General features: G+C 35.5%; 5 protein-coding genes and 1 long non-coding RNA gene across 7 annotated transcripts; 3 read left to right on the forward strand and 3 right to left on the reverse strand.

Moving 5' to 3' along the window:
* Nucleotides 1-2,266: 2,266 nt before the first annotated feature.
* Nucleotides 2,267-46,729, forward strand: LOC128226979 (microtubule-associated protein futsch-like). 2 transcript variants are annotated; one of them, XM_052937119.1, is made up of 20 exons: nt 2,267-3,270; nt 4,065-5,489; nt 6,286-7,698; nt 8,173-9,129; nt 9,604-10,560; nt 11,035-11,991; nt 12,442-13,422; nt 13,994-14,992; nt 15,611-15,799; nt 15,913-16,047; nt 16,372-16,476; nt 16,871-17,005; nt 17,305-17,409; nt 17,996-18,154; nt 42,985-43,110; nt 43,508-43,678; nt 44,778-44,882; nt 45,485-45,589; nt 45,990-46,112; nt 46,328-46,729. In XM_052937119.1, exons 1-20 carry the CDS (start codon nt 2,292-2,294, stop codon nt 46,399-46,401), a joined length of 10,200 nt encoding a protein of 3,399 aa, XP_052793079.1. In that variant the 5' UTR covers nt 2,267-2,291; the 3' UTR covers nt 46,402-46,729. The 2 variants fall into 2 exon arrangements, 1 of the variants encoding a protein (XP_052793079.1); XR_008259750.1 differs by lacking the exons at nt 42,985-43,110; nt 43,508-43,678; nt 44,778-44,882; ... (1 more) ...; nt 45,990-46,112; nt 46,328-46,729 and having other exon boundaries at nt 11,011-11,991; nt 16,871-17,055; nt 17,996-18,010.
* A 2,655-nt stretch (nt 46,730-49,384) lies between these two features.
* Nucleotides 49,385-65,106, reverse strand: LOC128225961 (fibrinogen alpha chain-like). Its single transcript, XM_052935853.1, has 8 exons — nt 65,060-65,106; nt 64,589-64,814; nt 54,318-54,849; nt 53,523-53,603; nt 52,460-52,615; nt 51,047-51,211; nt 50,272-50,413; nt 49,385-49,591 (listed from the first exon to the last, which is right to left on the reverse strand). Exons 1-8 carry the CDS (start codon nt 65,104-65,106, stop codon nt 49,408-49,410), a joined length of 1,533 nt encoding a protein of 510 aa, XP_052791813.1. The 3' UTR covers nt 49,385-49,407.
* LOC128225962 (uncharacterized) lies at nt 64,961-72,023 on the forward strand. The gene is made up of 3 exons (XM_052935854.1): nt 64,961-65,123; nt 65,891-71,859; nt 72,003-72,023. The coding sequence occupies exons 2-3, from the start codon at nt 65,998-66,000 to the stop codon at nt 72,021-72,023; spliced, it is 5,883 nt and encodes a 1,960-aa protein (XP_052791814.1). The 5' UTR covers nt 64,961-65,123; nt 65,891-65,997.
* Nucleotides 72,024-72,075: 52 nt separating this feature from the next.
* Nucleotides 72,076-73,323, forward strand: LOC128228345 (uncharacterized). The gene is made up of 2 exons (XR_008259908.1): nt 72,076-72,522; nt 73,290-73,323. It is a non-coding gene; the product is annotated as an uncharacterized LOC128228345 (long non-coding RNA).
* Nucleotides 73,324-95,855: 22,532 nt separating this feature from the next.
* Nucleotides 95,856-97,415, reverse strand: LOC128226035 (probable G-protein coupled receptor 139). The gene has a single exon (XM_052935934.1). The coding sequence runs from the start codon at nt 97,078-97,080 to the stop codon at nt 96,109-96,111; it is 972 nt and encodes a 323-aa protein (XP_052791894.1). The 5' UTR covers nt 97,081-97,415; the 3' UTR covers nt 95,856-96,108.
* Nucleotides 97,416-122,439: 25,024 nt separating this feature from the next.
* Nucleotides 122,440-123,834, reverse strand: LOC128226406 (FMRFamide receptor-like). The gene has a single exon (XM_052936282.1). It carries the CDS (start codon nt 123,782-123,784, stop codon nt 122,693-122,695), a length of 1,092 nt encoding a protein of 363 aa, XP_052792242.1. The 5' UTR covers nt 123,785-123,834; the 3' UTR covers nt 122,440-122,692.
* Nucleotides 123,835-144,179: the final 20,345 nt, after the last annotated feature.

Consider the following 144,179-nt stretch of genomic DNA (forward strand, 5'->3'; position numbering starts at 1 on the left):
TTGGTACACAGGTGTAACATCAGAAGATACAGGTCAAGTTCGATATTGGGGCTGGTAGGGCCAAGGTCAAGGTCACTGTTACTAAAAATAGAAAAACGGTTTCCGGACGATAACTCATGAAAGGCTTGACAGATTTGAAAAATTTTTGGTACACAGGTGTAACATCAGAAGATACAGGTCAAGTTTGATATTGGGGCAGGTGGGGCCATGGTCAAGGTCACTGTTACTAAAAATAGAAAAATGGTTTCCGGACGATAACTCATGAAAGGCTTGACAGATTAAAAAAAAATTTGGTACACATGTGTAACATCAGAAGATACAGGTCAAGTTCGATATTGGGGCTGGTGGGGCCAAGGTCAAGGTCACTGTTACTAAAAATAGAAAAACGGTTTCCGGACGATAACTCATGAAAGGCTTGACAGATTTGAAAAATTTTTGGTACACAGGTGTAACATCAGAAGATACAGGTCAAGTTTGATATTGGGGCAGGTGGGGCCATGGTCAAGGTCACTGTTACTAAAAATAGAAAAATGGTTTCCGGACGATAACTCATGAAAGGCTTGACAGATTAAAAAAAAATTTGGTACACATGTGTAACATCAGAAGATACAGGTCAAGTTCGATATTGGGGCTGGTGGGCCAAGGTCAAGGTCACTGTTACTAAAAATAGAAAAATGGTTTCTGGACGATAACTCATGAAAGGCTTGACAGATTTGAAAACATTTTGGTACACAGGTGTAACATCAGAATATACAGATCAAGTTCGATATTGGGGCTGGTGGGGCCAAGGTTAAGGTCACTGTTACTAAAAATAGAAAAACGGTTTCCGGACGATAACTCATGAAAGGCTTGACAGATTTGAAAAAAATTTGGTACACAGGTGTAACATCAGAAGATACAGGTCAAGTTCGATATTGGGGCTGGTGGGGCCAAGGTCAAAGTCACTGTTACTTAAAACAGAAAAACGGTTTCCGGACGATAACTCATGAAAGGCTAAACGGATTTGAACAATTTTTGGTACACAGGTGTAACATCAGAAGATACAGGTCAAGTTCGATATTGGGGTTGGTGGGGCCAAGGTCAAGGTCACTGTTCCTAAAAATAGAAAATCGGTTTCCGGACGATAACTCATGAAAGGCTTGACAGATTTGAAAAAAAATTGATACACAGGTGTAACATCAGAAGATACAGGTCAAGTTCGATATTGGGGCTGGTGGGGCCAAGGTCAAGGTCACTGTTACTAAAAATAGGAAAATGGTTTCTGGACGATAACTCATGAAAGGCTTGACAGATTCGAAAAAAAATTGGTACACAGGTGTAACATCAGAAGATACAGGTCAAGTTCGATATTGGGGCTGGTGGGGCCAAGGTCAAGGTCACTGTTACTAAAAATAGAAAAACGGTTTCCGGACGATAACTCATGAAAGGCTTGACAGATTTGAATTTTTTTTGGTACGCAGGTGTAACATCAGAAGATACAGGTCAAGTTTGATATTGGGGCTGGTGGGGCCAAGGTCAAGGTCACTGTTACTAAAAATAGAAAAATGGTTTCCGGACGATAACTCATGAAAGGCTTGACAGATTAAAAAATTTTTTGGTACACATGTGTAACATCAGAAGATACAGGTCAAGTTCGATATAGTTATTCTTGTCTAAAGCATCCTACTGATGGAGTTTCTTAGTCCTACGTCAAACCATTCGAGAGTTATCGGTGTTTCCTATGTCTCTGTCAACCTTTGTTGTGCTAGATGTCAAAAACAAAGGGGTCATCTACTGGTTAAGGCCATTCTACTGGTTGAAATAAGAACAAGAAGTTATTAACTTATTTTGCATACAATGTTTTCATAAGATTGTTGAACAGTGTCCCTGACCTTTTACTTATTGACCCTTGCAACGATATAGAACATTCACTGGTAAAGGGCCATTACTATTTCATGTCCCCGGTCGATCCGTTTACGAGTTATTATACGAAACAACCATAGTCTACCTACCATCAGATCGACAAATAAGCTGACCTACCTACATTTGCAATATATATGTATCATGTATGAAACTATTCGTTTGTTTGCATTCAACTTCTTATTCTCGATAAGATCGAACCATTTCCGATTTCTGAAGTCAGTTTGTCTACACCGAACAGGGTGTATGAGTTTAGATTTGTTTAGTAAGACATCTTATATGGACGTATATATTATTCCTTTAATATTGTAATAACATCAACTCAGAAGAACTTGAACATGTTTTACTTTAAGTTCCATCACACTTGCATTTCAGACGGCGATCATAGTATAATGATGGACGAGAATGATGGTCCCGAATATTCTCAAGGTTCGAGTACAAACTCGGCAATGCAAGCCAGTAGTAAATTTGCCAAAGCATTTACAGAAGAACAATCTGGAGATGGGGACGTTCCTAATCAAGCTTATGTCAACAGAGGATGGCCACCAGAATCAAATCAGGCTGAATCGGAGGGAACAACTGCGACGTGTGAAGGCAAAGAGGATACACAGCATGCAGAAGTCTCGGAAGATTTCCGAAACGCCACCGGGGATAATAAACAAACGTTGGAGGAAACAAGTGGAATCATCAATGACAAAGATAATGACATACTGAGAAAGTCAAAGCATGAAACCCGTATTGGATATAACGCGGATATCAAAACTGTGATGTCCCAAACTCAATTGCATGACTCTGTCGTTGAAAATGACGGATCTTCAGCAGCACACACATATACAGATACCTTTAAAGAAAGAAAAGAAATCTTAGAGTGTCTGCGATTTGGAGAAATGCCAACAGATGAAACCGATAATACAACACAGCCCAGTTCACAAGATACAAGCTGTTTTGGACAAACCACAAATGATGAAACAGATTTAACAAGTGAACAGATGAATGGGCTCTCCTTGCGCTTAAACAAAGAAACTCTGTACAGTGATGAAGACGATGTTTCATTTAAACAAGACAGCGTAGAGGATATAAAAACAGCAATCAATGAAGCATTTGAAACAACGGAGAACAATGAAAGAGCGGTGTCAACCATATCAGAAAATGATCAACATGATACTGACGATGAGACACCCACAGAAAGTACAAATAAAAGTAATAGTTCACGACATTCGGAGTTTGATAAAACCAATGAATGTGAAAGCGATTGCCCATCACAAGATGGTTCAAAATATGACAAACCTGTAGCGCAGACCCCGTCTGAATTTGGTAAAAACGGTCCATATCAAACCGATACTAATGAACAGAATATTGAAATGGTTTTGGGTATGTATAAAAAAACTTCTCAGCAACATTATAATGATTTGTTTGTCATGTTAAGACGAATTAAGAGCCCCTCTGTTTTGAGGGCGATTAAATCTCATAATGATAAACTACCATTGAAAATGGGTTTATATGTAAGTAACGTTCTATCAAGAGTAAACCCGTAAGACTATAAATAAATAACCTTATAGAGATATATAGATGGAAGATGTAACGTACTCATGCACAGCATGCAAATCGGCATGAATTTCTTTTTGAAGTTGCTCAAGGCAAGTTCAAATACCAATTGGCTATTTTGACAAATTGTCCACATCATTCATATGTTTGATATATCAATGCTTGTGTAGATACAATGTTGTGCCCCCTGAACGCCGCTTGGTCAAAAACACATGCAAGACTGCATACATGTTTAAAGAAAACAATATAAATGACTGTGATCTTGACATTTGACCTAGAAAACAACTAGAATACTAGAGAATTACACATGACAAATGGCGGCAGCATCGGATCAATCGATAAACCGACCTACCGACATTTCCAACCTATATGTAGCATGTATGATTTAAAGAGAAAACCAATTCCTATGTTTGTATTCTACTTCTTGTTCTTAAAAATATTCGAACCATATCCGATTAATATAGTCATTTGTCTATACCGAAGATGGTTTATGAGTTTAGAAGGTAATATTAGTTAGACATCTGACATGGACGTATTTATCATTCACTACATATTATTATAGCATTCACAAAAAATAGAACGTATTTTTTATTCAAATTTCCATTACACTTGCATTTCAGACGAGCATCGTAGAATAATGATGGACGAGAGTGATAGACCCGAATATTCTCAAGCTGTAAGTACAAATTCGGATTGGCCAGCCGGTAGTAAAACTTCAAATGCATTTTCAGAAGAACAATGTGGAGATGGGGAAGTTCCTTATCAAGCTACTATCAACAGGGCAAAACCACCAGAAATAATGCAGGCTGAATCGGAAGGAACAACTGCGGCATGTGTAGGCATAGAGGATACACAACAAGCAGACGTCTCAGAAGAGTTTCGAGACGCCACCGCCGAAAACAAACAAACATTGGAGGAAAAAAGTGGGACCTTCAATGCATTTTCAGGAGAACAATCTGAAGATGGGGACGTTCCTAATCAAGCTTATGTAAACAGAGGAAGGCTACCAGGGTCAATGCAGGCTGAATTGGAAGGAACAACTGCGACGTGTGAAGGCATAGATGATACACAACAAGCAGACGTCTCAGAAGAGCTCCGAATAGCCACCGATGAAAACAAACAAACATTGGAGGAAACAAGTGAGATCTTCAATGCAATTTCAGAAGATCAATCTGGAGATGGGGAAGTTCCTAATCAAGCTTATGTCAACAAAAGAAAGCTACCAGAATCAATGCAGGCTGAATCGAAAGGAACAAATGCGACGTGTGAAGGCATAGATGATACACAACATGCAGAAGTCTCGGAAGATTTCCGAAACGCCACCGGGGAAAACAAACACACTTTGGAGGAAACAAGTGGAAACAAAGACAAAGATGCTGACATGTTGAACAATTCAGCGCATGACACTTGTATTGAATATAAAACGGATGACAAACTTGTGATGTCCCCAACAAAGTCGTATGGCTCTGTCGTTGAAAATGACGTATCTTCATCAGGACACAAATATACAGATAACTTTGAAGAAAAAATAGAAAGGTTAGAATGTCAGAGATTTGTAAAAAGAACAAAAGATGAAACCGATTTTACATCAGAGTCCAGTTCACAAGATACGAAATATTTTGGACAAACCGCAAATGATGGAACAGATTTAACCGGTGAACAGGTGAATGCGCATTCCTTGCGCTTGAACCAAGACACTCCGTACAGTGATGACGACGATGTTTCTTTCAAGCAAGACATCGTAGAGGATATACAAACAGCAATCATTGAAGCATTTGAAACAGCGGAGAACAATGAAGGAGTGTTGTCACCCCTATCAGAAAACGATCAACATGATGCTGACGATGAGTCACTCACAGAAAGTACAAATAAAAGTACAAGTTCACGACATTCGGAGTTTGATAAAACCAATGAATGTGAAAGCGATTGCCCATCACAAGATGGTTCAAAATATGACAAACCTGTAGCGCAGACCCCGTCTGAATTTGGTACAAACGGTCCATATCAAACCGATACTAATGAACAGAATATTGAAATGGTTTTGGGTATGTATGAAAAAACTTCTCAGCAACATTATAATGATTTGTTTGTCATGTTAAGACGAATTAAGAGCCCCTCTGTTTTGAGGGCGATTAAATCTCATAATGATAAACTACCATTGAAAATGAGTTTATATGTAAGTAACGTTCTATCAAGAGTAAACCCGTAAGACTATAAATAAATAACCTTATAGAGATATATAGATGGAAGATGTAACGTACTCATGCACAGCATGAAAATCGGCATGAATTTCTTTTTGAAGTTGCTCAAGGCAAGTTCAAATACCAATTGGCTATTTTGACAAATTTTCCACATCATTCATATGTTTGATATATCGATGCTTGTGTAGATACAATGTTGTGCCCCCTGAACGCCGCTTGGTCAAAAACACATGCAAGACTGCATACATGTGTTTAAAGAAAACAATATTAGTGACTGTGATCTTGACATTTGACCTAGAAAACAACTAGAATTCTAGAGAATTACACATGACAAATGGCGGCAGCATCGGATCAATCGATAAACCGACCTACCGACATTTCCAACCTATATGTAGCATGTATGATTTAAAGAGAAAACCAATTCCTATGTTTGTATTCTACTTCTTGTTCTTAAAAATATTCGAACCATATCCGATTAATATAGTCATTTGTCTATACCGAAGATTGTTTATGAGTTTAGAAGGTAATATTAGTTAGACATCTGACATGGACGTATTTATCATTCACTACATATTATTATAGCATTCACAAAAAATAGAACGTATTTTTTATTCAAATTTCCATTACACTTGCATTTCAGACGAGCATCGTAGAATAATGATGGACGAGAGTGATAGACCCGAATATTCTCAAGCTGTAAGTACAAATTCGGATTGGCCAGCCGGTAGTAAAACTTCAAATGCATTTTCAGAAGAACAATGTAGAGATGGGGAAGTTCCTTATCAAGCTACTATCAACAGGGCAAAACCACCAGAAATAATGCAGGCTGAATCGGAAGGAACAACTGCGGCATGTGTAGGCATAGAGGATACACAACAAGCAGACGTCTCAGAAGAGTTCCGAGACGCCACCGATGAAAACAAACAAACATTGGAGGAAACAAGTGAGATCTTCAATGCAATTTCAGAAGATCAATCTGGAGATGGGGACGTTCCTAATCAAGCTTATGTCAATAGAAGAAAGCTACCAGAATCAATGCAGGCTGAATCGAAAGGAACAAATGCGACGTGTGAAGGCATAGATAATACACAACATGCAGAAGTCTCGGAAGATTTCCGAAACGCCACCGGGGAAAACAAACACACTTTGGAGGAAACAAGTGGAAACAAAGACAAAGATGCTGACATGTTGAACAATTCAGCGCATGACACTTGTATTGAATATAAAACGGATGACAAACTTGTGATGTCCCCAACAAAGTCGTATGGCTCTGTCGTTGAAAATGACGGATCTTCATCAGCACACACATATACAGATTACTTTGAAGAAAAAATAGAAAGCTTAGAATGTCAGAGATTTGGAAAAAGAACAAAAGATGAAACCGATTTTACATCAGAGCCCAGTTCACAAGATACGAAATATTTTGGACAAACCGCAAATGATGGAACAGATTTAACCGGTGAACAGGTGAATGCGCATTCCTTGCGCTTGAACCAAGACACTCCGTACAGTGATGACGACGATGTTTCTTTCAAGCAAGACATCGTAGAGGATATACAAACAGCAAAAAGAAAAAAAGAAAGCTTAGAGTGTCAGCGATTTGGAGAAAGTCCAACAGATGAAACCGATTATACAACACAGCCCAGTTCACAAGATACAAAATGTTCTGGACAAACCACACTTTCCTTGAACTTCAACCAAGACACTCCGTACAGTGATGATGACGATGTTTCTTTCAAGGAAGACAGCGTAGAATATATACTAGCAGCAATCAATGAAGAATTTGAAACAGCGGAGAACAATGAAAGAGCGGTGTCAACCATATCAGAAAATGATCAACATGATACTGACGAAAAGTCACCTACAGAAAGTACAAATAAAAGTACAAGTCCACGACATTTGGAGTTTGATAAAACCAATGAATGTGAAAGCGATTGCCCATCACCAGATGGTTCAAAACATGACTTACCTATAACGCAAACCCCGACTGAAGTCGATAAAAACAGTCCAAATGAAACGGATAAAACTGAAATGGATGTTGAAAAGAGTTTCGGTATGTATAACAAACTATTTAGCAACATTATAATGATTTGTTTGTCATAATAAGACAAATTCAGAGCCTCTCTGTGTTTTGACAGGGATTTAATCTCATAATGACAAGCTACCATTCAAAATGGGTTTAATTGTAAGTAAAATTCTATTAAGAGTATATCTGTAAAATTATACAACAATAAACTTAAAAGATACATAGATAGGAGAGCTAACATTTCCAACCTATATGTAGCATGTACGATTTAAAGGGAAAACTAATTCTTATGTTTGTATTCTACTTCTTGTTCTTAAAAGTATTCGAACCATATCCGATTTCTTTAATCATGTGTCTATACCGAAGAGAGTATATGAGTTTAGAAGGTAATATTAGTTAGACATCTGACATGGACGTATTTATTATTCACTTAATATTGCTATAGCATTCACAAAGTAAAATGTATTTTTTATTTAAGTTTCCATCACACTTGCATTTCAGACGAGCATCGTAAAATAATGATGGACGAGAGTGATGGTCCCGAATATTCTCAAGCTTCGAGTACAAATTCGGATTGGCCAGCCGGTAGTAAAACTTCCAATGCATTTTCAAAAGAACAATGTGGAGATGGGGAAGTTCATAATCAAGCTTATGTCAACGGAGGAGAGCTACCAGAATCAATGCAGGCTGAATCGGAGGTAACAACTGCGACGTGTGAAGGCATAGAGGATACACAACATGCAGACGTCTCGGAAGATTTCCGAGACGCCACCGGGGAAAACAACCAAACGATGGAGGAAACAAGTGGAAACATCAATGACAAAGATAATGACATACTGAGAAAGTCAAAGCATGAAACTCGTATTGGATATAAAGCGGATATCACAACTGTGATGTCCCAAACTCAATTGCATGACTCTTTCGTTGAAAATGACGGATCTTCAACAGCACACACATATACAGATACCTTTAAAGAAAGAAAAGAAAGCTTAGAGTGTCAGCGATTTGGAGAAAGTCCAACAGATGAAACCGATTATACAACACAGCCCAGTTCACAAGATACAAAATGTTCTGGACAAACCACACTTTCCTTGAACTTCAACCAAGACACTCCGTACAGTGATGATGACGATGTTTCTTTCAAGGAAGACAGCGTAGAATATATACTAGCAGCAATCAATGAAGCATTTGAAACAGCGGAGAACAATGAAAGAGCGGTGTCAACCATATCAGAAAATGATCAACATGATACTGACGAAAAGTCACCTACAGAAAGTACAAATAAAAGTACAAGTCCACGACATTTGGAGTTTGATAAAACCAATGAATGTGAAAGCGATTGCCCATCACCAGATGGTTCAAAACATGACTTACCTATAACGCAAACCCCGACTGAAGTCGATAAAAACAGTCCAAATGAAACGGATAAAACTGAAATGGATGTTGAAAAGAGTTTCGGTATGTATAACAAACTATTTAGCAACATTATAATGATTTGTTTGTCATAATAAGACAAATTCAGAGCCTCTCTGTGTTTTGACAGGGATTTAATCTCATAATGACAAGCTACCATTCAAAATGGGTTTAATTGTAAGTAAAATTCTATTAAGAGTATATCTGTAAAATTATACAACAATAAACTTAAAAGATACATAGATAGGAGAGCTAACATTTCCAACCTATATGTAGCATGTACGATTTAAAGGGAAAACTAATTCTTATGTTTGTATTCTACTTCTTGTTCTTAAAAGTATTCGAACCATATCCGATTTCTTTAATCATGTGTCTATACCGAAGAGAGTATATGAGTTTAGAAGGTAATATTAGTTAGACATCTGACATGGACGTATTTATTATTCACTTAATATTGCTATAGCATTCACAAAGTAAAATGTATTTTTTATTTAAGTTTCCATCACACTTGCATTTCAGACGAGCATCGTAAAATAATGATGGACGAGAGTGATGGTCCCGAATATTCTCAAGCTTCGAGTACAAATTCGGATTGGCCAGCCGGTAGTAAAACTTCCAATGCATTTTCAAAAGAACAATGTGGAGATGGGGAAGTTCATAATCAAGCTTATGTCAACGGAGGAGAGCTACCAGAATCAATGCAGGCTGAATTGGAGGTAACAACTGCGACGTGTGAAGGCATAGAGGATACACAACATGCAGACGTCTCGGAAGATTTCCGAGACGCCACCGGGGAAAACAACCAAACGATGGAGGAAACAAGTGGAAACATCAATGACAAAGATAATGACATACTGAGAAAGTCAAAGCATGAAACTCGTATTGGATATAAAGCGGATATCACAACTGTGATGTCCCAAACTCAATTGCATGACTCTTTCGTTGAAAATGACGGATCTTCAACAGCACACAAATATACAGATACCTTTAAAGAAAGAAAAGAAAGCTTAGAGTGTCAGCGATTTGGAGAAAGTCCAACAGATGAAACCGATTATACAACACAGCCCAGTTCACAAGATACAAAATGTTCTGGACAAACCACAATTTCCTTGAACTTCAACCAAGACACTCCGTACAGTGATGATGACGATGTTTCTTTCAAGGAAGACAGCGTAGAAGATATACAAACAACAATCAATGAAGCATTTGAAACAGCGGAGAACAGTGAAAGAGCGGTGTCAACCATATCAGCAAATGATCAACATGATACTGACGAAAAGTCACCTACAGAAAGTACAAATAAAAGTACAAGTCCACGACATTTGGAGTTTGATAAAACCAATGAATGTGAAAGCGATTGCCCATCACCAGATGGTTCAAAACATGACTTACCTATAGCGCAAACCCCGACTGAAGTCGATAAAAACAGTCCAAATGAAACGGATAAAACTGAAATGGATGTTGAAAAGAGTTTCGGTATGTATAACAAACTATTTAGCAACATTATAATGATTTGTTTGTCATAATAAGACAAATTCAGAGCCTCTCTGTGTTTTGACAGGGATTTAATCTCATAATGACAAGCTACCATTCAAAATGGGTTTAATTGTAAGTAAAATTCTATTAAGAGTATATCCGTAAAATTATACAACAATAAACTTAAAAGATACATAGATAGGAGAGCTAACATTTCTAAACTATATGTAGCATGTATGATTTAAAGGGAAAACTAATTCTTATGTTTGTATTCTACTTCTTGTTCTTAAAAGTATTCGAACCATATCCGATTTCTTTAATCATGTGTCTATACCGAAGATAGTATATGAGTTTAGAAGGTAATATTAGTTAGACATCTGACATGGACGTATTTATTATTCACTTAATATTGCTATAGCATTTACAAAGTAAAATGTATTTTTTATTTAGGTTTCCATCACACTTGCATTTCAGACGAGCATCGTAAAATAATGATGGACGAGAGTGATGGTCCCGAATATTCTCAAGCTTCGAGTACAAATTCGGATTGGCCAGCCGGTAGTAAAACTTCCAATGCATTTTCAAAAGAACAATGTGGAGATGGGGAAGTTCATAATCAAGCTTATGTCAACGGAGGAGAGCTACCAGAATCAATGCAGGCTGAATCGGAGGTAACAACTGCGACGTGTGAAGGCATAGAGGATACACAACATGCAGACGTCTCGGAAGATTTCCGAGACGCCACCGGGGAAAACAACCAAACGATGGAGGAAACAAGTGGAAACATCAATGACAAAGATGGTGACATACTGAGAAAGTCAAAGCATGAAACTCGTATTGGATATAAAGCGGATATCACAACTGTGATGTCCCAAACTCAATTGCATGACTCTTTCGTTGAAAATGACGGATCTTCAACAGCACACACATATACAGATACCTTTAAAGAAAGAAAAGAAAGCTTAGAGTGTCAGCGATTTGGAGAAAGTCCAACAGATGAAACCGATTATACAACACAGCCCAGTTCACAAGATACAAAATGTTCTGGACAAACCACAATTTCTTTGAACTTCAACCAAGACACTCCGTACAGTGATGATGACGATGTTTCTTTCAAGGAAGACAGCGTAGAAGATATACAAACAGCAATCAATGAAGCATTTGAAACAGCGGAGAACAGTGAAAGAGCGGTGTCAACCATATCAGCAAATGATCAACATGATACTGACGAAAAGTCACCTACAGAAAGTACAAATAAAAGTACAAGTCCACGACATTTGGAGTTTGATAAAACCAATGAATGTGAAAGCGATTGCCCATCACCAGATGGTTCAAAACATGACTTACCTATAGCGCAAACCCCGACTGAAGTCGATAAAAACAGTCCAAATGAAACGGATAAAACTGAAATGGATGTTGAAAAGAGTTTCGGTATGTATAACAAACTATTTAGCAACATTATAATGATTTGTTTGTCATAATAAGACAAATTCAGAGCCTCTCTGTGTTTTGACAGGGATTTAATCTCATAATGACAAGCTACCATTCAAAATGGGTTTAATTGTAAGTAAAATTCTATTAAGAGTATATCCGTAAAATTATACAACAATAAACTTAAAAGATACATAGATAGGAGAGCTAACATTTCTACACTATATGTAGCATGTATGATTTAAAGGGAAAACTAATTCTTATGTTTGTATTCTACTTCTTGTTCTTAAAAGTATTCGAACCATATCCGATTTCTTTAATCATGTGTCTATACCGAAGAGAGTATATGAGTTTAGAAGGTAATATTAGTTAGACATCTGACATGGACGTATTTATTATTCACTTAATATTGCTATAGCATTTACAAAGTAAAATGTATTTTTTATTTAGGTTTCCATCACACTTGCATTTCAGACGAGCATCGTAAAATAATGATGGACGAGAGTGATGGTCCCGAATATTCTCAAGCTTCGAGTACAAATTCGGATTGGCCAGCCGGTAGTAAAACTTCCAATGCATTTTCAAAAGAACAATGTGGAGATGGGGAAGTTCATAATCAAGCTTATGTCAACGGAGGAGAGCTACCAGAATCAATGCAGGCTGAATCGGAGGTAACAACTGCGACGTGTGAAGGCATAGAGGATACACAACATGCAGACGTCTCGGAAGATTTCCGAGACGCCACCGGGGAAAACAACCAAACGATGGAGGAAACAAGTGGAAACATCAATGACAAAGATGGTGACATACTGAGAAAGTCAAAGCATGAAACTCGTATTGGATATAAAGCGGATATCACAACTGTGATGTCCCAAACTCAATTGCATGACTCTTTCGTTGAAAATGACGGATCTTCAACAGCACACACATATACAGATACCTTTAAAGAAAGAAAAGAAAGCTTAGAGTGTCAGCGATTTGGAGAAAGTCCAACAGATGAAACCGATTATACAACACAGCCCAGTTCACAAGATACAAAATGTTCTGGACAAACCACAATTTCTTTGAACTTCAACCAAGACACTCCGTACAGTGATGATGACGATGTTTCTTTCAAGGAAGACAGCGTAGAAGATATACAAACAGCAATCAATGAAGCATTTGAAACAGCGGAGAACAGTGAAAGAGCGGTGTCAACCATATCAGCAAATGATCAACATGATACTGACGAAAAGTCACCTACAGAAAGTACAAATAAAAGTACAAGTCCACGACATTTGGAGTTTGATAAAACCAATGAATGTGAAAGCGATTGCCCATCACCAGATGGTTCAAAACATGACTTACCTATAGCGCAAACCCCGACTGAAGTCGATAAAAACAGTCCAAATGAAACGGATAAAACTGAAATGGATGTTGAAAAGAGTTTCGGTATGTATAACAAACTATTTAGCAACATTATAATGATTTGTTTGTCATAATAAGACGAATTAAGAGCCTCTCTGTGTTTATAGGCGATTTAAGCTCACAATGACAAGCTACCATTCAAAATGGTTTTATATGTAAGTAACATTTTATTAAGAGTATATCCGTAAAATTATACAACAATAACCTTAAAAGATATATAGATAGGAGAGCTAACGTCCTCATGGACAGCATTAAAATCGTCATAAATTCATTTTGAAGTTGCTCAAGACAAGTTTAATTACAAACATTGGCTATTTTTGACAATTTTTTCCACTTCATTCATGTTTAATGAATTTAATCAATGCTTGTGAAGATAAAATGTTACGCCCCCGGAACGCCGCTTTCGCGAAAACTAATTGAAGCTTGAATGCATGTGTTTAAAGAAAACAATATTAGTGACTATGATCTTGACATTTGAAGTAGAAAACAACTAGAATTCTTGAGAAATATACATGACACATGGCGGCCGCGCTAAAAACGAAACTAAACCTTACTTAGTAAAACGTATAAATTTTCCACCACGTTTGCATTTCAGATGACAAGCGTAATATAACAATGTACGAAAATGATGGTTCCCAATATTCTCAAGCTTCGAGTACAATTTCGGAATGGCAAGCCGATAATAAAATTGTCAATGCATTTTCAGAAGAAGTAGCAAGAGATGGGGGCATTCTTAATGACGCTTATGTCAACAGTGGAAAGCTGCCAGAAACAATGCATACTGAATCGGAAAGAACAAATGCGACGTATGTAGGCATAGAGGATACACAACAAGAAGACGTCTCAAAAGATTTCCGCCACGCCACCGGTGAAAACACACAACAGTTGGATGAAACAACTGGAATTATCAATGACACAAATGCTGACATATTGGGCAATTCAGAGGAGCATAAAACTCGTATTGAATATAAAGCGGATAGCAAATCTATGATGTCCCAAACTCAGTCGCATGATTCTGTCGTTGATTTTGAGGGATCTTCATCAGCACACATTTATATAAAAAAAATGGAGGGAAAATTTGAAAGCTCAGAATGTCAGATATTTGGAGAAAGTCCAATAGATGAAACTGATTATACAACACAGCCCGGTGCACAAGATACGAAAACTTTTGGACATACCACAAATGATGGAACAGATGAAACATGTGAACCGGTGAATGCGCTCTCCTTGCACTTTAACCAAAAAAGTCCGAACGGGGATGATAAATATGTTTTACCATCACAAGTCAGCAAAGAGAATATAAGAACAGCAAGCCATGAAGCATTTGAAACAACGGAGAACAACAAAGGAGCAGTGTCACACATATCAGAAATTGATCCACATGATACTGACGATGAGTCGGCCTTAGAAAGCACATTTAAGAGTACAAGTTCTAGGGCTTTAAAGTTTTATACAAAAAACGAAGATGAACGAAATTGCCCATCAAGTGAAGTTTCGATAGATAACGAACCTACAACACAGACCCCGACTGAATATAATACATACAGTTCAAACCAAACGGATACAAATGGGCAGGATATTGAAAATGTTTTCGGTATGTATTACAAACCTTTCAGCAACATGTGTTGATTATCGTGAATTACAGAAAAAGTTTTCAGTAAAAAAACAAAAGGAAGTTTTAAAAGTTTTAAAAGTTCGAAAGAAATTACATTCGACAATTTCTTGTATTTTAAGAAGAAAAAAGCCATTTGTTTGTAGCCAGGAAATGATTTTAGTCACTATTTTGCAAGAAATATTAATTGAAAAGGCCTCAATCTTTGTTGAACGAATTATTTGATGCATCTTTTTCACTCAATCATATTAATTATGTTGTCGATTGAATTTTGTTTCAATCTTAGCAATTTTTCAATATTCACAAATTTGATCAAATGATCCTTCATGAAACTTACTTAACTTCTAAACGCAAAAAAACATGTTACGATGAATATTTATTTTTCCAATGTTAAAAGATTTTGCCTTCCCCATCCATTTCTAAAATGTGGAAGAGAATTTAGTTTCAGATTATATTGGCAGTGGTCATTAAGCAATAATCGCTCATGTATAAACAGTCGAAAGAAGACTTCTCCCAATCATACGATGAAAAAAAGTATTTTCCACTCCCATAAAGGAAATCAGAATTCAAGTTTTACTGTCAAAACGATATATTTTTCAGACGTTATAAAGATAGCACAAGAGAGAGCAGAGGTATCTGTTGATGAATTTAACAGAGAAGTAGCTTCGTTAAAGCGAATAGTTGACGAATATTCCGGGAACCTGAAGGAACTAAACGAGCTAAGAAATGAAGTGCATATTTTACGACAAAAAAATGAGACTCTTGACGAAACTAAAACAAAACTGAAAGGTAAAATGACGTAGTTCAGTTTTCAGTTTGCACTGTAGAAATCTCTTAAGTGTTAGCTAATGATAATTGTTTGATAGATCAAATATATATATATATGTTATTCTTGTTTGCAGAGGAACTCAAAGAAACTACTGCTACAAATGCGATGCTTCAAAATGAAATTCAAAGACTTGAAGGGTTTGAACGCTTTGCCAAGGAAAAAGCAGATGATGCTGAAAAGTTAGCTCAAGAGTTGGAATCAGTTCGAGGTGACAACTGGCTTTGTATGACTGGAAAATACAATTAGATATAACTAAATAGTAAATGATAATACAATAAAAACAGAAATTAATGAATAGTTTCGAATAAGACATCCAGTTCTTCCGAATTTTTTTTTTGAAAATAGATCCCGAATCATAAATTTGTAGTATTCTACATTACAAAAAGTTTTATGGTAGCCAAGATTTTCGGATTTTTTTCCAATGTAGATCGATGAGTTTTAATTGATTCTGTACACTTGCAATTCCATTTGTCTAATAAATTGCATTTAACTTCGAACATATTGCAAGTACACAACTATAATTATATTGCAGGTCAGTTTCAGAAACAACAAGGAAGTCTATGTGAGTGCCTTTTTTTAATTCAAAGCAGAGAAGAAGAACTGCAAAACAACCAGGCTATTACTAACACATTGAGAGGTTGGTACCGTTCGCGATGTGCGGTCAAACTACACTATAACGTAGCGCTACCATATCTAGAAGGTTGTAATACAAATATGCGAAATATTGTTATAGACGAACTTTAAGATTTTGTTCAATGTTCGTATAAATCAGACAACAATAGCAATATACTGCGGCTCATTTTACAACAATGTGGATAGCGTTGTAATGCAAATGTCTAAGGGGCTACTTTGTCTGACCTCATTGCCGTGTCTGTGTCTTTCGATTCTGATCGATAGTTTTTGAACGACTTGTTTTATTTTCGAACATGGTATGCACATGACTCCTATTTGCACTGTACATATCTCTTTAGTCTAAGCTAATGAAAATTGTTTGATAAATCAAAAAAGATATATGTTATTCTTGTTTGCAGAGAAACTCGAAGAAACTACTGCTACAAATGCGATGCTTCAAGATAAAGTTCAAAGACTTAAAGGGTTTGAACTTTTCGCCAAGGAAAAAGCAGATAATACTGAAAAATTAGCTCAAGAGTTGGAATCAGTTCGAGGTGACAACTGGCTTTGACGACTGGAAAATTCAATTAAATTTAACTAAATAGTAAATGATAATTTTATAAAAACAGAAAGTAATGAATGGTCTCAAATTAGACATCCATTTCTTCAGAATTTTATTTTTTTTAAAATAGATCCAGAATCAGAAATTTGTAGTATTTTCCATAAAAAACCTTTTTGGTAGTCAAATTTTTCTGATTATATTTTCAATGTAGATCGATGAGTTTTAATTGATTGTGTACAATTGCAATTCCATTTTTCCAACAAATTGTAACAGACTATCAATATTTTGTAGGTCAGTTGCAGAATCAACAAGGAAGCCTATGTGAGGGCCTTTTTCTTATTCAAAGCAAAGACCAAGAACTGCAAAACAACCAGGCTATTATTAACACATTGAGAGGTTGGTATCGTTCGCGATGTGCGGTCAAACCATACTATAACGTAGCGCTTCTATATCTAGAAGGTTGTAGTTCAAATGTGCGAAATTTTGTAAAAGACGAACTTTAAGGGTTTTGTTCAATGTTCGTATAAATCGGACAAAAATAGCAATCTACTCCGACTCATTTTGCAACAAGTTCAATTGCGTTGTCATGAAATATGTCTAAGGGGCTACTTTGTCTGACCTCATTGCCGTGTCTGCGTCTTTTGTTTCTGATCGATAATTTTTGAAGGACTTGGTATGCTCATAAATCGCCCAATAGGTCGAAGGTCAAGGTCATGGCGATTTTTCTATATAAAAACCTTACGGGCGCTTTTCCTATCAATTACTATGAACGAAATAGTATAAAATCTTTAAGCTTAGTATGCAGATTGGTCATAGTCAGTTAATGGATGACCATCCTAACTTAGGGAATAATAGGTCAAAATCCTAAGTCAAGGTGGCCATAACTAGAACATTTATGGGCTTTCTTGACAGGCGAAGCATCCGGTTCATGGACTTCTAGTATAAACTAATGCTACATTTATTCTGATTATATTCTTTACAGAGGAAGTGTTCTACCATATAAATGATAAACGAGATACTCTTAAACATACATTGGATCTGACAAAACTTCAAGCCGGCACAATAGAGGGTCTCCAAGCCAGCGTACAGGAAAAGAATGAAACCATGAAACAGCTCAAATATTCCTATGAACGTTTGCAAGGTTACGTATCGGCTTGATTAAGTGTGAAATAACATTATCAAACATCATATTTAGTTACAATACTATCTAATAATCTGACACCATGAATAATGTTTTGTATAATTATAAAACTTTAAATTGAAAGTATGTTTTAATGTCCCATGTTAAGGTAGTGCTAATACTTCCTGCAATATTAAGGCTTTAATTATTCGTGTAAAACATTAGAAAGAATTTGTATGTATAAAGAATGAATAATTATAATGATAACTCCTTTATGGCTCTAACGCATTTTACTGATTTAGATGAGCTTACCACTGCAAGAGCTGAAACTAGAGGTCTCAACGAGAAATATGTTAAGTTACAAGCAACTCTCAAAGACAACAAAAATGAGGCTGAACAATTGGAATTACAACTGGGAACAGTAAGAGGTATACTATTGGTAGATTGTCTATGTTTTGTAAAATTTAATTTTCATTTATTAAACAAATGTGCAAGATGGTTGAGCGTTTAAATATAACGCTTTCGTTCAATATGTTCTGTGTTGCTTATCGACGTGCCATTTCATTAGTTCGTTGTGTCTTTAACTTTATTTCGAGACTCGATAGAGTAGTTCATATTATTGAGATATTATTCCACATATTGATGATGTATCCAATGGTTGATAACGTAAACAAAAGCTTATGTAAAACGCATATAGATATATAAATATTCTTTAGCGTACTTCACACAAAATAAGTAATTGTAAACGAACACCATTTTTAAGATTTTCAATTCTCAAATTGACAAAAGATAACAAATCATGATAATGTTACATTTAGCGGAGCTTGAACGGCGAGCAAGCGAACTAACAGAGACGCAAGCACGTTTGAGTTATACCACAGAACAGTGCAATAGTCAGGACCTTCTCATCCGGGACTTGAGGCAGCGTGTTTTACCAGCGAAGGATGAAACAATAACACAGCTGGACTATCTACATAGAGCAGCTAATGGTATAAAAGAAAGCATTGTCCTTACTTCTACATAATCACTCTTAATACTTGAGTGTAACATGCGATTGCATTGGAATAATAGTTGTCTCTCCTGTCTCATGCATTTTATTAAAACGAGATTTTTTCAGTCAGTTGTCCCATGGTATGTATGAAGTGTAACGGAAAAAGTACCATGGTTGCATACGATGCATATTTTAACAATAGCTGTATATTTGAGTTGATGCCTTTTTCAGAAGAGCTGCATGCAATCAAATGTGGAGTCACTCTTATGGAGACAATGAGGACACTGCCTGGTTCAAGTCTGCATAGCGCGCTCACGCAACTCAAACTCTTTTATGGTAACATTTGCAGCAGCGTATCTTTAATCGTTCCCCCTGAGTTTCACGCGCATCCTTTAGAAAAAACAACAAATTAAAGTAAACCAATTGAGGACTATTTTTCAACGAATTATCGAGTTGGGCTACTGAAATGACATTTCAGGAACGACAAAAGCATTGGTTACATTTATAGAGCATGTTATATTTCGGCGTTCCTTAAATAGGTTTAGAATGAATCAATTGAGTCTACCATTATTAGTCGGCGCCCAGAAGAACGCCGGCTATATTTGCTATTGTCCAAGACATTGCTCCAACTTAGGGACCAGTTCATTAATTGCAGAACAATGCTTTCGGTATTTTCCACGTTGTACTTTACTTCACATTTTATCGTGAAACGTGGAAAATACCGAAAATACTTTCGGGCGCCGACTAATAAAATCTACACTTTAATTGATAATAAAGTCTTAAATTATAACGATATCATATATGTTTATCAACCTCCTACGCAGTTATCTCCCTTGGTGAAAAAGAGAATTTTGAAAAACTAACATAACGCTTATTTAAATTACAGATTACTGTTACCGGAATCAGCCGGAGATTTCTGACACTATGCGGTCTGTGTTGGATCTGAAGGTTCAGGCTGTGGTTTCCATCGGGGAACATGCGGGAATTGGAGGTAACACATCACCCACAAAGCTGCATCATATAATTTTTTTGGACATCTTCAAAACTATCTAGGTATATTTTTAAAAGCATACCATGACCACAATGGATGGCCATCAAACGATAAATGCAAACACAAAATGTGATCGTTCTTTACGAGAAGCTGATCATTTACGTGAACCTATCTTCATTTTACCAACATATTTATTTACATTTGCAAAAAACTTCGTCACTAAATCTATTACGTTTACAAGTTTAATTTCAAACCAAAAAGTGTCCGAGAACTACTCTCCAACAAGTATTCATTAAAATTCTATATGTGTTACAAGTTCAAAATATAAAGAGTTTAAAACAAAAACAGTGCATAAATATTGATTTTTAATTTTGTTCCAAAATGAGCGATTTGTCAAATTCCAGATAATATATCCCACGCCATAAATGCCTATTTGGAGGTTTTAAATGAAAACGCCACGCTACACAAGGAACACAAAAAGCAAGCTGCTGAAATCAAGAAACTTAAGACTCAGCTTTGGTACAAACGTAAGTAAAACATGCAGCAATTTTTCCACTTATATCATGCTGAGTCAAATGAAGTTCTGAAAGGTTAAACCAATTATATAACAAATGTTATTGGTTGGTTGGTGCCATTATTTGAAAGCCATGCACGAATACATATTTTGTTTAAACTTATACATATGATTACACAGCAGTTGGGTTACGATTTTTATATAAAAAATAACTATAATTCTTTTTTAACAGGTTCATCCATGCTTAATTTAGGCAATCTAGAACACCAGCCGAGGATGGTACGTACTTTAAAGACGATACACTAAAATAAAAAAGAAAAAGAAACAATGGCGAAAACGCAGGACTTCATCATGTTATCGTTTGGTTTCCTTTCACTTATGATGGAGACTGCAAGCTCCTTAGAGATATGGTAAAAAAGGAACTATTAGCAGATATTTTAGAAGATAGCGGACTTCTTAATAACATAAATATTAGTCAGCATTCAGTCGATCAAATAAAAATCTATCAGTATGATACAACATAACAGTGCATATGTTTTTGCCAGATTTGGTCAGACTTTTTATAACATTCTTGCTTGACTGAGGTTCTAAATTTTGTGCAAGAAGTTATTTTTTTTTGTTTAAAACGACATCTCTGAACATATCAGAATTGAACTGTTTATTCAACTTAATGTTAATAATATGCTCAAACTTGGTAGTATTTTTCATGTTAGGTTTCAGGATACAATAAGCATTGCACTTCGGAATATTTTATATAGAGGTAGTCTAGTATTTGGCTAGAACTTAAGAGTGGACAAAAGCCAGCTAATTAATGTACACACATTTTTTGTTTAGTGTAAAGGATGACAAAAAAGTTACTATTGGTCATGCCTTTGTAAATATGATATTTGCAATGTTTCCATTCATGATGTTATAATGCCGACAATATAGCATATAGGAAATGCATACCAGAAGAAATTTGTTTAAGATAGCCTCTATGCGCAACAGTAGCCCTTCAATAAGTTGAAATGCCTTTATCAGCAGGAAACATTTAAAATTAAATGAAACATGTGACCATAGTCATGTGGTGAATGAATGAAAGATAAAACAAGAATTCTTCTAACAACACGCTTCAAATGATGTACACATGTAAACGGAAACACTCGCACAAAAAATAATCTTAAGTATATCCCATCTGAGGAATAAGTTTCCAGTATATTTATCGTATTCATATGTAGCGTATTTGTATTCTTATATTATAGCTTATATTTCAGAATAAGTGATTATTTTTTTACAGTTTGAGGAGTAAGGTAAATTGAATGTTGTTTTATTTTTAGTTCAAATTAGTATTGATAACATGTATGTTTATTTGTTAGGATATGAGTGAGTATATCTATGCGCATATTTGTGAGCATATTTGTACCTTTTTTAGTACTTGATATGTTTTCTAATTTGTTTATACCAGTAGGTATAAAGGCGCATAATGTAGATTAATACTTAAACAATTTATTTTTTTATTTTTGTAATGCATAAACTCATTTAACATTAGTTATACCCCCCTCCGCCCGCCCTAAAAATGAAAAAAGAACAAAAAGAGATGAAAGATACCCGTCCCCACAAATAATAATGATGAATGGTTAAATAAAAAAAATAAAAAAAATAAAAAAATAATAATAATGAAAAAGGAAAAATAAAAAAAATAAAATAAAAACAAATGAAATAATAAAAAAAACAATATGACTTAGGTACAGTAATCAGGTTTAATTGTTTCAAATATATCGTAGAAAATTGAAGTAAACGTCAAATTTATTAAAGAAACGAGTTGGTTTAGTTGAATACATGTACAATGGATGAATGCAAATATGACTTTTTCTATGAGTTGCTCGGAATATTTTTGAAATAAAAAATAAAAATATTTTAAGTTGTACAGCATGTAAAGCTGTTGGAAGTATCATATTCTTTTATTTGTTCTTTCACTGCAATAAACCTTTTTCATGTTAAAAAACGTCTATTCTGTGATCATGTATATACGTGAAAAAGTAAAAGACTAAATATTTTAGTATATTTTATTAAGTTTTTTAGATTTTATCATTGTGTGTGGTCTGGAACTATGTGATATTTGAAATGTTCATGGTATTTGATCTATGTGTGAATTTGAACTGTATGTGCGTTTTTTAACTGTTTGTGGTTTTTGAGGTGTGTGTGGTTTTGAACTATGTTTGGTATTTGAGCTGGATATGGTATTTGAAATGTATGTGGTATTTGAAATGTTGATGGTATTTGAAATGTATGTGGTATTTGAAATGTGTGTGGTATTTGAAATTTGTGTGGTATTCAAGCTATGTGTGGTTTATGCAATGTTTGGAATTTAAAATGTATGTGGTATTTGAAATGTGTGTGGTATTTAAAAAGTGTGTCGTATTTGAAATGGGATTTTGGTGATTTTAAATACCTTGAAAAAAGTCTGTATTCGAATGTGAAAAATAAATATCTGACACACAATGTAGAGTTGAAGATTTTTTTTCGAGAAGAAAAATGAATGAAGATGTATCTTACGCTTTCTAAGCTAACCCTCTGTGTGTGTAAATCACGTGATAAATTGCGTCATAAATGCTACGTCGGAAGGCAATATTTTGTGTTTAAACAAAGATAACACTATTAATTCACCATTTAAAGTGAAACATAGCGCCGTCTTCGCCGCTTACGGAGCCCCGCCTTCGGTCTTTTACGGAGTTTAATTGAGAGTTTAGTTTCTTAAAACACGTAGACAATCCTTTTCACAATACGACCGGTTGACAGAGCACTGCCAAAACATTATTTTGGAAACAGAAATGTAAACAATTAACAAAATTACAGTAAAAACATCAACTATCTATTCGTAGAAACCGAAAAAACATGATTATTAACACGGTGAAAGAGTTTTTTCATTGTCATTTTCTCTCTACACTTTAACAGACCAATGCAAGCATGCGACTCTTTCTATTTGCAAATTTATCAACATCTTCTTTAACATTTATTTCTTTCTTCTGGTATATGTTAGTTAACATAAGACCGCTTAGACGCTCAGTTCCCACGGTGCTCCTCCGATATGTTTTTACACGACGCATGGTAGAGAATGACCTCTCCGAGGTCGCCGTGGACACTGGCATCACAATTAAAAGCATCATGCACACTCTGATGCTCGGGTATGACTCTTGCCTAGCCAGATGGAGAGACTATCAGACAATTCATTTGGAGCAACTGGGCGGCCATCTGCAGATGTTGGGTCTGTCAACCAAGTTCACCACCTTGCTTATTCCCTTATAAAAGTCGCCTCGTCAACGTCCAAACTTGATCGAACCCCTCCAAATAATTCCCTGCACTGTTCAACGCGTAAATTTGTTCTCTGCATCTGTGATAAAACAATTAAAATTATGGCACAGCTTGTTCTATAGATTTCAAGGCATGTGGACAAATAAATTGGACCATAAATTGAGTTATATATATATATATATATATATATATATATATATATATATATATATATATATATATATATATATATATATATATATATATAGATGTCCCAAACATCCGACATACCAATACATTATGTAAGTGATTTCAATAACGTTTATTCATTTTTATTGAAATCTTCTATACAAACAAATCAACATCACGAAAACCTATCAGACCAAAACAGCATCGAACAAATAAGGTTAGAGTTGTATAAAAGGTTTTTTTTATAGATTCTCACCTGAGATGGTATCAGCCATTGAACCTTATATTAATCTACCATTGCCATGCATAAGCCTGTCGTTGAGCTCCACGAGCAAGTGGCTGAGGAACGATACGTACATGTCGACCTTCCAAAACTCTGAAAATGTATGTGCTGGAGCATTGGCGCGGTTTTGCTGACACCCAACATTCCTTGCCATGGACGGCTCAACACCAACGTCGGCGGCAATGTTCGCGGCCTTGTCGTACAGGGTGTCCCATGTGTCATCATCACTTCTGTCATTCTATAAAAAATGTTTAAAGTTTTACTTCCTAGACATATTATGTACAATCGATTTACAAAGGACAATTATTGAAAGTTACCTAACTGAGTATGTATTTATTTCAATAAGGATTTGGAGTTGTTTATTTCATGCCCATATCTACTAAATATGTAGCTTTTATTTACTAATACTAGAAAATAGTCAGAAGCACTTAACAATTATTTTGATAATGCCATGGTGATTTATCAAAATCCTTTTTAATCAAATACCGTAAAGTGTAACAAATATATCCGAAATCTGAGTAGGCTGATAGAACCGTTACCCCTCCTGAAATACGATGTACCTGTAGCAGCCTTATCACAACCTTATTGTCGTAAGCAGCTTTAACCAGGTCACAGGTTTTGCTCTGCAGTGCGGTCGACAATGGAATAAGAGTAGAAAGGACGTGTTCTGCTGCTACCAGCGACACATTAAAGCTGAATTGCATGTCTGATGTTTTATGACCAGACGCCTTTGTATATCCGTCGTCAACAAGTTGCTCAAGCGATGTCACCACAGTTCTAAAATTTGTATTCGTATTTCATAAAAACTGAATAATGTTCTTAAAATCAATAAATTATGCACAGAACATTAAGAACTCACTTAACTTATGTATAAGCGTAGTTCTACTAAATAAACGGATAAAGATAGATGACAAATTGATTTCATATGAGACTCAAATCTTTTAAATGCATTAGCCAACGTTACACACGATGAATATAATTAAATTACTTTCATTTCCAACTTTACCTGTAGGCACACAGACATGTGTGAAGGGCGTCTGCGCGTGCTGCCCATCGCGTTTCACAGAGGGACTAGTACTGGAGCCGCTTTCTCTCCTCCATATAATATTTCCAATGATTTCTATCATCTCATTTTGTATGCTTGGGGAGGTGTTCATTGTGTGTAGCCTGAAAGTTTATTAGAGCCTTAAAATATTCTCAATATAATCTTCATGTCCCCGGAATGCAATGTTCTGTCTACAGGTCAGGATGAGGCGGTTTGTTTCGACAAGCATGTTGTATTGTGTGGCCATGCAACACTCGATGTCTTTCTTCGCCCCTCTCATTACCGCACAGAAGTTATCGGCAACAATTTTCTGGTCTGCGTGATATACAGAAGCTTCATGTTTTTCGAAGATTTTCTCAATGTTGCTCCAATCTTAAACAGGAGCTTTAGATAGGGCTTTGCATCTTGGGTCCTGGTCACCAAACAAAACACATGGGGCACAGTAAACCCCGTCAGATGAGACGGAGTATTGAAGTCATTTGTGCGCGGTGAACCAGCCCGATTGTGCCTTTAGCACTTTCCCACCATTGAATCTAAAAAACAGCCCCAAAACATTAATATTTTTTATGAATTAATACCCGCTTCGTTATTTTATCCTCAAGTATACAGAAAAAAACTTTACATGCTAGCCTTCACGCTTTTACCTCTTTAAAATTCATGTTTTGACCTATTATAAGTGCGACTATGTACAGTTCAGTCTTAAAGGATGTATTGCATGCATATTACTTCAATAATGAGATTCCTTTCAAACAATCATTTTAAAATAGTTTATATGTTGTATGTATAGTTAATTCAGGTTTAGGCAGCTGTATTACTAATATATAGTGGAAACCAAATACAAACCTAGTAGAAAACTTGTATTCTTGAGCATCCCATCGCTCTGTTAACGGACAAAGCTTTTCTTGGTATGACAGCGGAGCAGAAGATTCACGAAAAACATCAGAATAGATTGGAGACAACATTTTAGTTTAAAATGTACCGTTCTAACAACTTGTTTGCAAACATCATTCGGATATCATAAAGAAACAGCGATAATGTGCCATTGGGGACATCAGCGCATTAACTTTTCATATACTTAAGGTAAAAGAAACCGGAATTGAAAAATCAATATTAAAAGGTGAAAACCTTTTATTACATACACCTTAAAAAATATTAATGTCAGTTGTGTATAACCCCCTCCCCCCCCCCCCCCCCCCCGAAGCTGACAAACACTGATATCAAAATGGCCAAATGAATACGATCAAAACAAGGAAATAAGAGATATAATTGCGATAACCAAACATACCTAGCATGGACCTTCGACAATCAATTTAAACTTAATTTAAACTTAAATTTAAGGTTTTCGCATAAATATTTAAATATAATACATACACTTTAAAGCACTACAACTTATTAATACTAACATCTAAAATTTTACAAACTACTTCCACTGATGTACCAGGGTTCGTCCGATGGTTGTTTTCGATGGTAAATAGCCGAGGTGTTCCGAATGACCTCGGTAGCGCCTAATCTAATCTAACCGACTGATGTACTTGCCATTTTCAGAAATTGATAGGCCATTTTCTACATATCAAATATCGCCTAATACTAATATTAAAGGAACGCGTGCATTGGAGGATAACAAGGACAAATACATCCATTCTTATGGTGAGTGATTACAAAATTAAAGTAAAACAACATTGAATAGTAACATCTTTTTTGTATAGATCTTAAACGAAGTAGGGACTAGCCATGACAAGTGCGAACTAGAATGGAATACATGAATACTAAACAAAAGGTGAGTGAACAGGACGTTTGATCAATGTCAAAACTATATACTGCAATCGAGTTTGACATCATTATAAAATATTTCACGACTGGACCGTCCGCGTAATCATAAGTTAATTGTGTTTTAAGTACTCCTTGTAGTCTAGTAAAAAGTAATGTCGTTAACGGGCGCACTCACCATCAATACCCGCTAATGAACCATATTGGTCCAAAAGCTTACATGATCATTAACACTTGCTTCCTAACTTGTGTGCACACGTTTAATACAAAATATCCAGTTTAAAGCCACCATAAGGTTGCCACTCCCTAATTTTCTAATAAGAATTGAAACGAAACAATTCCAATTGAAATTTTATAAAATATATGTATGTACATTTGCACTCAATAATAACTATCAAATTATGCGAAATATTTTGCAAGCAAGCACTGAGAATGGATACAAGGGGTGGGGGGACTTACGATAGGACAATAACTTATTTTACGACGGCATTAACAATATATTCACACTTCATTGATTCTGGAATTTCCGATGTTGTTTGTTATGTCAACATTGTTATTTTTTGTCTTAAAATCAGCATAATTCTGCGTAAATATCTAAACATCAGTGATATCAGACTGCTGCCGAAAGATCAGCTCGCAGGTGTACGTCCTGTTTCGTATCAAGAAAGAAAAAGTTTTCAATTCGGTCAATCTGAGAGAGTGCAGAAATCACACAATAAACCAACGTATCTAGTTACTGTCTTCTCTTCTTCTTTTTTTTTATCAAGAACTGATAAAGACGATCATTATGAAAGTAGGTCGTTTATCTTCTTTTGGATTTTAGAAAACCGTTTATTTTTATACATTGTAATGATAATAAAATAGGTTAGGCTTGATAAAATGTTTTCTCTTTCCATAATATGCTGTAGGTATTATACCAGTCAAATTATCTCAGAACTTAGCAAAAAAAACTCGGAAATATAAGAAAGGCATGTATAATATAACTAATATTGATAATCCAAACTAAACTTATTTTCACCTAACTTGTTTGTATCTGTCAATACTTGAAAAACAAAATGAATGAGAAGTTTTATATTACCTGATCGCGGGTCTCCCTTTTCTTCTTTTAGATCTGTTAACCCGTAATTTGGTAGCACAGATTTCGAATTTCATTAGCCAAAACTAGGTTGATATGAACTCACTCACTGATCGAAAAACGGTTGGCATGACCATGGGTGGATGTAATTAAACATGGTTCTTGCCTAGGTTTTACTGCCACTTATCAACTTTTAAAGCAGTACATGGTAAAATTTCAGTTTATCTTGATAAATTGTATTTCTGAATCTTAAACTTCTAAATACTCTCTTACTTAGCTTCATTGTGATTAAAGTATGCACTAATTCAGATAACAACGTATGGGAATAGTGTCTCATTTGGTTTTGCAATACTCACTTTCCATTTCAACAAATTCACTTTGATGCGATGATAATATTAAAGGCGCACAACATATGTTGATACTAACATATTTGTGTTTTTTTTAATTTATTGTCATGTATGATTCAATTGACTTTAATTATCAAAAATAAGCAACAACAAAAAATCCATACGATGTGTATACAGATAAGTAATATTAGCGATATTTTGGCGCTTTTTTAAATTTGCGAATCTGTGGCCATTATTAAAATCAAATAAGCTAAAAATTAATATGGATTTTTCATCACCCTATATTGTGCGCCTTTCAAGGGTAGGTGGAGTTGTTTGACACATTCTCGTTCAAGTTATGTTTAGAACCGTATGGGCCTCTATAGAGTAACTTAAATTGACACATCATGGAGGTGAGAGGAGCTACTTATAGGTATATTGTACCCACATTGTACATGAAAATAAGAATTTGCAATTAAAAAACATGAACTCGCCGCATGCATTTTTTACATTAATAATTAAAATACATGTATAAGAAGAGCCCCACAATCGTTTTGGTAGAATAAAAATCCGACAAACATTCCGGAATGTTTCGATACAGGGTGGACCTGACAAGATAGATGGACACATTATTGACATATGAAAGGAATTTCTCTCTTTGAAAGCGAATCAATGCTTGGATATGTTGGGAATAAGGTGGACATGAGAAGCGTTTTTCCAAGATTTTTTCAACATAGAAAGTACATGGGATATATTTGTTGGACATCTGATAGAGACGCGAAGAGCCATTCCAAGATTTTTTTGTTTTATACTTTATTGACATGAGAAAAGCACTCATTCATTTGTTTCACACAATGTTTACGCTTTAAGAGGCAGAGACACATATAAGTTTGGGACTTTGTTTGGTACATGAGATATGATACTTGTATGTACTTTATATGAGAAGAACGAGTTGCAATAAGCCTTAATTGGCACTTAATTGACACTTGCTTTATTGTTCAACTAATTGAGAACCTCTCTCGTAAAAATGTCATGAAAACAAGCTTACATCTAAAATTAATTACTTTGCAAACAGCATCCTTTATACGCATTAAACTATATAACAAATATTTTAATAGCTTTATATATAATACGAAACGATATGATCATTGCATTCAAATTATACTTTGCTCAGAGCATATGAACAAATAAATCAATTAATGGAGAAAAAGTACATAAACACATTTTCTGGACCTAATGGTTGAAATGTTATTACATCCTATTACAGTAAGTATGCGTGTGTTAGTAAATGTTTCATTCAATATAAATAATGTGATTTTAAAATCAATTGGTACCAGCCTCTCTTATCTGAGAAGAAGGTTATTAAGAAGGTATTCGAATTTAATCAATGTTGGCCAATGAAGAAGTATGGCTTAAAGGACTTACATCTTAGCTCCCTGTATTTTGGGCATACGAGAAGAAAATAGAACTCAGATTCTGCCTGATTCATGTTCCATGAGACACAAATTCTTTCATTTATATCTGTATTAGTTTATCTGCCCTTCTAAATCACTAGTCTTTGACCAGAAATGCTAAATCTTGAGAGAGCAATACGATATTTACTTTCAAATTGGTGGATAATATTAAGTACATATCTATATTGAAAGTGTGTTTAATACAGCGTATGTTCTTCATTTTTGTGAATTGTTGAGTCCTGCGCACCAGCTTTGATAATATGTATCTTATATTATTTTTTTTAAAATATCTAACTTGTAATTATCAATTAACCAACTATCAGAAAAACCATGGTCATTTAAAATAGTTTTGAGCGGCCCAACTTTTGTTTCTATATGTTTTATTATTTGAATCGTCTACTCTTAATACTTTATAAGTCATTTTGATATGACTGGATATTTTTTCCAGTACTTAATTAGATTAATTTTCCATTGTGTTGACATTTTTGTGAACTATTAAAAGTCCCATTCTAGAACAAATTAATTCAAAAAAATCTAACAGAGTTTACAACTTATACCACCTTATCGTCAATTTGTAAGTTTATGTGTGTTGACCTACCATTTTCGAAGATCATTTCGTAGTTTTTGTCTTTCCTACATTACTTTTTAGACTCCACATATAACAAAAAGATTCCACGTCTTTTAGCATTTCACTAAATAAATCGGGCGCTTTGCAAAAAGTACCATATCATCAGCTTAAAATAATAGTAAAAATATTTGAATCATCTCTTATGATATCACCCAAGGTAAATTTGAGTTGACATTATTTAATAAGTCAATGATAAAAAACATCGCCAACAAAGGTGAACTGGGGTCCCCTTGTTTCGTCCCGGTGGAAGAAGCGTCGAAAAACGGGGACATGGATGAATTATATCTCACACACGACTTAACACAATTACATTTTCATTTTATACATTGTGCCAATAATACGAGCGATCAATGCGATAACAATTGTTGATAATCTATAAAAAACACAGTACAGTTTTTCTTTCTCATCAAGAAGTTTGAAAGAACTGATTGTAAAATAAAAATACCGTCCGAAATAGAGTTCTCGTTTTGAAAACCGAATTGAGTTTTAGTAAGCTTTTTGTTCTCAGCAGACCATTTGGTCAATCAGTTAAGGAGAATTTGCGAAGATTTGCTCTAATTCTATTGCATCATAATGCTATAAGAGTGATTCTTCTATTTTTTGCATCATCCACATCACCCTTCTTAAATATTGGTGTTATAATGCCTGTTCCCCATTTCTTCAGATACTCGTGGTTAAAACTATTCCATGTTATAGTACTTTTAAAAATGGTACTGTTATTTTCATTGAGACATCTAAAAGTTCCGCTGGTAATTGATCAATGACTGAACCTTTGTTATTAATTTCAGTCGAAGCTGCCGGTTTTATTTCCGTTTCATTTATTTCTCCATGGAGTAAATCAACGTTAATTCATGCGGCATGGTCATAATTTTAAGGTGGATTGGCCAATTGTGTCTTTGACATGATTATGTAAATCATCAATTGTTAGAGAATCAGCATGTACCTTGCTTTTTTACGAGATGTTAGTTTTGTTTGTTTCATTGACCTCCAAAGTTGTCGAGGGTTTGTAGAGACTAAATCATTAATTCTTATTCCGTCTTCGCTATGGTGTTTAATATAAGCCTTTTTCGTTTTATTATATCTAGACCGGGTGCAAATAAAATCATTTCTGTGTTCGACGGTTTTATCCCTATTGTATTTGTTGCGCAGACGTTTGAATTTATTTTTGTCTTCGTAGCAGTCCTTATCAAACTATTCTTTTTATATGTCTCTTAACATTTGTTATTTTTAGAATTTGCAACCGTTTTTCTGAATAAAGGTTCAGCTGTAGTAAACGAAAGGTTTGTTTTATTCTTAAGTTCCTTCAAGTTAATGCATACTCGTACTTTGATATTATTTATGAGAAAAACTACGAGATTTTTGGGATAAAAGTGAGGTTGTGCACACAAACTAGTTTAACCCCCAGTATATTTACATTTTACTGACCGTTCAGAGGCGGTACCTAACAATCCCTGATAAACACCCCTAGTTTTATATATTATATTTGTAGTGTGTTGTTAGTAGGAGTTTTGTGTTGTTGTTCCATGTTTCTGGTTTGTGTTTGTTTGTTTTTGTGTTCTTTGTCATTGACGTTGACGACCCTGTGCCATTAAACGGGGGTTATGTTTAAATGTCGACTTCTGAACTTGTTTCTGTAGTTTTTCACATAAATATTATAAATTACTGTACTACGTTGTTTATCGGCTCTGTGGTCTGTGGTGCAGCTGAATTTCGTCACTTTTACTCCTAAGTTGACCTTGAAATAAAGGGACTTTCATACTATCACACACGATTGTTGAGTATTCTAAGGGGAGCGTTTAATTTTCATTTTCGCACGAATGTTCGAGTGAGAATGATACACATCTGATTACTCATTCAATTCATTAACAGTAAAGTTATTTATGAAATAGAAACATTCGTGTTTATGGAATAGGTAATCTCCGACTCTGACACCCCTGCTAGAAAAGACGGTGAACTCACCTATATTTTCATCATTGCCTTATCTGCCATTAGCTATAAGAAAGCCGAGAGACTGACATAAGTTAAGCAAATTTCGACCTCTAAAGTCAATAACCTTATCTTTGCTACTGCGACATCAAACAGATTCATTATTTTCAACAATATATTGCTGATTTCTATCAAAGATTTATCATAACAAATGAGATCATAGTCAATTCTGACAATTAATCATCAATGATCCCTTTTGGTTATGTCTAGTACAAGTTCAGTTACCTATTTGCTATTTTTGGACATATTGTCAACATAATTTATTTGTTTGATCTTGACATTTGACCTACAAAAACTACTACAATTCCGGCGAATAGGACATGACATTTGTCGGGAGTGTAAATAACGAACCTAATTTAGTACAACTTCTAATGTAAATGGGTCACTTCGACATTGAACTTTGACCTAATGGCTTTAAGTTCAATAAGGCAGATAACTATACTCCCCCCAATACTACTAAGTTTAAGTGCCGAATAATCAAGCGTTCTATATATATATATATATATATATATATATATATATATATATATATATATATATATATATATATATATATATATATATATATATATATATATATATATATATATATGAAGCGATGTTTTTCTAAGTTACGGTGAAAACGATCCTTAAACTAGTTAAGTGAGTATTAAAATAGTTAATTGACTTAATTGAGTTTCATAATCCTACGTCAAACCATTCGAGAGTCATCGGTGTTCACTAAATATAAGGGAACCTTTGTCGTGCTATGCCAAAAAACAAAAAGGTCATCTACTGGTGAAGGCCACTGTACTTGTTGAGTTTTATGATAGTAAGTGAAAAAGTTATCAAATTATTTTGCAAACAATGTTTTCTTGATAAGATCGACCCATGTTTGATTTCTTAAGTCTAAAGTAATGTGAACATTCATTAAAACAAGTCAACCTCGAGGACATACAAACAGCAAACAATAAAGCATTTGTAACAATGGAGAACAATGAAAGTGTCACCCTTATAAGAAAATGATCAACATGATACTGACGAAGAGTCATGAACAGAAAGTACAAATAAAGTACAAGTCCACGAAATTCGGAGATTGATAAAACCTAAGAATGTAAAAGCGATTGCCCATCAAATGATGGTTCAGTATATGAGGAACCTATAGCGCAGACCCCGACTGAATTTGGTACAAACGGATACAAATGAACAGAATATTGAAATGGTTTTGGGTATGTTTAAAAAAAAATCAGCAACATTATAATGATTTGATTGTCATGTAAAGACGAATTAAGAGCCTGTCTGTGTTTTGAGGGCGATTAAAGCTCATAATGACAAGCTACCATTAGTTTGAACATATTTATTTTACATCTATTGTGAAACAAGTTATTACAACATTATATTAATCACTCTCGTTGGCACGATTTTACGCGAGATTGTGGACTTGTGATTTGGGGGAACCCGGAGAACCCGGAGGAAACCCACTTGTCCGGCTTGGTGACAACAAACCAAATTCACATGCGCCCAAGCCGGGAATCGAACCCGGGTCGCCTAGGTGAGAAGCGAGTGCGCTAACCACTGCGCTAACCGGACAACCTTAGCAAGCTACCATTCAAGATGGGTTAATATGTAACAATCTATTAAAAGTAAAAAAACAAGTACCTTAATAGATATATGGGAGATGTAACATCCTCAAACATAGCATGAAAATTGGCATGAATTCTTTTGGAGTTCCTCCAGACAAGTTCAATTACCAATTGGCTCTTTTTGGCAAATTATCTACATCATTCATATGTTTGATATGTCAATGCTTGTGTAGATAAAATGTTATGCACCCTGAACGCCGCTTTGTCAAAACACATGCTAGCCTGCAAACATGTCTTTAAAGAAAACAATATAAGTGACTGTGAACTTGATATTGGACCTAGAAAACAACTAGAATTCAGTGGAATTTCAAATGACACATGGCGGATCGCTAATAACGAACCTAGAATTTACTTAGTACCGATTTTAATGTGAAAGGGCCAAACCGTTATTGAAAATTTTTTGCAAGCAATTTTTATAAAGGTTGCTAACAACAACAAAGAACATTTACTGGTAAACGGCGAAGTACCATTGTTGCTTCATGGCCAACGTCAACCCGTATACGAGTAACTGTTTGAAATAAACATTGTCTACCTACCGTATGATCGACCGATAAACCGACCTAAACGTTTGCAGTCTATATGTATCATGTATGATTTAAGGGGGAACGAGCGGTCTCATCTATATCCGAATATGAGAAATATAATACTGTCAATAAGTTGCCCTCGGAGTTGCAATCAAAAGTACAAGTCCACGGGATTTAAAGTTGGTTAATATAAATGAATATGAAGGCTATTGCCCATCACCTGACGGGTATAGTCGAAAAACCTATAGCGCAAACCCGACTGAATTTGATAAATACGGTCCAAACCTAACTGATGCAAATGAAAAGGATGTTCAAAACGTTTCCGGTATGTATTACAAACTATTTAGCAATATCATAATGATTGGATTTGTGTGTTAAGACGAATCAAAAGCCTATCCGTGTTTTGAGAGCATATAATGGTCAAGATATTAACAGGCTACTTTTCAAAATGTATGACTATGTCAATAATATCCTTTATACAATAAACCCGTAAAAACTATGAAACAATACATTCAGAGTTTAATAGATGGGATAGATAACGTCCTCCTGCAAAGCATGACAATCGTCAACATTCCCATTTGGTGTTGCCTAGGACAAGTTCAATTGTCAATTGGCTATTTTAGGGACAGATTTCAACATCAGTTATTTGTTTGGCATATCAATGCTTGTAAAGATAAAATGTTGTGACCCCCGAACGCCGATCTGTCAAAAACACACGCTAGCTTTCAAACATGTGTTTAAACCAAAATACAATATTAGTGACTGTGATGTTGACATTTAACCTAGAAAACAACTAGATATCTGGGGAAATAGACATGACACCTTGCGGAAGCGCTAAAAACGAGCCTTAACCTGACTTTGTACCACCTCTTACGTAAAGAGATCGAACAGTTATCGAATTATTTACGTTAGTAATACCTAACATTAACTGGTAAATGGCGAAGTACAACTGATGTTTCATGGCCAATATTAAACATTTTATGAGTCACTGCGCGAAACAAACATGGTCTACCGAGCATCAGATTGACCGATAAACCGACCTACCGACATTTGCAACCTATATGTATCATGTATGATGGGAGGGGAGCAGTATTCGTATGGTCGAAGTAAACCAACGTTTTATTCTTAAAACGATCGAACCATGTCCGATTTCTAAAGTCAGTTTGTCGACACCGAACAGAGTATATGAGTTGAGAAGGAAATTATAGTTAGACATCCGACATGGACGTATAGAGCGTTATTTTTTGTTATTTTCATTACACTTGCATTTCAGACGAGCATCGTAAAAAATGATGGAAGTGAATGATGGCTCCGAATATTCTCAAGCTTCGAGTATAAATTCGGAATGGCAAGCCGATAATAAAACTGCCAATGCATTTTCAGAAGAACAATCTGCGGATGGGGACATTCTTAATGAAGCTAAGGTTAACAGAGGAAAGCTGCTAGAAACAATGCAGACTGAATCGGAAGGAACAAATGCGACAAGTGAAGGCAAAGAAGATACACAGCAAGCAAAAGTCTCAGAAGATTTCCGAGACGTCACCGGTGAAACGAAGGAGGAAATAAGTGGAGACATCAATGACAAGGATGCTGACATACATAGCAGTTTAGCGCATGATAATTGTATTGAGTTAAAAGTGGAAAGCAAAACTGTGATATCTCAAACTCAGTCGAATGGCTCTGTCGTTGGTAATGACGGATCTTTATCAGCACAAACATATACAGATAAATGTGAAGAAAAAATAGAAAACTTAGAATATCAGACATTTGGAGAAAGTGCAAAAACTGAAACAAATTATTCAACACAGCCCAGTTCACAATATACCAAATGTTTTGGAAATACCACAAATGATGGAACAGATGAAACATGTGAACCGTCAAAATCGTTCTCTTCACACTACAACCAAGAAAATAAGAATGATAATGACGACCTTTCACCATCACAAGTCAGTCAAGAGGATACATATAAAGCAATCCATGAAACATTGGAAACAACGGTGAACAAAGTACAAGCAATGTCACCCATATCAGAAAAAGAGAAACATCATACTGACAATGAGTCGCCCACAGAAAGTACAAGTACAAGTTCATGGGAGTCGGAGTTTGATAAAACAAATGGTTTTGAAGACGATTTTCCATCCCATGACAGTTCAATAGATGACCATAATACAGAAAATGAATCTTTTCATAGCACGAGCGAAATAGGACAAGTCGCAAAAGAAGAAATGCAAACTAAACATACAAATGAAGATGAAACATTGTCAATAAGTTTTACAGACAGTTTCAGTCACCAGAACCGTGATCATGTCCATGATAATGCATTTCCAAAAGGAGTCTCGCCAACAGATCATACACTCATAAATGCGACACCAAGTATTACTGTGAGTTCACTGCATCAGACAAACGGAGGAGACGATGACGATATAAGTACGTTTGAACACATCATTTTTAAAGATGGAGCAGTTACAGGAAATGAATATAGTGATGTAACAAAGGAGAACAGTGAACGATCAGCGCTGCTTACAATAGAAGGAATTAGTGGTAATCCACCAAATAATACTGCGAAACAGGAATCACTTACTATAGAAGAAATGGTCAGACCTAGTACCGACGAAAACTTACAGCATCAAACGGATGAAGTAGCCATACATTTAAACGGTCTTTCATTATCACCACAAGCCAGCCTTGATGATAAACATAAAGCAAGCCATGGAATATTTGAAACAACGGCGGACAAAGTACGAGTTGTTTCAACTATATCAGAAAATGAGCAACATGATACTGAAGATGACTCAACCACAGAACGTACAAAGAATGATACAAGTGCACGACGTACAAAGTGTATTAAAACGATTGAATATAAAGGCGATTGCCCATCGCGTGACGGATCTACATATGATTATTATGAAGAAAATATAAACGTTGGTAACACGAGTGAAATTGGTGCACCAGGAATGGTCATGTCTTTAGGTGATATTAAAACAAACAAACACGACAACACGTCAGTCGCAAAAGAATTAAAGCAAATTATACAGTTTTTACAGAGATTCAAACGCAAGAACCATGATAATGCCTTTACAAACGAAGATTTGCCTACAGAGCATACACACATAAATGAGAAAACAACAAGCATTACGATGTTACAGCATCAGACGAATGCAGGAGAAAATGACAGTATGAATTCGTATGGAGAAGTCATTTCAAAAGATGTAAAAGTTATTGGAATCGAAACACGTGGTAAAAAGGGGAAGAACAGTAAACAATCGATGCTGCTCAAAACATATGACAATTGTGGTTGTCCACCAAATTATACTGGAAATACGGAACCACTCGAAATAGAGGTGGTCAAATCCGATACCGACGGAAATTCACAACATCAGAATAATGAAAAAGACGAATATTCACCATCACAAGTCAATCTAGAGAGTGCACAAAGTACAGGCCATGGCATGTTTGAAACAACAGCGAACAGAGAACGAGCGGCGTCAACCATATCAGAAAATGATCAACATGATACTGAAAATGAGTGGACCACAGAAAGCACAATTAAGAGTACAAGTTCTATGGCTTCAAATTTTGATATAACAAACGAAGATGAACGCAACTGCCCAGCTCGTGACGGTTCAATAGATGACGAAACTATAGCGCAGACCCTGACTGAATATTATACATACGGTTCAAACCAAACGGAGGCAAATGGGCAGGATATTGAAAACGTTTTCGGTATGTATTACAAACCTTTCAGCAATATAAGTACAAAAACAAAAGGAAGGTTTAAAAGTTTTGGACATTTGAAATAAATTACCTTCAACCGCAGATGGGCTAAAAAATGGCTTTATGCAACAATGTCGACGTTTGCTTGTGATTTAAAAAGAAAAAACAACAACATTTTTTAGTAGCCAGAAAAGGATTTTTAGTCACTATTGTTGCAATAAATATTTTTTATAAAATAATACCACCAAAAGGCCACAATCTTTTAAACGGATAATTTGATGCATTTTTCACACAGCCCTATTAATTATATTGATGATGGAATTTTGCTTCAATCTAAGCGTTTTTTTCAATATTCACAAATCTGATAAAATGATCCTTCATGAAACTTACTTACCATCTAAACAAAAATATATTGCAATGAATATTCATTTTTTCCAATGTTGAAAGATTTTGCCTTCCCCATCCACTTCTAAAGTTTGGAAGAGACTTTAGTTTCAAATTATATTGGCAGCGGTCATTAAGCAATAATCGCCCATGTATAAACACTCCATAGAAGACTTCTCCCAATCATACGATGGGAAAAAGTATTTTCTACTCCTATAAAGGAATTCAGAATTCTAGTTTTACAGTCAAAGCGATATATTTTTCAGGCGATATAAGGATAGCACAACAGGAAGCAGAAGTATCTGTTGATGAATTTAACAGAAATGTAGATTCGTTAAAGCGAATAGATGACGAATATTCCGGGAACTTGAAGGAACTTAACGAGCTAAGAAATGAAGTGCCAATTTTAAGACGAAACCACAACCAAGCTGAAAGGTAAATTAACGTAGTTCAGATTTTAGTTTGCACTGTAGATATCTCTTAAGTCTAAGCTAATGATAATTGTTTGTTAAATCAAAAATATATATGTTATTCTTGTTTGCAGAGAAACTCAAAGAAACTACTGCTACAAATGCGATGCTTCAAGATGAAATTCAAAGACTTGAAGGGTTTAAACACGTTGCCAAGGAAAAAGCAGATGATGCTGAAAAGTTAGCTCAAGAGTTGGAATCAGTTCGAGGTGACAACTGGCTTTGTATGACTGGAAAATACAATTAGATATAACTAAATAGTAAATGATGATACAATAAAACAGAAATTAATGAATAGTTTCGAAAAAAAGGTCCAGTTCTTTGATTTGTTTGTTTTGAAAATAGATCCCGAATCATAAATTTGTAGTATTCTACATTAAAAAAAAGTTACATGGTAGCCAAGATTTTCAGATTTTTTTCCCAATGTAGATGAAGGAGCTTTAATTGACTGTGTACAATTGCAATTCCATTTGTCTAACAAATTGTATTAAACTTCGAACATATTGGAAATGCACAACAATAATTATATTGCAGGTCAGTTTCAGAAACAACACGGAAGTCTATGTGAGTGCCTTCTTCTAATTCAAAGCAAAAACGAAGAACTGCAAAAGAACCAGGCTATTACTAACACATTGAGAGGTTGGTACCGTTCGCGATGTGTGGTCAAGCCAAACTATAACATAGCGCTACCATATCTAGAAGGTTGTAGTTCAAATGTGCGAAATCTTGTTAAAGACGAACTTTAAGGTTTTGTTCAATGTTCGTATAAATCAGACAAAAATAGCAATATACTGCGGTTCATTTTGCAACAATTTCGATTGTGTTGTGATAAAAAATGTCTAAGATGCTACTTTGTCTGACGGCATTGCCGTGTCTGCGTCTTTCGATTTTGATCGATAGTTTTTGAACGACTTGTTACATTTTCGAACTTGGTATGCACATAAATTAGTCATGGTCAGTACATGACCCCTATTTGCACTGTTCATATCTTTTAAGTCTATGCTTATGATGATTGTTTGATAGATCAAATATATATATGTTATTCTTGTTTGCAGAGAAACTCGAAGAAACTACTGCTACAAATGCGATGCTTCAAGATGAAGTTCAAAGACTTGAAGGGTTTGAACGCTTTGCCAAGGAAAAAGCAGATGCTGCTGAAAAGTTAGCTCAAGAGTTGGAATCAGTTCAAGGTGACAACTGGCTTTGTATGACTGGAAAATACAATTAGATATAACTAAATAGTAAATGATGATACAATAAAACAGAAATTAATGAATAGTTTCGAATAAGACATCCAGTTCTTCCGAATTTTTTGTTTTGAAAATAGATCCCGAATCATAAATTTGTAGTATTCGACATTAAAACAGTTATATGGTAGCCAAGATTTTCTGATTTTTTTCCAATGTAGATCAAGGAGATTTAATTGATTGTGTACAATTGCAATTCCATTTGTCCAGCAAATTGTATTAAACTTCGAACATATTGCAAATACGCAACAATAATTATATTGCAGGTCAGTTTCAGAAACAACACGGAAGTCTATGTGAGTGCCTTCTTCTAATTCAAAGCAAAAACGAAGAACTGCAAAAGAACCAGGCTATTACTAACACATTGAGAGGTTGGTACCGTTCGCGATGTGTGGTCAAGCCACACTATAACATAGCGCTACCATATCTAGAAGGTTGTAGTTCAAATGTGCGATATCTTGTTAAAGACGAACTTTAAGGTTTTGTTCAATGTTCGTATAAATCAGACAAAAATAGCAATATACTGCGGTTCATTTTGCAACAATTTCGATTGTGTTGTGATAAAAAATGTCTAAGATGCTACTTTGTCTGACGGCATTGCCGTGTCTGCGTCTTTCGATTTTGATCGATAGTTTTTGAACGACTTGTTACATTTTCGAACTTGGTATGCACATAAATTAGTCATGGTCAGTACATGACCCCTATTTGCACTGTTCATATCTTTTAAGTCTAAGCTTATGATAATTGTTTGATAGATCAAATATATATATGTTATTCTTGTTTGCAGAGAAACTCGAAGAAACTACTGCTACAAATGCGATGCTTCAAGATGAAGTTCAAAGACTCGAAGGGTCTGAACACTTTGCCAAGGAAAAAGCAGATGATGCTGAAAAATTAGCCCAAGAGTTGGAATTAGTTCGAGGTGACAACTGGCTTTGACGACTGGAAAATACAATTAAATTGAAGTTAATAGTAAATGATAATTTTATTTAATCAAAAAACAGAAAATAATGAGTGGTCTTGAATCAGACATCCATTTCTTCAGAAATTTATTTTTTTGAAAAAAGATCCAGAATCATAAATTTGTAGTATTGTCCACAAAAAAATGTTTGGTTGTCAAATTTTTCAGATTTTTTTTCTATGTAGATCGATGAGTTTTAATTGATTGTGTACAATTGAAATTCCATTTTTCCCACAAATTGTAATAACCTTCGAATATATTGAAAATACTCAACTATCAATATTTTGTAGGTCAGTTTCAGAAACAACAAGGAAGGCTATGTGAGTGCCTTTTTCTTATTCAAAGCAAAGACCAAGAACTGCAAAACAACCAGACTATTATTAACACATTGAGAGGTTGGTACCGTTCGCGATGTGCGGTCAAACCACACTATAGCGAAGCGCTTCCATTTCTAGAAGGTTGTAGTTCAAATGTGCGAAATCTTGTTAAAGACGTACTTTAAGGTTTTGTTCAATGTTCGTATAAATCAGACAAAAATAGCAATTTACTCCGGCTTATATTCGGTTGCGTTGTCATGAAATATGTTTAAGTGGCTACGTTGTCTGACCTAATTGTCGTGTCTGCGTCTTTCGTTTCTGATTGATAATTTTTGAAGCACTTGTTATATTTTCGTACTTGCTATGCACATGAATTGTTCAATAGGTCAAAGGTCAAGGTCATGGCGATTTTTCTATATAAAGACCTTACGGGCGCTTTTCCTATCAATTACTATGAACGAAATAGTGTTAAATCTTCAATCTTGGTATGCAGATTGGTCATAGTAATTGATGCCCATCCTAAATTAGGGATAATCGGTCACAATCCTACGTCAAAGTGGCCAAAACTAGAACATTAATGGGCTTTCCCGACAGGCGACGCGTTCGGTTCATGGAATTCTAGTATAAATTAATGCTACATTTCTTCTGATTATAATCTTTACAGAGAAAATGCTCTACCATATAAATGATAAACGAGATACTCTTAAACATACATTGGATCTGACAAAACTTCAAGCCGGCACAATAGAGGATCTCCAAACCAGCGTACAGGGAGAGGATGAGACTAACAAACAGCTGAAACATTCCAATGAACATTTGCAAGGTTAAGTATCGGCTTGCTTATGTGTGAAATAACATTATCAAACATCATAATTAGTTACAATATTATCTAATAATCTGACACGGTGAAACATGTTTTGCATGATTATAAAACTGTTTTAAATTTTTGTTTTTATGGTCAATGTTAAGGTAGAGCTAACACTTTCTACATCACATAGGCTTTAATTATTCGTTTAAAATATCAGAAAGAATTTAATAAAGATTGAACAATTATAAAACTCCTTGACGACACGAACGCATTATACTGATTTAGATGAGCTTGCCATTGCAAGAGCTGAAAATAGACGTCTTAACAAGGAATATGTTAAGTTACAAGCATTTCCTAAAGACAACGAAAATGAGGCTGAACAATTGGAATTACAACTGGGAACAGTAAGAGGTATACTATTGGTAGATTTTCTGTATTTTGTAAAATTTAATTTTTATTTATTAAACAAATGTGCAAGATGGTTTAACGTTTAAATAGAACTCCTTTGTTCATTATGTTCTGTGTTGCTTATTTAGGTGCCATTTCATTAGTTCGTTGTGTCTTTTACTTGATTTCGAGACTTAATAGAGTAGTTCATATTATTTATATAACATTCCACATATTGATGAAATATCCAATGGTTTATGACGTAAACAAAAGCACATGTTCGATTTAAAACGCATAGATATAGATATATTCCTTTGCGTACTTCACACAAAATAAGTAATTGTTAACACGAACACCATTTTTAAGATTTTCAATTCTCAAATTGACAAAAGATAACAAATCATGATAATGTTACATTTAGCGGAGCTTGAACGGCAAGCAAGCGAACTAACAGAGACGCAAGCACGTTTGAGTTATACCACAGAACAGTGCACTAGTCAAGACCTTCTCATCCGGGACTTGAGGCAGCGTGTTTTACCAGCGAAGGATGAAACAATTCGACAGCTGGACTATCTACATAGATCAGCTAATGGTATAAAAGAAAGCATTGAACTTACTTCTACATAATCGCTCGTAATCAACTACACGTACAACAATTGTCTGATTTTAAAATCAAGGTGGTATCTATTAAATATTTGTATCATTGTTTGATTCTATGCAACTGCAGTTCGTTTTTTATCAAAAATGCACTCGTACTCCATATTAAGATGTACCATTGTTTTATTTTTTTCTGAAAATGATGAATGAATGTCGAAAAGAATGGTTATAATGATGGATCTCGTGTTTTATTTGAAAGAAAGATGCAGAAAACATGTTAGTCTACCTTATGAGTTGATAGTTGATTACCGTAAATCTTTAAAAACTCACCAGTCACTTAATATTTGTACGTGTTCAGCTATTTAATACATGGTTACTATCTTATTATGAGTAACATATATTTTCCATAAAGGCATTAATTGGTAAAAAGTTAAAGTTTTATCACTCACAATTTATGTTTTTTATACACGTGTATGTATAGATTTTTTTATACAAATGTCACTTTAAGTTTACTCACATTTATTCGTTTTGTCCTCCCCATACGAGCCTATTTGTTTTAAGTTCTGGAATAAAGAAGGCGTTTTTCACAAGTTGTGCCCCTATCTAACAAAATAGAATGACTCGACGTACATCATTTGGGCAAATATTCTATTATCATTTATGAATTCCATTTAATGAAAAATGACATTTTACCATATTTTAAATAGTCGAATACACCCGATACACATTACGCTATGCTTCGTTGTGTACCGTGTAATCATGAATAAATAATGAGGCAGTTTCATTTGTTTCGCAAAGTACCGGCGATTACCGGAGTTGAACTGGTCCGCCTTGTCAGTCAATATTTGACAGAAGTCAAGACTACACGGCCTCGGAGGTTACTGACACAGTAGTTTTTTTTAACAATATTTGAGTGCAACATGCAAATTTATTGGAATAATAGTTTTCTCTCCTGCCTCATGCATGTTCATTTAAACGATATTTTGTCTTTCAATTGTCCCATGGTATGTATGAAGAGTAACGAAAAAAGTGCCGTGGTTGTCTACGATGCACATTTTAACAAATACTGTATATGTGAGTTATGACTTTTTCAGAAGAGCTGCATGCAATCAAGTGTGGAGTCACTCTTATGGAGACAATGAGGACACTGCCTGGTTCAAGTCTGCATAGCGCGCTCACGCAACTCAAACACTTTTATGGTAACATTTACAACAACGTATCTTTCATCGTTCCCCCTGAGTTTCACGCATAACAATTAAAAAATATTTTTAAAGTAAACCAATTGAGGAATATTTTTCAACGAATTATCGAGTTGGGCTACTGAAATGACTTCTCAGGAGCGACAAAAGCATTGGTTACATTTAGAAAGCATGTTATATTTCGGGTTTCCATAAATAGGTTTAGAATGGCCAAATTGAGTCTACCATTATTAGTCGGCGCCCAGAAGAGCGCCGGCTTTATTTGCTTTTGTCCAAGATATTGCTTCAACTTATTTGGAATATTTCGGTATTTTTCACGTTGTACTTTACTTCAAATTTTATCGTGCAACGTGGAAAATCCGAAAATATCTCCGGGCGCCGATTCGTAAAAAAACTAAACTTTAATTGATAATGAAGTTTTAAATTATATCGACCCTGATTTTTTTCTGACAATTTTGATTGCAAATATCTACTTTTCCCCGAACAGAAGAAGGTTACACGATACTATAACAATTACCTATATGTTTATCAATCTCCTACGCAGTTATCTCCCTTGGTGAAAAAAAGGGAGTTTGAAAAAACTAACATTAAGCTAATTACAGATTACAGTTACCGGAATCAGCCGGATATTTCTGACACTGTGCGGTCTGTGTTGGATCTGAAGGTTCAGGCTGTGGTTTCCATCGGGGAACATGCGTGTATTGGAGGTAACACATCACACACAAATCTGCATCATATAATTTCTTGGACATCTTCAATACTACCAAGGTCTATTTTTAAAAGCATACCATGACCACAATGGATGGCCATCAAACGATAATTGCATACACAAAACATGATCGTTCGTTACGAGAAGCTGATCATTTACGTGAATCTTTGTTCATTTTACCAACATATTTATTTACATTTGCAGAAAACTTCGTCACAAAATCTATAACGTTTATAAGTTAAATTTTATACCAAAAAGAGTCCGAGAACTACTCTCCAACAAGTGTTCATTTTCATTAAAATTCTGTATGTGTTACAAGTTCAAAATATAAAGAGTTTAAAACAAAAACAGTGCATAAATATTGATTTTTAGTTTTATTCCAATTTGTCAAATTACAGATAATATATCCCACGCCATAAACGCCTATTTGGAAGTTTTAAATGAAAACGCCACGCAACACAAGGAACACAAAAAGCAAGCTGCTGAAATCAAGAAGCTAAAGACTCAGCTTTGGTACAGACGTAAGTAAAACATGCAGCCGTTTATGCATTTATATCATGCTGATTCAAATGAAGTTCTGAAAGGTTAAATCAAGTATATAACAAATGATATTGGTTGGTGCCATTAATTGACAGCTATGCACGAATACTTATTTTGTTTAAACTTACTCATATGATTACACAGCAGTTGGGTTACGATTTTTATATAAAAAATAACTATAATTCTTTTTTAACAGGTTCATCCATGCTTAATTTAGGCAATCTAGAACACCAGCCGAGGATGGTACGTACTTTAAAGAGATACACTTAAAGAAAAAAAGAAAAAGAAACAATGGCAAAAACGCAGGACAGCATCATGTTATCGTTTAGTTTCCAAAAACTTATATTGGAGACTCTAGAGATGTGGTAAAAAACGGAACTATAAGTAGAAATTTTAGAAGATAGCGGACTTGTTAATAACATAAATATTAGTCAGCATTCAGTCGATCAAATAAAAATCTATCCGTATGATACAACATTACAGTGCATAAGTTTTGGCCAGATTTGGCCTGACATTTTATAACATTCTTGCTTGATTGAGGTTCTCTAGAAATCTCTGCAAGGAGTTAGTATTTTTGTTTAAAATGACATCTCTGAATATATGAACATTCAGTCGTCCAAATATGCTCAAACTTGGTAGTATATTTCATCTTAGGTTTCAGGATACGATAGGCATTGCACTGCGCAAAATGGTATAAGAGGTAGTCTGGTATTTGGCAAGAACTTGTGAGTGGAAAAGGGATAACATTAAGGATTACTATTGGAAAGGAATATCATTTGTTGGAATTCAAACTTGAACACACAAATCAGAGGATTTCGAAAAAAACAACATATGAATGTCTTCTTTCAGTTTAAAAAAGGCGGACATTTTTCATGCCTTTGTTAATATGATATTTGCAAAGTTTCCATACATGCTGTTATAATGCCGAAAATATAGCATATAGGAAATGCATACCAGTTGAAATTTGTTAATGGTAGCCTCTATGCGCAACAGTAGCCCTTCAATGAGTTGAAATGTCTTTATCAGCAGGAAACATTTAAAATTAAATGAAACATGTGACCATAGTCATGTGGTGAATGAATGAAAGATAAAACAAGAATTCTTCTAACAACACGCTTCAAATGATGTACACATGTAAACGGAAACACTCGCACAAAAAATAATCTTAAGTATATCCCATCTGAGGAATAAGTTTCCAGTATATTTATCGTATTCATATGTAGCGTATTTGTATTCTTATATTATAGCTTATATTTCAGAATAAGTGATTATCTTTTACAGTTTGAGGAGTAAGGTAAATTGAATGTTGTTTTATTTTTAGTTCAAATTAGTATTGATAACATGTATGTTTATTTGTTAGGATATGAGTGAGTATATATATGCGCATATTTGTAAGCATATTTGTACCTTTTGTTAGTACTTGATTTGTTTTCTTATTTGTTTATACCAGTAGGTTTAAAGGCGCATAATTTAGGTTAATATTTAAACATATATATATATATATATTTTATTTAAATGCATTATCATGTTTAACTCATTTAACATTAGTTATACCCCCCCCCCCCCCCTGAAAAAAAACAAAGAAGAAAATAAGAGATGAACGGTACCTTCCCCCCAAAAAAAAGAAGAAGAAAAGAAAACAGATAAAAAGACAAAACTAAAATAAAAAGTAATATAACAAATAAATAAATAAAAATAAAAGTTAATGATAAAACATAAACAAAAAACAATAAAATACACATATGACTTAGGTACAGTAATGAAGTTTGATTGTTATGATATATCGTAGATATTAGAAGTAAACGACTATTTTATTAAAGAAACGAGTTGGTTTAGTTGTATACGTGTACAATGTATAATGAAAATATGACTTATTCTATGAATTGCTCTCAAACTGTACCCATGAATGTGTCTTTGATATATCTTGAAATATATCGAACATTTGTAATAAGAAGCGAAGTATCAGTTAAATAAAAAAAAAACTTGTTGTATAAATGTAACCTCATTTTTCAAATTTGTTTATTTAAGAAATTTTAAAGTAAAGAAGAAACATCTTTAAAAAGATACTCGGCCAGGGTAAACAAGCGGTTGACTAGTGTTCGAAAGTGGTTTGAATATTTGACCACAATATAGTTTGCTCCTGATTTAACTGTTAACCAGTTAATGTATATTTAGGCGTTGATTTCAATGGGAATAGAAGAGCAATGCATACGGTATCGTATTTTTTTTATATAACTTGCACACACTTTTGTATACGTGACAAAACCATACACGTTGACTGAACCATGTCTAATGCGGCGTTGAGTGACCTTGACCTTTGGTTATCGGTCTGCCAGATTAATTTCGCAATTGTATCAAATTTTAGCATACGCTATGTTTAACCTTATAACTTCATATGTCTTAGTTTTCCTGGAAAATCGTTCTTGAAAATAAATATCTTTCACTTTAAAACAACCACAGTGCTAAAAATATTGTATTTGATACCTATTTGATACTCCATTTTTTCTATCCGGTCTGACAATCTTTACAATGGCCAATGGGATTCCTTGTTTCATTTTACAATGAAAAATTTAATTAAATTCAGATCATTTTGATCATTTCAAAGGAAGTCAGGGCGATTGCAGTCTGCCTACGACCGAAAAAAATATATGTTTAGTTGTACAGCATGGAGAGCTGTTGAATGTATCATATTATTTTATGATGTGTGCGGTTTTGAACTATTTTTGGTATTTGAACTGTATGTGGTATTTGGAATGTATGCGGTTTTTTAAACATACGAAATTTGAAACAAACACAGAGAAGGAGAATTTGGTATTTGAAATGTGTGTGGTATTTGAACTATGTTTGGTATTTGATATGTATGTGGTATTTGAAATGTGTGTCGTATTTAAAATGTATGTGCAATTAGAACTGTGCGTTGTATTTATAATGTATGTGGAATTTGAAATGTGTGTGGTATTTAAAATGTGTGTCGTATTTGAAATGGGTCTATGGTGATTGTAACTATCTTGAGAAAGTCTGTATTCGAATGTGAGAAATAAATATGTGACACACAATGTAGAGTTGAATATTTTATTTTGAGATGAAACTTGAATGAATGTGTATCTTACGTTTCCTACGATAACCCAAGTTACTTAACTTCTGTCGGAATCATGTTGACACGAGGTTTTCACGGTGGTTTTAACAAAATATAACTTTAAAGATAAGCTCATTATGTAATGCTTTCCAACAGCGTACTAAATAAAAACCCAGGCTATTTCCGAACTTTATTTACTCTTATCCGAGAATGGAGGAGTGTGAAGATTTGGCTATTTTCATTTCAACTGCCTTCATGGAGTACTGCCTGTGTCGATAGGGGTACCATTCGATACCGGTACCGTCCAACGTCGGTACTCCGAACGACTCGCCCATCATCCGCTGTCCGTAGGCATTGGGCAGGTAAGGACCATTGAGGTTGGAACTGTAATAGTCATATATATTTTACAAAGTCAATATGTGAAAAAAAATAACATCCTCCGAGTAATGGCCGATTTTACTGTTTCGCATAACGCATTCGACCGCGTCAACGCTACCAATGACGCATACATCAGATAGCTGACAGCGCCTCAATTTCTAGTATTTGACAAGACGGAAATCAAGCCGATAATTTTTAGTAATTATCTGTACAAATAACAATGCTTTTCATTATTAAAAAAATATTTAGTCAGCAATCGATTTGCACATTCCTCTACGGATAGAACGAAATTTATAGTTTGTTTTGTGTAGTTAATGTCCTCATAAGAACATATTAAAACAATAGGACTTTTTCTGCGTTTTGATGCAGAAGGTTTTATAAGACTCGAGTGGAGAGATGCAGATTCGGATTCACGAGGCACCAGCCCCTTGAAATGAAAATCTGCTTGACATTAACCATCACGCAATGAAACAACAGCGGAGTGGAATTACTGCCGCACTACACTGCAATAAAATACGGACTTTCTACCGTATTTCGCAATATGTATCGCTCGTACAATTATGATATGTATATAACAAACAGAACATTGGTGCAAAAGTTATTCATTATACGTGTTGTAAATCCGTTTAGATCTACATATTTTTGAGCAGAAAAGAAGACTTAAATCAGAAGAAGAAAAAGTAAACCTGTAACAGCCGTTAAACCACCATCCTCCTTTCAACTTCTGGGCACAGTTGAGAGGGCTGTGGTCGTGGTCCCTGTCTGATGTCGAAAACGCCATCATGTGGTGTTGTAGCTGGTACGAGTCCGGATAATGGAACGAGTCGCCTACAATGCAAATTTTATTATCTTGACATCTCACAGCAGGACATACACGTGACAAAAATCTGAATATTGTTCGTTACAAATCAATTCTAAGTAAAATATGTTACATTTTTATTTCAAAACACGATCTTAATATGTTGAAGTTGGACATTGTACCGACTGATAAAGTTTATCGAAGCATTTATTTGAATGCATTAGGAACTCCTCGGCCATTTTCCATCGAAAACAACCACGGATGTATGCCGGTACATCAGTAGAAGTAAAAACTCAATTTTTTTTTTGTAATAGTATTAATAAATTGTAGTGTTTTAATGTGTATTGTGTATTGCTTAGTCTAAATTGATTGCCATTGAAGTGTGTTATTGCATAAATAATTATGATTCCCATGAATAAAATCATTAAGTTTTAATTTCTTAATTGAAAGTCTAAAAATATTGCCATTGAAGTGTTTTATTGCATAAATAATTATGATTCCAATGAATAAAGTCATTAAGTTTTAATTTCTAAATTGAAACTACTACGCGATCTACTTTCAGCGTAGTTAAATATTAAGATTTCTGACATTGTAAACCGTTATATACATCCGAGGTTGTTTTCGATGGGAAATGAAGTTCAGCATGATTTGAATTTAATCACCTGCATTTCCGCTGTAACTTGCCACACTCAGGGAGTACAGGTTGGCCTCATCCAGAAGACCAAAGTGTTCGTATTCGGCGAACTTGCTGTTCCCTCCCCAGTCCCACATGGAGATACGCAGCATGTAGTCCTCTGTCGACGTTAGCTCGTAGATCTTCTCGTTCCCTGGTAGTGTCGAGGATAGACTCTTAGGGGCGATTATTCAGAACATTGTTAAAGTTAACAACGTTGTTAACGTTATCGTTGTTAACTTTTTTGTGAACGTTACTACTCTGGGAGTTTAATGGATATGCTTGTGATCCGCTGTATATTTAAAGGGGCTGTCTCACAGATGATAAAGTGGCGGGAAAAAAATTGTCGAAAAAAGACATAAACTTGGCATCGATGTGTACAATGCATTGAAACTTACTAACTGAAGTACCACATAGTTTACAATTGATTTAAGTTCAGCAGTTATTTCGTATATTTCCATTAAAACATATTACTGGGTATGTCTACCAGGTAGAATTCATTCCTTATGCGTGATTGGCTAGTCGGTGTTATCACGTGATATTACCGAGGTAGGTGTAATTATGTCACCCGATTAGAGCCGTAATAGCTCAGTTAGTAAGACGTTGGATTTCAAATTTGGCCAAGCGGGTTCGAACCCGGTCACCGACACATTTTGGTACTTTTTTTACAATTATGATATCAAAGCGTAACACATTCTATTAGATAATTGTCCTGAGATTCGTTACAGAAAGAAACTTTTTTTGGTGCCAATCTGTGACACAGTCCCTTTAACAAGAATTGATTCAACTGTTTCAGCTGAACTTGTGTACTCATCAATATCTAAATATGTCAATAGACCTTCAAATATTTCACGATTATAAATTCACGATAAATATAGATTTATCACGTTGTCAACTTTAGCACTTTTTTGAATAATCGGCCCTTAGTATAATAATACAACTAGTCCTTCTTCCATGGGTATTAAAACATAGACTTACCAGTGTTATGAAATGTATATTTAGAGAATTGCAAGGAGGGTGGTGTGCATTTTGCTTAAACTCAATGCACGTGTTTATATACTTACGTACAGTCGAACCCCGTTGGCTCGAACTCCCAGGTACAGGCGGATATACCTCGAGCCGCGAGGATTTTGAGCCAAGCGGAATGTTTACCATAAGTTTAAAGAAATCGATCCTTTACATCTAGTTCGAGCCAACGGGGAAATCGACCTAAGCGGTTTCGAGCCAACGGGGTTCGACTGTTTTGCTTTGAATGGTGATTTAAAGTTCTTAAGCAATTAACTTCCTGTGTAGCATGTACTGTACTATTTCTACGCAGCGAATAGTAACGTTTTAAGAAAGTACAATATTTCATACAATTGTTAACTTTTGAAAAAGTACGATAAGTTAAGGAAATCCTGACCTAGCCAGAAGTTCCCTTGTAGGGCTATATCCCCGAAGCCATTCTTATAGTCCTGCCAAGTTCTATCGAAATCCACGGATCCGTCAACACGTTTCTGAATAACAAGCCACGATCGTCCGTCTTCCTTTTTGCAGAGAGCGTCGATCGAGTTTCTTCCTTAAAGTGACACTCTTATTCAACATCAAAACATACACATGTTTAACAAACATCAATTTTGACTGTAAAACCTTAAACTTCTTACTATATGATGCATTTATGGAAAATATTAATTACTGATTATGAATAACTATGTAATTAATAGCAGAAAGCGCAAAAAAATATTAAATGACTGGTGAATGCTAAAAGATTTACTGTGGTCTACTTTAGTCTCGAAAAGAAGAATTACGCTCATTTCATTCAAATTAAACTCGGTATCCTTCATAAGAATCCTTGTTTCGACATTTATTCATCCTTTTTGGAATATTAAAACAATAATACTAATTGTGGTGAATCATATCCGGGAGTAAGATTGCATCTTTAAGGTTTTATATAACGATAGCATTAAAATACACATATGTCGAATCCAGATAAAGTGGAACATGTTCCGATATACGGACGACATAAAACACAAAACACTAAAACACAAGAACTCATGTTTTAACTCTTAAAAAGAGAGATAAATAATAAGAAAGTTCACGTCTATGGATGTACATTAAAACTTCAATAGAAATGAATAAAACATGGAGACAAAATGATTGGCAAGATTAACCAGTTAATTACTTGAGATGTTTTTATTTATGTTTAAATGTTATAACTTATTACTATATATCAGTTAAAAAAATTGACATGAATCAAGATCATTTGTTTTATGTTGTTGTGCGTGAAAAAATGTGGAAAAATATTGAAAAATATAGATTTTTTTTTATAAATATGCATTTTGTACTATAAGTACAAAATGTATATTTGATAACCTTCAGGTTGTAAAAATCAGTCCTTTACATCCAGTTTGAGCCGACGAAGAATTCGACCAATGCGAGTTTGAACAAACGGGGTACAGAAAAAGGTTCTAAGAACATTGTTTTACCAAGTCTTATCTTGGCGACCGTTCCATTGCTCCCGGAGGTTAGACCAGCAGACATTAGTACTTCGTCACAGTCTTCGTATACTGCAGGTCATAAAAAGAAGAAAAAAAGAAGATTAGAAAAATGATAAACTCCAAAAATAAGTTCTACAGCTTTTAAACACATGTATTCTCAATGAAATATATAAATTAACACACAATATAAAACAAATATATAATAAAATGTAGAATTCATCTATAAAGACAGGCAGTTCAACATTCGGAGTTCCTCGGCCATTTTTTATCGAAAACAACCCTGGTTGTATGCCGGTACATCAGTAGAAGTAGTTCTATTTTTCAGTAAATCATTAATGAAATGTTGTCATTTAGCTCGTATTTATTGATCTAAGTTTAAATTGATTGCCAGTGAAGTGTATTATTGCAAACCTAATTAAGATTTCCAAGAGTTAAGTCATTAAGTTTAACTGATGAATTAAATTACGTGATCTACTTGCAGCGGACTTAAATATACCGATTTCTGAGAATACAAACCGTTCATATACATCCGATGTTGTTTTCGATAAAAATGGCCGAGGAGTTCCAAATGGCAGTTAAATACTGACATAAGTTTTCTTGAAAACAAAGGGGAATAAGTCAATTTTAAAGATTGCATGACATATGTAAGCAACTCAATACTATATGATAGCCATTGGTAATGACCTTTTCAAAAGTTTTAGATTAGGATTAAGAACAAGAATCATTTTTATAAGAATATTGTCATAGTTTAATTATACACGGAATAGTGTTTAACATACGCACCTGCGTCCGCTGTTGTCGGGGTGGGTGTTGTAGCGTCCGTTGTTGTCGGGGTGGGTGTTGTAGCGTCCGTTGTTGTCTGGGTGGGTGTTGTAGCGTCCGTTGTTGTCGGGGTGGGTGTTGTAGCGTCCGTTGTTGTCTGGGTGGGTGTTGTAGCGTCCGTTGTTGTCGGGGTGGCTGTTGTAGTTGTTGTAGTGGCTGATGTAGACAATATAGTTAATGATGTTGCGACAGTCGCTGTTAAGGGGACAGAGGTTGTTGATGTATCAGTGTGAGATGAATTCAGGGTTACGACAGTTGTGTTCACAAGAACATTGGTTGTTCGTGGTGTTGTGGTTATTGTTGAATCAGGTGTCACGGTTGTAGGTGTAACAACGTTGGTGTTGTTTGATGATTTAGCTGTTGTTAGTGATGTTACAAACGTTGATTTATTTGTGTGAATGTTGGAGGGTTGGGTTGCAGTTGAATCTGTGCTCTGTCGACTCTGGGAAATATTTCCTCCATCACATGTCAGGTGACACGACTGCTCAAATTTCTACAAGAAACATATAATTTAAGATAAAAACAAGAAACACACCGCCAGGGGACGAATATGAGACATGCTTCGCCACGAGACAGAAACGAGACACACACCACCACCATACAAAAAAAACGAGATATACACCGCCACAAGACAAACACGAGAAACTCATCGACAAAAGAAAACAAAACGACACACACATCGCCACGTCACAAAACGAGACATTTAGCACCACGAACCAAGAACGAGATATTCATCGCCACAAAACATGAACGAGACATACACAACCATAAGACAAAAACGAGACACACACACCGCTACAAGACAAAAACGAGACACACACACCGCTACAAGACAAAGGCGAGACACACATCGCCACGAGACCAAACGAGACACTCATCGCCACAAGACCAAAACGAGACACCTATCGCCACGAGACCAAACTAGACATACATCGGATGAAAATATGGGCTATCGATATTGAAAAATGACTTATCTGTCCTTTGGTTAAGACATTTGGTAGTGACTTGCAATTTTAATATGTAAATATAAGATATTATGTTAAAGTTAAACTTGACGTCAGTTTAACTGAAAGTATCCTTTTTGACAACGAGGCTTTTGGTTGAACCATGGCTCTTTTGCTCATTATAGTATTTTGGTAAAGTTAATGACGATGTTAAAATCATCATTGTAAACTTACAAATATTTACTGCTTTGGATTTTTCATGGATACACTTGGTTTAAACATATTTTATTGAGCAAAATTTATCAACATTTCAATACAAATACATAATCGAATTTCAGGATTGGAACGGTAGAAATAAACTAATAGAGTTCCTTTCCCTGTTATGATAAATTACAATTAGCATTTGAGGCGGATACTAGTGATGGAGTTATAATCATATTAAATGATGTTTAAAATTTAGGCAATTGAATGATAGACGTTAAATGCAAAAACATTTATTGTAGAAAAAAAACAACAACTTTATTCTAAATTAATCAACTGTATTGAGGTAGAAAAAATATAGTATGAGAAAGAACGAAGAAGAAAAGAAGGAGAGGCAAAGTAAAAGATGTGTGAGTGTTGGTGGTTTGAGTCAATCACTGGCTTTCAAATCTTTTTGACAAATAAATAAAGCGATGAACTGCATCAAACAGAGTATTATTTTGCTCTTCAGTCAGTGTGTCATCACCATATAGTAAGCAACGGAGGGTAACTTCAGTTAGAGATTGAATAGTATTAAACATATTTTGCCTTAGTTCAGTAAAGAGAGGACAAATAAAGAGATAGTGGTATGTAGTCTCCTGTCTTCCACACATGCAAAATGGTGAGGAAACAATATTTTTAACATAGAGATGGTGACTCAGGGAACTACAATCGTTGCGTAGGCGAGTGTGCAGGACCTGAAGCCGGCGTTTCCCGTAATAAAATATTCTAAGTGTTTTGGGCTTATCAGAATAGAGGTATGATTTAAAACTAACGATATTGTTTATAGCCTTTGCGTCAACTGGAAGAGAATTCCATGCAGATATTGTAGAAGGAAGGAATGAATTCATAAACAAAGATGTGCGGGCTCGGAAACTAGATATATTGGATGAATTTCTAAGTGTTCTTGATGAAGCTTGTCCTACTGTCTGGGGAACCAAAACCGACAAGTAATCTGGCGTAAAACCATTTTTCATTTTAAAGAAGAGAAGAAGTTTGTGTTTCTCGCGTCTAGTACTTAAAGTTTCCCAACCAGATTCAATTTGTAGTAAATGCAGAGAAACAAGTCTAGTACAACGAGTAACTATACGTGCACATTCGTTTTGTATTTTATCCAGTTCGTCTTTTTCGTATTGTGTACAATTATCCCAGATAGCATCTGCATATTCCAAGATAGGCCTAATAAAGGAAATAAATATTACCTCCAGAGACCGCCTATCAAGTAGATAACGAAGACGTTTCATTATATTAACTCTGGACCAGGCTTTATCTTTGATGTAGTTAATATGAGCATGCCAACTGCAATCATCAGAGAGAAAAATGCCAAGGTGTTTGTGAGATTCAACAGAAGGAATAGCTGTGTCGAACATATTCACTGGTGGGTGAATGGGTTTATTTCTTTTACGAGATATGACCATTGATTCTGATTTTGATGGATTGAACTTAACGAGCCATTTGTCGGCCCAGAGAGATATTTTGTTAATATCATTCTGTAGTTTTAAGGCTGTAGACTGAGGGGAGTCGACAATAACAAAGAGACTCGTATCATCCGCAAAAAGGTTTATATTTGAATCAACCTCCTTAACAATATCATTGATGTATACGAGGAACAAAAGAGGACCTAGAATTGATCCCTGTGGGACTCCAGCTTTAATCTCAGATAATGAGGAAGTAGCTCCTGGAATTACAACGCGCTGAGACCTATTTCCTAAGTAATTGGAAAACCAAGACAGTATACGGCCAGAAAGTCCTGCTAGTTCAAGTTTGTACAATAGACCACGATGCCAAACCTTATCAAAGGCTTTACTTATATCGAAAAAGACAACTCTTATTTCAAGACCATCGTCGAGAGCTTGACAAAATGTATTATAGAGATAAGTTAACTGGTTAACAGTAGAGTCACCGGGCATAAAACCTGATTGGACACTGGTAAAGAAGTGTGAATCACGAAGAAAATTAAATACATGTTTAAATACAATTCTTTCAAAGACCTTTTCCATTGTATTAAGAAGAGAGATTGGGCGATAGTTAGAGGGGTTTGAAGGTTCACCTTTTTTGAAGACGGCGCAGACATTTGAACATTTCAATTCTAATGGCATAACCGATGAATTAAGCGAAACATTAAACAATTCACATAAAGGTTGGCTAAGTTGGACAGATGCTTCACGTAGGATACGATTATTAATGCCATCTGGGCCCGATGCTTTACCTGTCTTGAGACAATTAATTGCATCCTCAACCTCAGATGGTAAAATGATTAAGGATTCTAGTTTTCCTTGTTCAGCTCTAATTTCGTGTTGGGGAACAGCTTGACTAGAGTCGTCAACGTATGTTTGGCGGACAAAAAAGTCATTGAGAATATCCGCTATATGTTGTTCATCCGTAACAAGTTCACCATCAAGTGGATTGACTAGTGACGGAATGCCCCTTGATGTTGTCGGAGTGATGAGTGATTTTAAAGTTTTCCACCAGTCCTTTGAACTGAGCTCACTGGATTTGAGATTCGAAGCAAGTTTATCAAAATAAAGTGATTTAGAACTACGGACGAGAGCAACTACTTCGTTTCGCAAGCTGCGGAACCTTGTCCAATGTGTCGGAGTATTTGAGCGTTTAGCTTTTCTAAAGGCACGTTTTCGTTGCCGGATTTTTAATTTAATGCTAGCGTTCATCCAAGGAGGTTCATTTGGATAAATATTTACTACCTTGTTTGGAATACAACTGCCAGCAATATCAGTAATAGTTCGTGTTAGATTAGAGGTAAACAGATCTATATTAGCATTTCTAACAGTTGTCCAATCAGTATCCGAAAGCTTCTGTCGTAATTGTACATAATTGCCAATATCATATTTCCATACTTTACGACGAGAGAACTTCTGTACTGATTTTTGGTATCTAAAAATTCCAAATACAGGGCAATGAAATCGAATGTTTTGCTCGAGAAAAGGCTCACCAACACCACTATGGACAAGAGAGTTTGAGTTAGAGACGAATAAGAGGTCAATAATTGAGGACGAATGCTCAGTAAAATGTGTTGGTTATGAGATACATTGCTCAAAGCCAAACTGTTGTGACAGAGAATGAATCTTACGCCCTGAATTATTAACTTGAATGTTAAGATTGAAATCACCTGTTACAATACTATCATCAATACCGCTTTCTCTCGCCAAACCTATTGAGTTTTCAATGTTATTAAAGTAGTTGTTACCTGAATTAGGAGGGCGATAAAAGACACCAAGCAGAATACGCTTAGTTGTGCGGATCTTAATTTCCAACCAAAGACACTCGATATCATTTAATTCTAAATCGTTTCTTCTTTTAAAATTGATACCTTCTTTGATATAAGCGGCAACACCACCATACGAATCACCACAACGATCTCGCCGGGCCGGCCGCGAAAATCCAGGAATAAGAATTTGGTCGTCTAATATTGAAGAAGCTAACCACGTTTCCGAAAAGGTAAGAATATCAAAGGAGGCTAGCTCAGTTGTAAGTAAATCCAATTTCGGTAAAAGACTTTGAATATTGTAGTGTATAAGGGACAGGTAGTTTGGACTGCACAAGAAATTCGAGATATTAAGAGAACTTTCACCATTCAAACTGACAGTGGATGAATTGTGACCTGAACTGGGACCAGGATTTGGGTGAATATCTCCGGACAATAAAATAATATTGTATAACCAAGCTAGTATAACCGTGGAAAATAAAAATTCCGTTATTTTTTTCGCAAAACAAGCATTATTACGGATACACTTGTGATCCGCAGTGTTTCTAAAAATGTTTCAGCTGAACTTTTGTTGTTGTTTTTTGTTGTCTTTTGTTGTTGTTTTTTTATCAAATGAACACAGCACCATCTATATCACTTTTTACAGCGATGCCCAAAAACAAAAGTAGTATATTTCAACAATCGACCCTACGATTGCAGGCATTAGAACAGTAAGTGAAATAACGTAACATTTATCACATCTGGTTCAACTTGAAGGTTACAATAAAGGAAATGGCAAACCACTCATATTAACCGATAAAACAATTTCAAGTTCTAAGCGAACGCATATAATTATCCCATGCTGACACAGCAATAACTCCTCCAAGGTACCACAAAATCAGTCAGGCCCATTATCTTTTGTTTACGAAAGGTAAGATACTTTCAGACACGTACATGTACGATGCTATCTAACACGTACACTATCTGACCATTGGTTCGATACTAACAGACACGTTCACTATCTGACCGTTGGTATGCTATCATCAGACATGTACGCTATCTGACCTTTGGTTCGATACTAACAGACACGTTCACTATCTGACCGTTGGTATGCTATCATCAGACATGTACGCTATCTGACCTTTGGTTCGATACTAACAGACACGTTCACTATCTGACCGTTGGTATGCTATCATCAGACATGTACGCTATCTGACCTTTGGTTCGATACTAACAGACACGTTCACTATCTGACCGTTGGTATGCTATCATCAGACATGTACGCTATCTGACCTTTGGTTCGATACTAACAGACACGTTCACTATCTGACCGTTGGTATGCTATCATCAGACATGTACGCTATCTGACCTTTGGTACGATACTATCAGACACATTCATTATCTGACCTTTGGTATGATACTAACAGACACGTTCATTATCTGACCTTTGGTACGATACTATCAGACACGTTCACTATCTGACCTTTGGCACGATACCATCAGACATGTACGCTATCTGACCTTTGGTACGATACTAACAGACACATTAACTATCTGACCTTTGGTTCGATACTAACAGACACGTTCATTATCTGACCTTTGGTACGATACTATCAGACACGTTCACTATCTGACCTTTGGTTCGATAACATCAGACATGTACGCTATCTGCCCTTTGGTACGATACTAACAGACACGTTCACTATCTAACCTTCGGTATAATACTATCAGACATTCACGCTATCTGACCTTTGGAACGATACTAACAGACACGTTCACTATCTGACCTTTGGTACGATACTATCAGACATATTCATTATCTGACCTTTGGTACGATACTAACAGACACGTACACTATCCGACCTTTGGTACGATACTAACAGACACGTTCACTATCTGACCATTGGTACGATACTAACAGAAACGTTCACTATCTGACCTTTGATACGATATTATCAGACACGTTCACTATCTGACCTTTGGTACGATACCGACAGACATGTACGCTATCTGACCTTTGGTACGATACTAACAGACACGTTCACTATCTGACCTTTGGTACGATACTAACAGACACGTTCATTACCTGACCTTTGGTACGATACTATCAGACACGTTCACTATCTGACCTTTGGTACGATACCATCAGACATGTACGCTATCTGACCTTTGGTACGATACTAACAGACACGTTCACTATCTGACCTTTGGTACGATATTATCAGACACGTTCACTATCTGACCTTTGGTACTATATCAGACACGTTCACTATCTGACCTTTGGTACGATACCATCAGACATGTACGTTAGCTGACCTTTGGTACGATATTAACAGACACGTTCACTATCTAACCTTCGGTATAATACTATCAGACATTCACGCTATCTGACCTTTGGAACGATACTAACAGACACGTTCACTATCTGACCTTTGGTACGATACTAACAGACACGTTCATTATCTGGCCTTTGGTACGATACTAACAGACACGTACACTATCCGACCTTTGGTACGATACTAACAGACACGTTCATTATCTGACCTTTGGTACGATACTAACAGACACGTTCACTATCTGACCTTTGGTACGATATTATCAGACACGTTCACTATCTGACCTTTGGTACTATACCGACAGACATGTACGCTATCTGACCTTTGGTACGATACTAACAGACACGTTCACTATCTGACCTTGGGTACGATACTATCAGACACATTCATTATCTGACCTTTGGTTCAATACTAACAGACACGTTGACTATCCGACCTTTGGTACGATACTAACAGACACGTTCACTATCTGACCTTTGATACGATATTATCAGACACGTTCACTATCTGACCTTTGGTACGATACCGACAGACATGTACGCTATCTGACCTTTGGTACGATACTAACAGACACGTTCACTATCTTACCTTCGGTATAATACTATCAGACATTTACGCTATCTGACCTTTGGAACGATACTAACCGACACGTGCACTATCTGACCTTTGGTACGATACTAACAGACACGTTCACTATCTTACCTTCGGTATAATACTATCAGACATTTACGCTATCTGACCTTTGGAACGATACTAACAGACACGTGCACTATCTGACCTTTGGTACGATACTAACAGACACGTTCACTATCTTACCTTCGGTATAATACTATCAGACATTTACGCTATCTGACCTTTGGAACGATACTAACAGAGACGTGCACTACCTGACTTTTGGTTCGACACTATCAGACACGTACACTATCTGACCTTTGGTTCGACACTATCAGACACGTACACTAACTGACCTTTGGTTCGACACTATCAGACATGTACACCATCTGACATTTGGTTCGACACTATCAGACACGTACACTAAATGACCTTTGGTACGATACTATCTGACACGCACACTATCGGACACGCACACTATCTGACCTTTGGTACGATACTATCAGACACGTACACTATCTGACCTTTGGTACGATACTATCAGACACGTACACTATCTGACCTTTGGTACGATTCTATCAGACATGCACACTATCTGACCTTTGGCAGTATATTATCAGACACATACACTAACTGACCTTTGAAACGATACTAACAGATACGTTCACTATCTGACCTTTGGTACGATACTATCTGACACGTACACCATCTGACCTTTGGTACGATACTATCTGACACGCACACTATCGGACACGTACACTATCTGACCTTTGGTACGATACTATCTGAAACGTGCACTATCTGACCTTTGGTACGACACTATCTGACATGCACACTATCGGACACATACACCATCTGACCTTCGGTACGATACTAACAGACACGTACATTATCTGACCTTTGGTACGATACTATCTGAAACGTGCACTATCTGACCTTTGGTACGACACTATCTGACATGCATACTATCGGACACGTATACCATCTGACCTTCGGTACGATACTATCAAACACGTACACTATCTGACCTTTGGTACGATACTATCTGAAACGTGCACTATCTGACCTTTGCTACGACACTATCTGACATGCATACTATCGCACACGTACACCATATGACCTTCGGTACGATACTATCGGACACGTACACAATCTGACATTCGGTACGATACTATCAGACACGTACACTATCTGATCTTTGGTACGATACTATCTAACACGTATTCTATCTGACCTTTGGTAGGATACTATCGGACACGTACACTATCTGACCTCTGGTACGATTCTTTCTGACACGTACACCATCTGACCTTTGGTACGATACTTTCTGACACGTACACTATCTGACCTTTGGTACGATACTTTCTGACACGTACACCATCTAACCTTTGGTACGATACTTTCTGACACGTACACTATCTGACCTTTGGTACGATACTTTCTGACACGTACACCATCTGACCTTTGGTACGATACTATCTGACACGCACACTATCGGACACGTACACTATCTGACCTTTTGTACGATACTATTTGACACGTACACCATCTGACCTTTGATTCGATACTATCTGACACGCACACTATCAGACACGTACACCATCTGACCTTTGGTACGATATAATCAGACACGTTAACAATCTTACCTTTTCGGCTGTTTATAGAAATATATCAATGAAATAAAATATATATTGCTCTGTTTCAAGAGTGTAAATATCAACTTGATAATTTCACTGATTGGAACGTCAGCGCGCACATGGCTGTCATTTTATATCATTTTCTTTAAATTAAATGAAACGATTTTTTTTGTTTCGTTGTAATATCGCAATATATTTGATCCCGTTTACATCAAAGGCTAAGGTTCCACTCGCAACTACGCCACTCGTGAAATAAAACTTTTGGTGCTCATTCGGTAAAATATATTACAATCTTACACTGAAACAAACAAGTACCCTTAATATGTGAATGACGATATTGCATTCATTTGAGCTATCACGGCCTACTGCAAACGCGGAAAGAAAATTGAAAGGCTGGTGCGACAAATATGATTTTGCTTTTTTTTACAATTTTGTTCACAGGCAATAAAACTGAATAGAAATGTTTTTCGAGTGGCCCCAAACTGTATTGCCTGTCATTACGAAAGAAACTTATTAAATTAAACCCGATAATAGGGAGGAAGTTTAGTCTATTTGAAGAATTTAAAGTAAGACGGGGTCATTTTCATTCCCAAATTTTCTATAGTTATCTATTGACCTCGGTTCCTCACCGAGATTTTTTTTGACTCCTTGGCTGGCTTCCAAATTCACATTAATATTGGAATCTTATGAACGTATTTAAATTAAGTGGAATTAATTCGTAATATTTTAATCCGCAAAATACAATTCGTCCCATTGTGTGTAACCAACGCATTAATCCTTTTAACATACATGCCATCTGATTTCGATTTGTGGTAATTTGATTTGATGCACTCTTACTCCCACATACGATTAACCACAATTAATACACTTGTTTTAATATGATTCTTATGAAGGATACCAAGTACCGAGTTTATTTTGAAACAAAGGTGCAGAAAACACTCACCAATCATTTAATAATATTTGCGTTTTCAGCTATCAAATACACTGCTACAATCTTGTTATCAGTAATTAATATGTTCCATTAATGCATTATTTAGTAAATGTAGTTAAATGTTTATCACTCAAAATTTATGTCTGTCATGCATGTGTATGTACTGATTTTGAATATGAGTGTCACTTAAAGTCTGTCGGCCTGCGGCCTATAGCCTAATAAACGCTTGCAAATAAAGTAACGACAATATCCTAACATTTTTCCTCCAAATATATTTTATAATTCCGTCGTTGTTTTGTATTATACCAAATAAAAACTAGACAGACATACCTTTAACTTATCTTTTAACTGCGCATTCTCAAAGTTAAGACTGTTGACATCATTTTGAAGGCTGGTCAGTCCATTCGTCAGATTCTGCACCAAGTTCTCAAGCGAGTACAACCGGTCTCCGTGGTCACCGAGTGACGAAAGCACGTGCTGGCTCGTGCATTGTTCCGGCTGACAGTAACTGTTCTGCACAAATATGACGAATATTTGTACAAAAAAACACCAAATGATTTTCATTTTCTTTCTTATCAGTTTATATTTGATATTATTTGTCCTTGATATATCTGTGTGTTCTAATTAAGCGCAATTACCTGATAAGGGTTAATATGGTTAAACGTAAATTTTCTTGTATGTCAATTTATTATATTTGTGATGTCACAGCTTGAGAAATGTAACCGCAAAGTCCGTTTCTGTTATTTACTTGTCCGCGTTTTAGTCAGTAGTTTTTGACAAGAGTTATCTTTCGTAACCTACTGGCATGTGCGCAGTGCAAAATTACTTTCAACTTCTTTCCTAGGCATCTTCGTGGCCCCATGGTGTAAGTCTTAAATATATTTCATAGCTTAGTAAAGAATACTGTTTAATCTTTGTTTCTAGACATAAATGTGCAATGATGATGCATTATATCTACTTCAAAATGTAAACTTGAATCTCAAGCTTTGAGGCCATGCTTGTTGTTGTGCAGAATTCTTCATGTAAATTTACTTGTAGTCAAATATTACCGGTTGTTGTTCAGTAATGGTCAACATGTTGATGTTTAAAAGTTGAAACACTATTTAAACTGTGTCTCTCGTGAGATGTTTAGTAAATCTTTTAATTCGGTGTATTTCTTGAGAAGCTTGATATTCAAGGGAGATAATACTTGCTTAACCCTGTCCGTGGGATTTGGTCTTGCAGAAGTTGCCTCCCTTGCATCGTTATTAACCATCTAGCTTTATTATTTGTATTTAAACAGATCTTGTAATGGGATTTACTTGTAATTTGAGTAAAGATTATTTGATCTGTTGTTCTTGGCCCTTAATGTGTTAGATTATTGTTTAGTATGATGTTCATTTACAATTAACAGTAAATGGATTTAATATTGAATAGAAAGTAGTAGATGATGCTTTTGCAGTGTGCTGTGGATTTATGTTGTAAACAGGATAGATCTCAGTTTAGTGTTCATTTAATACTAGAATATGGGATCTCATCTGTTCACTTATAACATTTAGACGGTTATTACTTATTCTAACACAGTGGGGGCTAACGGCAGCACATTTCCATTTTCTTTTACCTGAGTGGTAATTCCAGTGTTTGTATTTTCAGCTTTTTACTATATGAATAAAGACTATCTGTGGAACCATCGTTGACATTAATGCAGTCAAAACTCGGTGACAGAACAGTAAAAAGACCACGACCTAACCACAGCAGCGATGTCGTTCAGAAGCGAGCAGGACAAGGGAGAGGACCAAGGCAGTCTAACCCAGGAACAAGGTCTAGAGCAGGACAAGGGAGAGGACCAAGGCAGTCTAACCCAGGAACAAGGTCTAGAGGAAGTAGAAACATCTGAAAGAAGATTAAGAAAATTGACTGAAAAAGGAGAAGAATTGTTTGAAACAAATAAAAATAAATATGTAAACAAACTATCACAAATCAAAGAAAACATCAAAGAAATAATTAGATTACTGGCTGAAAAACCTGACGCGGAGAGAACTGTAATACTTCAATATAGATATCAGCTATCAGAATTCAGATCAGCATATGAGACCGAATCAAATAAGTACATTCAGTTTTTAATAAGCACAAATACAGAGGACAGTTTGAGGGAGAAAGAAGCTGAGATAAAGATTCGCGGACACTTGGTAGACAATGTTGAACAAGTTATGGAAGAAATAAAATTCTCCATCCAACAACAACGTTGGGAGATAGAATCCGCACGGTCTTCAGATAGCCATACTTCTAGTGTTAAATCTAATGTGAGTTCAAGACTAGCTAAGCAAAAAGCAAAATCAGAAGCTGCAAAGGCAACATTAGCATTTAAGAAAAGACAAATAGAAATTATTAAACAGAAAGCAGTGTTAGAGGAAGAACAAATTAGAACCAGGGCAGCTGCTGAAAGAAGGAAAACAGAACTTGAAGCAGATATAGAACTGTTAGATCAAGAGAAAGACGCCTTTGTGTCCAAAGTAGAGTATGATACTTATAGAACTGAAATTGAAAAAAATGGCCCTAGTGAACATAATGCAACTTTTGTGAAGTTTCCGGTTATGGACAAAACTGACCAGACAGAGAAATATGTTCAAGAACTTTCACGCGCCGAAACCCATCATCTAAAGCCGAATGCGATCGATGCGATCGACACAGATAAGATACCAGTGAAACATGAAGTGATAAAAAACAATCATACAGTTTTCAATCCTAATTCGCCTCCATTTGTACCTGCAGGGCAAGATTTGGCGAGATATCTGATGAAAAAAGATCTAATGGTTCAAAGACTAAGCAAGTTTGATGATTGTCCCGAAAACTTTTCAGTGTGGAGATCTACTTTCCGTTCTGTGGTTGATGAACTATGTCTCAATCCCTCAGAAGAATTCGATCTTCTTCTGAAATGGCTAGGACCAGAGTCGAGAAAAAGTGCCGTGAGTCTTCGCGCAGCAAACACTAATGACCCCGCTAAAGGCATAGAAAGACTTTGGTATAGGTTGCATGAAAGATATGGTTCACCAGAGATGGTGGAGTTTGCTTTGAAGAAGAAATTAGAGAAGTTTCCGAGGTTAGGCAACAGAGACAATAAGAGATTATTTGAATTGTCCGACATTCTTTCAGAAATAGAGTCGTGCATGGATGACCCAAGGTATAGTGTGCTTCTCAGCTACTTCAACTCCTCATCTGGCGTGTTGCCTATTGTGACGAAGCTGCCGTACCACCTCCAAAGCAAGTGGATGTCGCAAGCTACGAGATATAAAAAGGGGCATGATGTGACATTTCCTCCTTTTTCCGTATTCTGTGAGTTTGTCCGAGAAATGAGTTCTATGTTGAATGACCCAGGGCTCGCAATTTCTACAGATACAAGAGACACCGGAGACAAAAAAGGTTTCAAGGCTAGCAGTGCTGTGGCAAGTGTTTCCAGGCAAGTCGCTGTGAATGTTAGGAAGACCGATGTTAAAGAATCCGAGTCTACGCAGAAATTTGTATCTCCAGTGAACTGCCCAATACACAACATGAGACATTCGCTAAACCAGTGTAGAACTTTCAAAAACAAGACTATGGCAGACAGAAAGAAATTCCTACGTGAAAATAGAATGTGTTATAAATGCTGTGAGACTGACACTCATATTTTTAAGAACTGCACAGCTTCAGTTAAATGTGAAATTTGTGGCAGTGAACGCCATCCAGCTGCTCTTCATCCTGATGAACGCCAGGCAGAAAGAAACCAGTCACCCTACAAAGCTCATGGCAGGGAGGCGCAGGATGAACGCCAGGCCGAAAGAAACCAGGCACCCTACAAAGCTCATGGCAGGGAGGCGCATAATGAACAGACTGATAGTAAAAACAGGTTCCAGGAAAAGGCGGTGGCCTCATTTTGCACAAATATTTGTGGCAAAGAGTTCGGAGGAAGATCATGTGCAAAAATTGTACCAGTAAAGGTTTATCCCGGGTCAGAAAAGGAAAAAGCAAGAAAAATGTATGCGATTTTGGACGATCAAAGTAATAGAACACTTGCCAGACCTACCTTTTTTGATGCTATGGAAGTCTCTTCAGAACAAGCTGAGCCATATACCTTAGTATCCTGTGCTGGAACATACCAAACAGAAGGAAGATATGTGAAGGGATTGACTGTTTCAGCCATAGACGACAGTGTGGTGTTTCCATTGCCTGACATATTAGAGTGCGACGAGATTCCGAATACCCGTTCTGAGATCCCTTCGCCTGAGATCTCAAGGTATCACCGCCATCTGAAAGATGTAGCCATTCCAGATCTAGATCCAGAAGCAGACATACTTCTTCTGATCGGCCGCGATTTGCCAGAGGCACATCACATCCATGACCAAAGAATAGGTCCGAGAAGTTCCCCCTTCGCCCAGAAGCTAAGCTTAGGATGGGTCATCGTTGGCGATGTGTGCGCGGGAAAATCGCATAAACCAGACATAGTGAACGTAATGAAAACGCGTGTACTCGAAGATGGTCGTCCGACCATATTTCCCCAGTGTAATTACAAGTTCGAAGTCAAAGATCATGACAGAATCCCAATAGATGTTGACGCTAATGTGTTTGCAACAACGAAGTACGACAACAAGCCAGTCCTGTCCACAGACGATAAAGAATTCCTGAAGATCATGGATTCCGAATTCAAGAAGAATGAAGATGGTCATTGGTCTGCCCCGTTGCCATTCAGAGAGCCACGCCCGAGACTGCCAAACAACAAGCCACAAGCGCTGAAGAGGGCTTTAGCTTTAGACAGCAACTTGAAGAGAGATCCTAAAAAGAGACAACACTTTCAAGAGTTCATGGATCAATTGTTTCAGAATGGCCATGCAGAGGTAGCTCGACCACTGGAAGAAAGTGAAGAAAGATGGTACTTACCGGTATTTGGGGTATATCACCCAAAGAAAAAGGATCAGATCCGAGCCGTGTTCGATTCATCAGCAAAGTTCGAAGGCTTGTCGTTAAACAAAGTACTTCTTAGCGGTCCAGACCTCGCAAACAGTCTAATTGGTGTTCTGATGCGGTTCAGAGAGAAGGCAGTAGCGATCACAGGAGACATCCAACAAATGTTTTACCAATTCCATGTGCATGAGAGCAACAGAAACTTCCTCAGATTTCTGTGGTACAAAGATAATGACATTGACAAAGAGCTGATAGAGTACAGAATGTGTGTCCACGTATTTGGCAATTCTCCATCTCCTGCTGTTGCTACATACGGCCTCAGAAAAATTGCCCAGATGACAGAGCAATCTCATGGCAGAGATGTCAAAGATTTCATAGACAACAATTTCTATGTGGATGATGGTTTAGCCTCCTTGCCGTCTACTGAAGAAGCAGTCAGCTTAATGAAAAGAACACAGGAAGCTCTATCCACAGGAGGTAAAGTTAGACTCCACAAGATAGCATCCAACGACAAGAGGGTACTGAATGCTTTTCCAGAAGAAGATCTGGAGAAAAACTTAAAAACTTTAGACCTGTCAGAAGACAACTTGCCTACACAGAGAAGTCTTGGACTTAGTTGGGACTTGGAAAATGACTGTTTTGTTTTCCAAGTCGCTGATCAGAAGAAACCCCTGACGAAGAGAGGTGTATTGTCGACAGTCAACAGTCTCTACGATCCTCTCGGATTCTTGGCACCAGTGACGCTTGGAGGAAGGCTGTTGCTTCGCAAAGTAACTGATGAAGTCGATGGCTGGGATGAACCTCTACCAGAAAACTTGAAGACCAAATGGGAAACTTGGGTACAATCGCTGAGTGAGCTTACAACTGTTTCAATTCCTAGAACATATTTCCGACCGGAAGTGTCGGGGCAAGCAGAAAGAGAACTTCATGTGTTTTGCGATGCATCGGAAAAGGCCATAGCTGCAGTCGCATTCTTGAAAACGACAGATGAAGCTGGCAAGAAACATATCGGGTTCGTCCTCGGCAAATCTAAGGTTGCCCCAAAGCACGGTCACACAATTCCACGCCTAGAGCTTTGCGCAGCAGTACTGGGAGTCACAGTAGCTGAAATAGTCTCAGAAGAATTGGCGTTGCCTAATCAGGAAATAAAGTACCATACTGACAGCAAGGTTGTGCTCGGTTATTTGCAGAACAAGAGTCGAAGATTTTACATATATGTTGAGAACAGAGTCAGCCGAATTCTACAGTTTTCAACATCGGACCAATGGCACTACATTGCTACCGAGAAGAATCCAGCTGATTACGGAACCAGGTTTCAGACTCCAAACATGCTGCCAGGGTGTCCTTGGATCACGGGACAAAGTGTGAAAGATATCTGCACTAATGACCTACCCAGTGAACAGTTTTCATTAGTGAATCCAGATAGCGACAATGAAGTGAGACCCCAAGCTCAAGTGTGCAAAACTGTCATTGAAGGAAGTACAATGATTGGAACCAAACGTTTTGAGAAGTTCTCAGATTGGCAAAAGCTAGTAAATGCTATTTCTCTCCTTATGCATGTTGGAAAAGCCTTAAAATCTAAAACTGCAGAAAGTTCCTGCCAAGGTTGGCACCTTTGTAAATGGTATAAAACAGTAAAATCTCACAATGAAGCCAAGAATTTTATCATAAAGCAGTTTCAACATGAAGCATACAGTAAAGAGATACTGTGTTTGAGAGACGGGAAACCACTACCACGGGATAGCAGCATCTCGACATTGTCTCCTTACTTAGACGAAGATGGCATCTTGAGAGTCGGTGGAAGACTGAAGAATGCAGACCTTCCTCAGCATGAGAAGAAACCAGTTCTTATACCGGGACATTGCCACCTAGCAACATTGCTTGTGCGACATTATCATCAAACGGTATTTCATCAAGGCCGACACTTTACGGAAGGTGCGGTGAGGGCTGCGGGATATTGGATCATTGGTGGCAAAAGACTAATCAATTTCACCATTCACAAGTGTGTAAAATGCAGAAGGTTACGCGGACAGTTGTCACACCAGATGATGTCAGACTTACCCACAGATAGAGTTACCCCATCGCCTCCTTTCAGTTTTGTGGGCATCGATGTCTTCGGTCCATGGCATATAGTTACTCGTCAAACCAGAGGCGGTGCTGCAACATCCAAACGGTGGGCAGTGTTGTTCATATGTCAGACAACTAGAGCAATACATTTGGAGCTCATCGAAGAAATGAGTAGTTCTTGCTTTATCAATGCTTTGAGAAGATTTTCCGCAATTAGAGGCAAGGTAAAGGAGTTCAGGTCCGATCGCGGAACCAACTTTGTAGGCTCGACAGATGAACTTAAAATCGACGCCATCTGTGTCGAAAATGATCCAGTGCATCAGCATTTGTACAACTCTGGGACTGTATGGAGATTCAATACCCCACATTCGTCACACATGGGGGGTTCGTGGGAACGTTTGATTGGAGTGACAAGGCGTGTATTAGATTCCGTTCTGATGGACAATAAAGGCAGGAATCTTTCCCATGAAATACTCTCGACATTCATGGCTGAAGTCATGGCGATAGTCAACGCTCGTCCCCTGGTACCAGTGTCGTCAGACCCAGATGCACCATTTATTCTTACTCCTGCGACACTTCTCACTCAGAAGACTGACAGTGCTGTAGAGTCATTCAAACATGTAGGAGTGAAAGATGCCTACCGTGCCCAATGGAAGCATGTCCAGTTCCTTTCTGACATTTTTTGGAGTCGGTGGCGATGCGAGTATCTACAGACGATCCAGGAGCGACAGAAGTGGAAATCCAGTGTAGTTAACATTTGCAGCGGCGACGTCGTGCTACTTAGAGATAAAACTGTTTCGCGTAATGAATGGCCTCTGGGCGTAGTGTTTCGTACATTCCCAAGTGACGATGGCTTAGTTCGTAAAACAGAAATTCGCGTTGTGGTTGATGGAAAACCAGTGAATTATATCAGACCAGTAACTGAAATTGTTAAGCTTCTGTGAACATGACTGAACTTCACAGTTTGCGCTTCACACAGTTCGCTTCTCGCAGTCGGCTTTGCGCGATTATTAGAGATGAACAATTATGATGTTTATTGCAGAGATAATTGATAAATAGTTTAAATAAGAGGTTTATATAGTGATATATCTGTACAATTTATCAGGCAGGGAGTGTGATGTCACAGCTTGAGAAATGTAACCGCAAAGTCCGTTTCTGTTATTTACTTGTCCGCGTTTTAGTCAGTAGTTTTTGACAAGAGTTATCTTTCGTAACCTACTGGCATGTGCGCAGTGCAAAATTACTTTCAACTTCTTTCCTAGGCATCTTCGTGGCCCCATGGTGTAAGTCTTAAATATATTTCATAGCTTAGTAAAGAATACTGTTTAATCTTTGTTTCTAGACATAAATGTGCAATGATGATGCATTATATCTACTTCAAAATGTAAACTTGAATCTCAAGCTTTGAGGCCATGCTTGTTGTTGTGCAGAATTCTTCATGTAAATTTACTTGTAGTCAAATATTACCGGTTGTTGTTCAGTAATGGTCAACATGTTGATGTTTAAAAGTTGAAACACTATTTAAACTGTGTCTCTCGTGAGATGTTTAGTAAATCTTTTAATTCGGTGTATTTCTTGAGAAGCTTGATATTCAAGGGAGATAATACTTGCTTAACCCTGTCCGTGGGATTTGGTCTTGCAGAAGTTGCCTCCCTTGCATCGTTATTAACCATCTAGCTTTATTATTTGTATTTAAACAGATCTTGTAATGGGATTTACTTGTAATTTGAGTAAAGATTATTTGATCTGTTGTTCTTGGCCCTTAATGTGTTAGATTATTGTTTAGTATGATGTTCATTTACAATTAACAGTAAATGGATTTAATATTGAATAGAAAGTAGTAGATGATGCTTTTGCAGTGTGCTGTGGATTTATGTTGTAAACAGGATAGATCTCAGTTTAGTGTTCATTTAATACTAGAATATGGGATCTCATCTGTTCACTTATAACATTTAGACGGTTATTACTTATTCTAACACAGTGGGGGCTAACGGCAGCACATTTCCATTTTCTTTTACCTGAGTGGTAATTCCAGTGTTTGTATTTTCAGCTTTTTACTATATGAATAAAGACTATCTGTGGAACCATCGTTGACATTAATGCAGTCAAAACTCGGTGACAGAACAATATTCGTGACCTTAATTACATATTTTTACTTTGTATTAATGTAACAAACGTTTGACTCAAAAAATAAAATTAAAAAACTTCAAAATGTATAAGAATTTATATATCGTTTGTAGAAAACCCTTTGTATGCCTTTTCTGCCAATGGGAGCATCTTGGCCATTTTCCTTCGGAAATATTGACTTAAACTACGCTGCAAGTAGATCGCGTAGTAATTTTAATTAACTTTACTCGTAGGAATTTTAAATTGTTTGTGCAATAATATAGCTCACTGTGAATAAGTTTAAGCTTATTAATACAAATTAAACATCACATCACTACATTAAATTATTATTATTATCAATTTTAACTACTTTTACTAATTCACCGGCATACATCCGAGGTTTGCCGTATGGCGGAGATGTCCGAGGCGTTCCGATTGGTTCTAATGCGTGAATCGGATTGTGACAACACACTTAACTTCTTCACAGTGTCGTGAATACATGTATTTAGATTATTTTATTATTTGTATTTCGTGTATGCTAATAGTACACGGCATTTTCATTTAAATTCGTGCATGCTGTTAGAACACCGCATTTCTCATTAAAATTCGTGCATGCTATTAGAACACCGCATTTCTCATTAAAATTCGTACATGCTGTAAATACACAGCAATTATCATTAAAATTCGTGCATGCTGCAATATCAACGGGAGAAATTGCCGTAACATTTGGTAAGAAGTGCCGTGTTATTTGTGACAAGAACAAGAGATACAGCATTCTACTTGTTTGCATGCTTCTGACTACACAAATACAGTCATTTGTTTTTCTTCGGAACGAATTGTTAGAACACTGCATGTTACATTGAAATTCGTATATGCCGAAATATGACCGGTAGATATTGCCGTAACGTTTGGTAAGAAGTGCCGGGTTTTTGTGACAATTATAAAATTAAGTTCAAAATTCTACCTATTTAAATACTTATGATTTCATAAATGCATTTGTTTTCCTTCGGAATAAAGTACGCTGCATTTTTTAGCTCACCAGAGCACGAAGTGCTCAATGTGAGCTATTGTGATCGGTCTTTGTCCGGCGTCCGTCCGTCCGTCAGTCAGTCCGTCCGCCAACAATTGCTTAAAAAACTTCTCCTCTGAAACAACCAGGCCAAATTCAATGACACTTCACAGGAAGCTTCCTTGGGTGACCATCTTCAAAAATACAACAAGGGATCACGATTGATCAACAACAACAACAACAACAACAAAATGGCCGACTTCCTGATTTGCTTAAAAACATCTCCTCTGAAACTGCCACTCTAAATTCTATGAAACTTTACAGAAAGCTTCCTTGGGTAACCTTCTACAAAAATACAACAAGGGGTCACGATTGATCAACAACAACAACAATAGCAACAACAAAAAATGACTGACTTCCTGTTTTGCTTTAAAAAGCATCTCCTCTGAAACTACCGCTCTAATTTCAATGAAACTTTACAGGAAGCTTTCTTGACCTTCTACAAAAATACAACAAGGGGTCACGATTTATCAACAACAAAAACAACAACAACAACAACAACAGCAACAGCAACAATAATGAACTGGCCAACTTCCTATTTTGCTTTAAAAAAAACATCTCCTCTAAAACTACCAGTCCAAATTTAATGAAACTTTACAGAAAGCTTCCTTAAGTGACCCTATACAAAAATACACCAAAGGTCATGATTGAACAACAACAACAACAACAACAACAACAACAACAACAACAACAACAACAACAAAATGGCCAAAATGGCCAAAATGTTTTGTTTTATTATTGATTCGATTTTGGTGCAAAAGTTTCATGAACATTAATCAATGAAATTTTATTTATGCATCCTTGTTCCAAATAATAATAGAAAATGTACGAAAGCACTTTTAAATTAAACAGAGAATAAATACATGACCAAATTACTACGCCGTTTAATACTACTACTGAATGAAAATTTTAAAGGTCGAACGTGTTAGCAAGCCATTTGCGAATAAACATTGGATAAAAAACAATTTTTTCCGAGCTTTAGAGTTTGTTACATTGGTATTCAGTCATGCCTCACTGTCAGAGAAAGGTCTGATTCGCTTGAAGACATATCGTTTTCCAGGTAAAGAATGAAGACCACGCAAGGTTGTTGACATATCTTGAGGCGTGGGTGGTGTTCGGAGACTAGGTGGTCTAGGACACAGTTTTGATAGCGACATTGTTGTTGTTTTTTTTCATTTCATTGTATTGTTTATCTAGCAATTTACTGCTGGCAGGGTTATCATTCACATCCTTGCTCTGTGCTCTTTCGAGTTTTCTAGGAATGTAGACTTGACTATACTTATTTGGAGGCCCTATTTTTAGATCCGTTTCCATGGGGTATACTCAACATTTCATTGGTCAACCAGTACGTATAGTGAATATTTTGGCGACAACAGTCTGAATTTGCATTCTGCCTTTAGTGCGCAAAAAGATCGCTGATTGAACGTTTTACATTGTAATTGTCTTTTCTAAGTTTTTGGGGAATAAAGATAGCATTGTTCAGTAAGTTCATGTTTTTGTATTTTTTGTTATCCTTGACTCATATATTATGTTATATTTTATGTGCAAAATGTATTTTTATTGCTTTATCATTTTTTCCGGTAAAGTAATGCAAACCAGATAATTCTTGCTTTGAAACTTTCATTAACATTTTCTTTTAGTTCGATATGGCAGTATCTTATTTTTGTGCCGACGTAAAGTTCATTTAATGTCTAATCTAATGAGTGTTTAATACCTGTTTGTGTTAAATCTTCATTTCTATTGTGAACCATTATTAAATTTAAGTTGGTTGTTAATTTCAGATAACCGTTGAATCGTTGAAAGTAGTACGATGAAAGTAGTACGTTGAAAGTAGTAAGTTGAAACGTTGTACGTTGAAAGTTGTAAGTTATACGTTGAAAGTTGTACGTTGTACGTTGTGCTTTATATGACGTTATTTGACGTTGTTCGTTGAACGTTGTTTGATGTTTGAACGTTGTATGAGCGTTGTTTGAGTTATTGACAATAAAACGTGTAAATTGACAGTGTCTACAGTTTGTTCCCAGAACTTAGTCAGGCTCAACCCGCGCCCAGTGTTTAACCGGGTTGAAGGCCGTGAAATCTTACAGGTGGGGTAATAAAAATCATCAGTAATCTCTAAAATTATTGTGTGAATATAACGGGAAGGTTTTGTAACAATTTATAAAAAAAAGTTCAACTATCTACCTGTTTACACCCTTCTCATCATTGTTCATGTCATTCCGTACGTTTAATGCATTTCTACTTTCTGTGAATATGTACTATTTGAACACTTCATTGTCCATTGAAGGTCGTGCATGCCGCAATATGACCGGATATATTGCAGTTACGTTTTGTAATAAGTGCCGTGATAACTCGTGACAATTAATAAAAGTTCTACTAGTTTAAATCTTATGATAACAAAAATGCATTTGTTATCATTCGGAACGATCTAGAATACGCCTTTTTTTCATTGAAATCCGTGCATAGCGCAATATGACTGGGAGAGATAGCCGTAACATTTAGTAAGAAGTGCCGTGTTTTTTGTGACAATTAAAAATATCATTCTTCCTTTTTTACTTCATTATCATTACACAAATGCATTTTTTTTTTCGGAATGAACAATACGATATAAAATCACATTTTTTAATATGGATGTATACAGGTACAATGTTGTACCTTCTTATTGACTTGTAAGAAGAAACGCGGCGCTTACATTGTGTAACGGGATTTTTGTTTTGTGGAGCAGATTTCGACGTTTCACATTCTGTTCTGCAAGTCACATATGATTTTCTAAACTAGTTGCTTGATAAGATACGTATCAAAATAGTCAGGTTTCCTGTTAATAAAACACAAAATGGAATTCCAAATGCTAACTAAGTCAATCCAAGTCTAAATTTTACGAAAGTCTCATTTCTTTTACTTGGATAACAAATAACCAGTCGGATACGCTGTTCAAATATTAAGTCATAAATGAAGAGTAAATGCAAATTCATTCCGACAGACACGGAATCAACGCTGGAAATGCAACTGCTATCCGGCGCCGTATAAAAACATATCGCACATTTTGAGTCCATATGACACAGCAAGTTCTTTCTAAAGTTACAAGGATCAAAGTCCACGGTGAAAGTTGTACAATTTCGTACGATAGAAAAATGTCAACCTTACAGAAGATGGCAGAACTGTTTATTGGTTCCAGGTTAATAATGAAGAAAATCCACTTTTTGAGAACACTGTTAAATGTCAAAACATTGAGCGATTTTAATCAGAATCGAACTATTGTTAAGGCTACTTTGTGTTGAAACGTTATATACTATTTTCCATGGTAAAAAAACTATAATGTACTTTTTATTTTTGTCGAATGATGTGCATTTAGCACTTCTCATTAAACTTAATGATTGTAATTTCACTCTACCAAATTACCGACAAATACAATTCAACGGCCTTATAATGGGAAACAATTTGGAATTATATCCCGCATTTGTTTTGAAGCGGGTTTGATATTATCTGTATAAACCTTAAAACATTAAACGCCGGACATGCTCAGTCTCACGAATATAGCATAGAAAAAGAGAAAACAACAATTGAAAATTGATCTATAGAACCATTGTCTCCTTCATTAAGCCCACGACTATCCATTAAGCAAAATCCTGTCCGGTAAATGGAAATCAGTTTGCTGATGTCAAAACAGGAACGTTACGAATCTACGAGGGCAAAGGTGATTAATGATTTCTTAATAATGACTTATTGTGATTCATTCCAAGACAATTCTATTTGTGAAGAATGAATGTTTGTTCGAACGTTTTATGGCGAACATGAAGCTTGATGCAGCGAGGTCTTAATAAATAATTCATATAACCATTATATTTAAATTCATTCCATCCCTTTCGATTCAGTTCGGCGCTAAAGTTCAACCACCTAGCTTCAGTGTGGTGATGGCGATTAGTCTCTGATATGGTTTAGTTCAAATTGAAATGGATCTTCTTTATCAAAAAAGGGGAAAAAGAGAAAACACCTAAACATTATAAGGCTTGAGGCAGAGCTCTTTTTTGCTAAACACAACATTATGTTGACGTTTGGTGTATGAGTTTTATTCAGGTATGTTTTTTATATTAATTTACCGCAATGGCATCATCAATTTCGCTAAAATGAGTGTGTTTTCCATTTCCATTTCATTCTTATTATTTACTCTGTTCTTATCAATATGCAAAACACTATTAGCACGTTCCTGCAATAAACTATTTTTTCACAATGATCGCAGACTTTCGTCAAACAGAAATAAAATTAAAAATAAGTAGAAATAATCTAAATGAGAATATGTCGGTAGATTATCCAGATCTATTACACTAAGCTTAAGTTGTAATAATATGATCATAGTAACCCGTGATGATTTTTGTTTCTTAGATGTCTAGTTGGTACTGCATTTTATTGTTAAAAACCTCAATTAAAAGTAGCCAGCGCATGCTCTCACAAAACAACGATCTACAGAAAATGGACACAAATTTTGCGTTCACCAGAAGTTAATGCCAGACACGAAATGTCATAATGGATATTCATGTAATTAAGCTTCAGAAAATTGGACAAACTATCGACTGTCATCGATCTATTGTTTCTGCATTGTTTACTTTTCATGTGGTGTTGTTTGTATGTCAGGCGATAATAAAAATGGTACCCCCTCAAGAACAATTTTAACACGCTTTTCTGTAAACCGAAGCACAACTGCTCAAGGCGGATGGAAATGTCAAACTCAGTCAAGCAGGTCGTAGACAAATGGTGTTGTTAGAATGTCATCCGAATGTTTCTCCACGAAATCCTCACAGAATCTAACTTGTGGTAAATTACAAATGGAAACGCATCGGATGTAGCCACGTAAACAGTTTGGATAAGATGAACACAATGTAACTTGACGTATTGTTGAATTATTGTGTGTAGAACTTAGAAGTGTGTGTGTGTGTGTGGGGGGGGGGGGGGGTAAATGGAAACGCATCGGATGTAGCCACGTAAACAGTTTGGAATAGATGAACACAAAAAAGTCATATGAAACATAGTTTGATTTGGCATTTCCAATAAATGTTGTCAGAATGTCATCCGAATGTTTCTCCACGAAATCCTCACAGAATGTAACTCGACGTATAGTTGAATTATTGTGTGTAGAACTTAGAAGTGTGTGTGTGTGGGGAGGGGGGAGGTAAATTACAAATGGAAACGCATCGGACGTAGCCACGTAAACAGTTTGGAATAGATGAACACAAAAAAGTCATATGAAACATAGTTTGATTTGGCATTTCCAATTAATTCCTTGTACTCATTAAACAAACTTTCCGGCTTTACTAATAATTAGGACGTCCTATGTAATAGTACCTAGATTGATAGTATTAATTATAAGCTCCTCCAGCCTGTTTACCTCCTTTTCTGCCTTCTCGCCTCGTTGGAGCAATCGACCGGCTCTTGGAAAGAACAAGTACTCATTCTAAATTTTACAGCACGTTACACATATGTACACCATTTTAGGTTGTTGATAGTTCGAAAACATGAATATTACAATATATTTATATGTATTTTCCTATATATATATATATAAAACAGTATTACATATGTTGTTACGCCGATGCTGACCCCCCCTCTCTCTCGCGCGCGCTCTATCTCTCTCTCCCCCACATCTCTCTCTCAAACGGTATCGTTTGCGTTTGTTTGTAGGTTAGGTTTTCTGTGAAATGTTTACACTTTCTTTTTTATTAGAACTATACTATGCGGTCTCTATGCATCAACGTTTAACATGTATGGATAACGGATGACGTCAAACATTATGAATAGTCTTTATTTACAAACGTGTGACACTTGAGAATCGAGCCTTATTTACAAAGGAACTATTAGTTTTAAGGGTACAATTGGTTGACCGCAAATGGTCACGTTTACAAAAACACATATTTATCAGATCAGATCTAAATTTTGAACCAAGCATTATATACAATACGCAGTTTATGGCATTATTGATATACATAAGCATAAATGTTATTTCAGCAATAAGATGCATATCGGCTATCTTTGCAGGTGTAATCTCTTTGGAGGGGAACCAATATACTTTCCCAATGCCAAACGCAACAGAAGGGAGCACAAGAATAACGAAGAAAACATTAATTACAACCGTCGTTCTTGTCCATTGAGACAATGAGTGGGACACGTGGTTGCGTCGTCGGTTAGCCGTTGACATTCTTCTCTCGTTACGAGATGAAGCTTGCAAGTGGCGACTGAACCTTAACTTGGCGATGATAATGAGATTTCCAGTTACAAGCCAACAACAAGGTATTGCAAAGGCAAATGCGAAATCGATCCACATGAATATATATAACATAAAGTTTTCGTAAGATTCACTTCTTGGATGGCAATGTATTTCCCCAGCCTCTTCAATGAAGATGAGTTTGTATCCATAAAGTAAATGGGAATCAACTACGGATAAGCACACAATACAGACAGCTAAAGAAATGAGTGTCCTCCTTCTTGTGAATACGACTCTCACAAGATGTGGTTTGATCACTGAATACGCTCTTTCCACTGTAATCATCACTAGGACCCAGGGTGAAAGCTGTACAAGCAAGTATGTAAAAAACATGTCCAGCTTGCACACAACCTCAGTTGTTTGTCTTATGTCGATTTGCATGAAATACATGATCCATTTCTTCAACGGACTAAACGTCAAAACCAGAGTGTCTATCACGGCAAGTGATATTAAAAGAATGTATGTTGAAGAAATAGTTCCTTTCCTAAGAACTGCTATTGAAATTATGTTTCCACATATTCCAAAAAAGCACAAGAAAGGGGGATACCATATTTTAATCCTCTCGTACAAAACAAGGTTTTCTTTCTCTTTAAACACATCGATCATCGTCACATTATCACTTTCCATTTTTGAATACCTTTTTAGAAGTATGTAGATAAAAACAACTTTAAATAGTTGCACGAGTGATGTACCTGTTTATAACTCTAATCGTAAAGCTCACATTTGCAAAGAAGACCAATATGGTACCACAGTTTAATCGCGTTTATTGCATAAAATGAAATGAAAACAAAACGTTTAAAGTAGAATAATCTTTTCCCCTGATAAAATATGCATCCTGTTTGAGTGTTGCTAACACACGATTGCACAGGCCTGTTCTATCCTACCGACTGATAGCTGTAATGATGTTTTACTGGAGAATCAAAATACCTTGTAAATTATGAATAATAAAATCTTCCTCCTATTTAGAGAATTATATGGGTTTTGTACAGTATGGTTGTTCATTATCCAGTTCAATTAAAAATCCTAGAGTCGATTGGTATTCTTAAATAAAGATATTGGCTGTAAAGTGAAAAAGTCTTAAAATTGTTTTATTTATGTATTTGACGAGATTTAACCTCTGTACATATATATGTATGTTTATAATAGAATAAGACTGCAGTTTTGGAACGAACAAAAAACGGAGGTGAACACTATTAAGATAAATCATTGAGAAAAGCTAAGTGATCTTAATCTTTAACTAGAACGTAGTTGAATTACAATCATTATTATTTCAAGCACAAACATATAATTGAAGAACATTTAAGTGTTCATCCCTAGTTACTTAATATCTGCTTTAGATATTAACATTGAATGGAAATCATTTCATGCATTTTGTACACCAGCTAAGCCGCTCAAGTTTACAGTGTAATTTAACATCCTCTATTGTAGGATGAGTTCAGATGTTACGCAAGAAGTGGTAATATTTGAATCCTATGGTTGACTAGTAATTTGTTTTTCATGAGATAATTTATCAGCATGGTTTTTAATTGAAACTACGAATGTATCGAACTGCGAGCAAAAAAACAATAATTCATTTACATAAAAGTTTGCTATGTAAACGCATTTCAAAATAGTAACTAAAAGGTTGTTGGAATAGACTCAAAGCTCTCATGACCCTGTCACCAAGATGTACTTGTGTACTTAACATTTAAAGTGATCAATGGTCGGAGATGGTAAAACCTTGGTTTGGTTTACTGTCATGTGTTTACTAAAAGAAATAAGGCATGTAGCAATGAGTAGGCATATAATATATTATCAAAACGCGCATTGTCCATGTGTCACAAAATCAATGCGCATTGTCCATGATCCATAAAGTCAGCACATCAATCTTTTAGTAGGATTCTTCTTTAATGAGAAAATTGTATTGTTAATTTGCATTAAATTCAATGAGATGGTTTCGTTGAATAGTTACATTACTAGATGTATCGCATTGCAATAAAACATGTTCAATAACAGGCTTATTAGAGCTATGCACTGTAATAAACCGTGGGTTTCATTTCTGAAAAGTACCGATTGCTACAGAAATATGGCTTTGTTGAATATTTAGGGAACTATATTGATACTTAAAAGTTTCCATCAAAATACGCACGGAAAAGACAATTGTAACGTTAAACGCATGAGCTAGGATGGAGGAATTATCGAAAACCAAACCGTTGTTATATCTTAAAATAGCTGTTGGCCACTATGGGACATTGAAAAACAAGATCGAAACTTCGTTTCGTTTTTAAACAAATCTTGAATGAATTAGGACTGTATATTTCACGCCAACATGTTCAGATATGTTCAGATCTCTTCAGATATGTTCAGATATATAACTCCTGTTGACTGATAATTGTGTGCTTACCTGCTTCTGTTTTGTCATGAGAAAGAAAATTGTCGTCAATATCATTGGGATACGATATACGACCATTGTGGTCTCGAAGCAGTTAAGTTTATTATGACAATGACTTGCTTTAACCAATGTACTCATATGTTTGCTTCAGTATCAAAATGATAGTGGGTGTTTGGTTAATTATCGAATTACAATCGCTGTTCATGAAATGATGCGCGCAACTTAAATGCATTTGTTGCTTTTGTTGTTGTTTTATAGCTGTTTGATATGATCTGTTTATTTCCTTTGCTTGAAAACACCCGCAGAGTTTAGCCGGATCTGCTTCCTGAGTGCGTCCGGGTTGATGGAGGCAAGGCGGTAGGCATATCTGATAAACAGGTTTCCGTTGGCAGTTAAATCGGGTATTTGTAACCCACTGATTTTATTGTGTTATGTGAAGATGTCTAGAAGGATTCGAAAAGTGACAATGGGCTCTTTCAAATATGATCTCCGAAGAATATCAAATAAGGGAATTTCATTTAGTTTTGAGCTCAATGACTATATTTAATTAAAACTTTTGTTTTTGTACCCAAAACAATTAAAATACCGAATAATCGTTAATAATTTGAGAAACAGCCTACACGTGGAAAACTTATGTTATATAAAACCAGTACTGTACCTCATTGCTCAATGTCAACACTAAACAAAGACCTGTTTTAATGAAACAATTCAATACGGAACAAAACTGTCTTTAGTAAGATAATTTCTCATGTGATGAATGAGTTCAAAAAATTTAATGGAATTTGATGTTTTTCCTAAAGTGGTACGAATTCAATACGACTGACTAATGGTAGAATTAAATGAACTGTGATAAATTTGTATCTTATCAAACATTTTCTTTTGTGACAATTAAACAGTGCTATGTAATGACAAAACTGCGTTCATATAATGTTCCTTGATATAATATTTGGGGTCTTTGTACAGATTGTGCTCTGCAACTTTTTCCAGTCGAGTTGAATTGGCACTGTTACACAAATAAGAATACTTGAAAAACTACAGAAACAAGTTCAGTTGCAAAATGTTGAACATAAACCCGGTTTATTGGCAAGTGGTAAAAGCCAAAGACATACAACACAAAATTAAAAATTACGAACAAGAAACATAGAAGAACAGCACAAAACTCCAGAAACAAACAGCACAGTGAATATATACGATATAAAAAACTAGGTATGTTTATCAAGGATTGTTTGGTACCGCCTTGGAACCGTCAGTAAAATGTCAGTGATATAGAACACAATGAATAGAAAATAAAAGGCTAATTGTGTTGTGAAATAGAGACACGGTGGCGTAGAAGTGGTATATGTGTTTACTTATTTTTGAAACGACAGTAGTATCTCGTTTAGGAATCGTAATACCTCGTTTAAACATCTAAGTTTCTTGTTTAAACATCCAAGTATCCCGTATAAACGACTAAAGTATCTCGTTTAAACATTTTAGTAACTTGTTTGAAAGACTAACACATCTCGTTAAATTGACATAATTGACCAATTAGAATCGCCTTATAACCGCCCATAATCATCGATGAAAAACGGCTAATGTCGCGAGTCGTTTAAACGATATAATAAATAACACGTAAGTCACCTCTTTGTCACCGTACAACACACTGTAATATGTTTTATTGTAATGACCTAGGATCCATGATAAATGCCATTAAACATTACTTGAATAGTATCATTATTGCATAGTTTTTTTTTCTTTTTAAGCACTATTCGAAAGGAGATTTTATAGTTTTTAGTTTTAGTTTATTTATCTTTTCCCAGAAGGTCATAGACCCATGTGGTACAATTTGCAAAATATATAATATGGCAAACGTGCATCAATATTAAGTTGACATGATCTCATACATGCATTACAGTAGCACATTTTACATAGGAAATGAAGACTTATATTCACCTATTACATGATGTACATGTTTATAATAATTCACATTTTCGTCGTATGTGTCAAAAGTATATATGCAACATAAGACTTAAAAGAATAAAAAAGTGACAAAAATCCAGTTGTACTGACATTACATATTAGATTAGACCTATCACTAGTGCTGTAGATAATTTGACAAATTAAAACCTTTCTCATATTGAATTTAAATCACATTGATAACGAAAGTGTGAATTTTACATACATTTTTACATATTGCATACACCATTTTCGACAATAGTAATATTTAAAGAAATTATTTAGCAAATTTGATTTGATTGTGCACGGGAGATAATTGCTATGGTCTTATCACTCTACCTGTATATCGAGTTATGTAACATCCGCCGCACTATACCTTGAACAATATATTGACATAGTTACAATATAATTTCTTAACATAATTAACTGCAGTTATCTAATAAAATGGAACAAATTTGTATATAAATGTGTATTGTCCAAACAATTTTGGTTACTGATAGCGAACATTACGTATTGTGCGATTTTTTGGGAGATAATCAATATGGTCATATCGCCTGACCTATATATCGTGTTGTTGAACGTTTAATGTACAGTATAGAAATAGACACCGCTATACCAATATGATGGAATATAATATATTTCTTAAATTGATTTACTGTGATATCCTAATGAAATAGATTAAACTGCTATATTTATGTGCATTATCCAAACAAATGTATATAGCAATATATATAAATGACCTCAATAGCAATTCGACATTTGATCAGCAAATTATTCATTATAACTAAGCCCGACCGATGGGTTATGTTCAACTAATAAGTTTTTGGTTTGTTTGTTGTAAAGGTTACTGTACATGGTCACATTATGTTTATGTTTGTGGTCACCAAGCCGAACATCTGGGTTTTCTCCGGGTACTCCGGTTTCCCTCACAACACAAGACCATACCTTGCGTAATATCGTGCAAACGAAAGTGATTAGTACAACTTGTTCTAATAAATTATTTCAAAATCGTTGTAAAATAAAATACCTGTACGATTAAACTTAAACTAATGTTTATATGCTATAATTGTACATGGATAGCAATACTACAAAAGAAAATACAAGAACCAATGTAAGTTTGGCTTGTGATCACTAAACCACAGAAGTGAGTATTCTCCGGTTACTCCGGCTTCTTCTTTTACACAATACCACACACTCGCTTAACATCTTGCTATCAATAGTGATTTATATGATGTTGCAATCGTTTTATAACTTTAAACTTAAATACAGGGGCAAACTCAAACAGGGGCATTCAAACAGTCAGCAATCGACACAAGAGACACCAGAATATAAATAACTAACACTTGAACCCTGAGAACGACCGTGAAGAAGGAAAAAAACGAGCCCAAAGGAAAGCCCGTAGTCAACGCGCAGATTGGTGGTCACTGTGAACTTCACCAGCCAGATCTACTTCACGGGTAAATGTGACAAGGTTATACACATATGGTCAATAACTACACACGTTTGTTTCAAAGCATCTAACAAGAATCCATTTCACTTTGTCAATGAAAACAACCATTGGTATGGTCTACTTCTGTTGTATAAAATTAATGATGCTATAGAAAGAGATTTATTTAGCTACCGTATACAATAAGAGACGTACACAGTTATATCTGGATGCCCTCCAGACTTTGGAAAGCTCCAGCGACTGCTTAATTAAGCTCCGCAGCGCCAAAACGATAATCGCCGACAACATGCACTGGAAAATTAATGTTTAGTGTTATACCAATAGTAACTTTTGAATTTTATGAAACAAGCAAACAAGAACAATATTCACTACCTCCTTAAACCTTATTTTAACTCTCGGACTCGAAATTCAGCAGATTTGAGTCTCACATTCAGATTCATTTTTTTGAAATTGTTTGTTGATGTGGGTCCATATAAATTACACCATTTCTCAAATTAAGAAAAATCTATACATGATGCACTGTTTACGTTACTTTCACATGCTATATCAACACATTATAATCTTTGAAACCTGTACGCGTTATTTCAAAACGAGTGAACAGCTGAGACAACGACAACATATTATTTTATTCATGTAAAGTAATGTATTATTGGTTTCATACTAGCTCGTTTTGACAATTCTAGGCTTTGAGGTAAACTGCATTTTCTGATTTTGGGACCAAATAGTGTGTTGTCCATTTCATAGTTTATTTGAAAAGGATATTTATTTTATATTGTCTGAACTGTCACTCTGCTATCCTGTAGAATTTTGGAGTCTCCTTGCAACATCATTATACATGTCTTATATTCAAACCTACACATAACTCAAACGTCAAAGCGTGTAAAAGCTCACCTGTACAGATATATATACGAGTATATACTGACCCGATCGAATCAACATCGAGTCCGTTTCCAGAATTGACAAGAATACTGATGTCCGTATTGCAAGACCATGAGAAAGTACGGCTTATGAAAATCGTCTAAATATCAAATCCAAACTGGTGGAAATTTTAAGAGTTTCAGCTAGTGCCACCTCAAATGCACCTGTCCATATTTTAATCTTTACAAATATAGAAACTACAGAAACAAGCTCAGTAGCAAAAAGTTTAAACATAAACCCGGTTTAATGGCACTAGGTAACAGCCAAAGACAGAGAACATAAACACCAAAAATAACAAAAAAGAAACAAGGAAGAACAGCACAAAACTCCACAAACAGCACAGTGCATACATACTGTATATAAAAAACTAGGTATGTTTATCAAGGATTGTTTGGTACCGCCTTGGATCGGTCAGTAAAATGTAAATTTACTAGGAGTTTAAACCAGTTAAAGTGCACAAACCTACGTCTTATCCCAACAATCCTAAATAAAGATAAAACGCAAAAGGTAAATCTTATCAAAGGCCAAACTCGACAAATTAGTTGTACTCTGTGCTCAATGACCAGCAGACAATTACAAAGAACTTTGATAGGTTGTCCATAGGTTATCTTTTGGTTAATTTGCACGTAAAAATGATTTTATTGGTTAATGGTTATGAACGGATAAGTATTAGTAAAAATGCGTGCTAGTTAGCATTAACCGAACCAAATAAATAGATAACCAGTTATATACAGTTGGTTGCTGCTTTGTGCCAGGACCTGAGATTAAATTGTTACCATCTATAAGAAGGTTTGCAAAACATTACACGACAATTGTTTCTAGTCCTTTTCATGTTCAACCTGCGTCATCTTAACCACACAATTTATAAACTTGTTTTGTAGTTTCTCTTGTAATGACTTTTGAGAACGACAGGTGCAGACAAGTATGTTATAAGACAGGAAGGATTAATATCCCTTTATTTTTACAACTCTGTGAATGTTTTGGTTGTATTCCTATTGACCGGCTTTGTCAACAATGGTCATTGCGAGATCCGAAAAATCTTATCAGTTATCTTATTTGGTATTCGTAAAGGAATTTAAATGAGATATTCCATACCTTGTTAGAGTCGATGGAGTACTTGTGTTGTTTTGCTACAAGAACAGCCAGGGACACTGACTTGGCAAACGATATTATGACACAGATGGGGATGTCTGTGATATGGCTGCCTGCACCATGAAAATTAGGATCACTGGGCTGAGGTATACTGTCAGGATAGGGTATTATGGGTCTTTTGTTTAAATTATTTATACAAATTAAGCGAGTGAAAATGAAACAAAATATGTTGTGAACTGTGAACATTTATTGTGCGGGAATGAATATGGTGAACTATAGGTAATGGGAAGCGTATGTTGGTTTATATTTATTTGTATTTGCTCAAATGTGAAGACAGCTGGAGGCGAACGGATTAAAGTCACGCGTTCTTATAGAACTATTTCCTTAAATTATACAAATGATGAACTAACAAGCCTTACGACCTGACACTAACAAGTATATGTCTCCTGTTGAGAATATAAGTATGTTCTCTTTGACTCTCTACCGCACGTACCTTATGTAGCCAACGACATTGACACCATACGTGTCGTGGAAGTTTCCGTAATAGGACGCCAACATGCCAGCAATGACCTTGGGAAAGTGGATTACGTGCACATTATTGTTTTAAGTACGGATACATATGATTATTTCCTAATGGAGGTAAATATTTCCCGTTTGATTGTTATTTTCTTTATATGGTAATGCCACATTACCGATAATGGTTCTAGAGAACAAATTATGTGCATACCAGTTGAAATGGTAATTCCCAAGGGATTGTTTTGCAATGTTTAACATATTGTCCTAAATTATGGTTGAAGCTGCACGTTATGAGGATCAGAGCAATTTGCTACTAAAGCCCTATCAATATTCCATTTTCTGCCTCTCAAGTTTACTTCGAGACCGCAAAGTGACCAATACGGATTGATATTTATAAACCGAACGAAACGTGATACTGTTTATCGAAAACGGCGCTTATCCATAATTTTGATTAAATATAATGCTTGTACAAGAATTTTCCAGACTACCTCTATCTACATTACTGTTCTATATTAGTTATCATCTCCAGAGCCTTAAATATATACGTCGTTATTTATTCCATTAAAATTATGAGTGAATCAATATACACATGAAACAAATGATCCTTTCAATCTCACAACACAATTTCTTCGGGTAGGGTCTCTTAACACACAATTTTATGGGGACGGGTCTCACAATACATAGTTCTAAAGGGACGGGTTCCTTAACACACAGTTCTTTAGGGACAGGTCTTACCGCACAGAGTTATATTGTTATATAGTGATTGGTCCTACCATAAATATTTCTATAAGGACGGGTTTTACGACATACAGTTATACATCTTACCACACACAGTTCTGTTTGTACGGATGGCTTCTCACACAGCTAATTCTCAACAGAAAAGTCTCAGCACTCACAGTTCTTTCGGGACGGGTTTTACCACTCACAGCTCAGTAGGGACGACTCGTACTACACATTCAATTGTGACGCGTCTTACAACACACAGTTCTATCTGGGCGGTTCTTTCAACACACAGTTCTATAGGGACGGGTCTTCCCACATACAGTTCTATAAAGACGGGTCTTCCCACACACAGTCCTAAAAGTACGGGTCTTACAACACACAGTTCTTAAGGGACCGGTCTTACTACACAGTTCAACAGGGACGGGTCTTACAACACACAGTTCTATAGAAATGGGTCTTACCAAACACCGTTCTTAAGGGACGGGTCTTACCAAACACAGTTCAACAGGAACGGGTCTTACCATACATAGTTCTATAGAGACGGGTCCTACCACACACCGTTCTTAAGGGACGGGTCTTACCATACATATATATAGAGACGGGTCTTACCACACACAGCTCTTGAGGGACCTGTCTTATCACACGCGGTCCTCTCTCTTTGTATACTGCTGCTGCTACTATAAAGTTTTTTTTTTTCAAAATATGCGAACAATTTCCTACGTTACATGAAGGTAAATATTTTGTGAGAAATGTGCATATTTGAAATGCAAAAAAATAAGTATGATTGATGCATATTTTATTTATACTTTCACGTCTTGCAAACATTGGAGCCACATCGTTTAAGCATGCGTTGAAAATACTCAAACGCTACTTCTGTTGTAGCACCAATGAGCTGAAATTGGACGTAAACGCTGAGTGCGTTTTCTATTATTTCCAGAGGTGTAAATGAGAAATATAAAACAAATATATATAAGAAGGAATGTAGCACAAAAAAGAATTGGCTTTGTGATGTGTTAAAGGTATAAACGACTGAACAACCGTTGTTGTCAGCAATTCTCTAAGATATTTGAAGCTTTTACAGACGAAAAGTTGTGTAGCTCCAAATTAAAGAACTTCTGTTTCATGTGTTATGCATAAGGAGTTATGTTGTGAACGTTGTGGTTTCAATGAATCTACAGGAGTAGGATAAGCAGAAGCAGCAGCAGCAGCATCTTCATTAGGGATATCCTTAAATGCGAATATTGTGAATGTCGTTATTGTTGCAAACGTCGCAAATATTGTGAATGTCGGAATAAATGTGAATGTTGTAATGAATGTTGCGAATGTTGTGCATAGAGCAAATGATGTGAATGACAATATTGTTACAAATGTCGTGAAAGTTGCAAGTGTTGCCAATTGTTTGAATGTTATAAATGCTGTTAATGTTGGGAATGTTTCCAACGTTGTGATTGTTATGAATATCATACTTTCTGCCAAAATGACTCCTTTCTTTTTCCCTTCTGTTTCTCATATAGGCTGTAATGATTTGTGTTAAAGGATCGAAACTTTCAAGAAAGGGGCAGCAATTTTGTATCGGCAGAAAGAGAGTTCATATCGTACATAGAGCTAGGATTTGATAAGCTAAATTAACGATACCGAAACAACCTTTATATAAAATGTCTGTTTTATATTTTACTAAAATTAATTTAAGAACTAGAACAGTTATTTTGTTCGCAAAGTATCTAAGGTACACAGCTAGTTTTTATTTTTATTGTTGAACCCTCCCCGCCAATAATCAGAAACCAAAAATATACATGCATTCAAATTAACATGTGCACACATATCACAATTCAATGTTCTGAAATACCAGTATTTATATTATAAAATATGAATAAATCCTTCTCTTGCTCAAGAACTTCGATACAAGCTTTATAATCCTTCTCTGGCTTAATAATATCGACACAAGATTCACAGTCCGCATCCTGCTCAATGATATCGATTCAATATTCACATTTTTCTAATGGCTCGGCAATATCGACATAATGTTTACAGTCATTATCTCGCTCAATAGCATCGAATAAAGAGTCACTGTCCTTCTCGGGCTCATTTATATCGATATGAGAATCTACGGTAATATCTAATTTACGTAGTCACATGATGTGTTGAATTATGATGACAATGAGACACCTGGGAACCAGAACTTGTTTGGAACATAGGATTACCTCTCGAATGGTTCTTGTTACTTAAATACCTTGTCAGAGGGACGAACAACGCCTTGAGGTCTGCTCTGAACTTTGACCCAAACATCATGTAGAGAACGAAGTTAATCGCACTGTTCGTGTACATCAACATAAACACTATTTCTGACACTAGGATCATTTGCGCATATGATGTGGCCGATGCTTCTTCCTCGGGGAACCAGCCACTTGGCCAATTCCAAACGTCACAGACGGACAAATCAGCACAAAGAAAGTAGTGTTCAGTATCAGAGTCATTACTGTCCATTGTGAAACAGGGTTTTTGTTTTGCGGAGCAGATTGTGACGTTTTACTTTTTGTATTGCACGTCACACTTGATTTTCTAAACTTATTGCTTGATAATATGCGTATCAAAATAGTCAGGTTTCCTGTTAATAATACACAAAATGGAATTCCAAATGCTAACCCTAAGTCCATCCAAGTCCAAATTTTAAAGACGAAAGTCTTATTTGTCGGATAACAAATTATCCGTTTAATATGGAGAGAAGGTGCGAATTAATTGCCGACAGACACAGAACCAAAGCTGATAATATAACTGCCATCCGTGGCCTTGTTAACACGCCTCGCACATTGTGAGGCCATATGACACAGTAAGTTCGTTCCAGTGTAATAAGGACCATAATCCACGGAGAAAGTTGTATCAGTAGGTATGAAAAAAAAAACGTCAACCTTACAGAAAATTGCAGAATGGTTTCGTGGTTCTAGGTTCAGCATGAAGAAAATCCATCGTTTGAGAACGCTGTTCAGTAGCACCAATGTGTCAGTGACTGCTAACGATATTAACATGATTACAATCTAGTATATTCCAATAGTTGTCCAAAATATTCGAAACAAGAGATTATATTCTTTCATCTGAAATCGGCGGGCTTGTTACTGATTGGACAGGCACTTGCACATCGATAAAGCAAATATTGGCTCAAGCTATTTATCAGCACAAATTAAACGATATGGAATATTCGAACATCCCCGTTTGGTGAGAGAGAGAGAAGGCTGGTTGATGGCAACGGAAAATGTTGTCGTCTAAATCCCTAAATTCTACCGCTGGGAACAAAATAGGTTGAATTCAATATTAAATAGGGTTTAATTCCCCGACGTATTGAGAGAATGTTAGGAAATGATAGACACCAAAATAATACATGAATATTTAATTTAATACTATGAGTAGCATAGATAACCTGAGGAACATGGCCAATAGGAACAACATCGACACGTCTATTAAAAACAAGAACAACGTATAGAGCATTAACAACATAGACCATTGACAACATGACAAACACGGACAATATTAACATACGAACAACATTAATAACATGGGGCTTTTTTAATCAATATCAAACTATATGTAATGCGACTTCGTGCTGATGTCAAATTATTTTCTTTTTACACATACCATATCCTTCATAATTGTAATTTCACTTAACCAGATTAACGACAAATATATTACAAAAGCTTGATAATTAAAATCAATTTAAAACAACAAATATTCCACATCTTTTTTCAAGGGATTTCGTAATTATCTGTATTTACTTCAAAACACAAAACGCCGGACATGCTCAGTCGCATGAATAAGGCATTGTAAGAGAGAAAACAACAATTAAAGAATTGATCTTTAGAATCATTGTTGCTTCCATAATGCCCCGTGATTTTCCATTATGCAATACTTTAAATCCTCTCCAGCAAATATAAATCAAAGTGCTATTGTCAAAACAGGAAGTTATAAAGGCTTTTGCTATTATTTCGAGGGGCGGCTAAGAAAACGAGTTTAGAGTGGGCGCTAATAAGGGGCATAGGCTTTTGACTTGCGACAATCCCTCAGAACCAAAAACTATTTCGCTTCAAACTGTAGCAGAGGTATTGGGGGTACTCTTCCAAGAAAATGTTAACGATTTTTTGTTTGAAATGGTGCATTATGGGCTTATTTTATTACGTTGTTTGTCTTATATTTTAGGGGTGTGTGGCGCCGGTTGTGTTTCCCCCTGGATCTGCAAGTGATTTTAATCGTTATAATGACTTATTGTGATTTTTTTCAAAGACAATCCAATTTGAAAATAAATGACTGTTCTGAGCTAACGTTATGTAAAAGCGCCCATTAAAATGGTTTTCTGTATATATGTCAATCTGAGACAATTTCTAAAGTTGTGTTTAAAACTGACCGTACCATATTCTTGTGGAACGGTTACAAATAGGCGAAGCTTAACCGTTCAGTAACTAGCATGCGGATTAATTGCGACGCAAGTCACTGATACCGCTCACTAGTTATTGGATGTTATGATTGACAACATTGTACCAAACAGTTACGTCTCAAATACCGCTGAAGCGTTCGTTTATAATTTTAATTATTCGGGGCTACTTGGTGCGTACTATGACTTCATAGTTACGGTCAGTATCAACTTAAATTATCTATCATGGAATCCATTTGCACCACCTTACACCTCACCATATATGTGCTATGTTCGAATATTTAGTAGTAGTTCAAGTCCTGATACAGAATATCCGTGGTTCAACCACCTAGCTTGCTCCGTTTGATATCAGTGTGGTGATAGCAATTAGACTCTGATATGTTTTAGTTTAAACTAGAATGGATTCACTTTGAGAGAGAATGAATGAAGAGAAAGCACCTAAATGTAAAAAGGCTTTAGCTCTTTCTTGCTAATCACAACATTTTGTTGACGTTTGGAGTATGAATTCAGGCATGTTTTTTATATTCATTCATCGTTAATTTCTCTAAAATGATTGTGCTTCGCTTTCCATTTCCATTACATTCCTACTATTTACTCTGTTCTTATAAATATGCAATACACTATTAGCACGTTCCTGCAAAAAGCTTTGTTTTCAAAATGATCGTAGACTTTCGTCACTCCAAAATAAGGCTATGAAATAATCTACATGACAGTATATCGATGGATTAGCTCAATCTATAACAATAAGCTGGAAATCTAGCTGGAAATCTAATCATCATAGTATTCCTTGATGTTTTTTTCTACGAAATGATCTTCAGAAAATGGACGTTCTACATATTAAGTTAATGACTGACACCACCTGTCAGAATGGATATCCATGTAATAAAGAAAATTAGACAAATTCATCAGTCAATTGTTTCTGCATTGTTGACATATCATGGTGTGTTGTCTGTCAGGCGATTACCAAAAATGTTACACTTAAGAACAATGTTAACAAGAGTTTCTTTCAACCTAATCACAAAGTATCAAGGCGGATAGAAAGTCATCTGCGTTTTTTCACCAAAATCCTCACAGAATGTAACTGTCTTTACCAGTTTCGATTTTTAATTACGGTGTGATTCATATTGTGCAGAATTTACTATTAGGGTTTACATTTAAATGAAAACGCAATGAAGGTAGTTTCGAATACAGTTTTAAATAAATGCATGAAAAGCAAATGTAGTTTGACAAACAAGTTAACAAACTTTCAAGCTCTATCAGTCATAAGGAAGTGCTTTGATATTGTACCTAGATGGATAGTATATGTTATTTTATGATCTTCTGGATATACCTAATTATCTTGAAATAAATGGATTCCCGTTTAGCATATAGAGTATAATTATTTCTTTCAGTGTAAGATCGCTGTTCCGGGCTATGCGAGCCTGCTAGTCTGCCTGCCAATTCGCCACACCGCGGGGCTGACCGGGCTACCGGAGCTTGGCAAATACAAGTCGTCAGTAAACAAACTTTCCAGAACAAACAGTTGCCTTGAGAAACGTTCTGAATACCTTTACTGAACGTGCAGTGTTAGTTGCGAGACCATTGATGAATAATGAAATGTTAAAATCACATCACAATATAATTTATGTTTATTTCATGGTAATTTAAATGTACACTTATTACAGTACGTGCACACTTATGTTTGCATCATTATATAGAGGCCCTTAACATGCAAGTAGGTATTCTATATAGACAAGTATGTCAATGATGCACAATATTTCTGATACTACTACTTTATCGAAAGTTTGTATATCTTAACCGAGAGTTACACAAAAACTAGTTCTCCGATTAACCATTGTATTAAATGTTGATGCAAGGTGACACCCTTGCGTTTGTTTGATTGGTTATTTTTTTGAGAAATGTTTACTCTGAAAGGCTTACTTTTTCACGTCGTTTAAAACAATACAAAACTACCATTGGGTCACTAGGCAACAACGTTCAACATACGTGCGTATCTGATGTCATCATATTGAACATGTTTATTTACAAATGTGTGGAATATCCAACTCGAGCATTATTATCACAGGAAAAAATAGTTTTATTGTTGCCATCGGTTGACCGCAAATGGTCATTTTTACAGAAACACATATGTGTCAGATCAGACCTAAATTTCGATCCAAGCATTATATAGAATACAAAGTTAATGGCATTATTGGTATACATAAGCATAAATGTGATTTCAGAAATAAGATAAATATCCGCTAATTTGGCAGGTGTTTTCTCTTTGGCGGGGAACCAATAAACTTGTCCAATGCCAAACGCAACAGATGGAAGAACAAGCATAATGAAGAAGACATTGATTACAACTGTCGTTTTTGTCCATTGAGACAATGAGTGGGACACGTGGTTGCGTCGTCGATTAGTAGTTGGCATTCCTTCCTCGTTACAATTCGTTGCTTGAAATTGGCGACTGAGCCGTAACTTGGCCATAATAATACAGTTTCCAATAACAAACACACAACAAGGTATTGAAAAGGCAAAGGCGAAATCGATCCACACAAAGATGTTAAACATAAAGTTTTCGTAAAATTTACTTCTTGGATGGCATTGATTATCTCCAGCTTCTTTAATGAAGATGATTTTGTATCCATAAAGAAAATGAGAATTCACTAAGGATAAGCACACAATACAGATAGCTAAAGAAATGAGTGTCTTCCTTCTTGTGAATACGACTCTCACTAGATGTGGTTTGATCACTGAATACGCTCTTTCCACTGTAATCATCACTAGGACCCAGGGTGAAAGCTGTACAAGGAAGTAAGTCAAAAACAGGTCCAGCTTGCACACAACCTCAGTTGCTTGTCTTACGTCGATTTCTATCAAATGCATTATCCATCTTTTCAACGGGCTGAACGCCAAACTAGGGAGTCTATCACGGCTAGTGAAATTAAAAGAATGTGTGAAGAAGACATATTTCCCTTTCTCAGGACTGCTATTGAAATTACATTTCCACATAACCCAAAAATGCACAAGAAAGGGGGATACCACATTTTAATCCTCTCGCACAAAGCAAAGTTGTGTTGCTTCCTCAACAAATCGTAAATAGTTACATTATCACCTTCCATTTTTAATACTCTCCTTTCTAGAAATCTGTGGACGACTTTAAATAATGGCACAAGAGTAATATATTCCTTTTTTAATTTACCTTAACAATGTCCACATTAACGAATGGGACCTTTATGTTACTTTAGTTGATTGGCGGTTATCGCATAAAATAAAAGGAATAAGGTGAAATAGAAAAGTTTTTTCCTTCATAAAATATGCATCCGGGTTTTAATTAACGCACGTATGCGTATGCACTATTCATCTCAACGACTGATAACTATAATTGTGATCAACAGGTTGGATAAAGTGTCAAATAAATTGAAAATACTTAAACTTACTTCCTCTTTAGAGGTTTGTAATCATTTATAAATAGTAATTGATATAATGATACGTTGGTAAAAAGGTGGGACTTTGTACGGTATTGGTATTCATTTTCCTGTTTAGTTAAAAGCCAGGTGGCCTGTTTCAATGAAGATCTTGCCTTTAAGGTAAAACAATCTTGAAATAGTTATCCTCGTTTATATGACAAGATTTAGTCTCGGTTTGTACATATGCTTATAATACAATAAGGCTGCAATACGGGAAAGAGAGTGATAACAAGGATGGACATTATCAAGAGAATCATCAAGGATAGATATGTTACCTCAATCTTCAACAAAAATGTAGTTAAATTACAAATATTATTTTTCCATTTAAAAACACACCGAATTGTAGAGCAATTATGTGTCCATCCCTAAACTTTGATGATAGACATATGGCACGATTCAATACTAGCAGCACAATTAAATAAATCATTTTTGATAACAAACTTTTTTTACAAGCACATGATCATTGAATGCGCCAGACCAGCTGATGCTCTCTTCATAGTGAAGACCTCTTTCACACTATGTTGCTTCAAAACACAGTATGTCCATTCAATTGTAGCAAGGACCATACATGGGGACAGCTGGATGAGAAGATATGTAAAGAATACATCAGCTTTGCAGAAACCTTCTTTGATATGTCTTACGTCCTGATTATTCAAAGAGAATCCCCATTTCGAGACAAATTGACAATACCAGTGTATTTGTTACTGCCAAGGCAATCAGCAGTAACCCGGCTGACCTTATCACTTATCATCTTAAAATCAACATAGAAAGAAAATTGCTACATTTTGAAAAAATGCTTTGGGCGTTGTATATATGCGTTCCAATATTCTATTTGGAATGCAGTTTGGTAACGATTCCATAGGTGTATTAAAATAATTTATTTTCGGCTGATTCCATTAAACAATTATGTTTTGAAACAAATACCACAATAAATTGTTTTCTTTTATATGCTGCCATCCTTACATAACATAATTCACAATTCCACTTTATAAATTAAGTCTACAAGCATTTTCATTACGAAATGACAAATAATTTGACTATTTTTATAAACCTGACGAAAACTTGCTTTCTATTCGACTTCGATTTTTAATTAAAATCTGTCATCAAACATCTGCTTTAGAAATTCACATTGAATGAACATTATGACATGCATTGTGTAGGCCGGCTTAAGTAACACTGAAATTTAATGTCTTCTATTCTTTTATTAGTTTACTTGTGATTTTTTCTCATGACATAATTTGTTTTCATGGGTATTAAGTGAAACTACACATGTAACTAACGAAGAACGAGCAAATATTTTCATAAATAATTTAAATAAAAGTAAAAATATTGGCAAATTATAAACTAAAAGGTTGTCTGAATAACCTCTAAGCCTCTCTTGGTGATGTATCGCTGAATGGTGTAACATATATCAGTGTGACGTGTAACATTTTACTTGGGCTGATCCCTCTTTACTTTTCTCTTCTTAGTGTGTAATCGCTTTGATATAACCACTATTCTAAGAGGTTGTTATGTCTTTACCCCAATTGATAAGGGTGATGGTCGCTCTTCAAATTTCCGAATTCTTCTCTAACAACTCACGGGGGTGGGGTGGGGGGGGGGGGGAGGTGGTCATACTCAAAATCCATGCGTACAAAGTTAAAGCCAGAAGTAATTGAGTGTTATATCAGGAAACCCATACACGTTATAAATGATAGTCTAACATTGCCGCAATGAAAACATGGTTTTATGACTTAATCATGTGCAACAAACGCAATATTTTTATTTTATTTTATTATGTTCTGTGATGAAATACACATTTTGTTACGACATAAATTGGGAATACTTGCAACCCCCGTCTCATTTTTAATTTGATATAATACAAACAAAAAAGTGCAAGCATTGAATTCAACTAGCCCAGTGAATTACGACTTCCACCAAATTAAATAACCAATTTATAATAACAAATTAGGAATTTTCATTCATTTGTTTTTCTTAAAGAAATTACAAAGTAAAATCTATGATATCATTCATAAACCATTAGCGTAGTAACACGAGATTGAAGGAAGGAGCTCGTTTCACGACGTCATTCACCATCGGGAGTATAGGCAAGACACCACAAAATGGATTTCCTGAACATAAAAGATCGCAAGAAAAAAGTTACGTTTCTTATAAAAAACATAAAATTGGTTGTACGTAACCATTGTGTATTCGGTAAAATGACCATATCTGGTGTAAGAGTACAAACAATTCGGCGAAATATGATGCAAAAAGTAGATAAAGTAGATCCAGCATATTCACACTGTTGTTTTAAACACAAGCCGTTTAGCTTCAAAACCTTTAAGATTGGAAAGAGGCCAATGGTCTGAGAGGATATAAGCAAACTTCTGTTAAATGGTTTGTGCTAATGAAAAGAGATAAGCATGTAACAATGAATAAGCATTCCCGAATTGGTGTTATTTGCCCTATATCGATAACTCCGATAAGTATGCCGCAATGTTTGAAAGTATTAAATGAACAAGGGTTCTTGGACAGAAAGCAGCTAAAGTGTTGGGTGCGTACATTTTTTTCCAGATGTTCAATGACATCAGATGTTAATTGTTTGTTTCCGAAGCTTTACCTTTTCAGAGATTTCTGCTTTGGAATTATTTTTTAGTAAAAAAGAATCTCTCCAAGTAGTGCCATGTCATTTTCTGTTTTCTGTTTGTTTCTATGTCAGGAATGTATTCACGTCCACATACCTTAATTGGCGGTCAACAGCTGTTTGATTAGATGAAATGTCGTTGGACTGCATTGGTACATCTAAATAGGTCGATGGTAATGTTGCTGTTTTCGTTCGAGTTATTATAGCATTCAAAAAAATACAACCTTGATTTTCATTTTGTTCATCTTTTTTATTGATTTTTGACATGCGAAATTAAGTTATTCAAGTACATGAACAAACAGGAGTTATTTTTACACCGTTTTCTCTTTATTTTAATTACAAACGGAGAGAAATGCATATTCGAAACAATGAAAAAAATATCAAATTGTATTTCAGTGATTAAACTCTTTAAACCACTGGATGGCATATAATAAAAGGGATAAACACGAAACAAGTCGCAAACACACACGAATATTTATTGAAAAAAGTATAACAATAATACAAATAGCACAACAACCTACTGTACATATTTTGAGGAGTTTCCTGAACTATATATATGTTGTTGAATTGGAATGAAAATAGCTACACAAGTCTAACAAGCTAATATACACATCATTTATGGCCGGTTGCTCAACTTTCCTAAACCTGGCTTATAGGTTTAAAAAACATTATACCCAATGTAATTTTACTGTCCAGTATTGTACACATATCACATTAGCTGTCTATATATATCATACACTTTTGCGCTTCGTTGTCGGATCAAGCATGGTTTGTGCTACTTCTAAAACATCTGACGATATTTTTTTATATCTATCAACACGTTTATTGAGAGCTAGACTACTATAACGAGACTTTTTATGTCAGAGATCTTAAATAAATAATAATAACAACATGGTCTATGGTCTTAACAAACTTAGCTGTTCACGGCAGTAATTATTTTCAATGTTTTTGTGTGAAACCCCAGAACATCTGCTACATTATAGAAACCTGCAACAGAAATTTAAACCCGATCGAAAAACAATTTAGTGAGAACCAAAGTAGTTAGCACTAAATGTAATGAAGTGGTTTCATTGAATAGTAGTAACATCGTGTTTATATATCGCGTTACTCATTACTAAGTATCGGCCGGTTCTTAGCAAATACAAGTGCTCATTCTAAATACAAGACGTTACACCTTGGTTCACCATGTTAGGTAGTTGATAGTTCGAAAACATAAACAAATGTGACAACAGGCTATTTGTTTTTCTATATATAAAATATTATTTCATATGTTGTTACGCCGATGCTGACCCCGCTCTCTCAAACTCTCTCTCTCTCCCCACCTCTTTGCCTCAACTGCTTTATAAACCACTGGAAACCATAAAATAAAGTTAGATAATCGTGCCAACAGTCTAAAAAGGCAAACTCAGTGAATAGAAAGTAACGCTAGTTTGTTCTAGTCTTTTCATGAAAGCACAACTACAATATTCAAGATATCGATACACACATAAGATAGTTCTCCGATTAACCATTGCGTCAAATTTTGATCCCTGGTGACCCCTTGCGTTTGTTTGTTTGTTATATTTTCTGAAAAATGTTTACCTTTTCTTCTTCTTTAAAACAATACATAACTACCATTGTGTCACTAGGCATCAACGTTTAACATGCGTGGGTTTCGGATGACGTCAAACATAATGAACAGTCTAATTTACAAACGTGTGACACTTGTTAATTGAACATTATAATCAGAGGAACTATTAGTTTGAAGATTACCATTGGTTGAACGCAAATTGCCACGTTTACAAAAACACATACTTATCAAATCAGATCTAAATCTTGAACCAAGCATAATATACAAAACAAAGTTGATTGCATTATTGGTATACATAAGCATAAATGTGATTTCAGCAATAAGATGAGTATCCGCAATCTTTGCAGGTGTAATATCTTTGGAGGGGAACCAGTAAACTTGTCCAATGCCAAACGCAACAGAAGGGAGCACAAGCATAACGAAGAAAACATTAATTACAACCGTCGTTCTTGTCCATTGAGACAATGAGTGGGACACGTGGTTGCGTCGTCGGTGAGCCGTTGACATTCCTCTCTCGTTACAATATGTACCTTGTAAGTGGCGACTGTACCTTAGCTTGGCAATGATAATGAGGTTTCCAGTTACAATACCAAGACCAGGTATTGCAAAGGCAAAGGCAAAATCGATCCACATGAATATATTAAACATAAAGGTTTCGTAAGATTCACTTCTTGGATGGCAATGTATATCCCCAGCCTCTTTAATAAAGATGAGTGTGTATCCATAAAGTAAATGGGAATCCACAACGGATAAGCACACAATACAGATAGCTAAAGAAATGAGTGTCCTCCTTCTTGTGAAAACGACTCTTACTAGATGTGGTTTGATCACTGAATACGCTCTTTCCACTGTAATCATCGCAAGAACCCAGGGTGAAAGCTGTACAAGCAAGTAAGTCAAAAACAGGTCTATTTTGCAAATAACCTCAGTTGTTTGTCTTACGTCAATTTTCATCAAATGCATGATCCATTGCTTCAATGGGCTAAGAACCAAAACCAGAGTGTCTGTCACGGCTAGTGAAATTAGAAGAATTCGTGTAGAAGAAATCGTTCTTTTCCTAAGAACTGCTATTGCAATTATATTTCCACATATTCCAAAAAAGCACAAGAAAGGAGGATACCAAATTTTAATCCTCTCATACAAAACAAAGTTTTGTTCCGCTTTTAACAGATCGCTCATTGTCACATTATCGCTTTCCATTTTGAATACCTTCCGTTTTAGAAATCTGTAGATTAAACGACTTCAAAAAGTTGCACGAGTGATATATAAATGTTTATAACTATAATATAAAGCCCACATTTACCAAGGAGACCATTATGCTACTTCACACGTATATTGCATATAATCGAATGAATGCAAAACGCATGAAGTCCCAGGTAGAATAGATGTTTGTTTTCCTTCATGAAATATGCATCTTGTTTTATTGTAACTAGTGATTATCGGGATAAATAAATTATCTTTTAAATAGAAAATAATGAATTATACCTCCTCTTTAGAGAATTGTGAAACGAATGGATATAATGAAACATTATAATAGGTGAGTTTTTGTACAGTCAAATAATTACAAATACTTTGAAATCAATAAGCAACCATTGCCATAGTATTTAAAAACAAAAGATAGCAAGGTGCTCGTTTCATGACGTCATTCATCATTGTGAATATAGGCCTGACACCACTAAATGAATATTCAATATATTTAACAGTCAATTGACCATTTTGCACGCAAGATAACACTGATTTCTAGTCCTTCACAACCCCTTACACCATATATGAAGAGAAGGCTCAACTCGTGAACTTAATATTTTAAATTAGTAAAAAAGTTACGCTTCTTAAAGGAAAAATGAAATTGGTTGAACGAAACCACCGAGTATTCTTTAATATAACCACACGAGGTGTACGAGTACAAACAATGCGGTGAAAATGTAAACAAAAAAACCCAATAAAGTATATCAAGTATGTTGAGCCTGTTTTTAAAATCAGAAACCATTCAGCTTCAAAACGTTTAAAAATGAAAAGTAGTCTAAGGTCTGAGATGGTATATCCTTGCTTTGATTCACTGTCATGTATAAATTTAAAGAAATTAGGCATGCTACAATGAGAAGGCACTTCCGTATACGTGTAATTGCCCTTTATCGATCACATCATTTGACCAGGAAATTTACCATCATTACAAGCCCCGAACGATTGGTTATTTTCAACTATTAAGCTTTTGTTTTTGTTTGTTGTGTAGGTTACTCTACATTGCAGACACCACAGCATTTAAACATTCAACTGTTGGCACAAGAGATACAACACCAGATTATGTAATACTTACACTTGCGTCATGAGAACGAATGTGAAGAAGGAGAAAACGAGCCCAAAGAAAAGCCCGTAGTCATCGTGTAGAACGGTGGTCACTTTGAACGTCATTAGCCAGATCCACTACGGGAGTAAATGTGACAAGGTGTTTAACATTTGGCCAGTTGCTACAAGCTTCATATTTAAAGCAATAACGAGAACACGTATTACTTTTGTCAAGTGTTACAATAAAAACAACCATTGGTAATGTAATCTGCTTGTGTATAAATTCATGATGTCTAAAATAGGTCACGTACACAGTCATATCTCGATGTCCTCCAGACCTTGGGAAGTGCCAGCAACTGCTTGATCAAACGCCAAAACAATACTTGCCGACAACACACACTGGAAAATTAATGTCTAGTGTTATACCAATGCGAGCTTGAGATTTTCTTATGAAGTAAGCAAATTTACAAGCAAACCCCATTTGCACTATCCCCTTGAATCTTACTTTAAGATTTCAACTTAGACAAGGGAATTGGAAAATGTTCAAAAGTATGAAACAATTATATTCGACAAAACATATGTGAATTATTGTACAATATGTGTCTTACATTCACGTGAAATAAAACATTTATGCTTCTGTTCATGTGGTATTTCGATGGATACACTTTTCTGGGTTAATCGTGTCCTTTTGAGTGTTCTGTTAGGAGTTAAAGACGTTAAACATCTCTTTTTGTACACTGTGAATGCAACTACATTGGGAGTTGTCATCACACAAGATCATTTTTTCATCGGCGACAGGCTTGCATTTTCTGTTCATGTATTGACGGATTTCTTTGTCACTGCGGTCTGGTGTGATTTTCTGTGATTTTTCTCGTTCACCTTCTCAATCGGGCCGTGGTGAAGTTCAAGTCCGTTCCTGAAGTGAAAAAGTCGTTGACTGCAAATTATGATACACATCACATACCAAACTGAAAGACTCTTCATCATTAGCTATTCTCAGACCTAAAAACGTATCCTCCCAAGGCTAAACAATTGTGCAGAAGTTTGTTTGCATTTCACCAAAATGTGGGTAATGTGCTTGCAAGACACATAATGGGGGGTTAAGGTACAAAAAATCGGCCTGGAAACATGTACAGTCGAGTTATAACCATGCAGTTTGGAAAATAGAAATATATACATGCAAGCACAGATACAACATGCACAGATATGCCATATTTGCCGAGAAAATACGAAAAATTGTGGATAAAGTCAACATGTTTATTTGTAATCATTGCCTTGTAAGCTACAATCCGTTCAATAACTTTTTTTTATCTTTAAAGTTATGATACAAAACTAAGATGTCGATCAAAGAATATGTTTTTCGCTACACACTGGACGCATACATTTTTCAAAACTTAAAGAAAATGTCCACTTACCAGGCAAAAGTTGGTACCAGAATCGGCACTTTTCATTCTAAATCCGCCATTTTGTTTGCCATGAAACATTTTTCTCACTTAAAAAATCAAATCCAAACTGGTGGAGCTTTAAAGAGTTTCAGTAAATGCAACCTCAAATGCACCTTTACTATATCACAACCTCCACAAAGACCAAAATCGACCAATTAATTGTACTCTGTGCTCATTGACCAGCAGACAATTGTAAAGAACGTTGATAGGTTTGTTATTTTTTGGTTAATTTGCACATAGAAATGATTTTATTGGTTAATAGCTATGAATGGATAAATACCGATAAACAAACACGCTAGTTAACATTGAACAAATCAAAAAAAGGATAACCAGTTTAATAGTTGGTTGCTGGTGTGTGTCAGAATCTGAAATTAGATTGTTCCCACCCACGATGAAGGCTTAGTATGTATTAACCAGAAAACTCCCCATACCAGTCCAAGAGTTTTCTTATTACCAATACAACTGTTATAACCTTCCGGTTGTGTATAGCAAACAAATGTTTTCTACGCAATATCACCTCGGGTATTAACTGATCAGATATTCAATATGGCGAAAGCATGTTTGCCAAGCATTACAATACACTTCTTTAAGTCCATATGTACAACCTCCGTCTGTTTGCGAAATGACGATGACGTCAAAGTAGTAAATAAATGTACTTAATCACGTCGTCCAAAAGTTATTACACTTATTTACGTGTATTTTAGTTCATTTTATCTTGTAATGACTTTTTAAAACGACAGAAGCAGACACAACAGGTGTGTTTTTGCTTTTAATTGAATAGTTGGTGATACACAATGTTGATATTAATGGATCATATCGCCTATAAGGTCACATGTAAACTTCAAAAAAGAAAAACAGATCTAAACTTTTAACTTTAAAAAAATTCCATTATAAAAATGGGATAAATCATAGTCATCAAAATTGGACAACATTGGTAAAACACAATTTTGATGACTTAGTGATTTAAATAATAGCCTACCACTTCAACATAAATTATGGGTACAGTGTTGTACTTACTGTTCTTGTCATGATCAAAGACATTGATTGTTTTATCAGACGATCCAATTGCTTATGCATCTCATATGATTAGCCTATGCAAATATACCTGTGTCGTTCCACCTGCAGAGTTCTGCACGTAACTGCTTAACACGGACGCCGCAAATGGATAGCACGAGAAGAACGAGCCGACCAAGTTACCTGCACCGTATGCTTTGTAAGGAAGAACATCAAAAAGCTATGTTTTAAACTGTATGAGGATAAATGCTTAAGTAAATATCAATTACTAGGCCAGGAGAGGTCCTAGTGGTGTTTTGGTAAAATCATTATATCTTATATTTTTCATCTATGGAGCGATTTGTGTTGAAGATAGGAAAGATAAACAACCCTTTATTGTTACAACTCTACGAAACTTATAGTTGTATCCCTATCGACAGGCTGCTACAGGCTGCTACTACAGTCATTGAGAATCTAAACCACTAGAACACTCTCAATCTAAAAGCTTTGTCTACGTAAGGAATATAATAAAATCGAAATTTAAGGAAGATGGAAGATAGGAGTGTGTTGACACTTTTATCTTACATCTTCATTAAATTTCACTCAAGCATCTAAGTCACGCGTTCCTATAGAACCATGTTCTAGACCAATACAAATGAGGAACTAACAAGCCGTACGACCTGACAATGATACAAATACGTTTCCTGTTGACGATACAAGTATTCTATATTCGTCTTTTAACAGCGACGACTTTAAGATAAAACGTTTCGTTGAAGTTTCCGTAATTGGACGCCAACGAGCCAGCAATCATTTTGGGATAATTTGTTACGAGCACATTATTGTTTTGAGTATGGATTTATATGATAATTTCTTAATAAAAGGTTACATTTCCGGTATGATTGCTATTTTCTAAATATGGTAATGCCGCATTATCAGTGATGGTTCTAAAAACAAATGATATGAAAATCATTTCAACTTGTAATTCTTAATGAAGAAATTACTACAGTGCAATAATGATGTTGTATGAGACGGTTAAATAGTTGCTCGCTTCAATGATGATGAATGAAAATTGAGGATAAATTTTTGCAATATATACGTCACTATTTTTCTCCATTTACATAATGAATGAGTATATCAAAACACAGATAACACATAAGAGCGTGTCAATCTACCACACACAGTTGTTTGGAAAGGGTCTCTCAACACAAATTTCTTTGATGACGGTTCTCTCAATACACAAGTCTAAAGGAACGGGTCTCTCAACACACAATTCTTTAGGGACAAGTTTTACAACATGCAGTTTTATAATGACGGTTCTTTACATACACAGTTCTGTTTGTACGGGTTGCTATTCACAACGATCATTTTATAGAGATGAGTCTCACCACACACAGCTCTTTCGGGACGGGTCTTACCACTCACAGTTTCAAAGAGACGAGTTTTACCACACATAATTCAATAGGGTCGGGTCTTACCACACACAGTCAATATGGATGGGTCTTAGCACACAGAGTTCCTAGTGAAGGGTCTTACAACACACAGTCTTATAAAGACGGGTCTTACCACAGTATAAAAGGGACCGATCTTACCATACACAGTTATAAAGGGGCGGGTCTTACCACCACAGTTGAATAGGGACGGAGTTCTATATGGGCGGGTCTTTCAACATACAGTTCTATATGGGCGGGTCTTTTAACACACAGTTCAATAGGGATAGGTCTACCACTTACCGCTTTAAAGGGAAGGGTCTGACTACACACAGTTTTATAGGGACGGGTTTTACCGCACACAATAAACAAAGCCACATCGTTTTGTAATGCATTGAAAATACACATACGCTATTTTTGTTGTAGTACCAACGAGTTGAAACTGGACGTAAACGATGAGAACGTTTTCAATTCTTTCCAGAGGTGTAAGTGAGAAAAATGAAACAAATATTTGGGAATGTAGTACAAAAGATAATTGGCTTTGTGTTGTGATAAAGGTAAATCGACTGAACAAAAATCAAAGTCAATGACTTGAACTACTTGCTACAGCTTAATGTTGCAAACGTAAAACGATTTTTATGAAAGTGTTGACCTACCGTTGGTGTCATCAAGTCTCTAGCATATTTGGAGCTTTTATTGACGAAAGGTTGGCTCGATTTTGTGAACGTTGTGGTTTCAATGAAGCTACAGGAGTAGGATAAGATGAAACAGCAACAGAAGCATCTTCGTTCGGGGTATCCTTAAATGCTAATAATGTAAATGTCATTATTGTTGCAAATGTCGCGAATATTGTGAATGTCACGAAAGTTGCGAATGTTGTGATGGACGTTGCGAATGTTGTGCATATATCAAATGATGTGGATATAAATATTGTTGCAAATGTCGTGAAAATTACAATGGTTGCCAATTTTGTGAATGTCATAAATGTTCGAATGTTGGGAATATTGCCGAGATGACTCTTTTCTTTTTTCCTTCTGTTTTGCATAGAGGCTGTAAGCACTTGTGTTATAGGACATGATCGATACTTCCACGAAAGGGGCTGCAATTCTGTAGCGGTTGAAAGAGAGTTCATATCGTACACAGAGCTAGAATTTGATTAACTTAGTTAACGATACCGAAATCAGCTTTTTATAAAATGTCCGTTTTGTATTTAACTTAAGGTATTTTAAGAACTAGAACAGAAATGTTCAAATACTGGAAACGGTTACACCGTTCCATTCATCTAAAGAAATGGTTTTGTTTTGTTCGCAAAGTATCTTAGCTACACAGCTAGTTTTTAGTTTTTATTTTGGAAACAAAGACACTTGTAATCAGAAACAAAAAAAATACATGCAATTTGATTAACATGTGCACACATATCACAGTTCAGTGTTCTGAAATACCTAAATAAATCTAATGAAATACGAATAAATCCTTCTCAAGCTCAAGAACATCGATAAAAACTTCAGAATCATTCTCTTACTCAATGATAACGATACAAGTTTCACAACCCTACTCAGACTGAATATTTTCGATACAAGATTCACAATCGATCACTTGCTCAATAATATCGATTCAATATTCACAATACTACCATGGCTCAGTAATATCGACACAATATTAACAACCAATCTCTCGCTCAATAACATCGATACAAGATTCAATGTCCTTTTCTGGTTTCATTAAAATCGATATAAGAATCACCGGCCTTAGGTATAATCTTATTTACGTAGTCAAATAGTCACATTATGTGTTGAACTCTGATGACAATGAGACATATGGGAACCAGAAATTGTGTTGCATGATAATGCCCCTCGAATTATTCTTGTTCCTTGAAAACATTGTCAGTGGGTCGAACAGCGACTTGGGGTCTGCTCTGATTTTTGACCCGAACATCATGTAGAGGACGAGGTTAATCGCACATTTAGTAAACATAAACTCTAGTTTTGACACTAGGATCATTTGCGCATATGATGCGGCCGATGCTTCCTCCTACGGGAACCAGTACACATGGGTAATTTCAAACGTCGCAGACGGAAAAATCAGCATAAAGAAAGTAGTGTTCAGTATCATAGTCAAATATGTCCATTGTCAAACGGGGAATTTGTTTTGCGGAGCAGATTGTGAAATTTCACTTTTTGTACTGCACGTCAAACTTGATTTTCTAAACCTGTTGTTTAATTAGATACTTATCCAAATAGTCAGGTTTCCCGTTAATAATACACAAAATGGAATTCCCAATGCTAACGCTAAGTCCAACCAAGTCCATATTTTAAAAACGAACGTCTCAATTCTTGGGAAACAAATTACACGTTTGTTATGCTGTTCAAATATTAAGTCACAGATGGAGAGTATGTGCTTATTCATGACCGACAGACACTGAATCAACTCTGGCAATGCAACATCAATACATCGCCTTGTAAACACGTCTCGCTCATTATGAGGTCATATGACACAGAAATTTCTTTCTAATGTGACAAAGCCCAAAATATACAGAGAAAGTTGTATCAGCACCTACGACAGAAAAACGTCAACCTTTTCAGAATAAAGCAGAGTGGTTTCTTGGTTCAAAGTTAAGCATAAAGAAAATCAACTTTTTGAGAACACTGTTCAGTAGCACCAATGAGTCAGTGACTGCTAACGAAATCAACAGCAAACGAGTTGACGATGAAGTCCTCTTACGTAAAACTAAGATGGAAAAACATTTCCAAATATCCCAAAAATCATCAGCACTGGAGGGTAAAACGTTTTAAGTTTTTCAGTTACAATATATGCCGCTTTATGTTCGGGATTAAACGACTCGTTAGTCGCGTTCATTTTGCTTTAACAATACGCAATACGCTCCTAACGCGCTTTCGTCGCGATGATTACAATCTAGTGTATTCAAATAATTCTCAAGAACATTGGAAACAACAGATTGTATTCTTTAATCTGAAATAGACAGACGAATGAAAATGTTTATTTCCAATAGCTTGTTTCTGATTGTATTTCATGCTGAATCATCTCCATCTAATTAGAAATTTCATCTTGACATAACAAATATTGGCTTAGGCTAATTTTCAGTTTCAATTAAACAATGGTGATAGCAATAGCATACCCGTTGTGTGGGTTGGTGTAGAAAGGCTGGTTGATGATGTCAACTCAAAATGTTGTTGTCTAAATCCCGAAATTCCACCATTGGAAATAAAATATGTTGAATTCATTAATAAAGTTTATTCTTGGACGTTTTAGAGAATATATAGAATTGTCATAACCATATTACATGTATATTTACTTTACTATGAACAACACTGACAACATGGTCACCATTCATAACATTGACAACATGAACAATATGGGCAACATGGACATGTATGACATGAACAACACGAGTTATTTTTCAACATTTACAACATCGACACCATGGTTAACATTGAAAATATAATCAACATTGACAACTTGAAGAACAAGGGCATTATGGACAACATTAACAACATGGATAACACAAATAACGTTTACTACATTGAAAACATGAATAAAAACATAATTGACAACATAAATAACTAGGATAACATAAACATATGAACAGAATGAAAACATGGAGCGATTTTAATCAAAATCAAACTATTGTTAAGGCGACTTCGTGTTGAGATATTATATTTTATTTTCCATAGTAACAAAACCTATAATGTGCTTACATTTTTGTCGAATGATGTTCATTTAACACATAATATTATACTTAATGACTGTAATTTCACTCTACCAAATTAACGACAAATACATTACAACAGCCGTTACCCATTTAATTTGCAATTATATCCCCCATCTGTTGTCAAGCGGGTTCGTTATTATCTGTATTGACCTCAAAACACAAAACGCCTGACATGCTCTGTTGCACTGATTATAACATTGAAAGAGAGAAAACAACAATTAGAGAATTGATCTATAGAATCAGTGTCTCATTCATTAGGTCTGCGATTATCCATGATTATGCAATACTGAAAATCCTCTTCAGCAAATAAAAATCAGTTTGCTGTGATAAAAAATGGAACTTTACGAAGCTATAAAGGCATAGGTGATTCATTCTTTCTTAATAATGACTTATTGTGATTCATTTTAAGATTTTTCTATTTGTGAGGAATGAATGTTTATTCGAATCTTATTTTTGCGAACATGGAGCTTGGTGTAGCAAGGTCACAGTTCCTAACATCATTACGCATATTAACATTATATTTGACTTTTATTTCATCACTTGCGATTCAGTTGGCGGAAAAGGTCACCCATCTAGCTTGTTCCTTTCGATTTTAGTGTCAATAGGGATAAGTCGCTGATATATTTTAGTTCAAATTCAAATGGATTTACTTGATAAAAAATAGATAAAGAGACAGCACTTCAATGTGAAACGGTTTGAGCTCTTCTTTGCCAAACATAACATTATGTTGAGGTTTGGAGTATGTTTTAAGATTAATTCACCTCCATGTCATTATTAATTCCGCGCTTATTAATTGTGTTTCGTATTCCATTTCCGTACCATTCTTATTTTTTACTCTGTTTTATTAATATGCATGACTCTATTAACACGTTACTGAAATGAACTTTGTTTTGATTATGATCGCAGATTTTCGTCATCCCGAAGTAAAAGTTATGAAATAGTCGAAATAGAAATATGTCAATGGATTTGCCCAATGTATAACAATAAGATGGAAATGGAATGACCATAGTATTCCTTGATGCTTCCTTTCTTTTATGTATATATGGGTACTGCATTTTAGTGGTTCATTCCTCGAATTGAAGGTATCCAGCGCATGCATAGACGATACAGCAATCTGCAAAAAGTAGATGCAAAATGTTGCGTTTACACAACATGACGACTGATACCATCGTCTGAATGGATAAAAAATGTAATAAAGTCACAGAAAGATGGACAAGTTCTTGACTGTCATCGATCAATTGATTCTACTTTGATGACATTTCATGGTTTGTTGTTTGTATCTCAGGACAAAAGGAAAAATGGAACCTCCTCATGGACAATGTTAACTAGCGTTTCAGTGAACCTTAGCACAACCGTCCAAGGCAGCATGAAATGTCAAACTCAGGCGAACTAGGTCGTACAAAAGTATGGTGTGGTTCGACAGTCTTCTTTGTCCACGAAATCTTCATAGAATGTTACTGTCTTCATCAGTTTCAATTGTTGTTTAGGGTTATAGAGTGCTTCACATTGGGTAAACCTTACTGTTGGTGTTCACTATTATATGAAAACGCATCGGATGTATCATCGTTTACAGATTGGAATAAATGCATACACAGGCAAACTAGTATGATATGGGTTTTTCAAAAGATTCCAAGAACTCAGTAAACAAATTTTCAGCAATACCTGTTGTTAGGAACCGCTTTCCCACACTCTATTATCACGACACAATCAACCGTTATATTGTACAAAACACTGAAAATCATGAAATAAAGCTTATCGTGCCAAGGCACTTTCAGTGAATAAAAACTAATGCTTGTTAGTTCTTGTCTTTTACTGAAAACGCCAGAATAGTTAAGAAATCGGCACATACATCAACCTGTTTTCCGATTAACATAAGTGTTATTTTTTAGTGTTTGCTTTTGCTTGATTGTTATGTTTTCTGAGAAATGTTTACCTTTTCTTTTTCAATATAACAATACAAAATACTATAGGAGTCACTAGGCATAAACGTTCAACAAATGTGGGTATTGGATAACTTAAAACAAACTGAAAACCTTATTTACAAACGTGTTACACATGTATATCGAACATCATTATCACAGGAAGCATTTGTTCGAAGGTTACCATTGGTTGACCGCAAATGGTCACGTTTACTAAAACACATATTCATCAGATCAGATCTAAATTTGGAACCAAGCAATATATACAAAACGAAGTTAATTGCATTATTGGTATACATAAGCATAAATGTGATTTCAGAAATAAGATGAATATTCGCTCTCTTTGCAGGTGTTATCTCCTCGATGGGGAACCAATACACTTGCCCAATGCCAAACGCAACAGAAGGGAGCATAAGCATAACGAAGAAAACATTAATTACAACTGTCGTTCGTGTCCATTGAGACAAGGAGTGGGACAAGCGGTTGCGTCGTCGTTTAGCAGTTGACATTCCTCTCTCATTACAAGTTGTAGCTTGCATGTGGCGACTGAACCTTAACTTGGCGATGATAATGAGGTTTCCAGTTAGAAGACAACAACAAGGTATTGCAAAGGCAAAGGCAAAATCGATCTTCATGAATATATTAAACATAACGTTTTTGTACGCTTCACTTCTTGGTTGGCAATGTATATCCCCAGCCTCTTTAATGAAGATGAGTTTGTATCCATAAAGTAAATGGGAATCAACTACGGATAAGCACACAATACAGACAGCTAAAGAAATGAGTGTCCTCCTTCTTGTGAATACGACTCTCACTAGATGTGGCTTGATCACTGAATACGCTCTTTCCACTGTAATCATCACAAGGACCCAGGGTGAAAGCTGTACAAGCAAGTATGTCAAAAACATGTCCAGCTTGCACACAACCTCAGTTGTTTGTCTTACGTCGATTTGCATCAAATGCATGATCCATTGTTTTAACGGACTGAACGTCAAAACCAGAGTGTCTATCACGGCAAGTGATATTAAAAGAATGTGTGTTGAAGAAATAGTTCCTTTCCTTAGAACTGCTATTGAAATTATGTTTCCACATATTCCAAAAAAACACAAGAAAGGGGTATACCATATTTTAATCCTCTCGTACAAAACAAAGTGTTCTTCCTTCTTTAACAAATCGCCCATTGTCACATTATCACTTTCCATTTTGAATTCCTTCCTTTTTAGAAGTATGTTTTTTGAACGACTGTAAATAGTTACATGAGTTATATATACCTGTTTTATAAGATAATGTAATCGTAAAGCCCACATTTGCAAAGAAGACCAATATGCTACCACAGTTGATTCGCGTTTATTGCATAAAATGTAATGAAAACAAAACGTCCCAGGTAGAAAATATTTATGCAACCTGTTTTATTGTCCCTAACGCTCGTATGCGTAGGCCTGTTTTATCTTACCGACTGATAGCTATAATGATGTTTTATAGGTAGGTCAAATTACATTGTAAATTAAAAATGTTTAAATCTACCTCCTTTTTAGAGAATTGTGTGGGGTTTTGTACAGTATGATTGTTCATTATTCTGTTCAGTTAAAAATCCTAGAGTCAATTGGCCTGCTTCAATAAAGATGTTAGTTGTAAAGTTAAAAAATCTTAAAATCGGTTTACTCATGTATATGACGAGATTTAACTTCGGTATATTTATAATGTTTATAAAACAATTAGGTTGCAGTTTGGGAACCAGTATGATAACGAGGATGACATTATCAAGATAAATCATTAAGAATAGATATGTGATCTTAATCTTCAACTAGAACTTAATTAAATTACAATTATCATTTTTCAAATCATAAACACACCGGATAGCATTAAAGTGCTCATCCTCAGTTACCAAATAGCTGCTTTAGATATTAACATTAAATGAAAATTATTTCATGCATTTTGTACGCCGGCTCAAGTTACAGTGCAATTTAATATCCTCTATTGTAGAATGAGTTCTGATATTACACAATAAGTGTTAGTATTTGTATGCTATTGTTGACTTGTGATTTTTTCTCATAACAAGCAAACGTTTTCATACATAATGTACATATTAAATAGTAAACACATATCAAAATATCAACTAAAAGGTTGTCGCACAGTGTGTTTCTGAATAACCTCTAAGCCTCTCTTGGTGATGTATCACTGTATGGTTTAACAGGTATCAGTGTGACGTGTACATTTAACTTGGGCTGATCCCTCTTTATTATCTCTTCACGGTGTGTGTAATCCTTTTGATGTAACTACTGTTCTCGGCTCTAAATTGTTTTTTTTTTGGCTGTACACCAATTCGTTGTCTCCCTTTAAATTTCCGAAATATGACGTACCTCTATAAGGACTTTGCATCCCACAGAGCCAGCAAAGGCAACTGTGTTGAAGTCAATGATAAAGTGAGTGAGGGGGTACACCAACGCTACCGAGTAGATACGCGTTGGGTCCCTAAGGCAGCTGGCCGTTCACAGATATCACGCTGTCATTACGTTTTAAGTTAAAAGGACGAGATCCGAGTGAGAGGTTTGCACCTGCAAATGAAAAAAAAAAACCGTTCTGCGGTTTGAAAAAGCCCCGATTGTTTAGAATTGTTAAAGTTGGATGTCTGGCTAAGGAACACGATTTAAGTAACTGTTTTATTATTTATTTTATTAGTTTATTATTGTATATTGGTAATATCTAAATATGTGATCACATCATCACTACTTTCACTTTTCAAAGTTTACAATGATGACATTGATCACATTGTTTACGTTAACAAACAGTATATCAATTTATTTTGGTATGTTTTCACAATAGCTTAAATAATCGCAAAGTCCCTCTAAAATGGAGATGAGCTGGATCTGCTTTCTGAGTGCGTCCGGTTTGGTGGAGGCAAGGCGGTCGCATTCCTGGTGAACAGGACTCCGTTGGCGGTGATTTCGTTTAGTTTTGAACTCAATGATATATTTAATTAAAGCTTTTATTTCTGTATTCCAAAACAATTAAAATACCGAATAATCGTTAATTGTTTGAGAAACAGCTTACACGTGTAACACCAATGGAATTGTAAAACCAGTTTTGTACCTTATTGTTCAATGTCAACACTAAACAAAGATCTGTTTTAATGGAACAATACAATAAGGAACAAAATTGTCTGAAGTAAGATCAATTCTCATGTGATGAATGAGTTCTAAAATTTAATAGAATTTGTTGTTTTTCCTTAAACGATCCGAATTCAATACGACTGACTAATGGTAGCATTAAATAATTTGTGATAAGTGTGCATCGTATTTTAAATTTTCTTTTGTGACAATTAAACAGTGCTATGTTATTGCAAAACTTTTCGTTCATGTAACTTGCCTTGATATAATATTTAGGGTTTTGTACAGATTGTGCTCTGCAATTTTCTCCAGTCGAGCTGGCTAGGCACTGAAACAAACAATAGAAGACAATAAATACTACCTTCAAATAATAATAGGCTCAAATTGTGTAGTGCCATAGTGATACGGTGACGTAGTAAGTGGTATATCTTTTTAAAACGACTTTCGCACCTCGTATAGGAATCGCAATACCTCGTTAAAACATCAAAGTAGCTCGTTTAAACAACTAAATTATCTCGTTTAAACATCTTAGTAACCCTTTTAAACGACTAACACATCTCCTTAAATTGGCATTATTGATCAATTAGAATCTCCTTATAGCCGCCCATAAACATGAATGAAAAACGGCTAATGTCGCAAGACGTTTAAACGAGATAAAAATTAACACGTAAGTCATCTTTTTTGTTACCGTACAAAACACTGTAATATTTTTTCTTGCAAAGACCTAGGATCTATGATAAATGTCATTAAACATAAATTGAATAATATCATTATTGCATGAAACAATAGTATGTTTAATTCTGATTTGTTGTTATTCTTTTTAAGCACCATTCGAAAGGATGGCCACAATAGCAATTCGACATTTGATCAGCAAATTCATCATTATAAGCTCGAACGATGGATTTTATTCAATCATAACATTTTTGTTTTGTTTGTTGTAACGGTTACTGTACATGGCCACCTTATGTTTATGTTTGTGGTCACCAAGCCGGACAAATGGGTTTACTCCGGGTATTCCGGTTTCCCCCACAACACAAATCCATATCTTGCGTAATATCGTGCAAACGAAAGTGATTACTTTAACTTGGTGTAATAACTTATTTCACAATTGTTGTAAAATAAATACCGGAGTGTATGATTTAATTTAAAAAAATGTCTTTATGCTATAATTGTACATGGGTAGCATACTTCAAAAGAAAATAACCATTGTAAGTTTGGTTTGTGGTCACTAAACCACAGAAGTGAGTATTCTCCGGTTACTCCGGTTTCTTCCTTAACACAATATCACACACTCGCTTAACATCTTGCTATCGATAGTGATTCATATAATGTTGTAATTACTTGTCTTACAATCGTTTTATAACTTTAAACTGAAATACATGGGCAAACTCAAACAGGGGCATTCAAACATTCATCAATCGACACAAGAGATACACCACCAGATTATATATTACTTACACTTGGGTCCTGAGAATGACTGTGAAGAAGTAGAAAACGAACCCAAAGGAAAGCCTGTTATCAACGCGCAGATTGGTGGTCACTGTGAACGTCACCAGTCAGATCCACTCCACGGGTAAATGTGATAAGGTTATACACTTATGGCCAATTCCTACATGGTTGATTCAAAGCATTTAGCAAGAAATCGTTATACTTAGTCAATGAAAACAATCATTGGTATGGTCTACTTCTGGTGTATAAATGAATGATGCTTTAGAAAGAGATAAATTGAAAAATCTCCTTAAACCTTATTTTAACTATCGGACCCGAATTTCAGCAGATTTGAGTCTCAAATTCAGATTCAATGTTTTACATTGTTTGTTACATTAATTTTTATAATGTTAATTTAGATGTTGATTTAGTTCATAGTAATTTCTTTGAGCTGATTTGTGACAAAAGCTAGAAACTAGTAATGGTGTCCATTATGAAAGGCCATGAGAAATAGCGTCGGTATATGTATCTTTTCTAATCACGTTACATTCACATGCTATCAGGTGGAAATAAGGAACATTTGGCTTTAGTAATCTGTTTTGATAGGGAAGTATTTTTTTAACGTATTTATACAAATTAATGTTAATAATTATTAAGCGAGTTAAAATGAAACAAAATATGTTGTGAACTGTAAAGCAACTATGGTGCGTATGTTGGTTTATACTTATTTGTATTTGCTCGCTTGTGAAGACAGCTGAAGCCTGATTAAAGTCACACGTTCCTTTAGAATAATTTCCTAGAATAATATGTATGAGGAATTAACAAGCCGTTAGACCAGACAATGACACAAATACGTTTCCTGTTGACGATCTAAGTATGTTCTCTTTGGCTCTCTACCGCACGTACCCTTTAGTAATGTAGCCGACGACCTTGACACTATAAGTTTCTTGGAAGTTTCCGACAACGTGCCAGCAATCACCCGAGGAGAGTTGATTACGTGCACATTATTGTTTTAAGTACGGATTTATATGGTAATTTCTTAATGGAGGTTAACATTTCACGTTTAATTGCTATTTCCTAAATATGGTAATGCCACAATACCAATAATGGTTCTTGAAAACAAATGATATGAATATCAGTTCAACTAGTAGTTTAAAAGGGATTGCTTTGCAATGTTTAACATATGGTCCTATAATTGTGGCCGAAGCTGCACGTTTTGAGGATCAGTGTAATTTACCACTAAAGTCCCATCAGTATTCCATTTTATGCCTCTCAAAATCATTGACGAGGCTTTCAGGATTATGTTTGAATTAATCTCAAATGTACTTGCATATCGTTGCATTGCATGCAGGTGCGAATAATTGTTTGCAATAGTGGAATATCGTAGGCATAAAAAGCTGTATTTAACGAGTGGCGAAGCTAAAAATGATGTTAAATGAGAATGAATAGTGGTTGTTCAGAAAGCGCGCCAAATTGTATGCGATATAATATCATTTCTGAAATCGCGTCACTTATATTGATTTCCATACCTTTGCCTGCTGACGTTTTATCGGGAAAAAATCAAAATTCAAAACAGTGAAAAATATCATTTTTATTTCACTGATTAATCTCGGTCAATTATCGGAAAACACATAATACATCACAGTAAATGTCAACATGTGAAATACGTTTTCAAAGAATGTGTGCTTAACCTGAAACCGTTTGATCTCTGACCGCACGTGTTAATACAGGTTGACCAATAAAGCGCTAAGCTATGAAGAGTCATTTATTTAAGAAAGTTTTCAAGTGTCTAAATCAACTCAATGTCGAGAGTAAGTAATAAAAACGAACACTTGCGTTGTCTCGTCGGTTAGATCCTTTTCTTTCTAACGCACCGAATAGGCATTTCCGCCTTGCTGGAAAACTATATCTGGAAACCCCCACGCTAGAGGAGTTACGCGCTGCGGGCAAACTCTTTGTATTTGTTTTGATTATTATCTTTATGTAAGCATAATTTTGATATTTCAATAGATGATTTTAATAAAATTTAACTTTAAAAAATATAGCTTCAAAACAAAATAACCATTAAAAGACGTTATATTGAAGAAACCGATTGACGTTTGCAGTGAATGAAATTTACTTTGCGTTATAAATATCATCGCACGCACTCTGTCCTGTAATTAAAAAGTGTGATTCTTTTCACAAAAACGTGATTTAAGGTCGCAAAAACACAATGTTTGACCTGTCTGGATATATATTATTAGAGAAGGACAGACTAACGATAAATGTGTGTTATGTTGTTTTAGTTAATTGATACAAAATTCAAATTCATTTTACAATTTTGGATGTTTTGATTTTCTACATAACGTCAAGTTCGGATAATTTGACGTCCTGTGTAACGAGTAGCTCGGAAAGTAAACATGTTTATTTCTAGACCACACAGTGATGCAAAACGAATGCATGGTTAAACATTGAATGAATATGATACAGTTTTTGGAAACGGAACTGATCTATAATTTTGATTAAATTATTGTGCTTCTACAAGACATTTCTACACTGCCTCTATATACAAAAAAGGTTTACATTAGTTATCATCGCAGAAACCAGTACACTTGGCCAATTCCAACCTTGAGTACAAACGTCGTAAATTTTGTTTTCAATTAACATTATAAATGCGCATATCAGTATACACATGGAATATAAGAGCATTTCATCCGACCAAAAACAATTAGATAGGGGCTGGACTTACCACACATATTTTTTACTACAAGGGATCAAATAGGTACGGGTCTGACAATACACAGCTCAATAGGGACGGGTCTTACAATACACAGTTCTATAGGGACGGGTCTTACAATACACAGTTCTATAGCGACGGGTCTTGCAATATATATCCATATGGACGAGTCTTACTACATACAGATAAAAAGGGCCGTGTCTTACAATATACAATTCATAAGGGACGTATCTTAAAACACGCATGTCATAAGGGACGCGCCATAGACACGCGTGTATATATGGACGGGTATTACTACAAAAACTTTTTATAGGGACAGCTATTAGCACAAACAGTTTTATAGGGACAGGTAATGCAACACACAGTTTCATTCGGGCGGGTCTTTCAACACACAGTTCTATTGGGACGGATCTGGCACACACTGTTCTATAGGGACGGGTCTTACTTACATAGCCCTATATGGACGGGTCTTACACACACAGTTCTATAGGGACGTGTCTTACACACACGGTTCTAAATGGACGGGTCTTACACACGCGGTTCTAAAGAGACGGGGCTTACACACACAGTTCTATAAGGACGGGTCTTACACACGCAATTCTATAGGGACGGGTCTTACACACACAATTCTATAGGGACGGGTCTTAAACACACAGTTCTATAGAGACGGGTCTAACACATACAGTTCTATAGGGACAGGTCGTACACACACAATTCTATAGGGACGGGTCTTAAACACACAGTTCCATAGAGACGCGTCTAACACACACAGTTAGTTCTATAGGGGCGGGTTTTACTTTACACAGCCCTTTATAGACGGGTCTTATACACACAGTTTTATAGGGACATGTCTAACACACACGGTTCTAAAGGGACGGGTCTTAAACACACAGTTTTATACGGACGGTTCTAACACACACACGTTTATAGCGACGGGTCTTACACACATAAAGATAAGACTTTTGTAATTAATGTGCTTATTTGAAATGAAGAAAAATAAGTATGATTTATAAATATGTTTGTGATATTCACACGGCGCAAACTCATTGAAACCATATCGTTTTGTAATGCGTTGCAAATACTCAAAAGCTTCTTCTGTTGTAGTACAAATAAGTTTAAATTGGATATAAACGATGAGTATTGTGTCTTTTTTCTCTCCAGTGATGAAACTGAGAAACATAAAAAAACATCGAAGAATGTATTACCAAAGAGAACATTGTGGTTCCAATGAAGTTGCAGCAGTTGGAGCAGCAGCAGCAGTATCTCCGTCTTGGATGTCTTAAAATGTCGCGTATATTGTGAACGTTGTTATTTTGCGAATTTCGCGAAGTTCATTTTCTACATTGAGCTTGTCTTTGATAACAAAACTAGCTTTATTAACAAATCGGTATATGTTTAACTAAAGTAAATTTAAGGAATAAAACAGTTATTTTCAAATACTGCAAAACATTACACCACGTTCGTTATCTACAGATTTTAATTTTATTTTGGTTGAAAAATACCCCAGCTACAAATTGAAGTGTTTATTTTGGCAAAAAACAACAACTTATTATCAGAAACAGAAAATCACATGCATTCAAATTTACATGGTCACACATATCACAGTTCAATGTTTTTAAATATTAGTAATAATATAATAAAATACGAAAAAAATCTTCTCTAGCTCTATAATATCGATACAATCTTCAGAATCCTTCTCCGGTTGAATAATATCGATACCAGAGTCATTGTCCTTCTCTGGCTCAACAATACCGATACAAGAGTCATAGTAATTCTTTCGCTCAATAGTATTGATACAAGATTCACAATCAGTCTGTCGCTCAGTGATACCGATACATGCTTCACAACCCTACTCTGGCTCAATAATATCGATACACGAATGACTGTGTTTTGGTAACATCAAGTTTACGTAGTCATGTGGTCACATGATGTGTTGAACTCTGATGACAATTAGACACATGTGAACCAGAACTTGTGTGCAACACAATTGTGGCTCTCGATTTGTTCTTGTTCTTTGAAAACCTTTTCAGAGGGAAAAGCAACGCCTTGAGGTCTGCTCTGAACTTTGACCCAAACATCATGTAGAGGACGAAGTTTATTGCACTGTTCGTATACATCAACATAAATACTATTTCTGACACAAGTAGCATTTTCGCATATGATGCGACCGAAGCTTCTTCCTCGGGAAACCAGTACACTTGGCCAATTCCAAACGTCACAGACGGACAAATCAGCACAAAGAACGTAGTATTCAGTATTAGGGTCATAACTGTCCATTGTGAAACTGGTTTTTTGCTTTGCAAAGCAGATTTCGACGTTTCACGTTTTGTTCTGCAAGTCACACTTGATTTTCTAAACTTATTGCTGGATAAGATACGTATCAAAATAGTCAGGTTTCCTGTTAGTAATGCACAAAATGGAATTCCAAATGCTAAGGCTAAGTCAATCCAAGTCCAAATTTTAAACACGAACGTCTCGTTTCTTGGATAACAAATAACCCGTCGGATACGCTCCTCAAATATTAAGTCATAAATGAAAAGTAAATGGGAATTTATTGCCGACAGGCACATAATCAACGCTGACAATGCAACGGCGATACGGCGCTTGGTAAATACATCTCGCACATTTTGAGGCCATATGACACAGTAAGTTCTTTCTAAAGTTACAAGGACCAAAATCCACGGGGAAAGCTGTATGAGTACGTACGATAGAAAAATGTCAACCTTACAGAAAATGGCAGAACTGTTTCTTGGTTCCAGGTTCAGCATAAAGAAAATCCACTTTTTGAGAACACTGTTCAGTAGCACAAATGTGTCAGTGACTGCCAACGATATCAAAAGCAAACTAGTTGATGAGCAAGTCCTCTTACGTAAAACAAGGATTGAAAGAACATTTCCAAATATCCCAAAAATCATCAGCACCGGTGGGTAAAACGTTTTTATTTTTTCAGTTACAATATACGCCGCTTCATTTTCGGGATTAAACGACTCGTTAGTTGCGTTCATTTTTAACAATACTCATTATATTCTTCAAAGTTTGTCCCGCAATGGACATAACGTAGTATATTCCAATAGCTGTCCAGATTATTGGAAACAAGAGATTATATTCTTCCATCTGAACTCGACAGACCAATGAGAATGGTTCTTTCCAATGGATTGTTTCTGATTGGATTTCAGCTGAATCTCTCCATCATAATTGAAAAAAATGACCGTGTCATAGCAAATATTGGCCTAAGGTTTTTATCAGCTTCAAATGAACGATGCTGATTATAAGAACACACCCGTTGAATGGTGGGAGGGTCGGGGATCGGATTGAAGATGGCACATACAGGTGATTTAAACAACTGAAAATGTTGTCGTCTAAATCCAGAAATCTTAACACTTGAAACAAAAAAATGTTGAATTCATAAATAAAGTTTATTCTTGGACGTATTAAGATAATACTGAGCAAAGATGGACACCAACACAGTACATGCAGATTTAATTTACTATGAACTATGAACAACACGTACCACATTGACACCATTGACAACATGGACAACACGGTAAGAATTGACATGATCAACATATATAGTATTGTCAACATGGACAGTACAGCATTGACAGCATAAACATAATTGACATCATCAATATAAACTAGGACAACATGAACGTATGAACAATATTAAAGTATATAGAGCGATTTTAATCAGAACTATTGTCAAGGCGACTTTGTGTTAAAACGATATATTTTATTTTCCATGGTAAAGCACTATAATGTAATGTATTTTTTGTCTAATGATGTTCATTTAACACATATCATTATACAAAATGACTGTAATTTCACTCTACCAAATTAACGACAAATACATTACAAGAGCCATTACCCATTTAATTTGAAATTAAAACCCGCATCTGTTGTCAAGTGGGTTTGTTATTATGTGTATTTACCTTAAAACATAAAACGCCGGACATGCTCAGTCGCACGAATAAAGCATTGAAATAGAGAAAACAACAATTAGAGAAATGATCTATAGAATCATTGTTTCCTTTATTAAGCCCGCGATTATCAATTCTGCAATACTTTAAATCCTCTTTAGTAAATATATACAGGCATAGGTAATTAATTATTTCTTAGGAATGACTTATTGTCTCCATGAAAATTATATTTGGGAAGAAGGAATGTTTTTTGAACGTTTTTTTTTGTTTTGGCGAACATGACGCTTTGTGCAGCGATGTCTTGATATTAATATGCATATAAGCATTATATTTAAATTTATTCCACCCCTTTCGATTCAGTTTGGCGCGTTCAACTTCCTAGCTTGCGCTGTTAGGTATAATTGAGGTGATGCCGATTTGTCTCTGATATATTTTAGTTAAAGTTCGAATGGATTAACTTTAATGGAGAAAGATGAAAAAAGAAAATCACTTACATGTAAAAAGAGCTTAGCTTGTCTTTGCCAAACACAAGATTTTGTTGACGTTTGGTGTATTAAATTTATGCAGGTATGCTTTAATACCAATTCACCGTAATGGCATCGTTAATTTCTCCAAAATGATTGTGTTTCGCTTTCCATTACATTCGTATTATTTACTCTGTTCTTATTAATATTCAATACACTAAAAGCACGTTCATGCAATGAGCTTTGTTTTGATAATAATCGCCGAATTTCATCAATCAGGAATAAAATTTTAAAAATAAAGAAATTATCTTAATATGAATATGTCGATGGATTATCCAAATCTATTGCATTAAGCTTGAATTGTTATAATATGATCATAGTATTCCTTGATTGTTTTTGTTTCTTACATATATTTGTGGGAACTGTATTTAAGTAGTACATTACCCCAATTAAAGGTAGCCAGCGCATGCGATAACGATACAACGATCTACAGAAAAATTCTCGACGAGAGCGAAATGTCAACGGCTAACCGACGACGAAACTACGTGTCCCACTCATTGTCCCAATAGACAAGAACGACGGTTGTAATTAATGACTTCTTTGTTATGCTTAAGCTCCCTTCTGTTGCGTTTGGCATTGGAAACGTTTACTAGTTCCCCTCCAAAGAGATTACACCTGCAAAGATAGCGGATATTTTTCTTATTGCTGAAATAACAGTTACGCTTCTGTTATTATGTTAACTTTGTCTTGTATATATTACTTGGTTCAAAATTTAGATCTCATTTGGTAAATATGTGTCTTCGATGTTCTTTTTTTGCTACAAACTGTAGCTTGCAAGTGGCGACTGGACTTTGCGATGATAATGGTGTTTTCAGTTACCAACCCACAACAAGGTATTGCAAAGGCAGAGCCGATATCGATCCACATAAATATATTAAACATAAAGTGTTTGTAAGATTTGCTTCTTTAGTGTCAATGTATATCCCCAGCCTCTTTCATGAAGATGAGTTTGTATCCATAAAGTAAATGAGAATCCACTTAAGATAAGCACACAATACAGACAGCTAAAGAAATGAGTGTCCTCCTTCTTGTGAATTGGGCTCTCACAAGATGTGGTCTGATCACTGAATACGCTCTTTCTACTGTAATCGTCACTAGGACCCAGGATGAAGGCTGTAAAAGCAAGTATGTCAAGAACAGGTCCAGCTTGCACACAACTTCAGTTGCCTGTCGTCTTTCGTCGATTTGCAACTAATACATGATCCATTTGTTCAACGGACTTAACGCCAAAACCAGAGTTTCTATCACGGCAAGTCATAATCGAAAAACGTGTGTTGAAGAAACAGTTCTTTTCCTAAGGACTGCTTTTGAAGTTACATTTCCACATATCTCAAAAACGCACACCAATGCTACTAAGGTTGAATCGCGTTAATTGCATCAAATGAAATGAATTAAAACGCTTTTAGTCCTAGGTAGAAAAGAAGTGTTTTATCCTTCATGAAATGCATCCGGTTTTATTGTAGCTAACGTACAATGTGTAGGCCTGTTCTATCTTAAGACTAATTACTATAATAGTGTTTACAGGATGATCAAATTATTTTATAAATAAATGATATATAATTCAATTTTCCTCCTCTTTAGAGAATTGTTATTGTGTATTGATTTCAAATGAATATAGTGATACTTTGGTATAATAAAGATCAAACTCGACCAATAAATTGTACTCTTACTCAATGAGACTAGCAGAAAATTTCGTAGAACTTTTATAGGTTGGGCACAGATTATCGTTTGGTTGCTCTGCACGTAAAACTGATTTTATTGGTTCATAGTTATGAATTGCTAAATATTGACCAAAAACAAACATGCTAGTTAACTTTGACTCAACCAACAAAATAGATAACCAGTTCGCTGATGGTGTGTGTCAGGACCTGAGATTAAATTAGTACCACCCACGATGATGGCTTATTATGTTTCATTGAACAAAAGTAATACCTGTCCATGAGTTTTCTGATCATCAATACAACTGTTATAACCTTCCGGTTGCGTGTAGAAACTAAATATGATCTACGCAATACCACCTCGGGTATTACCTGATCAAATACTCAATATGGCGAGTGCTTGCAAAACATTACGCAACAATTGTTCCAAGTTCTTTACATGTTTAATCTCCGCCTGGTTGCAAAATGACAATGACGTCGAAATGGGTAATAGAATGTACTTAATCACGTCGTTCAAACAAAACTAATTACACTTGTTTCGTAGTTCAATTTGTCTTGTAGTAACTTTCAAGAACAACAGGAGCAGACACAGCATGCGTGTATTTGCTTTTAATTGAATTTTCGTGATACACCATATTGATTATAATGGATCATATTTCGTATCAGTTGGCAAATTAAGCTCAAAGACATAGACTCCCTTAATTCCTGCATAAAACAATGAGATTAATGTGATCAAAAGTTCATACTTGAGGATTTTGTAATCAAGATTGGACACACTTGATGAAACGCACTTTTAATGACGTAGTGTCTGAAGAAAAAGACAATACCACTTAAACAAACGTTATTGGACGTTGAAAGTGTTGCTCTAACCGTTCATGATAAAATCAAATACTTATTTAGCGCTTTCAAATAATCTCACTTCCGTAAAAGAATCAATAAATTCCAGAATCGACATGTCGAATGTATCAGAAGACTCTTCTGTCCATGCATCTCACATAATAAACGTGTGTATGTATACCTCTGTCTTTCCACCTGCACAGAGCTTCTTGACAAGGACGCCTTAAACATGAGAAAAACGAGCTAACAACATTACGTGCCCCGTAGGCTACCAACTCCTGGTAAGTAAGAACATTGTATAAATGTTTTGAGCAGCAATAAGGGGATTAATTGCTTAAGTTAATCGCGTACTCACCTTAGCCAGAAGAAGTCCTCGTGGTGCTATGGTAACTATTGCCATTTAGAGCACGAATCTAATCAGTCATCTAACTTTTTATTCGTAAAGGCCTTTGGACGAGCTGTGCCATACCTGGTTAAGGTTGATGGTGTACTTGTGTTGTTTTGGTAAAAGAGCGGCAAGAAACACTGACTTGGCAAACGATTTGATAGCAATGATGGGGATGTCGGTGATGAAGCTGCCTGCACTGTGGAACTAAGGATAACGAGGTTGGGGTTATTTGTCAAGAAAGGGAGACATGTCTTTTTTAACTTCCTAAGTCAAATGTTAACATTAAGCAGGTAAAAATAATGTTGTGAGCTGTAAAGAACTTATGGTGAGACAATAAATATGGTGAAAAATAGGAAATGGGAATCTGTAAGCGTATGTTGGTTTATTTGAAAACAATTGCTCGATTGTCAAGACAGGTGAAGACTGTTATAAATCACTCTCGAGCCTGATTCCCGGGCAGAGACCAGTACTGTGAGGAAAATAGGGAGTAACCCTGGTGGTGTTCGAACCCACAACCTCTTGGGTGAGAGGCGTCACCTATACCACTAGTCCACTCTCACCTTAAGACGTTGCGTCTGTAAGGAATATAAAAAAAGTCGAAATTTAAAAAAGATGAAACATGAAAGTGTCAACACTTATGCATTTAAGTCAGGCGTTCCTATGTTCAAGAATACAAATGAAGAACTAACAATCCGTAAGACCTGACAATGATATATAAACGTTTCCTGTTAATAATATATTAAGCATTCTTTCTTCGTCTCTTTACCGTCGACGACCTTGGGACTATTCGTTTCGTGGAGGGTCCTTAATAGGACGCCAACGCGTCAGCAGTCACCTGGGGAATTGGTTACGTGCACTTTATTGTTTTAAGTATGGATTCATATGACGATGTCTTTATTAAGGTTAACTTTTCACGTAGGATTGCTTCTTTCTAAATATGATTATGCCACATTACAAATGATATTATCAGTTCAACTGGTAATTCTTAATAAAAGAATTGCTTTGCAATGTTTACTCATGGTTTAAAGATTCTAACTAAGGCTGAAGCTGCACGATTTTTAATATCAGTCCAGTTGTTCACTAAAGCTCTATCAATATTTAATTTCCTGCCTCTCAAATTCATGGATCAGGCTTTCAGAATTATGTTTGCATTATTCTCGCATGAGCATTTTGCTAAATAGTTGCATAACATGCAGGTAAAAGGTGCGTTCAAATAAACATGATCATTGCAACACTACAGTGCAATAATTATGCTGTATGAGACGGTAAAATAGTTGCTTGATTCCATGTAAATAAATGAAAATTGACGATAATTCTTTTCAATAGTGTTATATCGTGAGCACAAAAAGCTATATTTCACGAATGGCGTAGCCACGAATAGAATACCTACTACTGATGTTAACGAATATAAATATATTGCGATCTTACACTGAAACGCTTTATTTCATTATATGCCTAAATAATATCGGATAGGCGTCTCATACCTTTGCCGGCTGACGTTTTATTTTGAAGTGTGAGCTGGCTTAATTTTAAAAAGAATGAACAATATTGAAATGTGGGTCTAACCGCACAGAGCTCTATATTTTCGGGCATTACTACACATATTTCTATAGGGACGGGTCTTTCCACACACAGTTCTGTAAGGACGGGTGGCTACTCACACAGCTCGTTCTATAGAGTTGAGTTTTGGGACGTGTCTAACAACAAAGTTCTAAAGGGACGGGTCTTACAACAAATAGTTCAATAGGGACGGATCTTACAGCACACAGTGAATAGGGACGAGTCTTACAACACGCAGTTCTTTATAGGCGGGACTTTCAACACACAGTTCTATAGAGTTATGTGTCTTACCACACACCGTGTTGAAGGGACGGGTATTACCACACATAGTTGTATAGAGACAGTTCTTTCCACACACAGTTCTATAGGGACTGGTCTTGCTGCCCACATCATTAAAGGGACGAGTCGCGCCACACACAGTTCTCTCTCTTTGTAAACCGCTACTGTTATTGGATTTTTTCCCAAAATTTGCGAACAAAATCCTTCGTTACATCAAGATAAATATTTTGTGATAAATGTGCTTATTTGAAATGCAAAATAATAAGTATGAGTTGTCATATTTTGGTAAAACTCTGACATCGCGCAATCATTAGAGCCACGTCGTTTTGTAATGCTTTGAAAATACTCAAACACTACTCCAATGATTTGAAATTTGACGTAAACGGTGAGTACGGTCTCCTATCTATCCAGAGGTGTTAATGACAGAACTTAAAAATATATGGGAATGTAGAACGAAATAAAATTGGATTTGTGTTATGTTAAAGGTAAAACGTTTGAACAAAAATCAAAATCAAGGATTTGCATTACTTGCTACAGCAGCTTAATGTTGAAAATGTTAAACTCTGGGATTTTATGAAAGTGCTATCGGAACGTAGGTGTAAACACTTTTCTTTCATGCTTTTCGATGAAATATGAAGTATTATCAGTGAAATAACAACAGTGAAAATTTTCACTGCAAAAAAAGGAGTGAAAATATCAAATTTCAGAAGTATTTTTAAAATCCATTGTAGTTACTTCTCCTTGATCATAACAGAACACCTCACTTTGAACCAGAAAATGTTGGCCAATAAAATATTAAAAAATTAAAGAAATGTTACACAAGTTCAAATAAAGATATATTTGAAAATTCACAACTTAGCGTTTATAAGAAAAATGGTTATCCCGTTTTTAAAACATTTTCATGATCTTGAAGCTGAATGTTCAAACATTTGCTTTCATTCAATATATATGCGGAAAACTACAGAAACAAGCTCAGTAGCAAAAAGTTTAAACATAAACCCGGTTTAATGGCACTGGGTAGACTCCAAAGACATAGAACATAAAAACAAAAAAATCACAAATAAGAAACATGGAAAACAGCACAAAACTCCACAAACAGCACAGTGCATACATACTATATATACAAAAAAACTAGGTATGTTTATCAAAGATTGTTAGGTACCGCCTTGGAACGGTCAGTAAAATGTAAATTTATAAAATTAAAACAAATTACAGACGAAAACAACGGTTCAATCATAAAAAGAAATTTGTAATCATCGTTCAAATGTATTTTGAACTGTTATAATACGAACTTCCCGGAAAATTTACCCAACAATTCACAGATTTTATGATATTGTTTTACCCCACCAACGCCTCAAAGTTTGTCAACAAACTAGCGTGGTCCTTATCATTACCTGGAAATCGACATGTCTTCAAGCAAAACAGACTGGTCTCTGATAGTAAAATGACTGAATATCCATGTTTCTTTCATGCTTTACGATGAAATATGGGGTTTTAACAGTGAAATAACAACAGTGAAAATATCAATTTGATATTTTCACTGCAAAATAAGGAATAAAAATATCAACTTTCAGAACTACTTTTAAAACCTTTGTTGTTACATGTACTTGCCTTGATCAAAACAGAACACTGGACTTCAGTAAATTATGTCAAAAAATGTTAAAAAAATTAAAGAAATATTTTATAAATTTAAATAAATATATAATTGGAAATTAACAACTTACCGTATATTACCAGTTTTCCCGTTTATCAAACATTTTACTGATCTTTGAAGCTGAATGTTCGAACATTTGCTTTCATACCAAACAAATTACAGAAAAAAAAACTGTTCGAACATAAATAAAATTTTATATCATCGTTCAAATGTATTTCGAACTATAAACCGTTGTAGTACGTAAAATGAGCTTCCTGGAGAATTCACACAACAATTTACAGATGGATCCGATATTTTTTTTACCCCACCCACACCTCAAAATGTGTCAACAAACTAGCGTGGCGTTTACTCTTTATCTGGAAAACAATCATTTTAAAGCGAAACAGACTGGTCTCTGACAGTAAGATGACTGAATATTAACTTACTATAAAAACACGCGTACATGCAGTCTTAAAATAAGAAGAATGGTTAAAATCCAATGAGTATCCACATTTGTTTTGCTAACACATTTGACCTTCCAAATTTTCATTTTTTAAATAGCGGCGTAGTAATAAGGTTATGTATTCATGCCCATCTTAAAATAAAAAGTGTTTTCATTATTTTTTGAAACATATGTGCACTAATAATACTTCATTGTTTACTGTTCAAAAGCTTTGCAATAAAAAACGAGCGAATATTAAGCTATAAGAATGAATAGCAAAGAACTAATTCTCAGCAAACCGAAAGTAGAAAAGTTGACAGCTATAATTATGCATGAGGGGCGCCCCACGGGTAGTGGCGTAAAGCCCACCCTTTTCAAAAAAGGGGGTAATTCAGAAATAAATAAAAAAACAAATAAAACTCCTAAAATAAGCATAAAAGAAACAGAAAATTTATTTATTTCAGTGTAAGATCGTATTTAATTTCACTCGTGATCATAAAAAAACTACATTTTCACTCGTGGCTTCGCCACTCGTGAAAATATGTTTTTCTATGACACTCGTGAAATAAAATACGATCTTACACTGAAATAAACAAAAATCCTCTATATCATGAAACACATTATAAAACTAACAGAAAATTTAATATCCAATAATTATCCGAAATTATTTTTCTAACGCATTCGACAATTCAAATTTTCGTTCAATAAATGGCGGCGTAGTAACTTGGTTATCTATTCATGCCCACTTAAAATAACAGTGGTTTCGTTATTTTTTGGAACATAGATGCACTAATAAATAAAATACGTGAAATAAAATACGATCTTAAAATGAAATAAACAAATCTCCTATATCTCTTACATATTTGAAGCTTTTTATTGACGAAAGGCTTTTCCTCGATCCAACTTAATAACTTTTATGTGTGATGCTCTAGGCTCGATTTTGTGAACGTTGTGTTTCCAATGAAGCTGCAGCTGTAGTAGAAGCAGCAGTTGCAGCAGTAGCAGCAGTAGGAGCAGCAACAACATCTTTGTTTGAGGTATCCCAATACGAATATTGTGAATTTTGTAATTGTTTCGAAGTTCGCGAATATTGTGAATGTTGCGAAAGTTGCGAATGTTGTGATGTATGTCGCGAATGTAGTGCATAAAGCATATGATGTGAATGAAAATATTGATGCAAATGTGAAAGTCGCTAATCTCGAGGATGTCTTCATATGTATGGATTGTTGGGAATGTTGCGAAGGTGATAGTTATGAATATCTTACTTTTTGCCAAATTTGCTCCTTCCTTTTTACTTCTGCCTTGCATACAATCTGAAGGTATTTCTGTTATAGAACAGGATCGAAATGTTCACGAAGTAGATATGCAATTCTGTAGCGGGCGAAAAAAAGAGTTCGTTTTCTACAAAGAGATAGGCTTTGATTAACTCAGTAAACGATACCGAAACCAGCTTCATATAAAAAGGTCCGTTTTATTTTTAACTTAAGTTAAGAACTACAACAGTTATTTTCAAATACTTAAAACGGTTACTCCGTTTCCTTTATATACAGAAATTGTTCTATTTTGTCCGCAATATATCTCAGCTACAGTTTTAGGTGTGTATTTTTTGAAAAAGAACAACACTATCAGACACAAAAAAACATGCATTCAAGTTTTTATGTACACACATATAACAGTTCAATACTCTGAAATACTAGTAATAATACAATAAAATGATAAGCAAATTCCTATCTAGCTCAATAACATCGATACACGCTTCAGAGTTTAGCTCTGGCGCAATGATATCTATAATCGCAATCCATATCTCGCTCAGTGATAACGATACAAGCTTCACAATCCTACTCTGATTCTTTAATATCGATACAAGATTCACAATCCATCTCTTGCTCAATAATATCAGTTCAATATTCACAATCCTTCTAAGGGACAGTTATATCGAAACAATATTTACAACACTATTCTCCCGATCAATAATATAGATACAAGAGTCATAGTCCTTCTATGGCTTTTGATATCGTCCTTAAAATCTAGTTTTTGTAGTCAAATAGTCACATGATGTGTTGAACTCTGATAACAATGAGACACCTGTGAACCAGAACGTGTGTGGAACATAATAATGGCTCTCGATTTTTTCTTGTTCTTTGAAATCTATGTCAGAGGGACAAGCAACGCCTTGAGGTCTGCTCTGAACTTTGACCCAAACATCATGTAGAGGACGAAGTTTATTGCACTGTTCGTGTACATTAACATAATTACTAGTTCTGACACAAGTAGCATTTGTGCATATGGTGCGACCGATGCTTCTTCCTCGGGGAACCATTACACCTGATCAATACCAAACGTCACAGACGGAAGAATCAGTATAAAGAACGTAGTATTCAGTATTTAAGTTATTACTATTCATTGTGAAACGAGATGTTTATTTTGTGGAGCAGATTTTGACTTTCCCTTTTTGTTATTCGAGTCAAACTTGATTTTCTAAACTTATTGCTTGATAATATACGTATTCAAATAGTCAGGTTTCCTGTTAATTAAACACAAAATGGAATTCCAAATGCAACGGATAAGTCAATTAAAGTCCAAATTTTAATTACGAACGTCTCAGTTTTTGGTTAACAAATTTTCCGCATGATATGCTGTTCAAATATTAAGTCATATATGGAGAGTAACCGCAAATTCATGACCGACAGACACAGAATCAACGCTGACAATGCAACGGCCATCCGGCGCCTTGTAAATACATATCGCACAATTTGAGGCCATATGACACAGTAAGTTCTTTCTAAAGTTACAAGGATCAAAATCCACGGAGAAAGTTGTACCAGTAAGTACGATAGAAAAATGTTGACCTTTCAGAAAATGGCATAACTGTTTCTTGGTTCCAGTTTAAGCATGAAGAAAATCCACCATTTGTGAACACTGTTTAGTGTCAAAACATTCAGCGATTTTAATCAGAACCGAACTATTGTTAAGGCGACTTTGTGTTGAAACGTTAAATTCTATTTTCCATGGTAAAAAACTATAATGTACTTTCATTTTGGTCGAATGATGTTCATTTAACACTTCACATCATCTTTAATGATTGTAAATTTACTTTACCATATTAATTCAAATACATTACAATAGCCTGATAATTAGAAATAATTTGAAATTATATCCCGCATCTGTTGCCAAGCGGGTTTGTTATTATCTGTATTTACTTGAAACATAAAACGCCGGACATGCTCAGTCGCACGAATAAAGCTTTGAAAGAGAGAAATCAACAATTAATGAATTGATCTATAGAACCATTGTCTCCTTCATTAAGCCCGCGATTTTCCATTATGCAATTCTTCAAATCCTGTCCGGTAAACGGCAATCAGTTTGCCGATGTCAAAACGGGAATTCTACGAAACTATAAAGACAAAGGTGATTATTTTTTCTTAATAATGACTGAATATTGTTATTCATTCTAAGACCATTCTGTTTGTGAAGGATGATTATTTATTCGAACGTTTTTTGGTAAACATGAAGCTTGGTGCAGCGAGGCCTTAATACAATTATGCATATACGCATTGTATTTAAATGCATTTCAACCCTTTCGATTCAGTTCGGCACGAAAGTTCAACTACCAAACTTGCTCAGGTACATATCAGTGTGGTAATGGCGATTAGTTCAAATTCCAATGGATTTAGTTTATCAAAGAAGGTGAAAGCAACTAAACGTAATAAGGCTTGAGCTCTTTTTTGCAAAACAACATTTTGTTGACGTAAGGTGTATGAATCTTATTCAGGTATGTTTTTATAGTAATTTACCGCGATGGCATTATTAATTTCGCTAAAACGATAAAGATTTGCTTTCCATTTTATTCTTATGAATTACTCTGTTCTTATTAATACTCTATTAGCAAGTTCCTGCGCTGAACTTTGTTTTGATAATGATCACAGACGTTCGTCACTAGAAATAAATTTAAAAAATAAGTAGAAATAATCTAAATGAAAATATGTCGGTAGAATATCCAAATCTATAATAATAAGCTTGAATTGCAATAATATGATCAAAGTATTCCTTGATGATTTTGTTTCTTATATGTATATGCTGGTACTTCATTTTAGTGTTACATTACCACAATTAAATTAGTTCGAAAGCATGAATATAACAAATGTATCAGCAGGCTATTTAGTTTACTTAATATAAAATATTGTTAAATACGTTGTCACGTCGATGCAGACCCCCCTCCCCCCTCATTCACTTTCTCCCCATATCTCTCTCTCTCTCTCTCTCTCTCTCTCTCTCTCTCTCTCTCTCTCTCCCTCTCTAAAACGGTATTTTTATAAACCACTGAAAAACATGAAATCAAGATAATCGTGCCTACTGTATCACAAGGGAAACTCAGTAAATAGAAAATACCGCCAGTTTGTTCTTGTCTTTTCATGAAAGTACTACTACAACACTGAAGACATTGACTCACACATAAGCTAGTTCTCCGATTAACCATTGAGTTAAATTATGAAGCCTGGTGACCCCTTGCGTTTGTTTGTTTGCTGTGCTGTTTTATGAAATGTTTACATTTTCCTTTTGATTTAAACAATTTACAAACGTGTGACACTTGAGAATCGAACAAAGCAACTATTAGTTTGAAGGATACCATTAGTTGACCGAAAATGGTCACGTTTACAAAAACAAATATTTATTCGATCAGATCTAAATTTTGAACCAAGTATTATATAGAAGACAAAAGTAATGGCATTATTGGTATACATAAGCATGAAAGTTATTTCAGCAATAAGAATAATACCCGCTATCTTTGCAGGTGTAAACTCTTCTGATGGAAACTAATACACTTGCCCATAGCCAAACACAACCGAAGGGAGCACAAGCATAACGAAGAAAACATTTATGACAACCGTCGTTCTAGTCTATTGAGACAATGAGTGGGACATGTGGTTGCGACGTCGGTTAGCCGTTGACTTTCCTCTATTATTTAAGGTTGTAGCTTGAAAATGGCGAATAAACATTAAATTGGCCATGATAATGAGGATTCCAGTTACAAGCCCACAACAAGGTATTGCAAAGGCAACGGCGAAATCGATCCACATAAATATATTTAACATGAAGTTTACGTAAGATTCGCTTCTTGAGTGTCAATGAATATCCCCAGCCTCTTCAATGAAGATGAGTTTGTATCCATAATGTTAATGGAAATCCACTACGGATAAGCACACAATACAGACAGCTAAAGAAATGAGTGTCCTCCGTCTTGTAAATACGATTCTCACTAGATTTGGTTTGATCCCTTTCCACTGTAATCATCACAAGGACCAGGGTGAAAGCTGTAAAAGCAAGTATGTCAAAAACATGTCCACCTTGCACACAACTTCAGTTGTTTGTCTTACATCGATTTGCATTTAATGCATTATCCATTTCTTTAACGGACAACACATCAAAACCAGAGTGTCTTTCACGATAAGTGATAGAAAATGAACGTGTTGAAGAAATAGTTCTATTCCTAAGGACTGCTTTTGCAATTACATTTCCACATATCCCAAAAAGGCAACCCAGTGCTACCAAAGTTGAATCGCATTTATTGCATAAAATGAAATGAATACAAAACGCTTTTAGTCTCAGGTAGAGTAGAAGATATTTTAGCCTTCATGAAATATGCATCCTGTTTTATTGTAGCTAACGTATTATGTCGAGGCCTGTTCTATCTTAAAGACTGATTACTATAATAGTGTTTTACAGGATGATCAAATTATCTTATAAATAAAGAATAATTAAATCTACCTTGAGATCAAACTCGACCAGTAAATTGTACTCTGTACTCAATGAGACCAGCAGACAATTTTGTAGAACTTTGATAGGTTGTCCACGGAATATCATTTGGTTTCTTTGCACGTTTAAATGGTTTTATTGGGTCATATAACCAGTTCGCTGAAGGTGTGTGTCGGGACCTGAGATTATATTAATACCACCCACGATGAAGGGTTAGTATGTTTCTTCGATCAAAAGCAATACCTGCCCATGATTTTTCGTATCATCAATACAACTGGCACAACCTTCCGGTTGCGATTTGCAACCAAATATGATCTACGCAATATAACATCGGGTATTACCTGATCAAATACTCAATATGATGAGTGCTTGCAAAACATTACGCAACGATTATTCCAAGTTCTGTCCATGTTCAATCTCCGCATGGTTGCGAAATGACAATGACGTCAAATGGGTAGTAAAATACACTTAATCACCTCGTTCAAACAAAATTAATAACACTTGTATTTTAGTTCAATTTGTCTTGTAATAACTTTCGAGACCAACATGAGCAGACACAGCAAGCGTGTATTTACTTTCAATTGAATTGTTCGTGATACACCATATTGATAATAGTGGATCATATTTCGTATCATATGGCAAATTAAGCTTCCAAAACGGCAGAAAGACATAGACTTCCTTATTTACAACATATAAAGTTGAGATTAATGTGATCAAACCTTTATACTTAAGAATTTCGTATTCAAGATTGGACACACTTGATGAAACGCAATTTTGATGACGTGGTGTCTTAGGATCAAGAGCATACTTATCAAATACTTATACCTATCAAATACTTATTTAGCGCTTTCAAATGATCTCACTTTCTAAATAGAATGAATAAATTCCAGAATCGACATGTCAAATTTATCAGGACACTCTTTTGTCCATGCATTGTCTCATTGGGTCAAAGTTCAAGGTCACAGTGACCTTAAATGATAAAATAATTTTAAAGCTTGTCCGACTGGTAACTGAACAATGCCTGGACCTATGGTCATCAAACTTGATATGTAAGTTGGGTCTGACCAATATATGAACCCTATTGTTTTTGGGGGTGATCGGGCTAAAGGTCAGGGTAACAGTTACCTTAGTTGATTAAAGGTTGTTCAAGTGATAACTAGAAATTGCCTACACCGATGGCCCTCAAACGTGACTTGGAGGTTGGGCCTGACCAGTAGATATCCCCTATTGATTTAAGGGGTCAAAGGTCAAGGTCACAGTGACCTTGAATGCGAAAATTTGTTCGAGTGATAACACGACAATGCCTGCACCCATAGCCATAAAACTTGACTTGGGGTTGCGTAAGACCTTTAAATGACCCCTTATGATTCTTGTGTCAAAGGTCACGGACACAGTGACCTTGAACGAAGAAAAGCTTGTCTGTGTGATAACTTGACAATGCCTGCACCCATTTTGAGATATATACATGAAACATAGGAGGTTTTCATCATACCACACTCAATTTCATTAGTTCTATAGGGACGGGTCTTCCAACACACAATCTAAAGGGACGGTTCATACCGCACAGAGTTCTATATGGATGGATATTACCATACATATTTCGGGTCTTACCACTCACACTTCTGTAGGGACGAATGGCTTCTCACACAGCTCTTCTAAAGAGATGAGGTTTTGGACGGGTCTTACAACAAAGTTCTAAAGGGACAAGTCTTACCATAAACAGTCCAATAGGTACGGATCTTACAACACACACAGTCAATAGGGACGGGTCTTACAACACGCAGTTCTATATAAGCGGGACTTTCAACACACAGAGCTAAAGAGGGATGGATCTTACCACACATCGTTCTGAGGGAATGGCATTATCACACACAGTTGTATAGAGATGGGTCGTTCCACACACAGTTCTATAGGTACTGGTTGTACTACCCACAACATTATCGGGTCGAGTCTCACCACACACAGTTATCTCCCTTTGTAAACTGCATCTGCTACTGTAAAGGTTTTTTTTTCAAAATTTGCAAACAATATCCTCCCTTACATCAAGATCAATATTTTGTGATAAATGTGCTTATTTGAAATACCAAAAGTAAGTATGATTGGTTCATATTTTTGTAATTCTGTTAAAGAATCATTGAATTGAAATTTGACGTAAACGGTGAGTACGGTCTCTTTTCTTTCCGGAGGTGTAAATGAGAAAACTTAAAAATATCGAGGAATGTAGAACCAAAGATAATTGTATTTGTGTTATGTTAAAGGTAAAACGTCTGAACAGAAATCAAAAGCAAGTTTTTGCATTTCTTGCCACATCAGCTTAATGTTGAAAACGTTAAACTCTGGATTTTCATGAAAATGTTATCGTTCCGTAGATTTAAGCAATTCTCTTACATATTTGAAGCTTTTTATTGACGAAAGGTTACCTCGGTCCAAACTTAATAACTTTTATTTTATGTGTGATGAATTATGCTCGATTTTGTGAACGTTGCAGCTGTAGATGAAGCAGCAGCTGCAGAAGCAGCAGCAGCCGCAGTAGTATTAGCAGCAGCAGCAGCATTTTCGTTTGAGGTATTCTAAAATACGAATATTGTGAATGTTGTAATTGTTGCGAATATTGTGAATGTCGTGAAAGTTGTAAATGTTGTGATGGATTTTGTGGATGTTGTGCATAAATAAAATGATGAGAATAAAAATATTGATGCAAAATATGAAAGTCGCCAATTGAGTTAATGTCATAAATGTTGGGAACGTTGCGAAGGTCGCCACTGTTGTGATTGCTATGAATATCTTACTTTTTGCCAAATGACTCCTTCCTTTTTCCTTCTGTTTTGCATACAGGCTATAGGTATTTGTGTTTTATGACAGGATCGAAACGTTCACAAAAATGATATGCAATTATGTAGCGGGGGAAAGAGAGCTCCTTTTATACGTAGAGCTAGGCTTTGATTAACTTAGTAAACGATACCGAAATCAGCTTTATATAAAAAGTCAGTTTTATTTTTAACTTTAGTTAAGAACTACAACAGTTATTTTCAATTACTTCAAACGGTTACACCGTTTCCTTCATCTACTGTTCTAGTTTGTCCGCAAAATATCTCAGCTACAGTTTCAGGTGTGTATTATTTGAAAAACAACAACACTAATTTATCAGACACAAAAATAACATGAATTCTAATTTACATGTACACACATATATCAGTTCAATGCTCTAAAATACCAGTAATAATATAATGAAATGATAAACAAATCCCTTTCTAGCTCAATTACATCGATACAAGGGTATTGCTCTGGCTCAATTATATTGATACAGATATAGATTCGCAACCCATATCTAGCTCAATGATAATGATACAAGCTTCACAATCCTTCTCTGATTCTATTATATCGATACAAGATTCACAATCCATCTTTTGCTCAATAATATCAGTTCAATATTCACAATTCTACTTAGGCACAATAATATCGAAACAATATTGACAACTATACTCCCGATCAATACATACATTTTAATATATCTATATCAAAAATTTTTGACCGGGAGAATAATCCCAGTCCTTCTCTGGTTTTGATATCAAAACAAGAGTCATAACCTTTCTCTCGCTCAATTATATCGATACAAGAATCACCGTCTTCGGGTAACATCCTGTTTACATAGTCATGTAGTCACATGATGTGATGAGCTCTGATGACAATGAGACACATGTGAACCAGAACTTGTGTGAACATAATAATGCTTCTCGAATTGTTCTTGATCCTTAAAAACTTTGTCAGAGGGACGAACAAAGACTTGAGGTCTGCTCTGAACTTTGAACCAAACATCATGTATAGGACAAATTTATAGCACTGTTCGTGTACATTGACATAACATTTATTTCTGACACATGAAGCATTTGTGCAAACGATGCGACCGATGCTCAAGAACCAGTACACTTGGCCAATTCCAAACGTCACAGACGGACAAATCAGCACAAAGAACGTGGTTTTCAGTATTTGGGTAATAACTGTCCATTGCGTAACGGGATTGTTGTTCTGCGGAGCGGTTTTCGACGTTTCACTTTTTGTCACACTTGATTTTCTCAACGTATTGCTTGATAAGATACGTATCAAAATAGTCATGTTTCCTGTGAATAAAATACAAAATGGAATTTCAAATCCTAATGATAAGTCAATTAAAGTCTGAGTTTTAAATACGAACGTCTCATTTCTTGGATAACAAATTACCCGTATGCTATCCTGTTTAAATGTAAAGTCATATATGGTTCGTCAGTGTTAATTTATTGCCGACAGACACAGAATCAACGCAAACAATGCAACGGAAATATGGCGCATTCTAAAAACATCTCGCAAATTGTGTGGCTATATGACACAGTAAGTTCTTTCTAAAGATATAAGGATCAAAATCCAAGGAGAAAATTGTAAGTGTACACTCGATAGAAAAATGGCATAACTGTTTCTTAGTTCCAGATTCAGCATGAAGAAAATCCACTTTTTGAGAACACTGTTCAGTATCACAACATTAAACGATTTTAATCGGAATTGAATGATTGTAAAGGCGACCTTGTGTTAAAACGTTATATTTTGTTTCCCACGGTAAAAAAACTTTAATGTAGTTTCATTTGTGTCAATTGATAGTCATTTAAGAACACTTCTCATTATACTTAATGATTGTAACTTCTCTCTACCAAATGTCCGACAAATACATAACAACAGCCTGATAATTGGAAACCATTTGGAATTATATATGTTTTCAAGCGGGTTTTGTATTATCGGTATTTGCTTTTAAGCTAGTTCCTCTATTAACCATTGTGTTAAATGTTGATGCCTGTTGTCGACTCATTGCGTTTGTTTATGTGTTATGTTTTCTATTAAATGTTTTCCTTTTCTTCTTCTTTAAAACAATACAAAACTACCACGGGGTCACTAGGCATCAACGTTTAACATGCGTGGGTATCGGATGACGTCAAACATATTGAACAGCCTAATTTACAAACGTGTGACACTTGTATATTGAACACTCTTATTAGAGGAACTATTAGTTCGAATATTACCATTGGTTGAACGCAAGTTGTCACGTTTACAAAAGCACATGTTTCTCAAATCTGATCTAAATCTTGATCCAAGCATTATATACAAGATAAAGTTGATTGCATTATTGGTATACATAATCATAAATGTGATTTCAGCAATAAGATTAATATCCGCCATCTTTGCAGGTGTAATCTCTTTTGGGGGGAACCAATAAACTTGCCCAATGCCAAAAGCAACAGAAGGTAGCACAAGCATAACGAAGAAAACATTAATTACAACCGTCGTTCTTGTCCATTGAGACAATGAGTGGGACACGTGGTTGCGTCGTCAGTTAGCAGTTGACATTCCTCTCTCATTACAATATGTAGCTTGCATGTGGCGACTGAACCTTAACTTGGCGATGATAATGAGGTTTCCAGTTAGAAGACAACAACAAGGTATTGCAAAGGCAACGGCGAAATCGATCCACATGAATATATTAAACATAACGTTTTTGTAAGATTCACTTCTTGGATAGCAATGATTATCCTCAGCCTCTTTAATGAAGATGATTTTGTATCCATAAAGTAAATGGAAATCAACTACGGATAAGCACACAATACAGACAGCTAAAGAAATGAGTGTCCTCCTTCTTGTGAATACGACTTTCACTAGATGTGGTTTGATCACTGAATACGCTCTTTCCACTGTAATCATTACAAGGACCCAGGGTGATAGCTGTACAAGCAAGTATGTCAAAAACATGCCCAGCTTGCACACAACCTCAGTTGTTTGTCTTACGTCGATTTGCATCAAATGCATGGTCCATTTCTTTAATGGGCTGAGCGTCAAAACCAGAGTGTCTATCACGGCAAGTGATATTAAAAGAATGTGTGTTGAAGAAATAGTTCCTTTCCTTAGAACTGCTATTGAAATTATGTTTCCACATATTCCAAGAAAACACAAGAAAGGGGTATACCATATTTTAATCCTCTCGTACAAAACAAAGTTTCCTTCCTTTCTTAACAAATCGCCCATTGTCACATTATCACTTTCCATTTTGAATTCCTTCCTTTTTAGAAGTATGTTTATTGAACGACTTTAAATAGTTGCATTAGTCATATATACCTGTTTTTTATAACTGTAATCGTAAAGCCCACATTTGCAAAGAAGACCAATATGCTACCACAGTTGAATCGCGTGTATTGCATAAAATGAAATAAACACAAATGAACACAAACGTCGGTAGAAAATATGTTTTTCCCTGATGAAATATGCATCCTGTTTTATTGTCCCTTACGATCGTATGCGTAGGCGTGTTTTATCTTACCGACTGATAGCTATATTATGTTTTATAGGAAGGTCAAATTACCTTGTAAATTTAAAATGATTAAATCTACCTCC

Source organism: Mya arenaria, chromosome 3 (genome assembly GCF_026914265.1).
Source record: "Mya arenaria isolate MELC-2E11 chromosome 3, ASM2691426v1".
In the NCBI taxonomy this organism is placed as follows: Eukaryota; Metazoa; Mollusca; class Bivalvia; order Myida; family Myidae; genus Mya; species Mya arenaria.

Coding starts and splice junctions, on each gene's coding strand:
- LOC128226406 (XM_052936282.1), bottom strand. CDS start 123,784: ATGAACGCAACTAACGAGTCGTTTAATCCCGAAAATGAAGCGGCGTAT.
- LOC128226035 (XM_052935934.1), bottom strand. CDS start 97,080: ATGTGGAAATGTAATTTCAATAGCAGTCCTGAGAAAGGGAAATATGTC.
- LOC128226979 (XM_052937119.1), top strand. CDS start 2,292: ATGATGGACGAGAATGATGGTCCCGAATATTCTCAAGGTTCGAGTACA. Junction 10,561..11,034: donor GGATGTTGAAAAGAGTTTCG/GTATGTATAACA, acceptor CTTGCATTTCAG/ACGAGCATCGTAAAATAATG. Junction 11,992..12,441: donor GGATGTTGAAAAGAGTTTCG/GTATGTATAACA, acceptor TTTTTTATTTAG/GTTTCCATCACACTTGCATT.
- LOC128225962 (XM_052935854.1), top strand. CDS start 65,998: ATGTCGTTCAGAAGCGAGCAGGACAAGGGAGAGGACCAAGGCAGTCTA. Junction 71,860..72,002: donor CTGTAGAGTCATTCAAACAT/GTAGGAGTGAAA, acceptor TAACATTTGCAG/CGGCGACGTCGTGCTACTTA.
- LOC128225961 (XM_052935853.1), bottom strand. CDS start 65,106: ATGCCTAGGAAAGAAGTTGAAAGTAATTTTGCACTGCGCACATGCCA. Junction 50,414..51,046: donor AAGTTACAGCGGAAATGCAG/GTGATTAAATTC, acceptor TTTGCATTGTAG/GCGACTCGTTCCATTATCCG. Junction 49,592..50,271: donor TGGTTTAACGGCTGTTACAG/GTTTACTTTTTC, acceptor TGACTATTACAG/TTCCAACCTCAATGGTCCTT.